At 38.3% G+C, this 114,599-nt stretch overlaps 1 protein-coding gene across 1 annotated transcript; it reads left to right on the top strand.

Moving 5' to 3' along the window:
• Nucleotides 1-28,497: 28,497 nt before the first annotated feature.
• On the top strand, nucleotides 28,498-86,156 carry SENP1 (SUMO specific peptidase 1). The gene is made up of 18 exons (XM_044679268.1): nucleotides 28,498-28,546; nucleotides 30,409-30,456; nucleotides 34,577-34,707; nucleotides 35,443-35,527; nucleotides 42,307-42,460; nucleotides 52,547-52,718; nucleotides 56,625-56,728; nucleotides 56,815-57,107; nucleotides 61,732-61,786; nucleotides 62,979-63,017; nucleotides 63,793-63,877; nucleotides 64,356-64,511; nucleotides 66,395-66,526; nucleotides 77,643-77,846; nucleotides 79,223-79,302; nucleotides 82,013-82,097; nucleotides 82,671-82,766; nucleotides 85,664-86,156. The coding sequence occupies exons 1-18, from the start codon at nucleotides 28,498-28,500 to the stop codon at nucleotides 85,724-85,726; spliced, it is 2,031 nt and encodes a 676-aa protein (XP_044535203.1). The 3' UTR covers nucleotides 85,727-86,156.
• Nucleotides 86,157-114,599: the final 28,443 nt, after the last annotated feature.

Raw genomic sequence — 114,599 nt, forward strand, 5'->3', positions numbered from 1 at the left:
GAGAGAGAGAGAGAGAGAGAGAGAGAGAGAGAGAGAGAGAGAGAGAGAGAGAGAACCTATTTTTCCAAAAATATTTACTACAGCTTTTTTTGTGGTAGCAAAGAATTAGAAATTAAGGGGGTTTGTCCATCAGTTGGGAAATGGCTGAATAAGTTTGGGTATATTGATTGTGATTGAATACTATTGTACTATAAGAAATGACAAACAGGACGATTTCAGAAAAATCTGGACTTACATCAACTGATGTAAAGTGAAATGAGCAGAACCAGAAGAACATTGTACACAGTGACACAATATTTCTTGATCAACAACTGTGAAATGACCTAAGTTATTCTCAGCAATTCAGTGATTCAAGATAATTCCAGAGACTCATGATGAAAAATGCCATCTGCTGTCTGAGAAAGAACTGCATTCTGTATTTCATTTTTTTCTTCTTCTTCCTTTTTTATTTGATATTTCTTCTACAAAATGGTTAATATGGAAAAAGGTTTTCCATGATTGCACACGTAAAATCTATACCAGATTGCTTACCATTTCAGGAAGGAATAGGGCAGGGAGGGAGAGAGAGTCAGAAGAAGGGAGAAAATTTGGAACTAAAAAAAATGCTAAAAAATGTGTTTTACATGTAATAAGGGAAAAACAAAATATCATTTTAAAAGTCTACTGTAACATTAAAAACGTGTTTCATACATTTCCATTTTTAATGTCAAAGTTCCTTCAATCAAAAAAGTATTTATTGTGTGCCTTCCATGTGCCAAACACTGTGTTTGGCTTTGGGGATACAGGATAATCCTTACTTGTAATAAGCTTACAATAAAATATACCTACTTAGTGGATTCCTTTCAATTGACCTATAATTCATTTAATTTATTCAAAATACAAACTTTCTCATTATGACTCTACCCACATCCCTTTTTTCTCATAACATTTCTTAACTCCATCTTTTTCCAGCCCACAACACTCATTTCTGTTTTACCATTGTATGCTTTTAAACTAGTTCATAACACTGGACTCAAATCTGCCTTTTGCTAATCTACTTTTCCCCAATTCCTTCCCTTTGTTTGAACTCCCCCCTTCCACATCACAAATTCCTCACCAAATTCCACAGTTACTACGTAATCTTCAGTTTCTTCAATTTTTTTTACAAAAATCATTTTTGTCACAGTTGCCATGATGCAAATTGAAGATGGGGTATGATAATTGCTAGTATGTCCCAGAATCGGATGAAGCGGCAAATTTCGACCTTTTCTTTACCCCTTTCACCTCTCCCTGCTGGTGTTGTTTTCAACTAGATGACTTATTTTCATGGATCCTGGGAGGAATAGGAGTCTGTATTTCTCTTTAAGAGCAACCGAGTCTTGTGCCTCAGGCAGGGGAAGAGAAAAAAAGGAGACACAGAAAATTTGGTTGAGACAGTTTAGAATTTTATTTTTTTATAGACCCAAGTTTCTGGATGTTCTGAAGTACTGGGTGCCATAGAAACAAGGAACCCTATGGAAGGGGTCCTTGAGGCTGGGATGATGCACAAATGGTGAAGTGGGTAGAGTATTTACTAGACCCTAGATTACAAATTCTGTATTTTTCCCTTATGTCCCACCTTCCATTCCCAATTCTTCCCCATTTTCCCAAGCCTTGTCTTCCATGTATGTCATCATATTAAATTTAATATGGGCAAATTATAATTAGATGATATCATCATATTACATTTTATATGGGCGAATTAGAAGGGCTAGATTGGTTGACATGGATCAATAATAAAAGATAAATTGGAATGGGGATAGATATTGTAGGACTATTGAACTGCTAATACATATATTCTTAACAATCTATCAATAATCTGGGACTAAGTACCCTCCTATGCATAAAACCTGTCCTAAGTACTGTGGAGTTTTTTAGAAAAATGAGGTTGCCCAATGCCTATGCTCTGAAAGATCTAGGCTAGTCAGCAAAACATATGAAAAAATGGATTTGAATGAATATTTCATATCCTAGGGATAGAGGAAGATCGCCAGTTAGGTTGTTAATGATTAAAGACAGACAAAACTGAGGTGGCCAAAACCTTTATGATATAATGAAATGAACACATAAACTGATGTTCATAATCCACTGTAACAGTGTGCAACTCATCAGACTCTATTGGCCTTTTGTGCCCCCTAGTTTCAGGAACGACGTTTCTCAGAATCCTAGGAGTCACTGAATGACTGGCTTGGTAATTGTGGTTGCTGGCTGCTTCATGAACAAGACACGCCATCTCTTTGCCCCTGGCTTTTTCTTTATACCTTAAGCCTGGAACATTCTCCTTTCACTGCTCTGAGTACAGATTTGGCTTAGCTTCCTTTAAGTTTCAAATAAAATCCTCTCTTTTACAGGAAATCTTCCTCACTTCCTAGTTCTAGTGCTTTCCCTCTTTTAATTATTTCCTATTTATTCTGTATATAACTTGCTTTATAGGTTTATGTACATGTTGTATACATTCTTGTACGTTGTCTCCCTCATAATTGTAAGCTCTGAGTGCAGGGGCTGTCTTTTGCCTCTTTGTATCTCCAGAGCTTAGTATAATGCCTGGCACATAGTAGGCACCCAATAAATGTTTTCCAATTGATTGGCTAGAGTGCCATCTCTTACTACTGTGTTCTCAGTGTTGATTATCTCCAATTTATTCTGAATATTTTTATGCATAGTTGTTTGCATGTCGTCTCTCCCATTAGACTGAGCTTTTTCAGAGAAAAGACTCCCTTTTGTTCTTTTTTTTGGGGGGGGTATCCCCAGCCCTTTGCACAGATCTTGGCACATAGATGATATTTAATAAATATTTAGTAATTGAGTGACTGACTGATTCTGTGGTTCCCACCTATTCAAATGCATTTTCCCAAGGCCTAGAGGGTAGGATTTGAATAAAGAACCCATGGTGGGTTCAAATCTGCCCTTAGACACTTCCTGTCTATGTGACCTTCAGCAAGTCACTTAGCCCCATTGCTTAGCCCTTACCGCTCTTCTGCCTTGGAACCAAAACACAGTATGGATTCTAGGATGAAAGGTAAAGGTTTTTTTTTTTTAAAAAAGAATCCGGGTGGTAGAAAATTTGATGAATAGTAGCTAAATTAACAGATCTATTTATTAGTTAATGTAGAGATATTAAATAATTCTCTTTAAAAGAATAGTACTAGAGATGCTCAGTTATTCATAAACAACAATAAGGAGAGGGACAGAAACCAAGAAATACTCCTTGGTGTTTGATATACAAAGATAAAAAATGAAATGTTCTTACCCTTTGGGAGCTTGCCTTCTTTTGGGGGAAAATAGTCTCTCTCAAAACAGTCAAATGAATCTGTGAACTCATTGGCTTGGATAGTGTCGCCAGGAGTAACACAGATTGCAACCTATCCATGTCTGCATATCCTGTATTTCTCTTGTCCATGTCCTTCCATAAATTCACTCTAGAAGTTCCTTGCTTTCTTGTCTTACTCTGAGGACACTAGTAGAGCACTTATACTGTCTGATTGACATTCTTCATTCATGTGATCTCTCCATCATTTCTTCCTATAAACCTTTACCCCATTTCGGTTATATGTTACAGCTCTGTCATTATGTACCTTTCTGCTACTATCATTTTCAATTCTTTGGAGAGTGTATATTTGTAGTTGAAATTAAATAGGTGGCCCTTTATTTGAGCAGATTGGGGTCAGTGGAAAATTTTAATTTCCTAAAGCAGGGGTCAGAAACCTTTTTGGCCGTGAGAGCAATAAACACGTGCAGAAGGAGGAGGATGGAGGTGGAAGGCACTGGAATATGGGGCAGGGGCTGAAGGGCCCCCTGGGGCACATCCTGGGGCTCTGCTGGGAGGTGGAGCCAGATTTGCCTTGAGAGCCATATGTTGCTGACCCCTGTCCTAAAGGCAATCCAGAGCTTCCCCTGTTTATTTCTAGGTTCAACTTATTGTCTGCTTGTACTCTCTGTCTTAGAAATGCATGCTGATGGGAAAGCTCTATAAGTTGTATGCAACCTCTCCTAATATGAGGTTCTATCTATCTAAATTTAAAGCAGCTAGGGAGTGCAGAGGAAAGACCAATGGACTTGGAAACAAGAAGACTCATCTTCCTGAGTTTAAAACTGGCCTCAGATACTTACTAGATGTGTGACCCTAGGCAAGTCACTTAACCTTGTTTGCCTCAGTTTCTCACCTTAAAATGAGCTGGAGAAAGAAACAGCAAATGACTCCATTATCTTTGCCAAGAAAACCTCAAAACGGAGACACGGAGTCTGGCATGATTGAAACAACTGAACAACAACTATCCAAATTTATCACTTAATCCATATCTTCATGGCAATTAACTCTTGGACCCTCCCTTCTCAGGAAGTTCAGAACTATTCTCAAAATCTTTCTTTCTATTCTTACTCCTGACCTTATTCTAAGAAACTTTAACATACATGTTGATGTTACCTCAATCACTAATCTATGAATTCCTGAATCTCCTTAGTTCCCATAATCTACTCCTACATTCCAAATAAACCACAAAATGGTTGTTATAAATTTTTTTTAAATTTTTTTTAAACCCTTAACTTCTGTGTATTGACTTATAGGTGGAAGAGTGGTAAGGGTAGGCAATGGGGGTCAAGTGACTTGCCCAGGGTCACACAGCTGGGAAGTGTCTGAGGTTGGATTTGAACCTAGGACCTCCCGTCTCTAGGCCTGGCTCTCAATCCACTGAGCTACCCAGCTGCCCGGTTGTTATAATTTTAATCTTAAAATCTCCTACCAATTTTCCATGTCCATAGTTAAAAATTCTGAACTTCTGCTCCTCCTACTCTATGTCATCCACCAGGATCTCCAGTCTATCCACTCCTCAGTTCTCTCCCATGTCATATGTTTTCTCTGACATTGTTCTTCCCTTTCCAATCTCAACACTTTGCCTAAACTAACCAGTTTACCATTAAAGTTTCCTTTTACTCTTGAATACTTGCTCACCCGTTCTAATGAACAACTGACAATCCTGAATTATTCAAACCATCCCCTGTCTTCACTTCTATTCAAATACTACTGACTGAATCTACTGCAACTTTATAGGTAATATTTAGTATTTATATAGCTCCTGCTATGTGCCAGGCATCCAGCACCCTTTTCCATGAGATTTTAAAATCTTTTTATTCTAAAACAGTGTTGCCTTTGCTCAGTTTCTCTCTCCACTTGTCAAATATGTTGAGTGTTTGCTTACTAAAGGGCTTTTAAGGCTCTTTTTGTCTTTGTGTTACGGCAATTGAGTTATATAAATTAAACTTCTGCATCAAATTATAATTTTTATCAGTTATTTCTTTAGTTTACCAGTCATTTTTAATTTATTACTTTTTAAATAGTTCAGGATGAATTGTTTAATTATTTTCTTTTCCTCATTACTACTTTTCTTTCTAGCTTTTTACTACTTCTGATCTTTGCATTAATGAGTCAGTGGTCTGGCAAATAGCTGATTCAGGGATGCCTCTCACATCTATCTTTTCTTGGCTGTCAAAATATAATCAGTTTCATTTTTGGTAATATTACTCAATATTCATGTCCAATGCCTACCAATTCTCTTATTGAAGAAAATATTCATAACCTAATGTGAAGAAAATATTCATAATATAAAGGTGTGGAATTTCCATGTAGTCTATAAATTGATAGCTTCTCTCATTCCATCTTCATAACCTATGTGTTCCAATTATTCTCATCATCCTCAATCATTCCCACTTTAGTTCCAACTATCCAAATATACTGAGTTCTTGGTAGAATATGTCTCCTCTTCATCTTCTGCAACCAATGCTGGTGCATAAGTGGCATTTATTTTTTAGTGGTGATCTTTTTGAAAATTTTATTATAAGTACTTCCTACAAAATGACCAAATATCCCAAGAGAGTAATTTCTACAATTGAGCATAAAAGAAAACCAGCTCTGCCTTTGTCTTAACAAGGAAAATCATTTAGTTACAATGTCCTTCCTCCTGAGGGGGAGTCAAGATGGTAGCTTAGTAGCAGGAAAAACTTGGAGCCACTCAGAAATTTCTTCCAAACTGATCATTACAAAGTGTCTCAAAAGGACAGAGGTCAAAACGGGATGAGTAAAGGGGCTCTTCCGTTGGATACAACATAAAAGGTAGGCAGTGAGAGGAGATTCCCACGCTATAAGGGGGCAAAATTGCACAAGGGACTACCCCTCCCCCCACTCATCCTGACAGAACCAGGACTAGGGAAATCTCCAAATTCTTGGGGGCTGGCTGAAAGCACCACAAACTCACCCCTGAGGACTGTGCCAGACCTGGGCAGTGAGACTTGGGGAATAGCAGGGAGCTCAGTCCCATATAGCAGTAGCAGTGGTGGCAACAGCAGCTAAGGAAGATAGCCCCAGCGCAAAATGTGGTACAGCATGTTATTCTACAGACCCACCCTTGAAAATACCAGCCATTGGAGATATAGCAGCAACAGGCAGCAACAGCAGCAGCAACAACAGCAATGGCCACTGCAGTGGAAGATAGCCCCAGAGCAAAATGCTCTGAAGCATGATACACAAAAAATACCACAGATTTACCTGCCCTCACTCAGGCCTCTGACAGGGAAGGGAAGATAGTACCAAGGCATTAGTCCTGTGCGACAGAAACCAAGACATGCAGGAATCCCAATCCACCAGTGGAAAAAGGAGTAAACAACAGCAAAAAAAAAAAAAACTCTTGACCTTAGAAAATTTCTACGGAGAAAAAGGCAAAATACAGAAGCAATGGAAGAGAGTGAGGAACAAACACATGCAAACTCCACCCCCCCCAAAATGGAAATTGGCTACAAGCTCTAGAGGAACTCAAAAAGGAGTTCAAGAACCAAGTAAGAAAGACAGAAGAAAAATGGGAAGAAAAGTGGGAAAAAGAAATGAAAGTAATACAAAAAGAAAATGACAGTTTAAAAGTCAATGTCTTTCTTCTTTCTGGACTTGTTTATGGTGTAAGTGTCAAGATTGAAATGACATAATTTGATTTGTCTTTCAGTATATAAATACAAACTATATATATTATATACTAGATATACAATATATACAATAACAATAACTATGTGGTTATTGTTATTGTTCAGTCATGTCTCTTTGTGACTCCATTTGGGGTTTTCTTGGCAAAGATATTGGAGTGGTTTGTCATTCCCTTCTCCAACTCATTTCACAGATGAGAAAACTGAGGCAAACAGGATTAAGTGATTTGCCCAGGATCACACATCTAGTAAGTATCTGAGATCAGATTTGAACTCAGGAAAGTGAGCTTTCCTGACTCTAGTCCCAACACTCTTGTCCACTGCACCACCTAGTGCCCATATAATATATAAGTATACATAAAACATACACAGAGTAAAAACAAGATAATTTCAGCAAGGTGAAGAGAGGTTCAAATAGCTGGAGGGATAAGGAAAGGCCCCATGAAGGGGACAGCACGTGAGGTAAACTTTGAAGGAAGTGAGGGATTCTAAGTCAAGGAGGGATAAAAAGAGGAATACACTCTAGGCTTGTGAAAAGTTATGAAGACTACTGGTTTTGGTGAAGTGGGCAGTAGTATAAGATAATGAGTTCTGTTTTGGACATATTGAATTTGAGATGTTTATTGGACATTCAGTTAAATAGATCCAATAGGAGAGCAGGACAAGAACTAGGGCTGGATATATTGATGTGAAAGTCATTTGCACAGAGTAGTAATTGAATCTGCATGGAGACAGAAGGTAGACTTTACTATTTATCTGGCCCCTTTCTGTGGGAAGCACTCTATTCCATCCCTACTACATACAAATTTATGGGCAGCGTAGAGAAAGCGTAGAGGTAAAAAGGTCCAGGGAAGAAGGTTGGGACACAACAGAAACAATATTTATAGGCTTGGGATGCCTATATATCAAGATGCAGGTAATAAACAAAATAGAGTTCTAAATTTGAAGGAGTAAATATGACCTCACTGGCATCTCACATACTTAAAAGTGTGCATTTTAAGGTTGGAATATAAAAATTGAATATTCTGAAAGCAATGATCTGCCCATGCCATTCTCCTGCTCAAGTACTAGAAGATCCCTTTTGCTCTAGGACAGAATTTTTTGTCTGGCATTTCTAACTGAAGGTTTATTGCAAGTTACCTCTCCCTTTAAGGGAATGTCCTACATGGCCCAATTTGTACCCTAGATTATAATTTCAAAGAGTAAATAATAGTATATAGTTGGATACCAAGGCCTAAGACTATTAAAGGGAAATCTGTTCTAGAAGAATGGGTAACTGATCGAAAAAAATTCTACTTAGACATTCTCAAATCATTTCAATGAGGAAGGAAAAGGGATACTATCTAAGGAGTCCAAAATGGTTACAATGAAATTCGTATCTTAAAAATACAGGTAGGGGGCAGGTAGGGAGGCCCTAGGTTCAAATTTGGCCTCAGACACTTCCTAGCTGTGTGACCCTGGGCAAGGCACTTAACTCTCTTTGCCCAGCCCTTACCACTCTTCTGCCTTGGAACCAATACGGTTTTTTTTTTTAAGTACATGTGCAAACTCATAGGATAGACTGAGGATAAACATGAAAAGTGGCATATTCCTATAAGAATTCAGAAGGGCAAAAAAAGGCCCAATATGAATTGAAACTTAAAATAAATGATAACACAAGGACTTTTTTTTAACCTATTAAGAACAGGAGGAAGATCAAGGAAGAGACAGGACCTCTACTTGGGATAATGATAATGAGTGATGGAGAGAAAGTAGAACTATTTCCTCTGTTTCCTACCTTATGTCTATTTTCTGTTAAGGAGAAAGATCTACAGATTTGAAGGATGGGATAAAATTGAAACCCAAGATAATTAAGGTGATGTGAGAAGGGGGAAAACAATGCAGGGATTACATAGGAATATAGTGAGCCCTCTGGACTCATCATGTCCTCTTAGTTGGCTGAATAACCATGGGACTTGAAAATGATCCCAAATTCCATCTAGTGTGTCAGATAAATCTGAAAATCAGTGCAGGGGGTATGAAGCAACAATATTACTACCTCATGAGTCACTGAATTTGACTTGAAATGTGTGGTGGAAGGGAGTGTTTCTTTTAAAAAAAAGATAATTGGTCTGTCATTCCTATGCCATGCTGAACAACTATTCCCACTTCCTCATCTGGCTCTGAGATGCAATCCCCAGAATGCATTAGGTCTTTTGGCTGCCATGTTGTTCTATCACTATAGGTAGTCACTGTGTCAGTCACCATGCTAAGCACTGCGGTTACAAAGTCAAAAGTGAAATAGTTCTTGTTCTCAAAAAGCTTACATTTGAATGGGAGAGACAACATGTACAGATATATATAAAGTATACAAAATGAATGTCAGGATGTTATGGGAGAGGGAGCATTAGCAGTCTCAGAATTAGGAAAACTTTAAGCTGAAGAAAACCAGGGATTCCAAATGGTGGAAGTGAAAAAGGAGAGTATTCCAGGCATGGGGATGACCAGTACAAAGGCATGGAGATAGGAAATGGACTATATGTGAGGAAGAGCAAATAGGCCATTATGTCTGGACTGAAGAGGCAGCTAAGTGGTACAGTTGATAAAGTACTGAGTCTGGAGTCAGGAAGATGAGTTTAAATCTGGCCTCAACCACTTAGCTATGCGATCCTGGGCAAGTTGTTTAATCTGCCTGCCTGAGTTTCCTCAGCTGAGAAACAGATAAGACTCACCTCACAGGGTTATGATGATTAAATGAAATATTTGTAAATCACTTAGCACAGTGCCTAGTTCACAGTAAGTATATAATAAAGGCTTATTTCCTTCAAAAAGTTTCAGGACAGGCAATAATATATACAAAGCCTGGAAAAAAGGGAAGAAGCCAGGCTGTGAAGAACTCTAAATGTCAAGAAGAGAAGTTTATGCTTGATCCTAAAGATGAGAACTGCTGGGGTTTATTGAATAGGGGAGTGACCTGCCTGGACCTGCATTTTAGGAAATCACTTCAGCAGCTATGTAGAAGATGGATTAGAGTAGCAAAGAATTTGAAGAAAGAAAACTACTTAAGAGGCTGTTTAAATAGTTCAGGCAAGAGAGAATGAAGGCCTAAACTAAGGTGGTGGCGAATGGGTAGAGAGAAGGGGATAGATGTAAGAGATTATATAGATGGAAATGATAAGCCATAGCAATTGACTGAATATGTATGATGAGACACAGCAGTAACAAACCTGAACAATTGGAAGGATTGAGGAAAGAGGAAGAGGGAGGTTTGAGGAAAAAATGAGCCTTGATTTGGATATGTTGAGATTGAGTTGTCCCTAGGCCATTTGGCTCTAAACAATGTGTGATTGGAGTTCAGAAGAGAGAATAGAACTGGATATAAATTTCTAGAAAATCACATACAAAGAAATAATCATTGAACCCATGGAAGTAATGAACTAATGTAAGAGAGTATGGAGAGAAGAAAAAGCCTTGGGATATACTCACTAATAGCAGGCATAACATGTATGAAGATCCAGAAAGAATATCCAGTAATCAGCTTAGAGAACTAGGAAGAACAGTGTCAAGAAAACCCAGAAAGGAAGAATATGCATGAGAAGAAAGTGCTCATTATTGTTAAATATTCTAAAGAAGTTGAGAATGAGGATTGAAAAATGATGAGATTTGTAATTTTGGAGACAGTTTCAATTTAATGAGGTCTGATGCTCCAGTGACTCCATCTTTAAGCAGCCTCCATTTCAGTATAAAAATGAATAGTCACATCTACTTTCCCTTCCTGGCCCAAATCCTGCCTTTCAGTCTTCAAAATCATGTCTTTACTCTGGTCTTTTCCTGGAACTTCCCCGCAGTGCCTGGGGCTTCTTTGTCCTACGACATTCAACCACTCCTTTTTTAACTTTTAGACTTCAAAACTAGGAAGTTGGCTCTGGGAACCTTCATCAACCTCATCTTGCATTGCATACATGCATTACACTTGCACACCAATACATCACTCCCCCCTTTTGTATATGGTCTTCTTCCATTAGAATGGAGGCTCCTTGAGTGTGAAGACTCTCTTTTTGTTTGTATTTGTATAAAGAGAGGTCATGTATAGTGCCTGGCACAGAATAAGACTTGCATACTTGTTTTCTTCCTTCCTTCCTGTATTTAAGTTTATCTCTGCTTCAGTATCATTGCAAGGCCTTTCATGTTATGTTCAAAGGGTGTTTCTCTTAACACTGATGAACAATGCTGCAAAATGATACAAAAACCCTATCTGAGGACTCCTTGCCCTATTCCTCTCTCCTTGGAAGGATGTTTTCATAGACTTAGAAGCAACTTGTAATGCAGCCTAACTGCCATCCATTTCTCTCCATTTTATATTACATGAGAAATGGCTCCAAAGAAAGCCTACTTCATTGGGAGGTTTTTTCCGGCGATCCAGTGCTCTTTTCCTGCTGATGTTTTCTGACAGTAAAGCTTTTATGTAACCGGTATGCTAGTTTGGTGAGATGTGAGATAACTACCTAACCGACTCATCATCTCACCTCTATTTCGCTATTCTGCTGGAAAGATAGTTGAAGGATTTTGCCTGTTTCATCGCTGAAACCTAGGGATATCAAGGGCTGCGTTATTGCCTGGGTCACCAGTCTAGTAAAAAAAAGGAAATGAAGAAAGCAGGAAGAAAATTGCAGTCTGCCATGTTCTCGCCAGGTTAACCTCAGGAAATCACGCTGCCCCCGTGGTTAAGATGCTCAGTTTCTGGACCTGGGGAGTTTTTTTTTATTGGAGTCCACGCCTTCTCGGCCTCCCCCACCCCTCAGCAGTCGAGGATCTAGAGTTCGGGGTGGGGTGGGGTGGGGGAGCTGTAGCCGCCTCCAGCCCGGGGAGAGGACGAGGAGGAGGCGATGCGATCTCTATCATTTTACTGATCGGGAAACTGAGGTCCAGGGAGGGTATGGGAGGTCCTCTCCGGGAAGAGGAAAGAACGCCTCTGCTTCGCAGGAAGGAAGCACCGCGACCCTGACTCTCCTACTCCGAAAAGCAGCAGCTTCGGTCTTGAGGGGGTGGGGGGAGATTAGAATGGAGAGGCGCTGGCTTTTCCCAAGCGCGCACGCGCAGGCGCTCAGCGCGGTCCCCACCCTGGCGCTGATCTCTGTACTACTCAGCTGCTGCGGCCCTGCCGAAACGGCTACTGCAGCCGCCGCTGCCGCCGCTGCCGCCGCCGCCGCCGCCGCCGCCGCCGCCAGGGAAAGCTTCCGGTGCGGCGGAGGTGGTTCCGGTTCGCAGCGGTTCCCGGGTTCTGTGTTCGGCTCCCGGCCGGAAACCCCCTCGCGTGGCGCCCGGTTCCGGTTCGGTGAGTGGCGGCGGGAAGCGGGAGGGGGAGCCAAAGGGAAGCCGGGGCCCGGAGGCCGAGCGGGGCTAGGTCAGGAAGAACCTGACTGAGGAGGGGTTGGGCGGAGAAGGCAGCGGCTCGCACCCCTCCTGTCCCCGGGAATCTGCCTGTTTTCTCCCACTTCCCACCCGCCTCCCCTTCCCCGGCAGCCGTTAATCTTGAAGGCCTGGGGGGGAGGGGACTTCTCCACCCGCCACCGTCCCAGGGGAGCAGGCCCCCTAAGGGGCCTGGACGGTCCCAGGAGGAAAGCTCCATATTCCCAGAGAGCGGCCTCCCGAGAGCATCTCCATGACCCTCTTCTCCCCTCCCCCAGGCCATTGATCCTCTGCGCCCGGATCCCGCTGTCACCGGAGCCGACTCCCGCGGAGAGCTCCGGCGGGCCAGGGTCTGGCTTCCCTGCACCTCCCCCCCCCCCCCCCGGGGCGCTCACCTGGGGCATTCCTCCCGCTGAGAAATATCCAGGAGCTTCCCCCTCCCTCTGTTGAGGTCCAGGAGACTGCAGACACACAGAGATGCCCGGCCTCCCCTGCCTATTATCAATGCCCATGCACTGCCTCCAATATCTTTCTTCGCCATAACTACACCCCTTTTATCACTGTCTAGCCAGCCCCCTGGGTGCTCTGTGTCTGCTGCCCTGCACAGGGCTGGGCATTCTAAAAGTTAGATGCAGCCTGGAATCCTTTCCTTCTTTTTTTCCATCTCCCATCCCCCTAAAATCCCGCTTTCCACAAAGACTTTCCTGAACTCCTTATTGCTGATGCCTCCCCACTGTTCATTATCTCCAGTTTATACTGACTGGATCTCTTCTATGTTTGTCTCCTTATTACACTAGGAGCTCCTTGAGATAGGGGACTTTTGCCTCTTGTACATTGGCTTATAGTAGACACTTAATAAATGATGGTTTTTATTTTTGTTTTTGTATTTTAAACCTTTACCTTCTGTCTTAGAATCAATACTAGTATTGGTTAAAAGGCAGAAAAATGTTAAGGGATAGGCAAATGGTGATTAAATGATTTGCCCAGGGTCACACAGCTAGGACACCCAGGAGGGCAGATTTAAACCCAGGACCTCCTGTCTCTAGGCCTAGTTCTCAATCTACTTGAACCACCTAACTGTCCCAATAAATGCTTGTTGACTTCCTTGAATATTTGTACCACATAAAAATGTTGAAATATAAATTATATTGAGTGGCAGCTAGATAGAGTACCAGGCTTGGAGTCAAAAGGACCTGGGTTCAAATAGGAAACTGATACATCCTAGCAGTGAGACTGTGGACAAGTCATTTAACCCTAGTTGCCTAGTCCTTATTCCTCCTCTTTCTTGGAACCATTAGTATTGGTTCCCAGAAAAGAAATATAAATATATTCAATAGAGAAAATATTTTTATGGTGAAACTTGAAGCATATATTTAAGTATGCCCTGGGCAGTCTTCCCCCCTCCCCCCCATTTCTTTCATTCTCTCTTGCTAGTCTACTTTTTCAGATGGGAGAAATGATGATAAATTCTCCTCTGAAATCCTGATGCCACCTCTTTCATTGCCTTCAACTAATTGCAAAACAGGTCTTCCTACCACACATTTAATGAGAGCCTAATCTGGTGGGTGGGAATGGAAATTAAAACAGGTTCTACTGCTTCTTATTTTAGGTAATCAAACTGCTAGATAGTGCTTTAAAGTCTTCAGCTTTTTTCTGCCCCTCTCATCTTTTTTCCTGGCTTTCACATGGAAATATAATATATGTTCTTTTGTTACATACCTTTTATGCTGTAGGAATTTAGAGAGAATAATAATATCTTTGGAATAGCTTTCTTCCCTTCATCACTTTGATCTCTGATATTGAAGAGGTAAAATGTCACCCCAGATTCTATAGGCAACTTACACAGAACATGTGTAAGATTGAGTATTGGAATTAATTATTCCTGATATATTTGGCAAAATTTGCATGTAAATTCATCTTGTCCTGGGATTTTTCTCTCTTTTTTTCTTTAGTTCTTTTATAGCTTAATTTCTTTTTCTAAGACAGGGTTATTTAAATTTTCTATTTCCTGAACATACACAGAATGGGACTCATAGCTTTCCTCTCTCAATTTGACCTTTCTCCAGACTTCCCTATTTCTGTTGAGGATATCATTAACATTAGTCACCTGGATTCATAATCTCAGAATCATCTTTGACTCTTTTTTTTCTTCCTCACACCCCATATTGAATCAGTTGCTAAATCTTAATTCTTCCTAAACAACATCTCTCATCTATTTCCTTCTCTTATGTGACTACAAGTCTAGTTTAGGGCCTTCTGCTATTCAGTCATGTCTAATTTTTTTTTTTTTTTGACCTTGTGGACCATACTGTCCAAGGGTTTTCTTGTCAAGGATCCTGGAATGGTTTAACCGTCTTCTCCAGTGGATTAAGGCAAACAAGTTAAGTGACTTGTCCAGAGTCACAAACCAGTAAAGTGACTGAGGCTGTATTTGAACTCAGAACTTTTTGCCTTTAGGCTCAGAGCTCTTTTCCCTGAGTCCTCTACCTGCTTTCAATTTAGGTCCTACTAAACTCTTATCCAGAGTATTTCAGTAACCTTCTAATTGGTGTCCTTGTTTCCAGATTCTCTCCTAGTCTGTCATGTCCCATATAGCTGCTAAAGTGTCCTTCCTAAAGTGTAGGTGTGACCATATCATTCCTGTGTGCAAGAAGCTTTGTTGGTCATGCATCACCTCTCTAATAATGTAAAAATACCTCTTTTTGGCAAATAAAGCCCTTTACAATCTTGCTCCAGCTGATTTTTCCAGACTTATTTCATATTCCTCATTCATTCACACTACATTTCAACCAGGCTGGCCTACTTATTATTCCCTAAACTTGGCATTCCAACCCCTATTGCTCTGGACTTTGTCCTGTCTAGAATGCCCTCTTTCTCCCTGTCTTAGAATCTTTAGTTTCCCTATTTAAAGCCTTTGTGGATCTTGTTGCTTATTATAACCTCACCTTCCACATGTAATATTTCCTAGGAGAATAGAGACTCCTTGAGTGTTATTTTTTGTTTATTATTTTTCTAGTTTTGAGAACTACTAGTGGGCCTTTTGGGTTGGGAACATTTACTCCCTATCTTTATTTTGCCCAGCCGTTTCAGTACCTAGGTCAGGTCTGGTGTCCCCTAATTAGGAGGATTTGGCTCCTTGTTCTCATATTCTTTGTCTCTTTAACAAGTGCACACCCAGTGGTTGGTTTCCCAGGGACAGTTTTACTCCCACTTAGGTTATGCCACATAAGAGAAGAGAAAATAGATGAGAAATGTTGTAGAGGAAGAATTAAGATTTAGCAACTGATATAATGTCAGGGTCTCCCTACAGAGAGAAGAGGTACTCAATATACAATATGAATTAATTTGGGACAGGAAGTTTATTCCAATACATAGAGAAAGGCTAAATAAAGAATCACAGAAATCACTGTAAATGTAACCCATAGTTGTCACTTAAGTTGAATTAAGTGACAGAACTATGGGTTACAATCAGCTGGGCTGTTTATAGTTAATCCTCATTAAAACATGAAGTTTGAAATGCTGCACATTAGCTGTTTTACTTTTACCTTGGTAGAGTCCAGTTAACTTTACTGGTATAACAGGTCAGGCTCTGCTCCACTTCTGAGGGTGGCTGTTTTCTCTAAGATCTCTAGAGTAGTTCACTAGGAACTCCTGAGCTAGCCTGATTCTGCTACAACCACAACCAACCATTCTAGGATATTCAGTTTGAAGTATCCAACAGGCAGTTGGTGATTTGGTTTGAAGCTCAGGGGAGGGTTGGGACTGGATATATAAATCATGAGTCATAAGTATAAAGATAATTAAATCCATGGGAGCTGATGAAGTCACCAAGAGAAATTACAGAGGAGGAGCCTAGGACAGAATCTTTGGGGACATTAAGGTGCATGATATTGATAAATCCACAAAAAAAAGAACCAGGAGAGATCAGTGTCATGAAAACTCCAGTGAGGACCAAGAATTCAGGAGCAGGGAGTGGTCAACAGTGTTAAGTGCAGCAAATAGGTCAAGAAGGGTGAGGATTGAAATAAGACCATATAATTTAGTAATTAAGAGATCCTTGGCAACTTGGAAAGTAGTTTTAGTTGAGTGATGAAGCCAGAAGCCAGACTGCAGATGATTAAGAAGTGAAGAGGTGGAGACAGCAAGTTTAGATAGCTTTCTTTTCTGGAAATATGGCTGAGAAAGGGAAAGAGATATAATTATGTACTCCTGTGGATGGTAGGGTGTAGTTTTGGAAAGAATAGGGACACTTGGACACATTTGAAGAAAGTGGAGGGAACAAGTAAATAGGTCAAAGATTAGAAAAAGGAGAGATGACTGCTGGAGAAGACATATAGACACATATAGAAGGTTGTCCTCACCAAACAAAAGGGATACCTCAATGCCTACTACTAGGGTGAAGGAAAGTAGGTATTGTTGTCTTCCTTCTGCATTTCCTCTTAACTTTCCAATGTCATCATCCTCTTAACTAAGTACTAAATAGCTTTCTCCACAACCACACTCTCGGTATGCATGTGTATGTATTGTACTTTTTGGTTTTCATATAAAAGTAAGTTTTATATATATATATATATATATATATATATATATATATATGACTTTTATATAAATACAGCTTACTGCTTTTTTCCACCTTTCTCTTTGGTGTAGAAACAAAAAATACACATATTCAAGAAGAAAATTAAGTGGTCCCTTTATGTGAGGGAGTCATCAGTCATTCTTCTAAAAGGAAAATACTTCACATTTGTAAAATAAGAAGAAAGAATTGCAGAATGTCTGAACTAGAAGAGACTTCAGATGCCACTTCATCCAACTTCTGCATTATGCAGATGAGAAAATGATTTCATAGAGGCTAAATTAACTTTCTCAGAGTCCCATAGTAGTATGAGTTAACCTGACACTTGAATTTATATCAATTTAATATGGTAGATCACTTTCTTCTTTGAGGAGAGGTGGCAGAGTGAATTGGGGGTAGTCTTTCATGAAAATCTGAGTTCAAGTTTTGCCTCTGACACATATTAACTTTGTGATTATGTGCAAATTAGTTAACCTCTCAGTACCCAACTAACTCTAAGACTCCTATGTTATGCCTATGTTGCCCATCCACTTCAGTGACAGGAGTTGTGACGCCAGGAATTCACTATGCCAGTTCAGTATAACTCCACTATCTCCTACTTTTTGAAATAAAACCAATTCTGTTGTCTTTGACTTTTTGTCATTTCCACACATCCAGTTGCTTGCTAGGTTTTGCTGATCCGCTAGATATCTGGAGTATGTCCTCCTTTCTGTTCATAGTGCTATCGCAATATTAGACCTTTATCACTTCTTGTATAGATTAGCATAATAGGCTTTTAAATGTCCTTGGGTTTCTACTCTTTCTCCCTTTTATTCTTTACATGACTTCCACATTGAAGGTTAAAATACAAACACCTTAGTTTGGCATTTAAAGCCTTCCACAAAGAAGGCAAAACTGATCTTTCCAGTCTTATTTTAAATTATTCCTTTCTTGCACTCTATGTTCAGCCAAATTGGCCTATTGATTGTTGCCCAAATTTCGATTTCCATCTCTTCTCTACCCATATCTTTGTACAAGTCTCCTTTATATACTCTTTACCTTTTATACTCTAGAAGCCTTAGCTAGGTACTGCCTCATATGAACCATCTCCTGATCTTAATCTGTTTATACCTGTGTCTCCCAGTTGAATGTAATCTCCATGAAGATAACACTTTTTTAATGGCTTTTATTCTCTCAGAACTTTGTATGTAGTAGGCACTTAAGTGCTTCTTTTTTAAGATTATTTTTATATATTTCTTTAAATGTTTCCCAATTACATGTAAACATTTTATTAATTATCTTTTTTAAGTTAAAAATTTTTAAGTTTTAAAAACTTTGATTTTCAAATTCTCTCCCTCTCCCTCCCTAATTCCTCCTCTCTCATTGAGAAGGTAAGCAATTTGATATCATAGATGTGAAATCATGCAAAATATATGCCTATATTAGCCATGTTGCAAAATAAAACTCAAAAATATAAAAATAAAGTTAAAAAAGTACTTTTCAGCCTACATTGAGTTTATCAGTTAGACTTCTGGAAGTGGTTAGGATTTTTCATCATGGGTCCTTTGGAATGGTCTTGATCACAGTAGCTAAGTCTTTCCCAGTTCTTACAATTCTTTCTTATCATCTTTATAATATTGCTCTTTGTACAGTATTCTCCTGGTTCTGCTCATTTTACTTTGCACAAGTTCAAGTAAGAAATCTTTCCAGGTTTTTCTGAAACTGTCCTGCTTGTCATTTCCTATAGCATAGTAGTATTCCATCACAGTCATTACCACAACTTGTTCATCCATTCTTTAATTGATGGGCATTCCCTCAGTTTCCAGTTCTTTGCCACCACAAACAGAGCTGCTTTCAATATTTTGTACAAATAGGTTCTTTTTCCCTTTTTTTTTTTTAAATCTCTTTGGGTTACAGACTTAGCAGTGTTCTTACTGGGTCAAAGGGTATGCACAGTTTATGCAGTTTAGTCCTTTATGCTTGGTTGTGAATTGCTTTCCAGAATGGTTGAATCAGTTTACAACCCCACCAGCAGTGCATTAATATCCCAGTTTTTCCATATCCCCTTTAGCATTTGTCATTTCCTTTTTTTTTTCATGTTAACAAATCTGATGGATATGAGGTAGTGTCTCTGGGTTGTTCTAATAAGTTATTTAGAGCATTTTTAAAGTGACTTTTGATGACTTTAATATCTTCTTAAAAAATGCTTCTTGATATGAATGCCCATGACATTCCAACCTTCCTTGGACTACTTTCTTCATATCAACATGTCCTTACTTGCCTCTCTCTAGTTGTATTGGTCATCATGCTCCATACCCGAGACACTTCCTTCATACGTCTTCCTTCCTTTCTCTTCTAAGTGCAGCTGAGGCTCCTCTTCAACTAAAAGTAAGTTCTCCCCCTTCAAACCGTTCTATAACATGTTTTGTCTAGACCTCTTCAAAGTTTTCCCATTCAACCGATAGCACACTTATTGGTCTCCATATTCATTTGATTATAAATCCCTCGAGATTGGGGACTGTACTAGGAACTAACTCTTAGCACATGGAAAGTCCTAATAAATGCTTGATTGAATTGAATCCACCTGATGAATTATGTCTGAAACTAAACAACTCATCATGTCCTGTGTGCCTGTCCCTCTCTAATGTCGACACTGCCCTTTTCATCATCCAGTTAATTGTTCCTTTGATTTTACTTCGGATGCATTTTGCATTCACTTCCTCTTTTTCATTTCCATTGCAACTGTCTCAGTTCATATCCTCTTTTCTTGATAGCCTTCAAGCTGTTCTCGTTCTCCAGTGCATCCTATAGCCCACTGCCCCTAAATTTATTCTTAAATTTCATACACATTTAAAAAAACCCTTAACAAAGTCATGCTTTTACATTGTAATTCTCTTTGCACATTAATATCTGTGTTGATGGTTAAGTACATAATTTAAAAAAAACACATAGACAGATACTAGGAGACTGAGGGAATAGGAAAATATACAGTGTCTTTTCAGAAGTTCAGGAGGTAGAAACTACTTCTAGACTAGAGTCTAGAGCACCTGTGTTGATGATTAGATAGAGGAATTATTCCCCATTCCATTAAGCAAATCTTGTTTCTTACTTTATTGAAATCAAGGCTATCATCATGAGTCTCCTCAGCTTTCTGATTTCACATCTCAAAACTTGGGAGTCTAAGTATCTTCAAACATAGTCTTCCTTTTCTCCTGTCTCAGAGTATTCTGCCCAGTCTTCCAGACCTTGTTCTGTCAGTCCCCTATTTCATGAAACTTTTCAAGAACTTCTAGTTCTTTTCTATTTACCTAAACTAATATATATGGTCTCCTCAATCCACTGACAACTTTCTACCGCTTTGGGTTTTTTTTATGCCTTTTCTTCATTGCCTTGCCTCTTAAAAAGTACTCTATACTAGATGCTTCCAATTAAACCCAATCATTTCTAAGCCCAATGTAATCTGACTTCCTTTCCCCAATAAGCCATGGAAATCATTCTTATTTTCTTAGACTCTCCTTTATTATTCATCCTCTTTGACTTCTTTGCTTGTTGACCACTTCATTCTTCTTTGGCATCTTTAAAAGTCCAGTTTTTTGACCATTCTTCTCTTTCACTGGTTTCTCCTAACCTGTTAAGTGGGTTATTTTCTAAAGTTCTTTGGCTTTCTCCCTTCCCTTTCTCTCTGCACTCTCCTTTACTGATTTTACTTATTCACTCCCATAGCTCCTCTGTGCAGGTTGTTCTTATATCTATATGTTCAGCACCAGTTTCTCTACAGAAGCATTTCTACCCAATTGTTCTTGAGGCATCTACATTCATCATATACAGAAGAGATTATATAATCCTACAAAACCTTTGGGGCAGGTAGAGCACAGTGGATAGAGTGCCAAACTTAGGGTCAGGATGACCTGAGTTCAGTCCAACTTGAGATATTTGTGTGACCCTAGGCAACTCACTTAACTGTTTGCCTCAGTTTTCTCATTTGTAAAATGAGGTGGAGAAGGAAATGGCAAGCCATTCCAACATCTCTGCCATAAAAACCCCAAATAGGGTGGTGAAGAGTTGGACATGACTGAAATGAAGGAACAACAACAGCAATAAAAAACCAATCCCCATTTTACTTCATTATTTCTGTCAACTGTACTGTGGTTAACCTGTCATCTATGGTTGAAACCTTAGTGTTTGCCTTGATTCTTCCATTTCCTTTCCTTACCATGACCACTTAGTTGTCAGAGTATGCCAGTTAAGCTACATGGGCCAGTGGATAGAATGGACCTGGAGTCAGAAAGACTTGAATCTGAATTTTACCTCAAACACTGATAAGCTGTCACTCTATTTGCCTGAATTTCCTCAACTGTAAAATGGGAATAATAATAGCACCTAACTCAATAGATTGTTGTAAGGATTTAATTAGATAACATATATAAAGTGCTTTGCAAGCCTTAAAGCTAAAATAAATGTTCACAGTCATCCTCTTCTTTTTCCTTTTATTGCCATCTTATTGCATGCTCTTATTACCACCATCTTAGACTTCTGCCACAAATTCCTCCATCATCTCCCAGCCACTAGTCTCTCTCCAATCTCTTCTGATTTATTGTTCACAACCTATTTAACTTGACAGATAAGAAAGATTTGTTTATCTTTCTTATGTACAGATCTGATTTGTCAGTTTTGTTGTTCAGCACACTTTGGTCTTAGTTGCCTATCTGAGTAAAGTCCAGATTCTGGTGTGATGCTCCACTGATGAGGGGAATTACAAAGTTTAGATAAGTGCTGGTTTTGACCGACCCATGTCTAGTGAGACAGTGACAAGTAAGGTATCAGACAATAATTAAAAATGTAATATTTGAAAGCTAATTATACTGAGTATAAAATTTAATGAAAGAAGCACAAAGTACAATGCAAGGTCTTAAAAGCTATAATGCTATGGAGCAAGTAGGTTACTCAGTGGGTTGAAAACTTGTCATAGAGATGGGAGGTCCTGGGTTCAAATTTGACCTCAGACACTTCCTAGCTATGTGACCCTGGACAAGTCACTTAATCCTCAATGCCTTACCACTCTTCTGCTTTGGAAACAAAATGCACAGTATTCTAAGATGGAAAGTAAGGGTTAAAAAGTTTTTTTTGTTCTTTTGTCACTTTTGAATTTATTGATGTTTTGCTTTTGTATTATATGCATTTATCATTTACTCCAATTTTATAAGTTTCTTGTAACAAAGTAAAACAGTTAAGCAAAATTAATAATACAGAGAGTTCATCTGAAAGTGAAACCTTTCACATCTCTGTTTTTAAAAAAAGTAGCAGAAATCTATTGTCTTTTCCACCTTCACCACCCTGGGAGGGAAAAAAAGAAGACAAATTTCTATATACAGTTAGGTAGTCAGGCAAAACAAATTCCCTCAGTGACTGTACACAAAAATATATGTCTTATTCTACAAACCAAATCTATTACTTCTCTGTCTTGGATGGCAGAAGACCTCTTGAAATCATGAATGGTCAATGTATGGATCATAAAGCTTTCAAAGTTGTTTGCTTTTACACTGTTGTTGTCAATACATAAATTGTCCTGTTTCGCTTATTTCATTCTTATCAGTTTATGAAACTGCTAATATATATGTATACATAAAATATAGAATTATTTTTCTAGTTTTGCTCACTTGACTGCATTAGTTCATAGCAGTTTTTCCACATACTTCTGAAAAAATCTATTTCCTTATTTTTTATAGCGTAATAGGACTCCATTACCTTAATTTACCACAACTTTTTCAGTCATTCTCTGATTGTTGGAATTGGTGGGGAAAATGGCATTTGAGCTAGACTTTGAATATCTTAGGTAATTAGGGGCAAACAGCATTGCAGGGTTAAGGAATGGTTAGGAGTAGTGTGAGATAAAACTTGAAAAGTAGGGCAATGTCAAATTGTGGAGGGCCTTGAATATTAGACAAGAGAGTTTGGAATTTATTTGTTAGGCAATAAGGAGCCACTCATTGAAGATTTTTGAACAAAGGATTAACATGATCAAACTTATCTTTGAAGAAGGATGTGTTTTTATTTTTTTAACTTTTTAAAAATTTCTTTTATTTTTTTAAATTATATGTAGAAACAATTTTTTACAATTGCTGATATTTTGCGATTCAAATTCTCTCCCTCCCTGCTTCTCACCAGGTGGTAAATGGTCTATTGTAAGTTATGCATATGCTTTCTTGTAATACATATTTTCATATTCCCCATCTGGAAGCTTTTTGAAAGGTAGGTTGGAGGCAACTAGGTAGTTCAGTGGATAAAGAGCCAGGCCTAGAGAAGGGAGTCCAGGGTTCAAATGTGACCTTAAATATTTCCTAGATGTGTGACCCTGGGCAAGTCATTTAACTCCATTTGCCTTGCCCTTAACACTTTAATGCCTTGAAACCAATACTTTGTATCAATTCTAAGACAGAAGGTAAGAGTTTAAAAAGAGAAAAAGAAAGGTAGGTCAGAGATGCAAGAATGCCAAGAAAGGGAGACATTTTCGTCTTACTTCCTCCTTTTACAGATGAGGAAATTGAAGACCAGAGGAGAGGAAAGGACTTGCCCAAGGTCACACAGGTAGTGTCAGAGGCCAAAAACAGATGATCTGACTCAAATCCAGTGCTCTTTCCTTTGTACCACACTATTTCATTAATTCCCTTTGGTTTGATTCTACTCCTACCATTTTAATAAAACTGCTCAAAGATAACAAATTATTTTATCCAGTCAAAACAAAGTCTTTTGGGGGCAGCTGGGTAGCTCAGTGGAGTGAGAGTCAGGCCTAGAGACAGGAGGTCCTAGGTTCAAACCCGGCCTCAGCCACTTCCCAGCTGTGTGACCCTGGGCAAGTCACTTGACCCCCATTGCCCACCCTTACCACTCTTCCACCTATGAGACAATACACCGAAATATTAAGGGTTTAAGAAAAATTATACCTAAAAATAAAGACATCAATTATAAAAAACAAAAACAAAAACACAGTCTTTTCTCAATCCTCATTTTCCATCCTTTTTTGGCACTTGTCGCTGATTATTCCAGATAAGTCTCTCCCCTTCAACTATAATGGTGACCTCTGGTGCTGGTCTAACTTAAAGGCATTTTAACTAACTTAAAGGGTTCTGGGAGGTTTTTGCCCCCTATTAGGAAAACAGAACTTTTAAGGTGTTGTTTCTGATATTTCAGGATTTCCAGGTTTCTTAAAATGAAATAAAATTATGACAAAATTGGTAGCAATTTCAGAATGGAATAATTTACTTGGTAGGATTTGGTCAGTTAATGCATATGAGTATGGGGCCTGGGTAAAGCCTCATCTGTCCTATATGCTAGATTTATTATATCAGTGCCAGCAAGAAAAATTGGGATTGTTGTTATGCCAGAGTTGTTTTTTTTAAATCAATAGAACTTATTTATAAGTGTCTCAGCTACTCTCTTACCTCCCTACATTATAGAAGGTATCATTGGGCAAACAGATAGTATATATGAATTGTCTTTCATGTTTCCATTTTTCAGTTCATTCTCTGGAGGTGACATTCACAAGTTATTCTTCAAGTATTAAATCTGTAGCTGTTCTCTTGGTTCTCATTTCATTGTTCATTATCCCATGTAGTTCTTTGCAAGTTTTAAAAAAATTAGCCTCATTATTTCTTGTGGCGCAGTAGTATTCCTTTCACAATCATATACCACAATTTATTTAGCCATTCCTCAATTGATGGACATCCCCTCAATTCCTAGTTCTTTGTTACCACAAAGAGAACTGCTATAAGTATATCAGAGCATATAGGTTCTTTTCCTTTTCCCCTCATCTTCAGAAAGATTAGGATATATAGTTTTATAACTCTGGGTGTGATTCAAAATCACTCTCCAAAATGGTTGGATCAGTTCACAGTTCCACCAACCGTGTATTAATGTCCTCATTTTCCCACATCCCCTCCAACATTTGTCATTTTAGCCAGTCGTCATGATGGGTATGAAATAACACATTTGTTTTGGTTTGCATGTCCCTAGTCAATAGTGATTTGGAGCATTTTTTCCTAAACTTCCATATGGCTTTGATTTCTTTATCTGAAAATTGCCCATTTAGCAATTGAAGGATGACTCTTCCAGCATTCTTTCTAGATAATTTTTTTTCTCATTAGAGTTTTTTTTCCTCTTAAGTAACACGATAGAGTCAAACATTTTAGAAAATGGTTTTAATATATATTTTAACAAAGTACATTATTTAAAGAATATTTCTGTCCAGTTACATGTAAAATTTTTTTTTAATTCTTTTTTTAGTTCAAAATTCTTTCTCTCCCTCTTATCCTCCATTCTCTCCACCCCACTATAAGAAATCTGATATGGATTTTACATACACAATCATGTAAAACATTTTTCCATATTAGTTATTTTGTTGACCAAATAATTATGTTGGAATTTCAAAGAATTCCCATATTATCGAGCTTAGAGCAGCAGTAGAGGTTATCATTATAGCTGAAGGCAAAATTGACAATACAATATGTTTACCCCAAGACTCCAACAGTTCTTTCTCTGGAGGTGGATAACATTCTTTGTTATAAGTCCCTTATGTCCTGGATCATTGTATTGCTGTTAGTAGCTGAATCTATCAGTTAGTCATTCCACAATATTTCTGTTACTGTATATAATGTTTTCCTGGTTCTGCTTTTTTCACTCTGTATCAGTTCATGTAGGTCTTTCTGAAATCATCCTGTTTATTCCTTACAGCACAATAATATTCCATCACCATCATGAACCACAATTTACTCAGCCATTCCCCACTTGATGGACATCCCCCCCAATTTCCAATTCTTTGTCACCACAAAAAGAGCAGCTATGAATATTTTTGTACAAGTAGTTCCTTTCCTATTTTTTTATTTGACGTCTCTGGGATACAGACCTAGTAGTGGTATTACTGGGTCAAAAGGTACACATTGTTTTATAGCCCTTTGAGCATAATTCCAAATTGTCCTCCAGAGTAGTTGTGATTTCCTCTTCTTGATATACCCTCTTTTCTCAAGATTTTTGGGACTTTATTCTCTCCTGGTTCTTCTTCTTGGCTGATCTCTCTTTAGTCTTCTTTGCTGGATCCTCATTTAGATAAGATCCTTTACCCATAGGCATCCCACCAGGTTCTGCCCTCTTTTGTTCCCCCTCTATGCTACTTCACTTACTGACTTGCCTTGGATTTAATTACCATTTCTATGATTCTCAGCTCTGCTTATCCTGCCCCAGCCTGTCTGCTGACCTCCAATCTTGTAACTTAAACCACCATTCAGACATCTCAAAGTGGATGTCCAGCAGACATCCTAAACTCCATATGTCCAGAACTGAACTCACTAGCTTTCCCCCCAAAACTCACCCCTCTCTCCTTCCTTCCCTATTTCTTTTGAGGGTAGTCATCCTCCCATCCCTCAGGCTTGCAGCTGAGGAGCCATCCATGAATCTCTGCCTCTCACCCTCAGTCCACCCTCCTCTGTAACATCTCTGGAACATGCCCCCCTTCTCTCCTCTGACTTTGCTGCCCCTGTAGTGCAGGCATGCATTTCCTGAGTCCTGGACTATTCCAAATAGCCTCCTGGTAGGTCTGCTGGCCTCCTGGCTCACTCCGCTTCAGGCCATCTCCATTCAGCCAGTGAGTAATTAAAGATGATAATTAACAAGATGATGATGATGTCTCCTCCTCTTTGTTTCCAGGCTCAAATGCAGAATGCTCTGTTGTTAGCTTGGGCCCCTCTCTTCCTTGTCTACTCTTCTTACTCCTTATACCTTTCCCCACTGCTGTGCCCTTCAGTCCAATGTCAGTGGCCTCCTGATTGTTCCCCAAGCAAGACCCTCATCTCCTGCTGCCAGGCATGTAGCCCTATGCTTAGAACACTGACTGCTGACCTAAGTCCCAACTCAAATCGTGCCTTTTCCAAGAAGCCTTCCCCAAGCCCTCTTCATTCCTTATTTCCTATTTACCTTGTGTTGGCTTGCTGTGTGTATTTATTTGCATGTTCTCTCTCCTGTTAGATGGTAAGCTCCTTGAGGGCAGTGTCTGCCTCTTTTTTAGCCTTACCACTTAGCCCAGTGCCCAGTTTGGTGCTTAATAACTGTTTATTAATTGATTGACTATGTGACTTAACTTGTCTCAAAGTAAATACAAAGGAGAACAAACCAAATGCATTTTTAAATGTTTATTAATATTTATTTTTTAGAAAAGTTAACATGCTTACATAATTCATGCTCTTACTTTCCCCTTCACCCCCTGACCTCCCCCCCCCCACCCCATGGCAATGCACATTTCCACTGGTTTTAACATGTGTCCTTGATCAAGACCTATTTCCAAATTGTTGTTAGTTGCATTGGTGTGGTAGTTAATGGTCTACATCCCCAATCATGTCCACCTCAACCCATGTGTTCAAGCAGTTGTTTTTCTTCTGTGTTTCCTCTCCTGCAGTCCTTCCTCTGAATGTGGGTAGCGTTCTTTACCATAAATCCCTCAGAATTGTCCTGGGTCATTGCATTGCTGCTAGTACAGAAGTCCTTTACATTAGATTTTACCACAGCGTATTAGTCTCTGTGTACAATGTTCTTCTGGCTCTTCTCCTTTCACTCTGCATCAATTCCTGGAGGTCTTTCCAGTTCACATGGAATTCCTCCAGTTTATTATTACTTTGAGCGCAGTAGTATTCCATTACTAGCATATACCACAATTTGTTCAGCCATTCCCCAATTGAAGGACATACCCTAATTTTACAGTTTTTTGCCACCACAAAAAGCACGGCTATAAATATTTTTGTACAAGTCTGTTTATCTATGATCTCTTTGGGGTATAAACCCAATAATGGTATGGCTGGATCAAAGGGCAGGCATTCTTTTCTAACTCTTTGAGCATAGTTCCAAATTGCCAGCCAGGATGGTTGGATCAGTTCACAGCTCCACCAGCAATGCATTAATGTCCCAATTTTGCCACATCCCCTCCAGCATTCATTACTCTCCCCTTCTTTCATTTTAGCCAATCTGCTAGGTGTGAGGTGATACCTCAGAGTTGCTTTGATTTTCATTTCTCTAATTATTAGAGATTTAGAACACTTTCTCATGTGCTTATTGATACTTTTGATTTATTTATCTGAAAATTGCCTATTCATGTCCCTTGCCCATTTATCAATTGGGGAATGGCTTGATTTTTTATACAATTGGGTTAACTCCTTGTATATTTGAGTAATTAGACCCCTGTCAGAGTTTTTTGTTATAAAGATTTTTAAAGTTTTATAAAGATTTATAAAGTTTTTTGTTATAAAGATTTTTAAAATGCATTTAAAAAAATTATATCTCAGAATCCTCCCTCCCCCAAATTCCCAGCCAACCTGCATACTACATTCTTGTGGTTGGGGTGGGGGGTGGGGGCTGTTGAGTGTGAAACAAATGATACAAAAATTTCAAAGAAAGACAGTTTTTCTTTTTACTTTCATCTCATTAAAATATAAAAATCAATAGGCTAGGGAATCTTCTAGAAGATTCTACTAAGGTGGAACCCTTCTGCTCTTAAAAGCATTCTTTGTGTGTGTGTGTGTGTAGTAAGAGAATGAATGCATAAACGAGTGAAAGTTTATAATGTGGCTATGGTGTTAAGGAGAGGTACTTTGGCCTGAATAGCCACCAAGATGGTGAATGGGGACAACTGGGAGTAGGATGACACATTCTACCTAGGAACAGTTGGCAGAATTGACTTGGTCTTGGTTCCAGAAAGAAGGATAGGGTTTAAGGAATGAATACCAGTTCTGTGGGATATTGTGGAATATTGAGTAAATAGTGAAGCTAAGGACTGCTGTTGCTTTCCTGAAATTGTGGTCTTAGAGAGGCATCCTCCAACCACTGAAGAAGTTTTTTTCAGGGCTATAAGGTGAAGAGAGTAGAGAATAATGAGTGTTGATTTTTAAGTGAACTGCCTGATGAAATGAACTGCGAAAAGACTCCTTTAATTCCATGAGCGATCTGAAGACATTTTAAAAAGAAAATGAATGAGATATGGTGATCGAGAACAGTGGCCATCTCTTTTATTCTCTCAGTCAATGGGCCATTTAGTTTGTTGTTTATATGATATCACATCTAGAATAGTTAAAAAAATGAAACATTCTTTCATTTTTAATTAAAGTTGAAAAAACATTTGTTAAGCACCATACCATGTACAAAACCAGTACTAGGTATCAGAGATACAAAGAAGAGTAATATAAATTCCTTGTCCTCAAGAATCTTATTATAATCTGGTAGGAGATATGTTTGAAAATAGAATACAAAAGAATATGATGAGTATGTGGGAGAGGTAGAAATTCATATTAATAAAGCAAAACATTTCTGTGAAGCAGGTACTGGAGTTATTATTCCATTTTACAGATAAGGAAACTGAGGCTCTGGGAGATTAAGTGACATGGACACATAACTTTGAGAGAGGACTTGGCTCATTAAGCAACTTAAAAAGCTTAAATTCTAAGTGGGGAAACCTTTAACAGATCTAAATGATTAAACACTGGTCACACTGGTCTTTAGCTGTTCTAGGAAGAAGTTGTACAGTCTAACATGGTAATCTTTCTACTTTGTATTTTGCATTATTTCATCCTTAAGGGAATGTCTATTAATGTCACCAGAGAAATAAGAAAATTTCATACTGCCTAGAACACTGCCAGGCTTTTATCAGTCTATTTGTGAATAATTTATGATGAGATGGCACTAAGTAAGTCTCTTAGGGCCAATTTTAAGTAAATCTGATTGAATTAGATAGTGGGCTTATGTTTGATTTTTTTTTTTTTTTGTAGGGGTGGGAAGAGATCTAATTTTTTACTTTTTAGCTTTATACTAGTTGTATGACTGTGAATAATTTTGTTTACACTCTTTTTCTATTTCCTCATTTATAAAATAAGGAGATTGGACTAGTGCCCCTATAAAATAAGGAGATTGGACTTTAATGCCCCTACTAGATTTCATACTTGTAGCATAGGCTATAGAGATAATTTTCCATTTACTTCAGCTTAGTTTTATTATTTTCTAATCATTCATTTTCCTGTCATAGATTTATAGCATCATAACTCCAAAGTTGGAAGGAAGTCAGAAAAGTCCAGTAGTTCTTAACCTAATATCCATGACCTTGGTTTTTTTCCATATTTTTATAACTATTTGATTATTAATTAATTTTCTTTGTAATGCTATGTATTTTGTTTGATGAATTTAAAAGCATTTTTCTGAGAAGGGATCCATAAGTCCATCAGACTCCCAAAGAGGTTCATGACATAAAAAAAGTTAAGAAGTACATCTAAGTCTAACTCCTTGTTTTGCATTTGAGGGAAACAAGGCCAGTTCCTCCTTCTATATTTATTTTGCTTTTAATTAATTACAAAGAACACAAAGACTAGATAGTCCTATGTATAACTTCTTGTGCTACTATTATAAGTATATGTGTACATATATTTAGTATGTAATATTCCCTTGTGTTCTATCTTTTCTAGGATCCTATATCTTCTCTGAATTATGTGATGTGAGAAGACTGGACATGGGTAAGGGCAACCATATGAAGTTAGAAGTATTAACTCCTGTAACCACTTAGCTGCACTAAAGATAAGAGAGCAAAGTTCTAACTATATTTCTCATGGTTCTAGGAATTGTGTCTTTGTACTTGATGGTCATTTTAAGTTCTTTTTCAGTTTTAAATTAGTTAACAAATACACAAACCTCATTTTGGTAGGGAGTTTTAAAATAGAGTATTTAAGAAGTGTCTTCTAGTTTATCTTGCAGGGGGAAAAAAAAGCAAAGTTCAGAAGATCATCTGCTTTATGTGAAGTTTTAGCTCTCTATAGGTGATTTTGGGAACTATTATAATTATAACATTTCCCACTGGTTAGTTCATAGTATTCTGCCCCTTTTTTTTCCCCATAGAAGGGATCAATATGAGACTACTGGAAGTCAATTTGAAAGAACTTTAAGATTACCTATAAAAAGCTGTAAGATGACATTGGCTATAAAAAGCTGTAAGATCTCTGATGTTTATATTCTGTTAGTTCCCTCCTTACCCTTCCTTTCTTTTTGTTCTTTTTTTCCATTATTTTCTCTTCTGCCTTCTCTTTCCAGCTTTTCTTTCTATTTCTCCCTCCTCCATGTTTGTTGTTTTTGTCATTGAATTACAATGGTTCTTATCAACTTAGAACTTAGATTCTTATCAACTTAGATACATCTCTTTGGTTAGTGTCAATAGCACTGAGTCACAGGTGCCTAACAGGTTATCTAGGACAATGCATCCTGAGTAGGAATTCCTTCCACAATATCCCCAACAAATTGTCATCTAACCTCCACTTGCAGATTTCCAGTGATTGGGAAATCCACTACACCTGGAAACAACTCATTCTACATTGTGTATCTTTAGTTTTTAGGAAATGTTTCCTTTTATTGAACCATACTTTGTATCTCTAAACCTTCTAACCATAGCTCCTTGTCCTGCCCTCTATAGCCTAGCAGAAAATCCTTTCTCTATATAACTACCCTGAGATATTTAAGGATAATTCTTGAGTTCCTTCTGGGTTTTCTTCTTATACTCAGTTCTTTGAATGGAGTCTAGTAATTATGCTCTTCAGTTCCCTCATCATCCTGGTAACTGCTGCTAAAATGTGTCCAGACTCAAACAGAGTCCTCCTAACATATTCTAAAAGGGACAGAGGACAGATGGGACCTTCACCTCTTTAACTTGAGACATGCTAAGGTAATATAAGACAGAGCTAGTTCTTTAGCTGTCATATCACAATGCTAACTAATTGAGCTTGCAGTTGACTCAGACACCCAGATCTCTTTTACTCAAACTATTTTTTGACCATGCTTTCCTTGTTCTGTACCTTTACAGTTTAGTTTTGAATCAAAGAGTAGTGCTTGCTATTTATCCTTAATCAATTTTTTCTTCTTTGATTCTGCCCATCATTCTACTCTGTAGAGCTCTTTTTAAAACCCTTCTCTGTTTCCTAACATGTTAATTGTCCTTCCCAGCTTTCTGTCATCTGGTAGTTGGACAAGTGTACTATTTGTATACTTTCATTCAAGACAATGACAAAGTATTGTACAGGGCTCAGGACAAATTCCTGGGATATTCTTTTCAAGTTGATGTAGATTCTTTATTCCTTGTTCTTGGTATCCAATTAGTCAAACAATTTAGAACCTTCCTACCTTACTATATAGTCATTTAGACATTATAAGATACTTTGGCAAATGCCTGGGAATAATTCCAGCATTCACTCTCCATTGCTATTCTTCTGTTTGAGTAACTAGTGACACTATTGGAAAAGGAATGAGGTTCATCTTTCATGACCTTTTCATGAAGCAGTGCTTACTCCTTGTGATCACTTCTCTTCCTAAAATCATACCTTCTAGAATTTTGCCAACAATTGGACAACTTTTTCCAAAAAATCTTTTTCCCTTCTCTATGCTTGCTTATCATTTGTACTCTTTATTGTTTTGAAAATTGGCACTGTACTTTCTTTATAAAAATTTTAAAATATATTATTTTTTATTTTTACCACTTACACATAATAACAAATTTCCACACAAGTTTCCCCAAGTTATATGATCGAACTTATCTCCCTCTCTCTTTTCCCATCTCTCTCTCTCTCTCTCTCTCTCTCAGTGCTGGCAGGCAATTTGATCTGGGTTATACAATGTATTCTCATGCAAAACATATTTCCATATTGTTTATTTTTGTAAGTAATCTTATAAAACCAAACCCCCAAACATAACCCCAATTAAACAAGTGAAAAATCATGTGCTTTCATTTGCAATCTGATTCCAACAGTTCTTTCTCTGCAGGTAGATAGCATTCTTTGCCATAAGTCCCTCAGAATTGTCCTGGATCACTATATTGCCAATAAGTCTATCACAATTTATCATTTCAGAGTATTGCTATTACTATGTTTTCCTGGTTCTGCTTATTTCACTCTGTATCAGACCGTGAAGGTCTTTCCAGTTCTTTTTTTTTTTAAGCTCTTACCTTCTTTCTTAGAATCAATATTATATATTGGTTCCAAGGCAGAAGAGTGGTAAGTGGTAATGGGGGTTAAGTGACTTGCCCAGGGTCACTATAGCTAGGAAGTTTCTGAGGCCAAATTTGAATCTAGGACTTTCTGTCTCTAGGCCTGGCTCTCAATCCACTGAGCCACCTAGCTACCAGTTCTTTCTGAAATCATCCTGTCTATCATTCCTTACAGCACAATAGTATTCTATAGTACAATAGGCTTAGCCATTTCCCAGGTGAAGGACATCCCTTTAATTTCCAATTTTTTGCCACCAAAAAAAAAAAAGCAGCTACCCATATTTTTGTACAAGTAGGTCCTTTCCCCTTTTCTTTGATCTCTCTGGGATACAGACCTAGTAGTGGTATTACTGGATCAAAGGGTATGCATTGTTTTATAGTTCTTTGGACATAGTTCCAAATTGCCCTCCAGAATGGTTGGATCAGTTCACAGCTCCACCAGTAGTGCATTAGATTTTGTATTTTCTTGCCTTTAGATTTGTGGCATCTTTTTCCTTTCTCTATGATTTTTGAAGGATCACAACTAAATTTCTACAGCCACACATCAGCTTTTTCGTTACCTTGGGGTGTAGTTTGTCAGGACCTACAAATTTGAATTACTTGAGGAGAGCTAGGTGCAATTTGATCACCTTACCTGTTGTTCATTTCACCTGCTGGCTAATCATTTTGATTCTATCCTTCATAGTTCAAAGCTTTTCCCCCATCTTGGTAGAAAGGCAAAGTCAAGGTTAGACACTTCTCTTTTTTGTCTTTAGCATTCATCACTAACCTCTTAGCTTGAGCATTCCTGATACTGTTTTTACTCTTTTGTATCCACCCTTAGTTACCTGTCCTTGCTTTAATTTCCTAGCTGTGTCTGGTGGAATTTATTATTTTGTAGTAGAAATAATAACCTTACTTTACATTCATGATTGACTGATATAATTGCATCTATTAAGCCCCAGTTGTATCCTGTGGGTATACTTATTGTAAAGAAAGTTTTAAAAAAAAGACCAAAGAAACATATTCAGGTTAAAAAGGGAAGCAACAACAAAAAAGATACATCCCATACTTTAAAAAAACTCAAGAACACAGAGTTGAAAAATGAGTCAATAGAATTCATTTTTTAATTTAAATACAAAATTTTTGGAGGGGGAGTCTGGTTTTTAATAACTAACATTCTTGATTTTTAATGCTTGAAAAAAACATTTTGTGTACTTTTGAAGCTTCTCTCTACTACTTTGCCTGTAGTATAGCTTACTTATAAGTAGGCCAGTTTCTGTACTGGAGCCCTTCCTTCTACAAATTAAGATGGCTTGCTGTTGGTTAGAGTAGCCGGAAGGAGTAAATCTACTTAATTGTGGAATTGTTTCATAACATCATCTTTGGAAATCACTTAAATTATGTTGTATCCAAAAATTGATTCTTTTTTCTTGTTTTTTTCTAATCATTTGTTTGTTTGATGGGACAAGGGTGTGGGGAGAGGTTACTGGGTTCTGCTTGTGGCATAAAAAAATTATGCATCAATAAAAGTTTTAATGAGTAAATTATAACCAAAAGTGTGATGTAGCAGAAGAAAATTTAGATTGAGATATACTGTAAAATGGGCTGATCTGTGTTCTTTCCCTTAGATGAAATTTCTGATACTATGAGGATGGATTCTGGAGAAATAACTTTAGTGAACCACAACACCATATTCAAAACACATCTCCTGCCAGAGATAGGTTTTCAAGAAAACCAACTTTCACTTTCTGACCACCAGGTTTGGACTCATTCTAACTTATTTAAATGTTTTGCCTTTTTCTTGAATATTGTATATTTTGCTGTCCAAGTGCCTGTTATATCAAATTTTACGGATAAAGAACATCAGTGCTGATTTTTTAATGTTTGACATTTTGCAGATGTAGCATGTATCAAATTACTTAGAAGCTCTTTGGGGCAACAACACTGAGGAAACATGCTACATTTCTGAATAGTTACTGAACATTATAGCTCAAACATAAGTTCTCTAATAAATTAATAAAGTTGCTGAGAAACAGTAAAATGTGTAGAAACAGCAGCATGTAGCTGCTGTGAGAGCCTCAAATTGAACTGTTGCTAATAGCCTCTACCCAAAGGCCTCTGGGAAGCAAGCAGTATCCACTGGTGAGCCACATTTTACTCTGGTGCTTTGGGCTATAATTTTCTCAGAAAAGGATGTAGAATAACTTCATCATTCAAAGAAGTGGCTGCTTTTATATCATGAGATGTGTACCTTACTAATGAACATGCTTTGAATCAAAATAAAATCTTAAAACAACTTTTGAATTATTCTTTCCTTTCTTTCTCATTTTTATATCCTTAATTGCCACTCAGATTTTTGCTCAAATTTCTTGCTTTCTCACATACATGTTATAGTCTTACTTAATGATAAAAGTTTCCTTCATTACAAGTTTTTTCCTTTACATTTTATTATCTGCAATCTGATTAAAAATTTTTTTTTCTCTTTTTTGTTTAGGGTTTGCCTTCCAGGGCTGGAAATTTGAATCCATCTTTTACTTGTTCTACAAGGAGTACAGTATATAACCCAAACTATTATTCAGGTATAGTGCATTTCTTAGAGTCATAAAATGTACTTATAATATAATGTATGTTTCTTTCTAGTAGAATATAGTTACTATTTCTCAAAGTTTAGCTGTCGTCAAGAATAATGTATCATTTCTCTTCTAAAATTACTTTTCAGTTCTAGTCAGAACTAATGCAACCTTTTATTTGGATGTTTGGTCGTTCAGTTGTATCTGAGTCTTTGTGGTTCCATTTGGGGTTTTCTTAGCAAAGATACTGGAGTGGTTTGCCATTTCTTTCTCCAGCTTATTTCATATATGAGGAAACTGAGGCAAAGGAGGTTAAGTGACTTGCCCAGGGTCACATAGCTTAGTAAGTGTTTGAGTGTCACATAGCTAGTTCAAACAAAAATTTTTGAATTAAGGTCTTCCTGACTTCAGACTCAGCACTTTTCAAATAATTCATATAGTTTCTTTCTAATCCATTCTTCTATTTCACATTTACATTTATGTTTGGGGAGAAAAGTAGTGGCAGTTGGGAAAAAGAAAAACTATGGTTTTTTTGGTAATGTACAGAGAACTCAGCTTAATATTTAGCCTATCAAAATATGTATGTGTTCTGGGGGCAGCTAGGTGGCTCAGTGGATTGAGAGCCAGACCTGAAGACGAGAAGTCCTGGGTTCAGATCTGGCCTCAGACACTTCCTAACTGTGTGACCCTGGGCAAGTCACTTAACCTCCATTGCCTAGCCCTTACCACTCTTCTGACTTGGAACTAATACACAGTAAAATGGAAGTTAAGGGTTTAAAAAAAAAAAAAAGAATATGTATGTGTTCTTCAAGAAACTGTGGTTGGGATACTTCCTACTGTCTGGGCAAGTCACTTAACCCCAGTTGCCAACTCTTACCACTCTTCTGCCTTACTACTGATACTTTGTATAGACAGAAGGTAAGAGTTTTAAAAAAACAACTGTGGTTTAAACAGTTTAACTTTGAAATGAGAATCTTCCCCAGAAATTCCTTTAAAATTCCAGTGAAAGGACTGTAAAAATGGGGGGGGGGCATAATTAAGTATAAACAGTGACACTTTACTTTAGACCTAAGTTGGTTCATCGAGATATGTTAGCCATAAATTCTTTTTAGCACTTGTTATAGCCATTCCTATATATTCATCATACATTCCACTGGTGGCAGGCACTTTCCTACACTCCTCTGGGCTGTCCTTATTTTTCTGATTTGCCAGGTTTCTACCTCTGATATTCTCATAGAGAGGAGGTTAACTAATCATGTAGATAAGGAGCATGATAGAGTGCCATTGATCTCTGCATCAGGCTCTATAGAGGAGAGAGCACTGAGCTGGGAGTAAGGAGATTTCAGATTTTAATCCTGAGCCTGCCATTAATTTGAAATGTGATTTTTGGACTTCAGGTAACTTATGCAAAATAAGGAGGTGGAGAATGCCCCTTATCACCACTATTTAATATTGTACTAGAAATGCTAGCTTTAGCAATCAGAGAAGAAAAAGAAATTGAAAGAGTTAAAGTAGGCAGTAAGGAAACTAAATTAGCACTCTTTGCAGATGAGATGATGATATATTTAGAATATGTCGAATATATTCTAAAAAATCAACTAAGACACTAGTTGGAATTATTCCCAAAGGCCTATAAAAGAATGCATATCTTTCAATTCAGTAATACCACTACTATGTCTGTATCCCAAATAGATTTTTTAAAATGGGAAAAGGACCTGTTTGTACAAAAATATTTATAGTTGCTCTTTTTGTGGTGCCAAAGAATTGGAAACTAAAGGGATGTCTCTCAGTGACCCAAGGCAGTTCTGAGGGACTTATGAAAAAGAATGCTATCCACCTCTAGAGAAAGAACTGTTGGAGCAGAAATGCAGATAAAATATATGATTTATCACTTGTTTATTTGGGTATATGATTTTGGGTTTTGGTTTTATAAGATTATTCACTTAAAAATTAATAATATGGAAATATGTTTTGCTTGATAATACATGTGTAACCCAGATTGAATTGCTTGTCAGCTTAGGGAGGAGGGAGAGAAGAAGAGAGGGAGACAATATGGATCATATAAATTCAGAAAGCTTATATGAAAATTTGTTATTAAAATAAAAATTCTATGATTTTTCACTGTCCCACTGAAATGATTTGGGTGATTAGTATTTCCATTTGAATCAAAGATATATTTCCATATAACTTTCCCATCCCCATTTATTTTTGTTGTGTAATTCTGCTTTTTAACTGTGTATTCATTTTAAAATTTAATTTAAAATTTCTCCTTCAACCTACTTTTGTCCAATCCAGGGGTCGGCAACCTTTTTGACCATGAGAGCCATAAACGCCACATTTTTTAAAAATGTAATTTCGTGAGAGCTGTACAGTGCTCACAGTGCCACTCCTGTAGCAGCGCCTGAAAAAAAATGGACTTTATGGCTCCTGCAGAAAGAGCCATACGTTGCCGACCCCTGGTCCAATCCATTGTGTATCTTGCTAGGTTTTTTATTTGTTACTTTTTGCAACTTCTTTTGGTCTTTAAGTATTTCCTTAGCCAATCTTAGTCTTATCTCTTTATTGGACCAAATGGAGATTCTTGGTTCATCTGTCCTGTCCTTATGACTATATATGAATATTGACTTCTTTTCTGATTCTGAGGTACTTTTTTTTGCTTTTCCTCACACAAGACATTATATTTCTAAATTCTGAGCATTTTCCCTGGCTCTGTTCATATCCCTCATCCCCAGAATGCTTAGATCTGGCTTCTCCCCATCTTCTGATTTCTCTGACTTTTTTCAGTTTCTAGCTAAAACCTCACCTTCTACAAGAAACCTTTTCTACTCCCTCATAATGTTATTACTTTTATTCTGTTGATGATCTCCAGTTTATCCTACAAATATCTTTGATTTGATGCGAATTCCTTGGGAGGAGGGACCAGGTTTTTTGTTTGTTTTTTTTGCCTTTCATTTAGTACATTTGATGACCAACTGAAATAGAAATGTAGTTGGGTAAGCTGGGTAAGCTGGGAACTCTGGAGTCATAACAATTCTTAGTCTTAGAGTTTATGCTTGTCTTCTTGAATCAGATTTTTAAAATTTTAATTTTCTATCAATTTGAGACCAATATTTTAAAAAGAGAAACAACATGGTACAATGGGTAGAGAACTGACCTTGGAGTCAGGAAGACCTGGATTCAAGTTCTGTCTCTAACATATACTGACTCTCTAACCCTGGGTAACCTCATTTTCTTAGGTGACTCTCTTTAGACCGGAGGTTGCAAAGAAGGTGCCAGACACTTGCCTTGGGTAGAGGGAGTGACCTCACTCAGGAATTCCCTGCACTAGTGAGCTCAGAGTTACAGATCTTCTTCCTGTTCTATTTTTAAATGCCTGCTTTTGAATTATTGATGAACTAAACAAAAGGATATTCTTGATTGCAGGAAAATAATAACCTTTTAGTATTGTGAGTCTAGATAGTCCAGATAATTTAAATTCTTAAAGCATTTTAAACTTGGTTAAGACTAAGAAGGAACACAAAAGTATTTTGTTCTGAACAAAGAAAAATAGCTTAGAATGAAAATGTTTTAATTTGCACATGTGCCTAAGAGCTTAAAATTATTGCTCCTGAAGGTACATTAACTTTTCAGACTCTATACCATTCACTAAGCCACTTTTTTAAAAATTCTGAACTTAACAAAGGAAATTAGCATTTCCATAAAACGGAAAAAATATTTCCGTGTAACTATGGCTTGATTAATATAGCTCGATTTTCTTTTTAAAAAATACATAATAAATTTGATATAGATTTTTCAAAGTTATCCTGGTTGTCTGTAATTCCTTCTGTTGTCTTCTTTGCATTTAAAACAATGCTTTAATGACCTTTTCTTTCCTTTTTGTTATTATTCTTCCGTCTTCAAAAGTTTTTATATAAATTGTTCTCCTGGTTCTGCTTATTTTACTCTGCACCAGTTCATTCAGGTCTTCTCCGGTTTCTCTGCAAACCATCCCCTTTATTATTTTCTTTTAATGCAGTAATACTCCATTATATTCATATGCCAAAATTTGTTAGGTCATTCTCCCATTTGAAAGGCACTCCCTTTGTTACCATTTTTTTTTTTTTACCTAAGCTGCTATAATTATTTTTCCATATATGGGTTCTTTTCCTCCTTTTTTAAAAAATCTCTTTGGAATATAGACCTAGGGTATGCATAGTTCAGTAACTTTTTAGATGCTATTTATTTTGAAGATATTTTATTGCGGTAATTTTAAAGTAGATATAAACTTAGCGTACCTCCAAAAAAGGGAGCCATTGATGCTCACCTCTTTGGCAAGTTATTGCTTAATATGTAATCTTAATCATAACATTGACAATTCTTGACTTCTCAGTAATGCCAGAATTTCAGACCACAACCCTTTCTAGTCTGAATATGTGTGGGGCTCCCTAATGGAACTTGTTTGGCTTTGCTTGATCACTTCAACAGCTGAAGAGAATTCTATGATTTCATTAAGACCCTGATAAAACCAGCTAATTCTGGATGTGATGACTCCCTGGTATCATGTTCTTTGAGTCTGAACCTTCTATCACATACCATTGGGAAGGTCATTCTACATCAGCTCTGGTCTCAAATTTCATGCCTGTCAGGATAATTTAGGTTTCTTGACAGACTTATTCCTCAAATAGATATCTGTACTTAGAGACTATTTCTTGATTAGATTTAAACAGAAGAGTATGAGGGACAAAGATTAGTACTTGCACCCTGCATTTTAGGATTTGCTTTCTATGGCATTGTTTATAAGACTTCCATTATTTTGACCTTGTTGTGAAGATAATGCCAACAGTTGAAAGAAATTGATAGGAAAATACATTTGGAATTTCTTTAAGACAAAGAATAAAAATGTTACAAACCAATTTTGATATTGTTATTGCTAATTTCTTGTCATTAAACTAAGATTAATTGATAAAATGCCATTTTGTGCTAACCTAAATAGCAGCATGTTTTGAAAAAAATTCTTGAGGGGCATCCAGGTAATACAATCAGGTCTGGAATCAGGAGAACCTGGGTTCAAATGTGGCTTCAGACACTTCCTAGCTGTGTGTTCCTAGGCAAGTCACTTAATCCTGATTGTCTAGCCCTTTGAATTGACACTAGGACAGAAGATAAGGGTTGTTTTTTGTTGTTGTTGTTTTTTTAAAGAAAGGAAGAAAGAAAAAAGTTTTCAAAAGAAACTTTAGAGTTGTAAGTAGGTTTAGAAAATAAATCAATAATCATCCTGATATTTCCATTCTATAAGATCATGTGATTTAGAGCTAGAATAGGCCTTGGTTGTTATCTCATCTACCCTCTCTGATTTTGCAGATGAGGAAACTAAGATCCAGAGCACTTAAATGTCTGGCCTAAGGTCACCCAGATATTAAATATCAGAGCTGGGATCTGAATCTAGGTCTTCAGATTCCAAATCCATATCTCTTTCACTACCAACACAGTGGAGGCCACCAATAGTTGAATAAAGGGGAAAATTCTTTTATCAGCTGATTTTGTTTGATGAGTTGGGGATTGACCAAAGGATCTTAGGTTTATTTAACCTTACCTTGAAGGGACCAAATGTGTTAAATGATACAAATTTTAAAAATAATTTTGCTATAATTTTTCCTTTTTCTAGAAATGTACTCCTTAGATAATTTTAAACAGATAATTTTAAGCAAGTGTTATAATTTTACTTTAAAAAGTTTTCCATCCTACTACCTCTATCTACTTTATGAATAAAAACAGCTCACTACATAAATTGATGTAGCTTTCTCCTTTGAAGTATTCTTAAATAATAATAGCTAATAATATTAACATAGCACTTACTGTGTGCCAGAGGCTGTACTAAAATACTTTACAATTGCTATCTCATTTGATCTTCACAACAGCCCTGGGATGTAAGTGCTATTATTATCTTCATTTTACAGATGAGAAAACTGAAGCAGACTTACTCATGATCACATAGCTAATAAATGCCTGAGGTTGGATTTGAACTTGATTCTTCCTTGTTCCAGGCCTGGCATTCTATTCACTGCTCCATCCAATTGTTCCTAATTCTAGTCCTTCTGGTGCTAGTGTGGGAAGGGACCTCAAAGGTCATCTAATCTAAGCCCTTCATTCTGCAGAGGAGAAAAGTGCTTTGCTTAAGGTAGTAAATCAAAGCAGAAGTGGGATTTGAACCCAGCATCTCTAATTTCTTTTTAGGCCACAGGTCAGGGAAATCAAGAGTCAGAAATAATAGTCCTTAGACTGATATAGCTAGTAACCTTGTGCTCCAACAAGTTGCAGATGAGCAGTAGTAGATCTCTGGTGCAGGTAACAAGTCATTTCTGTTGTATTCCAACCAGAGCAGTGATCTTTATTTGGGAGGGCTTAGCTGACCATCTCTCAGAAGGTCCTTAGTTGGAAAATATAGTCCCAGACAAAAAGACAATGGCACCAGCTGCTCATTAGATGACTCCTGTTTTTTATTTTAATTAAATTCTCCTTAGATTTTTATCTTCTTACAGAGTGTAGTTGGAATAAAATATTACCTTTGGTTTGACATCCTAGAGTCACATTGATCATAGATAAAAACATGTGGCAGTAGTGAGATTCATCTTCTTCAAGTTTCAGTTTATCAACACTGAGAATTAGCTGTAGTTTACAGATTTGAGACTGATTTCTTAAGATATATGATGATTTGCCACACTACTTAGAACATTAGCATGATTGCAGTATGTATAAGATATCCAGTATAATTAGCTATACATATATATATATATAATTTTTTTTTTCAGATAGCACTTCCTCAGAAAGTTTTCTGGTTGAGCCAAGGACATATGGCCAGAGTATGAATGGCCACTGGAGAAATTCTACCCCTGCACCAACTTCAGCTTTACAGAAACCTAGAATCAGCCGGAGTCTCTACCATGACAGTCGAAAGGTCTCCAGGTTGGTATGCTGTCCACATTAAGACACTGCTTTCAGTCCTTCCTCAGGTTTGAAGAATGTCCACGCAAAGTAGCTTTTTGAATTTGTTACTTCTGAATAGGAAGGAATTTTTGGAGTTTAGAATTAAGAGCTAGGAAATCTCTTCTTAAATATAATTGAATTAGAATAACTTTGGGTCAAGTTTGGTAAAGGCCAAAGCCTTATCAGCCCCAGTTATGGAGGGTTAAGGAAACTTTTTTGATGGCACATAAGCATATAAAAGTTCCTTTAGGATCAGGATGGTTGGATACTCAGCCTTGTTTAGGATAGGGATACTGCTGCTCACCTGGCAGTTTATAGGATATCTTTGACCACTAAAGAGACTACCTTTATTCTAGTGACCCTAGCATCAGAAATCATCCCTGTGTCCTCATCCACTCCCTTAGGAGTCTATGCTTGGCAGTGGAGCCTCATCTAGTTTTCATTATTCTAAAGCAGGGCTTCTTATACTTTTATGTATCATGAATCCCTTTGATGATCTGTTTGGTGAAGTGTATGTACTCCTCAGAATAAGGTTTTTAGATGCATAAGATAAAATGCATAGGATCACAAAGGAAGCCAGTTATATTGAAGAAAAGTTCATAGACTCCAGATTTAGAATCCCTGCTGTAAAGCCATTAACAAATTTTGATCTTTTTTTATTATCATTATTTTATTTTATTATCATTATTATTTTCATATTAGAAGTCATTTGATTTTTTTTGTTCCAACTAATTAATTAATTGATTTAGGATTTTTTCCCATGATTACATGATTCATATTCTTCCTCTCCCCTCTTCCTTCCCTGCTACTGGAGCCAATGAGCAATTCCACTGGGTTTTACATGTATCATTTGTTCCAAACCTATTTCCATATATATAATTACTATTTGCAATAGAGTGATCATTTAAAGTCAACATCGCCAATCATATCCTCATCGAACCATGTGATCAATCTCACGTTTTTCTTCTTCTGCATTTCTTCTCCCACATTTCTTTCTCTGGATGTGAATAGCATTCTTTCTCATAAGTCCCTCAGAATTGTCCTAGATCGTCGCATTGCTGCTAGTAGAAAAGTCTATTACATTTGATTGTGCCACAGTGTATCAGTTTCTGTGTTCTCCTGGTTCTGCTTCTTTCGCTCTTCACCAATTCCTGGAGGTTGTTCCAGTTCACATGGAATTCCATCAGGTCATCATTCTTATAGCACAATAGTATTCCATCACCATCAGATACCACAATTTGTTCAGCCATTCCCCAATCAAGGGACACCCCCTCATTGTCCAATTTTTTGCCACCACAAAGAGTGTAGCTATATTTTTGTACAGGTATTTTTTCCTTATTATCTCTTTGGGGTACAAACCCAACAGTGGTGTGGCTGGATCAAAGGAGAGTCAATCTTTTAAAGCCCTTTGGGCATAGTTCCAAATTGCCTTCCAGAATGGTTGGATCGAATCACAACTCCACCAGCAATGCATTAATATCCCAATTTTGCCACATCCCCTTCAGCATTTATTACTTTATTTGCTGTCATATTGGCCAATCTGCTAGGTATGAAGTGGTACCTCAGAGTTGTTTTGATTTGCATTTCTCTAATTATGAAAGATTTAGAACACTTTTTCATGTGCTTATTGATAGTTTTGATTTCTTTATCTGAAAACTGCCTATTCATGTCCCTTGCCCATTTATCATTTGGGGAATGGCTTGATATTTTGTATATTTGCTTTAGCTCCTTATAGATTTGAGAAATTAGACTTTTGTCAGAGGTTTTTGTTATAAAAGATTTTCCCCCCAATTTGTTGCTTCCCTTCTAATGTTGGTTGCATGCATTGGTTTTGTTTATACGAAACCTTTTTAATTTAATGTAATCAAAATGATTTATTTTACATTTTGTAATATTCTCTGTCTCTTACTTGGTCTTAAATTCTTTCCTTTCCCATAGATCTGACAGATATACTATTTTATGTTACCTAATTTACTTATAGTTTTCTTCTTTATATTTAAGTCATTTACCCATTCTGAATTTATCTTATAGCGTGTAAGATTTTGATCTAAACCTAATTGCTCCCATACTGTTTTCTAATTTTCCCAGTAGTTTTTGTGAAATAGTGGGGTTTTATCCCAAAAGCTGGAATCTTTGGGTTTATTGTACACTATCTTGCTGAGGACATTTATCCCAAGTTTATTCCATTGATCCTCCCTTCTGTCTCTTAACCAGTACCATATTGTTTTGATGACCACTGCTTTATAGTACAGTTTAAGATCTGGTACTGCTAGGCCCCCATCTTTCATATTTTTTTTTCATTAGTTCCCTTGATATTCTTGATCTTTTGTTCTTCCAAATGAACTTTGTTATTTTTTTCTAATTTAGTAAAAAAAGTTTCTTGGTGGTTTGATAGGTATGGCACTAAATAAGTAAATTAATTTGGTTAGATTGCTATTTTTATTATATTAGCGTGTCCTACCCATGAGCAATTAATATTTTTCCAGTTATTTAGATCTAGTTTTATTTATGTGGAAAGTGTTTGTAGTTATGTTCATATAATTCCCGTGTTTGTCTTGGCAAATAGATTCCTAAATATTTTATGTTTTCTAGGGTGATTTTAAATGGAATTTCTCTTTCTAGCTCTTGCTGCTGAGTTGTGTTGGAAATATATAGAAATGTTGATCATTTATGTGGGTTTATTTTGTGTCCTGCAACTTTGCTAAAGTTGATTATTTTCACAAGTTTTTTAGTTGATTTTCTAAGGATTCTTTAAGTAGACCATCATATCATCTGCAAAGAATGATAGTGTAGTCTCCTCATTGCCTATTTTAATCTCTTCAGTTTCTTTTTCTTCTCTAATTGCTACTGCTAGTGTTTCTAGTACACAATGTTAAATAATAGAGGTGATAATGGGCATCTTTGTTTCACTCCTGATCTTATTGGGAAGGCTTCTAACTTATCCCCATTGCAGATGATGCTTGCTGGTGGTTTTAAATGTTTGTCAAAGGCTTTTTCTGCATCTATTGTGATAATCATGTGATTTCTGTTGGTTTGGTTGTTGATATGGTTGATTATATGGATGGTTTTCCTAATGTTACACCAGCCTTGCATTCCTGGTATAAATTCCACCTGGTCATAGTGAATAATCCTTGTGATGACTTGCTGTAGTCTCTTTGTTAGTATTCTATTTAAGTTTTTTTGCATCTATGTTCATTAGGGAGTTTGGACTGTAGTTTTTTTTTTTTTTTTTTTTTGTCTACCTGGCATTTGGAATCAGTACCATATTTGAGTCATAAAAGGAATTTGGTAACACTTCTCTGCTTATTTTGTCAAATCATTTGTATAGTATTGGGATTAGTTGTTCTTTAAATGTTTGATAAAATTGACTTACGAATCCTTCTGGCCCTGGGGATTTTTCTTAGGGAATTCCTTGATGGCTTGTTCAATTTCATTTTCTGAGATGGGATTGTTTAAGAATTCTATTTCCTCTTTTGTTAATCTAGGCAATTTATATTTTTATAAATATTTACCCATTTCATCTAGATCAGTGGTTCCCAAACTTTTTTGACCTACTGCCCCCTTTCCAGAAAAAATATTACTTAGCCTCCTGGAAATTAATTTTTTTAAAATTTTAATAGCAATTAATAGGAAAGATAAATGCACCTGTGGCCATCACTCTGCATCGCTGCAGCCACCCCCCTCCCCCAGATCGCTGCAGCACCCACCAGGGGGCGGTAGCGCCCACTTTGGGAATCACTGATCTAGATTGTCATATTTTTTGCCATATAATTGGGCAAAATAGTTTTTAATAATTACTTCTTCATTAGAGGTGAAGTCACCCTTTTCATCTTTGATTCTGTTAATTTGATTTTTCTTCTTTCTTTTTTTTTATTAACCAGTACTTTTTTAATTTGTTTTTTCAAAGTACCAGCTCCTAGCTTATTTATTAATTCAATAGTTCTTTTACTTTTAGCTTTATTAAGCTTTCCTTTGATTTTTTTGGATTCCCAATTTAGTTTTTAAATGAGGATTTTTAATTTGTTCTCTTTCTAGTTTTTTAATTTGCGTGCCCACTTCATTGGCCTCTTCCCGCTCTGATTTGTTGATAATATGTACTCAGGGATATAAATTTTCCCCTGATTACTGCTTTGGCTGCATCCCATAGATTTTGATATGTGGTTTCCGCATTGTCATTCTCTTCAATGAAATCATTAATTGTTTCTATGATTTGTTTTTTAACGAACCAAGTGTGGAGAGTCATATTATTTAATTTCCAATTAATTTTTTATTTGCCTCTCCATGTACCATTTTATTATGATCTGAAAAAGTTGCATTTTTTATTTCTGCTTTTTTGCATTTGCTTACGATGTTTTTATGCCCTAGTACTTGGTCAATCTTCGTGAATGTACTATATGTTGCTGAAAAGGAGGTGTATTTCTTTTTCTCCATATATTTATCAACTCTAATTTTTCTAAGATTTCATTCACATCTCTTCTTATTTATTTTTTGGTTTGATTTATCTAGATTTAATTGAGGAAGGTTGAGGTCTCCCATTATTATCTATTTCCTCCTTTAAAAATCTGGGCGCTATATCTTTTGGTGCGTACATGTTGAGTACTGATAATTCTCCTGATAGAATCGAGTCTGCAGTGGCCGTCACCTTGAAGACAGGGGGCCACTCCAGACTGCTATATATGGCTGTGCATGTCGCCTTTTATCATGATGTAATTACCTTCCATATCTCTTTTAATCAGATCTATTTTTACTTTGGCTTTGTCAGATATCATGATTATGACTCCTGCCTTCTTTTTCTCAGTTGATGCCCAATAAATTTTGCTCCAGCCTCTTACCTTTACCCTGTGTGTGTCTACTCATGTGTGTCTTGTAGACAACATATGGTAGGATTTTGGTTTATAATCTGCTCTGCTATCTGCTTCTGTTTTATGGGTGAGTTCATCCCATTAACGTTCAGAGTTATGATTACTACCTGTGTATTCCCCATCATTCTGATTTCCTCTTTTAGTCCTGCTTTTTCTTCTTTCACTATTTCCTTCTAAACCAGTGTTTTGCTTTATAATCAGTCCCCTTTTTCCTCATCCTTATTTTATTTTCCTTCCTCCCCTCTCCCTTCTTATTCCCCTCTTATTTTTCTTTAAGGTCTATTCATTGCCCCTCTCCACCTTTCCCTCTTTTTTAATACTCCCCACCCCACTCTCCCCTTCGTTATTCCCTCTCAACTTTCCTGTAGGGTAAGATAGAATTCTATACCCCGATAGATCTGGCTGCTCTTCTCTCTCAGAACTGGTTCCACTGAGAATAAGGTTTAAGTATTACCTATTACCATTCTCTTCCTCCCCTTTTTATAATAGTATACACCCCCCATGTGCCTCTTTATATGGTATAATTTATCCTGTTTTTCTTCTTCCTTCAAGTTTCTCTTAATGCCATCCTCTATTTCCCACCTCTTTTTTTATATCATCTTAAACAGCTTAGTACCACAATCTCTAGCTATGAATAGTTCTTCTATCTACTATGATAATAAAAACAATTTTTAAGTTACAGATATCATTTTTATATAAAAATATAATCAATTTATCCTTACTGAAGCCCTTAAAAAATTTCCCCACCTCTTTCTTCTTTACCTTTTTATGGATCTCTTGAATTTTGTATTTAGACATCAAATTTTCCACTTAGTTGTAGTCTTTTCTTTAGGAATGCTTGGAAATCTTTTTTGTTAAATGCCCATACTTTCCCCTGAATATATATAGTCAGTTTTGATGGGTAGATGATTCTTAGTTGTAGACCCAATTCTCTTGCCTTCCTGAATATCATATTCCAACCCTTTGTAGTCCTTTAGTGTGGAATCTGCCAGATCCTGTACGTAATCCTGGCTGGGGCTCCTTGATATCCGAATTGTCTCTTTCTGGCTGCCTGCAATATTTTCTCCACAACTTGGAAGCTCTTGCATTTGGCTATTACATTCCTGGGTATCTTTTGAGGATTTAATGTAGAGGGTGATCTATGGACTTTTTCAATGTCTCTTGCCCTCTTGTTCAAGAATATCGGGGCACTTTTCTTGGATAATTTCTTGTAATATGATGTCAAGGCTTTTATTTTTTTCCAGGCTTTCAGGTAGACCATTAATTCTCAAATTGTCTCTCCTGGATCTGTTTTCTAGGTCAGTTGTCTTTCAATGATACATTCATGTTTCCTACTATCTTGTCATTCTTTTGATTTTGCTTTATTAATTCTTGCTGTATTGTGACATCATTAGCTTCAACTTGCCCAATTCTAGTTTTTAAAGACTGGTTTTCAGCGATGATCTTTTGATTTTCCTTTTCAGTTTGGTCTATTCTGCTTTTCATGGCTTCTAGCAGGTCAATTTTAGTCTTCAATTTACTAATTATTTCATTTGATTTCTGTGCCTCTTTTTCCTTGTTGGTAATTTTGTCTTTTAAGCTGTTATTTTCTTTTTGAATTACTTTCATTTCTTTTTCCCACTTTTCTTCCCATGTTTCCTCTATCCTTCTTACTTGGTTTTTGAACTTTTTGAGTTCCTCAAGAGCTTGTGACCAATTTCCATTTTGGGGGGGAAAGTTTGGTTGTGTTTGCTTGTTTGTCACTCTGTTGCTTCTGTATTTTGCTCTTTTTCTCCATAGAAATTATCCAGAGTCAAAAGCTTTTTCTGTTGCTGCTTATTTCTCTTGCTACTTGTGGATTGAGATTCCTACATGTTGGTGGACAATGCTTTCTTACCTGTCTTGCAGGGCTTTGCAGTGATAATATTGTCCAGGCAGTTCTTTGTGTAGGGGACTTTAAAGCAGTTTGCTCTGAGGCTGTTTTTCCAGTCCCAGCTGCTTCCACTGCAGCCAGCTTCACTTCTGCCCAAGCTCCACGCTCTGCTGCCCAGGCTCTGTGCTCTTCAGCCTCTGATCCCAAGTCTCACTTTCAAGGCCTTACATTGCTGTGTATGTGTTGCCCTCAGCTAGCCCCCGAGAATTTAGAGATTGCCCCAGCCCTTGCTCCGACTCTGGCACATTAGGTGCTATGGGGGAAGAGTGATCAGCTTGAGCTTTAATAAGTGTACTTTCGCCTCCTTATAGCGTGGGAATCCCCAAACACTGCCTATGTTTAAGGCTGTGTCCAGTGGGAGAGCCCCTATATTTATCCGCTTTAGATTTTTATCCTTTTGAGATGTTTTATAGGATTGGTTGGAAGGAGATTTAGAAGGCTCCTGCTACTCCACAGCCATCTTAGCTCCACCTCCTAAAAACCAAAAATCACCTCAATTCTCATTTTCCCTTCCTTACCCAGAGTCATCTCTTAGAAGAAAAAAGAGGAAAAATTGTCAGGGCAGCAAAATTAATGAACACTTCAATCAAATCCAATAGAATATGTAGTGTCCTACATACTTCCCTACTTCTTTGAGTCAAGCTTGCTCATTATAAAGATGCAGTATTCAGTTTTAAATAGTATTGTTGTTATTTCCATTTATATTTCTGTAATTATTATGTGAATTATTTTCCATGTTCTGCTTGTATTACTTTATATAAATGTCATGTCTTCCCATGATTTCCTGTAGTTTCTGTCTCTATTGTTTCTTATGGTACAGTAATATACCATCAAGTTCATTTACCACGTAATCATTCAATTGATCAGCATAGATTTCTTTTCCAGTTCTTTATTGGCATTAAAAGTGGTACAAGGAGAAGCTAGGTGCCTCAGTAGATAGAGTACTAGGCCTGGAGATGGGAGAACATGGGTTCAAATCTGGCCTTAGATAACTTCCTGGCTGGGTGATCCTGGTTGTCTAGTCCTTACCACTCTTCTGTCTTGGAACCTCTACTCAGTATTGATTCTAAGATAGAAGGTAGAGATTATTTAAAAAAAAGAAGTGGCATTACAAATATCTTGGAGCTTTATTATATTTTTTATATTGGAGCTTTCTTTCGATCTTTGATCTTCTTTGGAGATATAGAACAGAGATCTCTAGGTGAAAGGGTATGGACACTTTCGTGACTTTCTTAACATAATTCTATATTGCTTTTCAGAATGGTAGGATCAGTACACAGCTTCATTAATAGTTGCTTTGGTGTGTGCCTTTCTTTCCACAATACCTCCAACATTGACTATTCTCAACTTTTCCTATCTTTGCCTTTTTTGTTTGTTTGTTTGTTTTTTAACCCTTGTACTTCGGTGTATTGTCTCATAGGTGGAAGAGTGGTAAGGGTGGGCAATGGGGGTCAAGTGACTTGCCCAGGGTCACACAGCTGGGACGTGGCTGAGGCCTGCCATTTTGTTTTATGTGAGCAAAAACCTCAGAATTATTTTGTCATGTTTAGTGATTTGGAGCAATCTTTCATGTGATAGTTAATAGTTGGCCATTCTCCTTTTGAGAGCTGTTTGTTTATATCCTTTGACCACTTATACAATGCTTAACTAAAACCTTTTTTATTGCCCCACGTTTATAGTGTGGCAGATTCTAAAATTTTGCTTCAGTGGTGTTGTATCAGGTTATATTTTTGGATTGGCATTGGTGCCTATTTACCTATAAACTACTTTTTCTGTGAAATATTCTTTAACTTTAGAGCCATCTTGCAAACAGATCTAATGTGAAGACCCTGTTATATATTTACTGAGATACACATTTTACTCTGATTCTGCGACCCTGTTCCTATTCCATCCTTGCCTAACAATTTCTATTCCTTTTTCTGAGGGAATACCAACTTTTTCTTGAATTAGGAATACTCAGAGTTCTTCTATGTTCATTTATCTTCCCCTTCTTTCTCCTCCCCTACCTAAAGCATACACATATGCCTTCCTCTTCTATACCCTCAGTACAGATTACCATGGGCAGTTGAGAAAGGTACAATAGAAATGAGAGTATATTTCATATTTCTGTTTTCTTCTTCTGATTTTTTTTTTCAGATCCAGTCTGATTTGCCTTACACGAAGGCCTCAATGGCATGTACTGATTTAAAGAATTAGTTTCATGTTAACTCTGATGCTCTTTGTGATTTAGTCAGGTGTGTAGCCTTTTCTGAGCTCTTAGCTGATGGGCAGCTATGTGTCTCTGTGTGTGTATATGTATACACACATATATGTGATAAAAACAGATAAGAAAGAGTCCATAGAGACATTGATTCAGTCTCACAAGTAAGACTTGATTGGTTCTACCCACGAAAATGTTTTATTTCATTTAATGTTCTCTGGGCAGAATAGAAAACATAAACTCTTCTTTCTTATTTGGCCTCCTGTGCATTGATAAGTAATTAATTCTAGCTTAATAGAACTTTTTGTTTGATGGGAAATAGTTGAAAGTATTAAATCTGTGACTTGAATGAACATTGGCTTTATTGGAATAGTTAACCTTTACAGGCTGAATAATGAGATGAGAATGATAGTCAAGGTAGCCATGTTTTTGAGGATGGCTTGGGCGCCCTCTGGTGTTGCCTCGGGAAATTTTTGCAATTCTGTTTTCTGCATTTCTGCAATTCTTCAAAGTTGGATTAGGATCAGAGGATCATAAATTTACAACAGTTGGAAGGGTCCTCAGAGGCCATCTAGACTAACTCCCTCATTGTACAGATGAGGAAACTGAGACCCAGGGCAGGTCGTGCATATCATGAGTCCCAGAGTTGGGTCATTTGGCTTTATAGTCAGTGTTCTTTGGCCATCTGGTCCAACCTCCTCATTTTACAAATGAAGAAACTAAACTTTCTTTACTCATGGTCACATGACGTTATTAACTTTTAAACAAGATCACACAAGTAGGAAGTGGAAGAGCTGGGATTTGAGTCTGGGTCTTAAGCTTTTTCCATTTTGTTGCCTGAATTCTAATTTATCCCCCAAATTGAGGTACAGAGTGGGGCATAGGCATGCACATATAGCACATGCTTGAGTGTGATCTAACTATACCTCAAACATATGATGGATATGGATCATTTCCTACAGGTAGGGAAATCAGCACCATTGCATTTAGTTGAATTATGTTTGTTCTAAGAGAAAATAAGCAATGATTATTAAATTAATCTTACTTTTTATCATTGTCAGCTAATCTTTTGTTATAATTTCTTTTCACAGTGGAATGTCAAATACATTTGTTGGAAAGTCAAACCATCACTGTCATATGACTGCTTATGAAAAAACCTTTCCTATTAAGCCTGTTGCAAGTCCATCATGGAGTGGTTCATGTCGTCGTAATCTTTTAAGTCCAAAGAAAACCCAGAGGCGATATATTAGTACAGCAGAAGAGGTAAGAAAACCTGTTGGTATTCATTTCTCTAGTTTCTTCCCTCACTCAGCTATTTGATATACCAGTTTGTTTTTGTTTCTTATTATTTTTGCTTTCTTTTTTTATTCTTGTTTGTCATAATGTCTTTTGTTTTGAAATCACATTCATTTTTGAATCCTTCTTCCCCTATCTTACATAGTAAGCCCTTTTTATAACAAAATTTTAAAAGAAAAAGGAAAATAGTTAATCAAAACCAACCAATATGTCATCTATGTTTGATGGCATATACAGTATTCTACATCCAGTCTCTCACCTCTTGACCAACTCTGGGTAAAGATAATTACCCTCATTGAGTTTCAGTTTGTTCTTTTCATTTAGATTATTGTTCTCTTGGTTTTTTTGTACATTGTTTTTCTGTTTCTGTTTACTTCATTCAGTATCAGTTCATATAAGTCTATCTTTTCCTGAATTCTTCAGTCATCATTTCCTACAGCACAGTAATGCATTTATTTCAATTTGTTTAGCTCTTCTCCAGTTGAAAGACATTGACTTTGTTTCCGTTTCTTTGATACCACAAAAAGTATTTCAATGAATAATTTGGTGTTCATGAGATTGTTCTTTCTGTCTTTTATTTCCTTAGTATGTGCCTAAGCCATGGAATTTCTGGGTCAGAGATTATGGACATGTTAGTGACTTTCTTTACATTATTCCAAATTTCTTTCCAAAATAGTTAAGCAATTCATATCAGTAGTGTTCTGGCAGCCCTTTCCAGTATTGGCAGTTCTGTCCTTTGTTGTCTTGGCCAGTTTCCCAGGAGCAGTTTTTGTTTTATATTTCTCTCATTAAGGATTTGGGTCAGTCTTTCATATGCTTGTGAGTAGTTTGAAATTCTTCTTTTGAAAATGTTTTGTTTCTATCTTGGGGAAGTTCAGATCATTGCCCAAGTCAGTTGTTCTTTTGAATAGCACTTTGTGCAATTAGATTTTTAATTCTTCTTGATAAAAAAAATTTTTCCCCCAGCCATAGTTATGGAAGGTACCTAATCTCATTCCTTTCTGTTGTTTTTTTTTTTTATGGTATCTTCCTAGCTTCCCTTTGTTTCTGCTATCTAATAACGACCCTAGCTGTCACTCACACTTTCTTAAGAAGTCAAGGAGGGGCAGCTGGGAAGCTCAGTGGATTGAGAGCCAAGCCTAGAGATCAGAGGTCCTAGGTTCAAATCTAGCCTCAGACACTTCCCAACTGTGTGACCCTGGGCAAGTCACTTACCCCCATTGCCTAGCCCTTACCACTCTTCTGCCTTGGAACCAATACACAGTATTGATTCCAAGACAGAAGATAAGGGTTTAAAAAAAAATCAAGGAAGTATTTTGGATGGGTTCTTATTTTCTCTATTGTTCCTATTTGTTTCATTTTTTTTTAGAGGACAGGCTTCACTGAATTTTCTCTTTACTTAAACAGTATTCCATATGCCATATTACTTTCTTTCCCTCATCTAGGATCTTGCTTTTAACTTTTTTTCCTTTGGAAACTTAGATTATATGGGCTAGATGAAAATACTATCTGTATCTGTCATCTATGTTAAATGACTTCCATTCTGGATTCATATCTAAAAAAATCAACATAATGAGAAAGAAAAGAAGTGAAGTCCAGTAGTCTCTGCTTCCCAAGTCCCCTTTTCCCCCCAAAGAAAGAGTATTTGTATGTATGTGTGGTATCATATTTAAGAATCAGAACCTTTTGTGATAGATGGACTATTATGTTTCTTTGGATGTTATGAATATTCTTTTCAGCATTCAGTTCTTTATGGACATTCGGTAGATGTTAAACACTAAAATCCTGTGATCATGATTCACTATAAACTGCATGAAAGGAAAAATATGCAAGACTGTGTTAGAGATAATTATAAAGGTATGTAAGGTATTATGTTAGAATGTTGTTTTATAATTTTAAGAGTGTTTTCTCTTATATTATCTTATATAATCTTTATGACAACTTTAAGTGGACAGATAGGTGTTATTATCTAGTTCTTCAGATGAGGATTTGAAAATAAGGACAGCGAAGGAAGTTACACAAGGTTACACAATGTGGTTTAATGGAAAGAGATCTTGACTGTCTCTTTTAGGACCTGAGTTCAAGTTGTAGCTTCAACATTTATTTGGGTGGTAATTCCTTTCACTTCTCTAAATCTCAGTTTCTTCTCTTGGACAATTGGACTGCTTGTACCAGAGTTATTGTGAAACCAAATATGAAAATGTACGCGAAGATAGTTTGTAAATTTGTGAAGTGTGATACCAATGTAAGGGATTACTATCAGTACTAAGAGTTATGGGAGAAAACCTCTAAGCTTTTGACTTTGCCACATTTCCTTACATTTTCTTGAGCTTGGATCCTGCCTTCAAAAGGTCAAAATCAAGTTGCAAAGATAAATTGCAAATAAGGGGAAAGCTTAAAGAGTTAAGAGATGTAACAATATAAAATGTGACTGATTGCCAAATAACAAATGTTGTGATTTCTGGTGGTTCTCCAGTAAAAATGGGAAGAAATTAGGAGAGAAGGTATCAAAAAGATAGAGTGATAAAACAAGTCATCAATCAGTTAGCATTTTAAAGCACCTACTGTGTGTCAGGCACTATGCCAGACTCTGGGGAAGCAAAAAAGATACAGAAGACAGTTTCTGCCCTCAAGGAGTTCATAGTCTTAATAGAGATAACAAACCAATATACATTGAGAGGCTATATGCAGGATAAATATGAAATAATAGAGAGAGAAAGCACTGGAATTAGGAGGGGCTGAGGAAAGCTTCTTGTAGAAGATGGGATTTTATTCAGTCGTTTTCAGTCATGTGTGACATGATTCAGGTGTATAATTGATATTACATTTCTTGCCTGAGGGGGTCAGGAAGGGAGAGAATTTTGAATTCAAAATCTTACAAATAAAATGCTTAAAAATAAATAGATATAGTGGGTAAGAGAGTGGGAGGAGAGAAAGTGAAAGCATCATGAAGCAGAAGAGAAAGTAGAAGGATCACATGAAGTTTTTTTCAGGATGGGAGATACATAGGCATGTTTGTAGCTAGTAGGGAATAAACCAATAGACAGGGAGAAATTGAAGTTACCTGAAAGAGTGGAGATGGCAGAAGAGAGGGATCACTCTTAAAGAGGAGATCCAAGGGAATAGATAGAATCACTTGAGCAGGTGGCAGAATTAACTTTGGTAAAGAATAAGACTACCCTATGTGAAAGAAGGGTGAAAATAGTGGCAGAAAGCATGTGAGTGATGTCAGTTAACTTCTGGAAAGTATTTGATCATCATGAATGTTATGGAATGTTATGGAAGAATTAACTCTTTTTTTTTTAGGAAAATATCCTGCTTTGTTTAAAAAAAAATCATTCTCAGTTTAACACACACTAAACAAAACTGTTTCCACATACTAAATAGAATAGAGAAAGATCAAGTGTGAAACTACAAATCTTTATTGTATAAGTGCTTTTTAAAACAGTATCATTTCAACTTGTTATACTTTCAAAGCTATCCTTGTCTGTGTTTCTGTCTGAACTTCCTTCTGTTCCCCTGTTTTTTAAACATTCTACTGAGGGAAGTCAATATCTATATATGTATATGTACAACATAACAGATAAGTAAGTACCAGGTGATTTGAAGAGGGAGAGATACTTAAAATTGAGGAGACCAGAAAAGGCTTCATGAAAGAAGTGACTTTTGAGTTGAATTTCTAAGGAAGATAGGATCTAAGGGGCTGACAGGTAGAGGGCCTGCATTTTAGGCATGGAGTATACAAAGGCACCACAATTCCTGATTCTTTCTTTTCTCTTTCCTTAGTTCTCTACTAGAGATTTGGCAGAACCTCAGGAAGTCCAAACACAGCTTGCAGAAGTAAATACTTGACTCTTCTTATTTCTTTCACAGACAGTTCGAGAAGGAGAGAGAGAGATCTACAGACAGTTGCTACAGATGGTTACTGGAAAACAATTTTCTACAGCCAAACCCACCACACATTTTCCTTTACACCTGTGAGTCACATAAACCCAAGTTTTAAGTCAACCTGATGCCACTACTTAAGTTACTTGCTATTGAGAATGAATTCTTCTTTTCTTAGGTCTCGATGCCTCAGTTCCAATAAGAGTGCTTTGGAAGAACCAGTGTTTAAAAATTCAAACTCCTATACAACCCAATCCATTGGATCTGACACTCCATCAAGCAGCTCAGCTAGCATTTTAAATACCCAAGAACAGCTATCCCACCCCACTATACCATTTCCCCAGTCTTCCTACCTCCCAGGTGTTGCTACAAATGAATCCAAGAATTCTGGTCTCCACAGTCAATCTCACCAACACCCTTCTCCTCCACATCAACCAGATCACATACCAGCTCCAAATGCACAGTCTGAAGGTAAACCTGTTGTACAAATGAGTGTAACTAACTACTTATTTTAATTTTTTCTAGTGTCTAATTTCTGCTCTCAAATAAAAAATATTTTACCTAGTCTGACTTAGTAGATCTGAAGGTTTAAAATTCCTGACCTGTTTCCAGGAGAGGACGTCATACTAGCTGTAGTTCAACTTATAATTAACTAGCCCTCAAAAAAATCGAATTTCCCAAATTTTAAATGCAACATTTAGGAGAGAAAGGCAAGTGGAAAGAAACAAGCTGGTAACAGATTTATTTTTTTTTTTAAATCCGTTTAGTATATGTAAATAATCAAGACCTACAACCTACTTTTTTTTTTTTTAAACCCTTGTACTTCGGTGTATTGTCTCATAGGTGGAAGAGTGGTAAGGGTGGGCAATGGGGGTCAAGTGACTTGCCCAGGGTCACACAGCTGGGAAGTGGCTGAGGCCGGGTTTGAACCTAGGACCTCCTGTCTCTAGGCCTGACTCTCACTCCACTGAGCTACCCAGCTGCCCCCCTACAACCTACTTTTGAAGCTTTTTGTGTTTTGTTTTTTTTTTTACCGTGAGACTTAAATCATCCATTCAAAAACTATCCACTGGACTATGTTCAGAATGTATGTATGAATGGCAGTTGTTCATAGTTATCCCACAAAAGCATTGCAGGATCCTCAGTGTTCAAGGAAAGCAGTTGTGTTTTCTGAACAGTTTAAAGGAAAACATAAATAGATTCATAAAATGGGAAGACAGTGTGCTGCAGATTAAGTAGACAGGGCCAGCTCTGGAGTCAGGAAGGGGGCAGCAAACTACATGAAAAAAAACTCTGCCATTTACTACCTCTGTGACCTTGAGCAAATTGCATTACCTCCCTAAGTCTCAGCTTCCTTATTTAAATGAAGGATTAGACTAGATAGCCTCTACTATTGCTTCCATCTCTCAGTCTCTAATCTATGACCATGCCTCAAGTCTTGCTTCTGACACATACTAGCTTTGTGATTATGAAGAAGACATTTAACCTCTAAATGCCCAGAGAAACCCTCTTAAGTTGCAGACTGCTCATTCCTTTGCATTCATGGAGGAAATTTCCAGGCCTGGAATTCCAAACACAAGTGAAATCCCAGGTTTGAAAACAATTCTGTCACCACCACCATTCCTTTTCAAAATAAATCAGAAAAGTACTTTCATAGATTATGGAAGGATTTTTAAGAAGTGTTGAAATATGATGGATTCTGCTTAACTTTTTAAGAAGAAGATTGTTAACTAGGACACTCAGTTCACTTCAACATTCCATTTAACCAGGGTTTTATTCAAAAAGGTCCTTTTGCTGAACCCTAAGGCTATTTTTTCCTCCATGTGATGCTTATATGTTGACTATTTCTTGATAGTTAAAGCACATGATGTTACTTGCAGCAGAATACAGGATTTTTTTTACGTGTTCTTATTTCTAATCACTTATTTTTTTATCTACTTAACACTTTAAAAAATTCTTTAAATTGAAATTTTTGTATAGTGTCATTTTGAAAAAAGCCTGAGTTATTTGAATTTGATATTTTTACATTACATTCATTTGCTAAATACTCCTTTCTTCTTTTCTATCCAATAAGCCATTCCTTATCATAAAAAAAAAAAAGAATCATGTTTCCACCCTGAGGTAAGATGTAATGATCAAGATGTAGAATGAGACATAAAATTTTCAGATAGAGCCAACATGTAGATTTGTTTTGTTTGACTAAATTTATTAGTTATGAGTAATTTTAATTTTTTGTTTTTGTTGTTAGAGGGAGAGTTATGAATAATAGAGTGATTTTTTAAAAAAGAAAAAGATATCAATGAAATTTTAAAAATCACAGAAGAGAGCAGGAGAAAGTTCAGAAAAGGACAAGATAGTTTTGGAATGTTTTTAAACTTAAGCTTTAAAAAAAATTAAGCTCTGTGTGATAGAATACAGGGTTTCATATACAGTCCTCTGTATTTGGAAGTGATCATGTTTCTTGATGTTTTTTTCAGTTCATAATAGATTTTTTAATTTTAAAAAGAAAAAAAAATTCAGCAAAATTAGCACATCAATAGGGGCAGCTAAGTGGCTCACTGGATTGAGAAGCCAGGCTTGGAGACAGGAGCTTCTGGGTTCAAATCTGGCCTCAGACACTTTCTAGCTGTGTGACCCTGGGCAAGTCACTTAACCCCCATTGCCTATACAGTTGATTCTAAAACGGAAGGTAAGGGTTTAAAAAAAAATTAGCACATCTGCCAAATCAGATGATACATGTAATGTTCCACACTCATACTCTTCCCCCTCTGTAAAGATGAGAGAGAGGGTCATATTCTTGTCTCTTTTTGTGGGCCAAGCTTGGTCATTATAATTATACAGAATTCAGATTTTTTTGTTTTTTCTGCTTATAGTCATTGTGTATATTCTTGTCCTGGTTCTACTTCATTTATTCAATGTTTCAATGTTTCAGTTAATATATATATTTTTATCAGTTTCAGTCATGTCCAACTCTTCATGATCCCATTTGGCATATTCTTGGCAAAGATACTGGAGTGGTTTGTCACTTCCCTCTCCAGCTTATTTTGCTGATCAGGAAACTGAGGCAAACAAGGTTACGTGACTTGCCCAAGGTCTCAGTTAGTGTCTGAGGCCAAATTTGAACTCAGGAAGACATTTTTCTGCCTCTAGGCCCAGTACTTTATCCACTGTACCACTGCTCTTTCTACTTTTTTTTATATACTTTTTTTTTTTTGTGCTCCTATGAGGTCTTCATATTCATTATTTCTTATGGCACAGTAGTATTAACCACAGTTTGTTTATCCATTTCTTAAAAAGTTCAATCAACTAATTAATTAATTTAGGGTATTTTTCCATGGTTACATAATTCATGTTCTTTCTCTCCTCTCCTCTAACCCCCCTCCCATAGCCAACAAGCAATTCCTGGGTTTTACTGAGTTTTACATGTGTCATTGATCAAGACTTATTTCCATATTATTGATAATTGCACTAGGGTGATTATTTAGAGTCTACCATCCTCAATCATATCTCCATCACACTATGTGATCAAGCAGTTGTTTTTCTTCTGCGTTTCTGCTCCCACAGTTTTTTCTCTGTATATGGATATTGTTCTTTCTCATAAGTCCCTCAGAATTGTCCTGGATCATTGCACTGCTACTAGTAGAGAAGTCCATTACATTTGATTGTACCACAGTGTATCATCCTGTGTACAATGTTCTCCTGGTTCTGCTCCTTTCACTTTCCTGGAGGTCTTTCCAGTTCACATGGAATTCCTCCAGTTCATTATTCCTTTCAGCACAATAGTATTCCATCACCAACAGATACCACAATTTGTTCAGCTATTCCCCAATTGAAGAGCATTCCCATATCTTCCAGTTTTTTGCCACCGCAAAGTGCGTGGCTATAAATATTTTTGTACAAGTTGTTTATCCATTTCTTAGTCATTGAGTATCTACTTTGTCTCCAGTTTTTTGCTACCACGAAAGCAATGCTTTTTAAAGAAATTGTATTTTATTAAATATAGGACCTTTCTTTCTGTCTTTTTCTTGCAGTATATTCCTAATAGTAGAATCTTTGGGTTAATGGTATGCATATGTTAGTGATTTTCTTATCATAAGCCCAGTTTACATCTTCAGTCTTTTCAACACTATTTTCATTTTTTGTTGTCTTTATCAATTTACTGGGTGTGAGATGAAGCCTTAGAATTGTTTTGGTTTCTCTCTCTGGAGATGCTGAGGTTTTATATGTGCATTTATTCTTTCTTTTAAAAAAAAAAAAAGCTTTACCTTTTGTCTTAGAATTGATACTAGGTTTCAATTCCAAGGCAATAGAGGTAAGGGCTAGGTAAATGAGGTTAAATGACTTGCCCAGGTTCATACAGCTAGGAAATGTCCAAGACCAGATTTAAACTCAGGCTCTCTGGACTCCAGGTCTCGCTATCTATCCACTGAGGCACCTAGCTAACCCCTGTGTATTTATTCCTTATGTTATTCCTTTACTGAATTGTCTCAATTTCTTTGTTTAGTCTCTAGAGCTTTTTCAATAAAACATGTCTTTAGCTAGTGGGTATACACTTCTTTCTTTTTTTTTTTTAACCAGTGTTTATGCTTTTAACTTTTTCCTCTTATTGCTATCACTAGAATTATAGTACCATGTTAAATAACAATGGGGAAAGGGAACATCCCTGCTTTTCTCATCTTGTGGAAGAGATGTGTATTTCAAAATTTGCTTCTTAATGCTGTTTCCCTTACTACGTTATCCATGCCCATGAAATAAATCTAAACCTCCTATGCCATATTAGTAGGAAGAGGGAAACAAAGGAAAAATTGTGAAAGGGCAAACTGATATTACTGTGTTTCATCCTGACAATTTATGCCGCAGGATTTTTCAGCTGAAGTTTAATATTTTCTGGCATTGGATCTGGCTCTCTTCACTTTGTGAATTCATTAGCCCTTCTAACTCATCAGTGTTTCATCTAGCTGTGATGTTTTTGTGGAACTGGAATATAGCCAAGTATGGGAACTTGCAACTAGCAAAGTGCTACATTGGTTATTACTAATAATCATATTAGTAATTATTAATTCTTATTAATTGAGCACTCTTTGTTTTTGTCTAGGATCAGATTCTGTCATTTTACTCAAGGTGAAAGATTCCAGAGCTCCCACTCACAGGTAAACTTTGGAAAGATTCATATTCTTGCCCTCATTAGCACAAGTTTGAAGAGCAAGCCAATAGGAATCCCTGTCCAAAGAAGACTCCCTTGGTTGTAGCAAGGGCATAAGGTGTATAAGACAGGATTTTCTGCTAATTGTTAGACTAATTTTGGACAACTAGGAGATTCATTTTTAACACAATTGAAAAATACATGTGGCTCTATACTAAGTCTTTGTTCTCTGAAGGAGGGAGATAGTGAGGTAAGGTTAGCCTTCCCTTCAGTAGAGATGGAGCTACGTTGCTACCCGGTTTCTGAATTTACTGTGTTATTTTGGATATATATGGAGCCTCAGTAAATATCTGTGATTAAGTTAGGTAAATTTTAATTCATCTTGTCCTTTTAATTTTACTAAAATTTTGTATTGTTATATTTTTGTTTTTACACCTTTATTTCTCAATATGTTCCTTCCTTCTTCCTAGGAGAGTCAGATAGGCTTTCAAGAGTCCATGTGTGTATAACTTTTTAAGAAAATGTAAATACATTTAACTAATATTATATTTTTAGGAAATGGTGAAAAACTCATTTACTTTGAACTATGTTGGGAAGAGAGTAATAGTTTCAGTCCAATTTATTTATCTTGGAGTGGGATATGCTTTCTCATATTATATTGGCCTTTCCTATGGCCCCATGGGATAGTGCTAACTTTTATTTCTTTGCCAAACCTTGGCCTTTGTCTCTTGATTTTATTAATATGTGTACAGTTTACTCCATATGTCTGTTTTCCTTTGGTGCCCAATTACAGCATTTTTTAAAAAAAGACTTGATTTCATTGGTGTTGTGGGCTTTACTGTTAAGGAGCTTTCTTGACCAATGAAGATCAGTACTATCTCAGTGACCTAGAATTTTAGAGAGTTACCTAGTAAGCACCAAGAGGTTAGGTGATCCACCCAAAGTCACAAAATATGTGTTGGGAACAAGACTTGAACCCAAGACTTCCTGTTTCCAAGGCTTGCTCTCTAACCACTATTACATGCTGCCTATCACCTTTCTCCCCAATTATAATTATTTCTTTTGATTTAACTTTAGTCTTTTATTTTACTTCCATTTAGTTATACTTAGTTAAGTTTTAAATTCTTGGTTACTTAAACTATTTCTACTTTCCCATAAACCTGCTGTTCATTTGTCATATTTTCTTTTCTTTTCTCTAGTCCTTCCTTCTTCCAGGCAGAACTGTGGATCAAGGAATTGTAAGTTACTTGTTTTGGTAATATTTTCCTTTTTTTTTTTTCTGTCCAATTTGGGTTTTTTCCTTTTTTTATTTAGTTAGAGAGCCAGTTATCTGGTTAGACATAAAAATTATTCAATTGCACTGTCAATTTATTTAACATTCTACTGGAATTAAAGCATTTAAAGTATTTAGTTTTGTTCAATATAAAATTATAGTTAAAGCCAAATTCAATTGGCTTTCAGTTTCAGTGTTAGTCACTATTTAGAAATGGAAAGTAATGTTCTTTTACTTTTCACATTGATAAATATAATATACTAACATTTCAGAGATCCAGAGCACACTGGCAAAACTGCTAGACTCTTTAGCACTCAGTTTCCAAAACAGTAGTGCCAAATGGGTTCTTAAAGAACCTGCTACAAGCCTTCCCGCTTTTGCTAGTGTCCCTTGCTGTCCCTTCCCATTCTGTTTGGTCACTTTGGGGAAAGAAAGAAAGACTATATCATACCATATACACTCAGATTTTTTCCACAAATACAAATTGTGTTGAAAACTAATGAGACTACAGAGGAAAACATTTTAAACCATCTTTTTTACTTTTCATCGCTGAGTATCTAGGATCATAGATAAAGAATTGGAGAGGATCTCAGAGTATCTATTTCAGTGATTTTTTTACAGTTGAAGAATTATATGTAAATGTTTATAATTTATATTTCACTCTTAGTTAGTGTGCACCTGAAATATGTTAAGTGCTAAAGAGATACCACTGTTTGCATCTTATTTTTTCTGATTCCTAGAACCAGTGTTTATGATTCTCGCGCACGGGAGAGATTACGCAAAATTGAAGAGCAGAAAGCTCTGGCATTACAGTTCCAAAATCAGGTAAAGCGGTAAAACAAACCCATGAACCACTAAGAGCCCAGCCAAACTCAGACTTTTTATAAAAGGGCATCTGGGGGTGGTGAGGTGGCTAAGTGGATAGGAAGCCAGGCCTAGAGATGGGAAGTCCTGGGTTCAAATATGGCCTCAAACACTTCATACTTGTGTGATGCTGGACAAGTCACTTAACCCACATTGCATAGTCCTTACCTCTTCTCTGCCTTGGAACCAATACCTAGTATTGATTCTAAGACAAGAAGGTAAGGATTTAAAGTTGGTAGGGAACATCTGGGTTTGGGATAAAATCTGTCGCAACAGTTTAGATTGTGCATTATATATGAAGTCCATCAAATATTCTGCAGGCTGAGAGAACGCAAAGTACAATAGTTTTTCTTTCTCTATCTAGCTTGTACTACTCAGGTGTAGCAGGCCTAAGTGCAGTGACCACATCACTCCCTGATTCTGAAGGTCTTTCTTTCAGAGACTGCAGGAAAAAGAGCATTTGGTAGCTGATTCAATAGACCTGCATCTTCGAGTGCCTCTTGAAAAAGAGATCCCTGTCACAATCACCCCAGAAGAAGAAAAGGAGCCTAGCAAAGTAACTGATAGTGAAGAGGAATTTCCTGAAATCACTGAGGTGAATTGTTCCAAAGAAGATTGATGAACAAGCAGATATATCATGTTTTTTTGCTACATTGGAAAAACTGGAACCTATTTCAGAGAGCAAAAGAATAGAACTTGTAGTATTTCATTTTCACTATAAAATGTTGCTACAAAGTTTGACTTTACATTAGAGAATGTTGAGAATTAACTATAACTTCATTAAAACATCCTTTATAAATGTTAGCATCTTTTTCTACTATCACACTTAAAAAAAGTTCATGTAGCTTATTTTAAAACACTTTTTTTAAAATGCACTTTTATTAATATCTTTTATTTTTATATCACACTAGCTTCCAAATTAACTTTAACTTAGAATTTTAACCCGGGGAATCTCTTCTTATTTTTACTCTTGTTCAAAATTGGCTTTGCAATGTACCTTCAAATGAAACATTTGAATAGAGGCTGAACAGATATCAATTATTGAGCATTCTAGATCTCAGAAATGTGCTTCTTTTAGCAGCATGAGATGGTCATTTGAACATCCTTCCTTTTTAACCATAAGGCCTACTCTGTGCCTTCCCCTCCCAAAGAGCCATCCCTTAAAATAGATATAAAAAAGAAGCGAGGGAAATCGGTCCCATAAAAATGACCTGTCTACTTCCATAGTCTACTGTTCTGTTCAAAAAGATGGAAGGTACATTTTCTCCTCTCTTCTCTATGACCAAACATCATTAAAGTCATACAACATTCAGTTTCTTTGGGGATTTTTCTTCCCATTTGCATTGTTGTAGTTAGTCTTTGTGTGTACTGCTTCCCTGGTTCTTATTTCACTTTATATCAGATCCTCTATGACTTTCTGTGCTTCTCTGAATTCTCCATACTCATTGTTTCTTATAGCTCTGTGCCACTGTCCATTTAGGCATTTCCAATTAATGTCCTTTTACTTTGTTCCCAGTTCTGCCAGTGTTTTTAATATCTTATGTGTATTTAATACTTTGGTTTCAAAAAATCCATTCGAAGTCTTTGCATGTTTTAGTGAGCTACTAATCTGTATACTTCTTTACAAACTTTGTCAGTAACAAGCTAAGTATACATCTAACATATTATATTTTTTATCAGAAAAAAATAGGTCTCTTAGGAAATAAAGTCTAAAAAAAGGTTACCTTTCTCAGACCTTGCTCCAGGCAAAAATATTATCTTATTGAAAATATTTTGGACTACAGTAAAAGTAAGCAGACTTGATGAAGACTGAATATTTTAAAGCAAAATTGGGCTAGAGACTTGGAAAGCTATCTCAGGTCCAGAAATAATGTGAAACATTTAGTGTGTGACCCTCATGTAAAAGTCAATTAACATTACATACCTGCTATGTGTTAGATGCTGGAGATAAAAAAAATGGCAATAGATAATAGTCTCTGTTGTGAAGAAGCACACAGTTAATGGGGGAGACAGCATGCAAACAGCTACGAACAAACAAGCTCTATGTTGGATAAATACTGAATAATCAATAAAGGGCAGGCACCAGAATTAAGGGACAGTTGGAAAAGACTTCCTATAGAAGGTAGGTTTTAGGAGTAGAGATGAGTGGAAACATTCCAGGCAGGGGGGACAACCAAAGAAAATGCCGAGTTGGAAGATAGTGGGAATATCTTGTTTGAAGAACAGGAAAGAGGCCCTAGTTACTGGATCACAAGAGTAAAAGAAAAGGATTAAGTGAAGGCAGAAGGGGGAAAAGATGCAGCCACTGCTGGAAAGGCACAGGAGCCAAAATGTAGGTGGTAAAGAGGATGGGGAAAATATTCCTTTGCATCTCGGTGGAAATTGTAGCCTGGTTGAAGGGAGATCAATCAGTGGAAATTAGTTCCTGACTGCAAAAAATGACATTCCTTTGATTGGTAACACCCTTTGGTTCTTTAGGAAATGGAGAAAGAGATAAAGAATGTGTTCCGTAATGGCAACCAAGATGAGATTCTCAGCGAAGCATTCCGTCTGACTATTACCCGAAAGGACATTCAGACTCTCAACAACTTGAACTGGCTCAATGATGAGGTAATTTCTCATTTGTTTCAACGTTAGACCCTTTTGGCCAAGTGATATGTAAGTGAAAGAGCAATAAACTCAAGAAATAGAATTATAAACCTGTTTTTCCCTCTGTAGTGGCAGAGCTTGGGAGGAAGAACAAACTTAGTTTCTAAGTGCCTGAATATATATAATATAATATTTATATGTGCTAAACACTGTGCAAAGCAATTTATAAATATTATCTCTTTTAATTCTCACAACTCTGAGAGATAGGTAATTTTATCCCCATTTTATAAATGAGGAAATGGAGGCAGACAGAAGCTAAATGATTTGCCTAGTCATACATTTAGTAAGTGCCTGAAGCTGAATTTGATCTCATTCAAATCTTTCTGCCTGTAGTTGTACCAGTACCTGACTGATCAGTTTTCTAAAACTTCTGGTTTAAGCCAGTATCCTATGAAACATTGTCATTAGGTATTTCTATTTTATAAGGAGAACTTCCACTTTTCCATATTAATCAGCTTCTATTTCCTGGTTTTTGTTTCCTCTCATTTGTTTCAGAAGGAAGCTAAGTAGAGTACTAGAAGTTAGGGATAAGAGCAAAAATCTATAAGGGAAAGGCCCACACTTGCCACTTTAACTCAGAATTTTGACCTGGAGAAACTCTTCTCACTTTCACACCAGGTCAGAATCGACTTTGCCATATAGTTACTTTCAAGTTAGACATTTGAACAAGACCTTGGTAGACATCAGTTGTTGAGCATTCTAGGGATCAGAGATGTACAGTAGAGACTGTGTCTTGCCCTGCCCCAAGCCCCACTGTGTCTCAGCTTTCCTGATGTGACTATATGACAAGAGGAAACAATCTAGCAAAGATAGCCCCGTGAATCTGTTTAGGGATTTGTGACCAGTTAAAATTGGATGTGTCTGGTGACAGGACTCTCAGACTGTATCTGTCACCTAATGGTTGATGTCCAGTCTAAAAGACATTATAAAATTCTTTTGAAATTGGCCCATTGGTTCATGTTGTTAACATTTGTCTAGGTATTTTCTCACTTAGAGCTCAGTACTTCAGGTGAATTAGCATACCTCCCAGGCTCATTTTTTATGTCTTACTGAAAGCAACTAGGGGTCTGTCTTGTTTGGAGAAGATTGTTTCAAAGCCAAAGAAGTAGCTGTGTTGGACATCTGTTCCTGATTAGACAGTTCTTAAGTTTACTTGGAGGATTAGGGTCAGAGTACCTCCAAGCCTGAGTATCTGAATCAAGACTTAGTCCAAGTGGGGAATGCCATACCAGTTAAATGTTTTTAGAGTTTTTTACCACTGACTTGTAGATGCCCAGATCCTGCTCTTTTAGGTACCTTCAAATAAGCATCAGATTCTTGAATTTGAATCTTGTCTATGGGCAGTAGAGTCCTGGAGCTTTGATTGTTATCCTTTGTCTACCACTTTGGGCACCATCTGGATTGTATCAATCAGGCTAGTTTGAAAAATGTGCATTTCAGTGGCTTGTCCCTATTTCATTGTGGTGCTTTGATTCAGAGAAGAGTAAAGAAGTCTGATATTCTCCTGCCTCAGGAGATATTTATCTGGAATCTGCATAGTAGCATTAGAACTTTGAGCTAAGTAGCAGCAGCCTCAAAAAAAAAAAATAAGCCTGACTTTTCCCTAATTCTTCCAGAAATGCAAGGGACTGAGGGTGTGGAACATTACATATAATTTCCAACTTTTTCCTCTTTTATTCTTTGTTATAAAACAGCAATTCTCAAATTTTTTGGTCACAGGACCTCTTCACAATCTTTACAACTATTGAGGATTCCCCCTCTAAGACCTTTTGTTTATGTGGGTTATACCTCTCAATATCTACTGTATCTAAAATTAAGACATCTTTGTATTAATATAATAGTCATGTATCCCCTTGACCTCATGGACCCCCTAAAAGAGTCTTGAGATCCCCATGGGTCCCCAGACCACATATTAAGCACTGCTGTTATAAAAGATGGCTCTCTGGGAGCAAGAGGGAAGATACATTGGGAAATGTAGATAAGAAGACCAAAAGATATCAATAATTTATTTTTTTTTAATTTACCTGACATTAGGGAAGATAAACAAAAAACAATCATCTGCCTCATTAATCTGAAAACTGGCTTGAAGACACTAATCTATGACTTCATTTTATTTTTTGTTTTCTCCTTCCTTATTAGTATTTGAGTAAACTGGCTTTTAGGACCAAGGATTGTAGTTTTGGGGGTCATTCTTGGAAAGAGTCTTCCAAGGGGCACATGAATTCAGTTCTTGCTTGTTGCTTTCTCAATGAAAGCCCTTACTGAAGAAGTATTGATCAGAATTTTTTTACTTCCTTATATTCTTGAGAGGTCTGGTTCTTCATGCCCATGGGAAAGGGGTCAGTGAAACTTGTGGCAGGACATTGTTTGGTGGAGGAGAATGGAAAGCTGGTTAGCACTTAGAGGGAGAAGGTAAGTAACCTAGTTTGCTCCCAGCTCATCTGCCTGGGACAACACACATTTCCATAGTTATGTGGAAGAGTTTGGAGCTCTTTTGCACTGGAGAGAACACCTGTCTTCTGAGTAGTTTTCATAGTAATGTCAGCCTTGAAGATAGGCACAAATACTCAAGATAAAGTCCTCTCATGGAGGCTGTTATCACAGAGCCACATGTCTCATTCCTGTACAGTAGACATTGTAAGAAGGAATAGCCGTTATCACCTAGAATTCCTTTACCCACTCAAAATTCATCATTTCTAAATTATGATCTTATTTCCTTCTGAAATTTTCTGTCTCTCTCCTCCTTTTAAATAGCTGTTTCTATTAACAGAATTCATAACTTTTTTAAAAAATGTGCTGTTCAGTGATTTATAGGTCTCCATCAGAAGAGGTGGCTGAATGGTATTATTCTCCCCATTTACAGATGGGAAAACAGACCCAGAAAGGAGAAGGATGTTGTGTAGAACTCACAGAAATGCAAATTTTGCACCTGAGAAATTGTTATGCCAAAAGTCATTCATTAAATCAAGAGTGGAAATCAATACTCTCTTTTTTGCTTCATTTGTGCAAAAAACCATTGGCTTACTCCATCTTGTGGTGACTCCCTTTAAAAGAGGAGCAGCCACTGCTGATGATCAAAGAGCAAAGCAAGAATATGAGCAGTTCCTGGCTTCCAATGGTCTTTGTCCTAGAGCAGACTGGACACTCTGCACCTCTATATACAGGGTAGAGTACCCAAGAGAGGGTGTATGAAACATCATCCATGTTAAGAAAGTGATAGAAGTCACTCAGGCACTTAAGGGGAAAAACATCTTTAACCAGGCAAATGCAGAGCCCAGTGTACTCATGGCCATTTCATTTCAACCAGTAAAGCCAGAATCGTTAAAGAATTCCTCTTTCTCACCTAACATCTGTTGGCCATCTTCTGCTGCCTTTTTTTTGGGTGGCAACTGGGTGCATTATCTTTTCTGCTTCTAATTTATAGATCTGAAATAATAATCACCAATGTTTGCCAAGATGAGTCAGAACAAGAAAGCATTGGAAGTTTTGAATACTGCACTTTTTTACTTTCCCCAAACAAGGAGAGGAGACTGTGGGGAAAAGTCTATCTCATAAGCAGAATAGATTGGGAAGATTGTAGCTAGTCCCACACAGCAGATGTCAACCATTGTAGACCTTCACTTACTGGACAGACAATATCTGCTCTGCGGATCTCATCTATTTAATAAGTCAGTGATCACAGCTCTCAACTTCACCAGCTATAGAGGAATTGTCCCCATTTATCCAAGGTCACATGAGCTCTAGCAGTTGTAGGATCCTGACTGCCTGATTTCTCTGTAGTGTCTGGAACTGCTCAGAATTGTAGGATCGGCAGTTTGGCAGTGGACACCATGCAGGGGAGTAATTCAATTCCTCAAGGGGCAACGAGTCAAACTTAAGTGGTTCTGAGGAAATCGAGCCTAGTAATGATAAGAGAAGTACAGATTCCAACAACCCCAAGGCCTCTTAACCAGCAAATTAGCAAAAAAATGACAAGATGGAAATAGTCAAAGTTAAAAGAACAGGAAGACAGGCACACTGATACACTGTCAGAAGAGCTGAAATTAGACCATTGGAAAGTCTGTATCTTTTGAACAAAACACTTAGCACCAAAATCAGAGACTAAATAAAATGTTCATAATATTTTTTGTGGTGTATATTAATAGAATGTATTGCTCAGAAGAAAATGAAGAATTCAGAGCACTAAAAGACTTAGATGAATTGATGTTGAATTGATGTAGAGTGAAATAAGCATGACCAAGAGAAACAGTCTACTGGACTACAACAACAGACCTGCAAAGAACAAGAAGTCCCAAACTTTACTATGTAATTCTAATGACCAAGTGTGACCCCTGATTAGAGTTGAGAAAGTACACCTCCCTCCTCTCATAGCAGATGTGGGATATTGCATATATAGTCAGCTATGGTGGATATGTTCAGTTTAATGAACTGCTTTTCTTTTCTAATCTTTGTTGTATGGGATGGTTAGCTCAGCAGTAGAGGGGGAAGATATATTGAGAAATTAATGTGCTAGGACAAAGGCATCAAAATATTTTCAAAAAATTCTTATTTAAAAAAAAAAAAACAAAGGAAATCAAGAAGGAAAATAACCTGTACAACACTAAGCAAAGGTTTTTCATATAGGGTGAACTCTGATGGAAAAATCTTGGGAGTTTTATTTCTTTGGGGAGTTGGGGAGAAGCAATTTCCAAGGGCTCATAAAGAGAAAAGAGAAGCCAGGCAATTCAGAGAATCATCAGTCTGGTGCTTGTTGATTTCTTGCTGTGGGCTCACCACTACAATTTCTTAGGGAATAAAGAGATTTTTGCTGTGGTGTTCCTGAGGTAGATCTTAACTACATGTGGCCCAAATGCTAATCTTTCCTGAATGACTTCTTCTTCTTTTTTTTTTTTAAACCCCTACCTTCCATCTTAGAATCAATACCGTGTATTGGTTCTAAGGCAGAAGAGTGGTCAGAGTTAGGCAATGGAGGTTAAGTGACTTGCCCAGGGTCACTCAGCTGGGAAGTGTCTGAGGCCAGATTTGAATCCAGGACCTCCCATCTCTAGGCCTTACTCTCAATCCATTGAGCTACCCAGATGCCCCCCTGAATGACTTCTTAATGGCTCCCAAAGGGAACCATGAATTAGTGAGTAATCTCAGAATAATTAGAGGCCTAATATTGAAAGCCTTTGAGACTATAGCAGAACAGTAGATATGATAGTTCAACCTTATAGTATGGCAACTATGCACATCAAGATGGTATAGAGAATTCTCCTGACCCCTCTGTGCTGTATGTTCCTTATACTTTGGTATATTTTATTGGAATGGAATGGAAGAAGCTAGGTTGACTTGTGGCTGAAGTGCCAGTCAAGAACACCTGGGTTCAAGTCCTATCTGAGTTGAGACATTATTTTGTTGTGTAACTGGGCAAATTACTTAACCTCCTAGCCTCAGTTCCCTAAAGTATAAAATAAATATAATAATAATCATAGTTTCTATTTCTCCAGGAATGTTAAGGGAATGATACATGTAAATAGCATTGTAAATCTTCAAGTTTTCTATAACTATCAGCTTCTGTTTTACTATTATTACTAGACAAAACAAATAGCTTTTTGCAAAGCAAAACTGATTTAGAGTTAGACCTTATTTTACATCCCAGCTTGGGTGAGCTTGACTTTTGCTATCATTTTCCTCTTGGGAGGGTGGGCAAGAGTATGGGTTTGATTATGTCCAAAACCCCAACTCTGAATCTGTGGTACTTTTGACTTTGTGAATGACAGAAATAAATTAAAGTTGAAAATCAGAAAGGACGAATAAAAATTAAAATCTACAGATAAGATCTGGAAGATCTATTTCTCCTTTTTCTTAGTAATAAAAGGCTACCCAGAGCTTAAGAAAAAAAAATTATTTTTGAGGGGAGGGGTAGCTGGGTAGCTCAGTGAGCCAGGCCTAGAGACAGGAGGTCCTGGGTTCAAATCTGACCCCAGACACTTCCTAGCTGTGTGACATTGGAAAACAACCTTACTAGCTCCCAACCTCCTGTCCTGGGGTCACAAGTGAATTTAGTAAATGCCTCATATTGGTATTATTAGTGAATGCCTCCTATCTGGCCCATTTTATCAGACTGGCTCTTTCAGTCATACTTTACTGCCATGCTCCCTCCATCTCTCAATTGCCTTGCCAACAAGTTTATGCAGCTTCCACATGCCTATCACCCATATCCTTTGTAATTCTTGAACTATAATGAAATCAATATTATTTTTTTTAAACCCTTACCTTCTGTCTTGAAGTTTAATACTGTGTATTGGCTCCAAGGCAGGAGAGTGGTAAGGGTAGGCAATGGGGGTCAAGTGACTTGCCCAGGGTCACACAGCTGGGAAGTGTCTGAGGCCAGATTTGAACCTAGGACCTCCCATCTCTAGGTCTGGCTCTCAATCCACTGAGCTACCCAACTGCCCCCATGAAATCAATATCAATTGATATCAGTATTACTTCTGGATACTCTTCTATATGAATTGTTTCTCTCTATTAGAATGTAAATTTATTGAGAGCAGGACAGTCTTCAGGAGTTTACCTTATATTACAGATACAAAACTGACTATCTTTGGTTTTGTTTTTATATCCCCAGCACTTAGCACCATGTTTAATTCTTAAGAAATGCTTTTTCATTCATTCATAATGGAAGAGAGCAGAGAAAATAAAAATTGAAGAGGATGGTAAATGGCTTATAATGATATAAAAATATTTTGCTTCCAAATATATGAGAATATAAGAAAATACAAAGTTAACCAAATTCTGCAAGGCAAGAAGGATATAAATGATAATGGTCATTAATGTTATTGTGAATATCTGCTTATATATGTATAAAATTGTAAAGTATTGAGAGTTTGGCTTTTTTGCCAAAATATAGTACTTTTTTTTAATAACATAAAGCAGTGATGGGCAAACTATGGCCCGAGTGCCAGATGTGGCCCCCTGAAATGTTCTATCCAGCTGTGTGACATTATTCCTAATCTGAGGAATACAATGAGTAAGATACAGTACAATGAAACTTCAAAAGAGTTGCCTTAGAAACAGACTGCAGATGAGCATTTCCTTTCCTTTGGCTCCTCTTTAAAAAGTTTGCCCATCACTGGCATAAAGAATTGGTAACCAAAAAAATGCCCATCAGTTAGGGAATGGCTAAGCAAATTATGGTACATGAATATAATTACTGTGTTGTAAAAAATGATTACTAGGAAGAATAGAGAAGCATGGGAAAACTCATATGAATTGATACAATATAAATTAAGCAAATCTAGGGAAATGATATACACAATGAACTACAATAATGTAAATGGAAGGAAGAATTACAGCCCAAAAGTACCCCTTGAAACTTACTGCTATGAAAGCCTAGCTCCAAAGAACAGATCAATGAGGATGTTCTTCCCTACTTTGCATAAGTGGGAGATATGTTGTGAGTTGGGAAAAGGCCTTGGGATTCTGTTTTTAACTCAAATGTCATTTGGTAACCTGAATAGAGGCCACCAAGCTTTCTCCTAAGTGTCTACAAAAGAGGTAGTAAAATGTGGACTGCCTTTGAAATGGAGAAAACTTGTTGGTAGAAAGCATAACTAAATTCATGGATAAGGGCATCTTAAAGACACCTTATATAAACAGCATTGCATCATGGAAGAGTGCAGTACTCTAGTTTTCTCAGACTTTAGCTCTAATGTCCACCCTCTCAAACAAAGAATAGCAAGCGCACAGGTCCAATTCCATAGGTTTCCTGAGGTCTTTCTTTAAAGGAAAGAAAGGTATGGGTATGTGGTATATGATATTTGTGTGCCTCACACTAACCATCTAGACCAGTGATTCCCAAACTGGGCGCTACCGCCCCCTGGTGGGTGCTGCAGTGATCCAGTGGAGCAGTGATGGCCACACTTTTTTTGTATTTCATTCTATTCTGAATTCAATAAATAGTTTCATAATTTCCAGGGGGCGCTAAGTAATATTTTTTCTGGAAAGGGGGCAGTAGGCCAAAAAAGTTTGGGAACCACTGATCTAGACAATAATACCTCCTTCCTCATAGTTATACCAAGAATATTTATTTATAAGGTTTTTTTCATTGATAGCTTTCATTTTTACTTCATCTACATTTCCCAGTATATCCCTACTCCTCTCCCTCTCCTAAGGTCCACTTATAACAAACATCCCCTATGATAAATTATGAAAAAGAAGGGAAAAAAAAGTTCAATGAAACTAACCTATACTTTGAGTCCAACATTAAATATAATGTGTTCTATACCCATAGTCCCCAATCTCTCAAAGAAGGGAAACAGGTATACTCTTCTATCTTTTCTTTGGAACTAAGCTTAGTGACTAATTTCACAGCATTCAATTTCCATTATTTTGTTGACACTCTTTCCAAGACCATTCTAATAATTGTTTATTTTGTTTTCTGATGGGTTTGGCAGGAGTTGATCTAATACTCACTTTTCTTTGATTCCCGCATTTTTTCATTTCCCCCACAATTTTATGATTGTCTTTATCCCTTGTTCGGTTAAGAATTGTCCCATTAGCCATAATTTTAGAATTATAGCTTTTTCTGCAATTTTTTTTAAATGGTGTGACTTTTTTTTTATCTAATTTGAGTATATTTGGAGCTTATATGTTATAAAATATTGATCTAAATATTTTTTTTCTGGTGAAACTGTTTTTCTGTTTTGTCAGAATTTGTCAAATAGGATGTCATTCCCCAAGTAGTTTATGACCTTCAGTTTATTGAAGCCTGCTTAATTGTTTGATTGTATTTGATTCTTGCTTATCTAGTCTGTTCCACTGATTTGCTGTTCCATTTTTAAAACCAGTATCAAATAGTATTGGCATTTTATAATTTCGTTAAGGTTCTGAAAATGCTATTTTTCCTTTATCACTACTCATTTTTTTTTGTTAGCTTCTAAATTTTTCAGATTCTAAACTTTTTTGTCCCATTATAGATGAAGAGTACCTATCTGCTTTTCTAATTTTTTCATATGAGTTTTATTATTCAGATCATGTATATATTTTGAGTTTATTTTGTAATATGGTATAAAATGTTGGTCTGAACTTAAATTCTACTAACTTTTTAGTTTTCCCAAATTGTTATCAAATAGTTGGCAGTGAATGTTTTTGGTTGTCTCTGCCTTTGTCAAAACTATTACCAAAAAATCAAAACAAAACCAAAAAACTATATTACCCAGAGGACAGCCATAACTATCTACAAAAACAAGACGTACCACAGAGAATCTTACTGATATTTCAACAGGGAACAGTAACCTTACAGTCCGTGTGGGTTTGCTAGGAGATGATCCAACATTAGCCTTTATTTGCACAACCCAACCTCCAACCCCCTCCACCCCCAGTCCCCACTTATACATCAGGCATTAAGTATTTCTAACTATTACCCTGAAGAAAACTGATACCTTCAAGAAGAACTCCCCCACAATATTTTGTAATAACAAGGCTTGTATTTTCAATTATCTTCTAAAACGAAAGGATAACATTGTTGCTTTTGGGGTACCTTGTCACTTCAGTTTTCTAATATTTTCTTCTACCATTTTGTAAACAATCATTATTCACTTACTTTATCTTGTCATGTAACCTAAGTATTTGGATTCTAGCTACTTTATTAATGTCACTTATAAAAGAAAATATTGAGATTTAGTCTCTTGGTGCAACATGGTATTTTCTGTATTTTGTTGGACAGGTGCTATCAGTAATTCTTTCATTAGGAATAGAGAAGAGACTTGTAGCATCACCCTCCAGGGCTAGATAATGAAAATTCAGATTCTATACAAAATCTAAGGGAGATTTAGCCCATTTAAATTATTGAATTACTACTAAAAATCTGTTGGGCATTACACAGCCTCGTAGCCTTGGGGCCTTCTGGTCCCACCACTGCACAGTCTTTCTTAGGTCTGTGGGCAGTATGGTGTCCTTGCCCAGCCCAGTTTCTCTACACCACCCACCCACCATTGCGGTTTGCTACTGCCCAGCCATCTGCAACTGTATTGCTTTTCTCTAGACCATGTTCCAGTGTGTTCCTGGCAGTGTTCCTTGCTGCTTGCTCCAGTGTATAGTCGCCTACTGTTGGCTTAAAGGGCAGTAGCTCACTGCTTTGGCATCCTGGTGTGTAAATATTTGTCAAAGGGTGGGGGTGTTTTCCCATTCCCCAAAAAGCATTCTGAAAAATGTCCCTGTTTTCTTAGTCATATTTCCAGGCTGTGGGTCAGGCAGCCCATTCATTCCTTGGCTGTTGGCAGACACTGGCCTGGCCTCAGCTGGCCATAAGCAGCACACAGCAGCCTTCCACGCTATCACCTTAAGGCTTCTGTAGCAGGGAGTTCTGGATTCATAGGGAATAGTGGGATATGTGTTCACCAAGAGGAGAACATTGCTTCCTTCATTGGAGGAGTCATTTATCTTCCCCACAGAGCTTTCCTATCCCTTCCACCCCAACTTAATATTGGGGGCATGAATAGGATCAAAAAAAAATGGAGAGAGTTAATAACTAAGAAGGGTCAGTGGAGATTTCGAGTAGCCCTTAGTTATGTGCGAACATTTTCATTTTAAACTTGAGGTAGAAATGATTTCTATGTCATGTTTTAGCTTTCCTATATCAAGTTGACACTAATATCATCATGTGCTTTGAATTGTTTTTTCAGTATTGGTAATGGATTTACACTAGGACATCTACACTTTCACCTAATTCTCCTTATGAAGTTTTATAAGGTGGTTGACTAAACTGAGGAGTATAGTCATGGAGCAGAGTTTGTCTTTGGTCAAAATTAAACCTTTGATCTTGGCCCCATTAGGAACTTTTTTTTTTTTAAGTGCGAGCTTAAGACATATTGAAGATTTGTTTTAATTGCCAGCACAATCCCCTTTGATTAAGTTAACTTAATGTTCCTGATTAATCCACATGCACATTTCTTTTTGCTTCTCTACCAAGTTTCTCATTGGTATTGAGACTGAATTGATTGGGGAAGTGTTCTACAATTGTTAGTAGCTTTTTCTATATATAGCATAACTGTTTAAAATTAATACATTTCTACAAACTCTTTTTCTTCCCCAGATCATTAATTTCTATATGAATATGATAATGGAGCGAAGTAAAGAAAAGGGAATGCCAAGTGTTCATGCATTTAATACCTTTTTTTTCACCAAATTAAAAACGGCTGGGTATCAGGCAGTGAAACGATGGACAAAGAAAGTGGATGTATTCTCTGTGGACATTCTTTTGGTACCTATTCATCTGGGAGTACACTGGTGTTTAGCGGTGAGAACCTTTGATGAATTTTAAAAGAATTCATCTTCTTCATCTTTTTCATCTTCACTTGACCAAGAAAAAATTAGGATGATGTTTAGGAGTAGGTTAAGGATCGGAGAGAAGGAAGGCTTTCCTGTCAGGGTTGGGTGACACTAGACAACTTGGAAGAAAACTAGAATTTTCTTTGGTGAGGATTAAAAACAAAGGGGAAGAGGGCATCTAGGGGAATTGCAGGTAAACAAAGAATCAAGAAGACATCCCAGGAGGACTATACCAACTCAGAGGATCAGTAACTCTTATTTCCTACCTGAATCTTTGACCATAACTCACCTTGTAAGTCTGCTGATTTAATGATTTATGTGACTAGTCATCATAATAGATATGACTAATCATAATTAGTTCAGTACATTTGCAAAGTTGTTCAAATTTATTTTTTTTAAGTTGGAAAGTTAAAGCCTTTCATAATTCACTGTTGATTTATTTACTTTTTAAAAAGTTATGGGGGCAGCTGGGTAGCTCAGTGGAGTGAGAGTCAGGCCTAGAGACAGGAGGTCCTAGGTTCAAACCCGGCCTCAGCCACTTCCCAGCTGTGTGACCCTGGGCAAGTCACTTGACCCCCATTGCCCACCCTTGCCAATCTTCCACCTATGAGACAATACACCGAAGTACAAGGGTTTAAAAAAAAAAAAAAAAAAAAGAAAAAAAAAAGAAAAGAAAAAGTTATTCACCACATAGAGTATGCAATACAAAGATAAATAATATATTCCCTGCTCTCATGGAACTTCAAATCTAGTAAGGAAAAGAAAACATCTACACACATAATCATAATATAAGATACAGTGTGGTAAGTGCTTAAGGGGGGGACAAGATGCTATGAACTCTGAGGATAGAAATATTCTTGATGTAGGAAGCATCAGGGAAGGTATCATGGTGGCAGTAGAAGAGTAATTATTAAAAGGCCAAAGAGGATTTCTGTAACAAAAGAACAAGACTAGTATCAATCAATAAACATTTATTAAACACACACCTACTATGTGCTAAGCACTGTGCTGAATGCGAGGTATCACCATTAGTTACTGGAACACAGTCATGAGATATTACTATCACATTTATCAGAGCAATTCCAGAGATGCTTTTCTCAGGTTGCTTTTTTTCTCTTTGATCCACATTTTGCAATTGGAAAAGTTGAGTTTCATAGAGAATTATAGATCAGCTCATGAGACTAACAGCTGCCAACGCTTCACATTGGACTCTCTATGCCTTTCTATCACTCTGACATGAATAATAGAAGCTCAGCTGATGACCCACAAAGTTCCTGGGGAGGAGGGCAAGTTCAGAACGGCTATTTTGTTCACTTTGTAAACACAGTCTTTTCTTACTCTTAGGTAATAGACTTCAGAAAGAAGTATATCACCTATTATGATTCAATGGGTGGAATAAACAGTGAAGCCTGCAGGATCTTGCTGTAAGTAGGGAGCTGTGAACACAGATAATTAAATATCAGGTTGTATGTGTGTTATTTTCCAACTCTAGACTTATTATGAGAATGAATGTGGTAATCCAGATCTATTTTTCATCAAAAACTGGGGCATTGTATGAATGCAAAATAAATTTACATTTATAAGTATATAATATGTACAGTAGCATTTTGGATGAGAGCTAGCATCAGTCAGGAAGATATGGGTTCAAGTTCTACCTCAGATACCTGTTGGCTCTATGATTGTGGGAAAGTCATTTAAACTCAACATTCCAGGCAACTCCTTAAGCTAGATTGCAGAGCAGATGCCCTGTGGTACCTGGTAGAGAGTCTTCATTGAGAATTCCCTGTGCCAATGAAATTACCAATCCCCTTCCCGAAAAACATTTATATGTAAGTAAAATGTAATAATAATATTAAAAATTCAACTGGATAGGGAGACACCAGGAAATAACTATTTCATTGTGCCAAATTAGAACTACTAAAAAAGAAATGATCTTGGAGCTTCTATTTTATTATATGAGAAAGAGCATTTATTAAACATCTTCTATGCTCCAGACACTCTGCTAGGTGCTAAGAATACAAAGACAAAAGTGAAATTGTTCCTGCCCTCAAGGAGTTTCAGTCTAGTCAGGGGAGGCAAATTCATACCTAGGTCTATACAAAATAGGTAAAATAATTTGGAGGGTGTAGGGGTGACATTGGAGAATTAAGAAGGTGAATTACCTAAAGTGGATAGGCATAGGGAAAAAAATATAGACAGCTTTTTGTAGGAGTTTGGTTGTGAAGAAGGATGATAGCTTGAGAAGATGTTAGGCTCTATTAAGAGTTTCTTAAGTTGAGAGCCAGGCCTAGAGAGGGAGGTCCTAGGCTCAAATCTGGCCTCAGACACTTCCTAGCTGTGTGATCCTGGACATATCACTTAACCTCCATTGCCTACCCCTTACCAGTCTTTTGCCTTGGAACCAATACACAGTATTGATTCTAAGACAGAAGGTAAGGGTTTAAAAAAAAAGAGAGAGAAAGAGAGTTTCTTAAAGATAGAGGACTTAGGTATGTTTTCATGCAGCAGATAAGGAATGAGTAGATCCGTAAAAGAATAAAAGGAAGATAGAGGGGAAGGTGGGTAATTTGCTACAGAAAACAGAAGGATAATGTAGAAGGCTGGCCTTTCTGGAGAGAAAGGCAACCTTTCCATTGGAAATGAAGGAGTTTGGAGAGAATGAAGGATGGAAAAGAGGGAGCTCATGACAAATGGCCTCAATTTTCTCAGTGAAGAATGGCATTAAGCAACACTCCTTTTAAAGGTGCGTAGAGGGATTAGTGTGGGAATTTGAGGAGAGTTTAGAAAACTACTATGGTAAATGAGATAGGATCCAATTACAAATTAGTAGCAGAACCTAATTAACATTGTTGTATGATTTCTGTTCAGCAGATTGTGAAAGGTGGGATTGTGAAAGTGATCCTAGGTTTGTTTTTAGACCCTTATCTTCAGTCTTAGAATCAATACTAAATATGAGGCCCAAGGTAGAGGAACAGTAAGGATTAGGCAATTGGGATTAAGTGACTTGAACAGGGTCACACAGCCAGGAAGTATCTGAGGCCAGATTTAAACCCAGGGCCTCCTCTCCTTAGGTCTGGCTCTCTATCTACTGAACCAGCGAGGTTTGGAGTTTGTAAAGCATAATCAGTGACAAGGCAGGGGAGCAAGGGATTTAAAAGTTGAAGAAAGTATAGTATTGAACTGGTTAACTAAAGGATTAAGACTAGGAAGGAGAAAAGTGAAACCAGTGCAGGGCCAGAGAGAATCCTGAGGAGTAGAAGGATTGGAGGCCACAGGGAGAACAAAAAATAAGTTTGAAAGAAGTGAGTTATATAGAGATCAGCTTATGATTCAAATAAAGGTATTTCATAGTTCTTGGTCACAAAAGTGACACAGTTGGGAGTGATGGCAAGACCAAGAGTGACTATCTCTTAAGGTGGAGTGGAGCAACAGGTCATGGAGGCTGAGTAGGTTAAGAATGAGAAGTTTGGAGTATTTGAGGGAACATCAGCATCTAGATTCAGTGTTCTTTAGTTTTTTAAATCTAAATAACAGTTTAGGGTTCTTGCCTTCATATTATAACTTTGTTCTCATCACCCTGTAGATCAGGGTGAGTTGGACTTCAGAGTTCTTTTCTTTCACAAGATAATCGCATTTAGTAATAGTGTTCAAAGCAGTCCTAATCATCGTCATTGACACTTTGACACATTGACACAAAGACATGTTTAGAAACGTAGTTCCTATCACATATCCCCTGAATTCAATAGAACTAAATTAATGAAAAAAAGTAGAAATTTATTCTTGAATACTGATGAGAGAGGGGAAGAGATCACATTTGATTCTTTTCTATCTTTTATCACATAGAAGATATGAATTTGATTCTCAGGCATTTTGTGTGATTTGAAAAACAAGCTGTGACCCCAGGATCCCCGGAGAAAAACATAGCAATTCTTAGGTTCCACTCAGCACCCCAAACTCTGATTCAGAAAGAGCATGATTTATTTTTTCTGAGAACATAGGCTCTTAACAGTAGAACTGTTTGGAAAATAGAGAGCTATGATTAGACTTTTCTGTAGCTCATATTTAAATCATTAAATTTTGAAGCTGGAAGGAAATCATTTAGCCCAAATCTCTCATTTTAATTGTTCTTTGTAGGCAGTACCTAAAGCAGGAGAGCCTTGACAAGAAAAGGAAAGAATTTGATACCAATGGCTGGCTTCTCTTCAGCAAGAAAAGTCAGGTATGTTTCTTTCTGTTCCATTGTTGTGTCCTAGAAATCTTGGGACTGGGCCCACTAATTTAATTTCCCACCAGATCTTCCTCTCTGTTCTTGGTCTCAGCCTTAGCAGTTCTTCCTTCAAGTACTGGGACTCCAAACTCCCTGCCTCCTTTGCTAAGATCATCACCACAAAGGTCAGAGCAGTTAGGAGAGTTCTTGAGGACTTCACCCCAGCTTAGATCTCCTTGGGTCCCAGGATCAGGTGGCCTGATCTGGCTCCAAATTAAATGATGATTAAAAGGGGTTGAGGAGGGGCAGCTGGGTAGCTCAGTGGATTGAGAGCCAGGCCTAGAGATGGGAGGTCCTAGGTTCAAATCTGACCTCAGACACTTCCCAGCTGTGTGACCCTGGGCAAGTCACTTGACCCCCATTGCCCACCCTTACCACTCTTCCACCAAGGAGCCAATGCACAGAAAGTTAAGGGTTTAAAAAAAAAATTATAAAAAAAAAAAAGGGGGGGGGTTGAGGAAATGCACTTTTTGAGGTCCAGTTAAAATCCAGTAGTAGAGGAATGAGTGTCTGTTGTTCTTTCAGGAAATTCCCCAGCAAATGAATGGGAGTGACTGTGGGATGTTTGCCTGTAAATACGCTGATTGCATTACCAAAGACAGACCAATCAATTTCACACAGGTGAGTGAGTATGGCCATGAGGAAGGAGGTCTGAACACCTTCTTTCTTATATTGGGCTGCCCCAAACACACACACACACACACACACACACACACACACACACACACTTACTCTCCCTCTCTCTCTCTCTCTCTCTCTCTCTCTCTCTCTCTCCCTCTCTCTCTCTCTCTCTCTCTCTCTCTCTCTCTCTCTCTCTCCCTCTCCCCCCAACCCAATTGGTATGACCTTTAACATACTTTCAAATTTTGAACGTAGTAGTCACTAATCATTCTAGATAACATGAAATGGATGAATTGCACAAAGTAAACTCAAGTTATTCCATTAAGGGATCACAATTCCTGTTGCTAACTAGGAACTTCAGACTTAATCAGAACCTTTTCTCTTCCCACCCAAAAATTAAAAAAAAAATCAAAGCAACAAGATTTGGTTTTACTTGAGGTTTTGCCATAGATTGGGGGGGGAAACTTTACTTCAACCTTTGGAACCCCAGTTAACTCATTGGACTCTTCCTCTTATTTTAAACATAGCATTTTAAAAGGATTTTCTGTTTTCCATGGCCTCCGAATGGCCCTAGGGACAATTGTGACACATTATCAGAAACCTAATCTCACGTTGTTGAATCAGAAAACTTCAAATAATAAGTTCCTTAGTGTGTTATGCAAAAGAAATGAGAACCAGGAAATTTTGGAAAAGACATAGAAAAAATATGAATCTAGGCTTAAGAAGAATAAGCAGAAGATAAGAGCCCTTAGGCACAGTGTTATGAAGAGTTATTTGAGGCCTGCCTGAGCAGTGTGTGAATATTACAGATTAGAGAGATCAGGGTTAGGGAAGTCACTTCATAAAAGGGGTAGTATTTGAGTTGAGTTTCAAAGAATGATTTTAGCAGATGATGAGGAAGAGGAAGGATATAGGAAGCAGTTTGGGCAAAAGCACAGAAGCTAGAAAAGCCAAAGGAGTATTTGGGGGACAGCAAATAGTCCGGTTTGGCCAGGGCTTAAAAAAAGACTTGGAGTGAAATAATGTGGGATAAGCTTGGAGAGGTAGAGTTCCTTTCCATTATGGAAGGACTTCATTGCCAGACAAAGTGATCTGAACTTTTACTCAGTTTGTAGTAGGAAAACATGAAGATTTTTGACCAAGGAAATGACATTACCAGACCTGGCCAGCAAGATGACAGAAGGATTGGAAGGAGGAGAGGTTAGAAGTAGAAACTATTTGCAATAGTCAAGGTGGATAATAATGAGGTCTTATATTAATATGGTAGTAGAGAAAAATTGATGGGAGGGAAATTTTGGAAAGTTAGAACTTTGTAAGTAATAGGACATAAGAAGTTAAGAGAATAATGATTTTAAAAGAAATTTTAATTTAAAAGCCAAAAAGTAAGGGAGATAAAATTTTGAACCTGGAAGACTTCTACAGAAATGATAAAGTCAAAAGAAGTATCAAGTTTATGGGAAAAGATGATAAACTTCATTTTGGATATGTTACATTTGAGATGGTGTTTATATACATAATACATCTATTAGAGATGTCCTTCTGGCCTTTGGAGTGAAGGTCAGAACAGAGGTTCAGGTTTGGGACAAGTGTTTCAAAGTCATCTGTTTAGAATGGATGCCAAGGGAATGAATCTGAATGCTGAGAGAGAGGCAGTAGGAGTACAAGAAAAGAAGAACTGATGAGGAGGTGGAAGACTGGCTAGAGAGGGGAGCCCCAGGACTTTGCCAAGTTTGTCAGCAGTGTCAAAAATGCAGCAGAATGGGCCATTGAAGCATAATTGGTGGAATTTGAAAAAGTGATTCAGTTTAGGGGGAAGCAAAATTGCTAGTGGTGGAGGAGAGAGGGTGGTGAGGAGGCATCAAAGCATTGAGTGTTGGCCACTTATTCCAGAAGGAGATGGACTCATAGGTGGCTGGACTGATAGAATACTCCAAGCAAGGCTTTTTTTTTTTTTTTTTTTTTTTTTTTTTTTAGGATTGGGGACACCTGAACATGTTTGTAGGCCAATAGGAAAGACCCAGTGAAAAAGATTGAGGATGGGTGAGAGAGGAGAGGATAATGATTAGAGCAAGGTCTTAGAGGAGATGGGAAGGGAGGGATTCAAGAGGACACAACTAACCTTAGCAAGCAGTAAGGATACATCTTCCTCTGGAATAGGAAGTAATTGAGTTTAGCAAATACTGAGTAGGAAAGTGTATATAATGTTGGGTGAAAAGGTTTATATGGAGTTTAGAGTTCCTCCCCAGTGATCATGATCTCGGTGGAGCGGAAGCTGCCATCTATGATTTGGACTTGTAGTTATATAAGAGATTTGGAACAGCTGTTGCTGAGACAGAAGCCAGCAAGAAGACAGTAGAAGGATTAGCAGCTACCAGGGCTTATACAAGGTGATTCACAGTAATATATAGTAGGTGAAATCAGTTTGATTTGTGGCTTCCTCCAGTGATATTTGGCCAGCTGAAGAGTATAAACAGAAAGTGGATATTAGTGGTCACCTAGGATTGAAGTTAGGCTGAACAAGCAGAGTCGGGATTCTAAGAGAGAAGCTATGGAAACTTTTGAAGTGTGATACATCATGGAGCCAAAGCTCAGGATGAGGGAATTGAAATCTGTTACTTTTCAAATACTTTGGACTCACCTTGCATCAGTGAGAGAGCTACAGAATCATTTCAGGTGGAATGTTGGGAGAAAGCTGGAGTGAAATCTCCTAAGGACAGTTAAAAATATACAATTTTAAGTAAAATTAGGGACTGTTTCATTACCAGTGAATATCTTGGTGAATCAGGTGGGAAGAAGCAAGAAGAATAGGGCTGGAATGGATGTGTTCTTGAATGACACTAATGTCATCTAAGGGCCAAGGGGAAACCTCCTTCAGCATATTTCTTTGTCTTCCCCAGCAACACATGCCATACTTCCGGAAGCGGATGGTCTGGGAGATTCTTCACCGGAAGCTTCTTTGAGAGCCACCATGGCCATCAGTCACTGACCTTGTGGGGGACCAACTCTGGGCTGTTTCCAAGAGACCTTGGGAACAACTGCTCCCACCTTGTTGTTTTGTTTGTTTGTTGTTTATTTGTTCGTTTGTTTGTTCGTTTTACCCCAAAAGAACTTCCATCCTGGACCAGACCCTGGCAAGATGCATTCACAAGCACACCTGCCTTTCCTTTTGTATCTCAAAACTATTTTTGCAACGTAACTTTGGTGCTGTGAAGAGAGAGAGTAAGGGACTTTCTCAAACTGAAGAGACTGTTTTCCCCTTCTCAAATTCTGCCATCTTCTTTTAAAAGGGCTCCATCCATACCCAGTCCTTGTTATCAGAATGGGCCCTGCCAATTTCCTCAAGACCTGAATAGGCTTGGAAATGATCCTTGTTTCAGATGTACTACTAGTGTTTGGTTGTATTGGGAGGTAAGGGTATGTGTGCATCCGTGCTTACCCATACACAGCTGTCAATGTTCATGGACAAGAATGTGTTTTTAAAATGCATGGACCACTCTTCCTGTTCAATGTCTCCAAATGGAAGCTGACTTCTTTGTAAAATTTTGATTTTATCATCTCTCATCTCCTCCTGTTCCTTTCCAGTCCTTCATACTGAAGAGCAATGTACAGGTCCTGGAGCCCCCAAAAACCCTTTCCCTGAATGTGGAGTTTTACCTATGATGGGAGTTTGTGGGTTAGGGAGAACCACACAGGAAGCAGATTGGAGAAGCAACAAAGCCCCATTTTTACTGGCTCCCATTTCTGGCAAGAAAAAGGACCTCAGTCTTTAACATAAAATTCCAGCATTAAATGAATGTAGGTCCAGTCCAATCTGTGGCAAGTTAGTTTAAATATATTTCTAACCACAGAGAATGTAATATATGTATTTCACAAGGAAATGCTTCTTTTTTAAAAAAGAAAAAAAAAGCTGAGTGTGTTCATCAGTCGTCCTGCAGACTTGTTTCCATTTTCCAAATTTAGCTCTAGCACGCACAGAGCCTAGGCCTTGTATGCAGGGTATTCATGGGCTTTCTGACAGAACCTTTTGAAACTTGAATGAATTCTAACTGAGGAGAGGGTGGAGGGTGCAGTGTGCAGTGGGGAACAAGTTGTTCAGTTCTAGGACAGGCAGGGTTTGAGCTTCCTGAATTTGAGCAAAAACCTGTGCTCTTTCTGGCACCCTCCTCCTGCCATTTAAGAGTCTCCTTGGGCTTAGGTAGTGAAGATGAACTGGCAGTGTCATTTTGTACTTGAGTTCCAAAGAAGGAACATTTTATACTTTTTCTGCATTGTAATAGGTAGTTTTGTATTGAAATCCTTCTTCCTCTCCCACCTCTCCCATCCCATCCCTTCTCATATGGCACTTTCCCCGGTCTCATTCGAAGATCTTATTGTTTTCTAAGCTCGTTTAGTACATTTTTGTATGTTTACCACAAGTTACAATTTTGAAATGAAAGTTATTTTTTTTAATATTCCATTGTTAACTGAATGTTGATGTGTCCACCCCAGCAGCCATCTTAATCTCTTTACCAGTCTGCCTTCTTGGGAAAGGCCACTTGTTTTTCGTGTTTTGTATAGGAAATAAATGACTTTCAATACCATGACTGTGAGTGCCCTTCAGATTCTCTTTCAGAAAGCCACTGGCATGGTAGTTGGCTGCAGAACAGATACTTTGCCTGGTTCTCATTATTTGCTGTATTAGAGAGGCCATTTGGTGAAGAGGGTAGAGTACAGGATTTGGAGGCCAGAGACTGGTTCAAAGGCCTTACACTTACTCTCTGTGTGATCTTGGACAAATTACTTCCCCTCTTGGTCTCACCTGTAAGTACAAATGGGGATTGACTAGGTGACTGTTAAGATTCCTTTAGGTAATATGATAAAATGGAACTGCACTAAACTTGGAACCAGGAGACCTACATTCTCCTCTAGGCTCTGTCACTAGCAAGGTGCTTTGTTTTTGTGTCTCCAGTGATCATTCTTCAGAGGAAGATAGAAAACCTGACTTGTGTACCTTACAAGTGAGATCATCTACAAGAAAGTGCTAGAACATATGAAGGTCTGTACAAAGATTCCCCCTTCTTTAACTTTACAAGGTTTTTTCAGAAAATATGAGTTGATCCGGTTTATGGCCCACATGATAGAATAAGAACAGGTGCCTCCAGTGGCTTAACCCAGCTTATATTCTTCCCATGGGTTAAAAAAAGATGCTCATTGTGTAATGGTATTAAAACATTTTTTTAAAAATATACCCTTACCTTCTGACTTAGAATTAGTATTCTGACTTAGACTGAGTATTGGTTCTAAGGCAGAAGAGAGGTATGGGCTAAGTAATGGGGGGGTAAGTGACTTGCCCAGGGTCGCCCTGCTAGGAAGTATCTGAAGCCAGATTTGAACTTGGGATTAATGGCATTTTAGCTGTCTACCCAGACCCTGATTGTTGGGTAGAAGCTTATTCTCATTTGCCAGGTCTATGCTTTAGCCAAACAACAAGCATTTAGTAAGTGCCTACTATATACCAGGCACATATGGATACAAATATAATGAATGAAACAATTCATACTCAGAAGAAGCTGACATTTTATGGATAGAAGAAGACAAAGCGGGCAGAGAGGGTCCATTACTGGCCTGTAGGGCCTGTAGGGGAAGTAATTTCAAAGAGAAAAAATCAAGCCTACTAAATGCATTCATATCACATTTAAAGTTGTTGTTGATCAGTTGTTTTAACATCTACAGTCTCTTCCTTGTCTTTGCCCATTGCTCTGTGCTGTGACCAGAACCAGATCACCACTTTAAAGAGGAATGCTTTCAAGGGGTGGCACAATCTTTTCTATTTCAGATACTTCACAAGAGCCCATCTCCTTCCCTACCTTCTTCTCTGGATCATCTTCTAGGTAGCTTTCCTTAAAATTACTTATACTCCATTCCCCTAGGTTCTAATCTTTCCAACTTCCTCCACTCTCTGTTTGTTTTCTATCAAGAACAACTGCTCGGGGAACTGAGAGTCAGGCCCAGAGATGGGAGGTCCTGGGTTCAAATGTGGCCTCAGACACTTCCTAGCTGTGTGACCCTGGGCAAGTCACCCCCATTGCCCCTAGCCCTTATCTCTCTTCTGCCTTGGAACCAATACACAGTATTGATTCCAAGATGGAAGGCAAGGTTTTTTTTTTTTTTAAATGTTTTTAAATTTAGAATATTTTTCCATGTATATGATTCATGATTCCTCCCTTCAGCTCTTTCCTCCCCCTTCCCAAAGCTGACAAGCAGTTCCACTGGGTTATATCATTTTTCACAACCTATTTCCATGTTATATTTACAGTAGATTGATCTTTTAGCATCAAAACCCCAATCGTGTATCCCCATTGAACTATGTGATTGATTGTATGTTTTTCTTATGTGTTTCTGCTCCCACAGTTCTTTCTCTGAATATGGAGAGCATCTTTCTCATAAGTCCCTCAGGGTTGTCCTGGGTCATTGCGATGCTGCTAGTAGAGAAGTCAGTTACATTTGATCCTGCTACAATGTATCCGTCTCTGTACAACATTCTCCTGGTTCTGCTCCTTTCACTCTGCATTAATTCCTGGAGGTCTTTCCAGTTCACATGGAATTCCTCCAGTTCATTATTCCTTTGAGCACAATAGTATTCCATCACCTTCAGATGCCACAATTTGTTCAGCCATTCCCCAATCAATGGACATCCCTTCATTTTCCAATTTTTTGCCACCACAAAGAGCACAACTATAAATATTTTAGTACAAGTCTTTTTCCTTATGATCTCTTTGGGGTACAAACCCAGCAGTGGTATGGCTGTATAAAAGGGCAGGCAATCTTTTAAAGCCTCTTGCGCATAGTTCCAAATTGCCCTCCAGAATGGTTGTACCAATTCGCAGTGTATTCATGTCTCAATTTAAGGCAAGGGATTTTAAAAAATGGAACGGCTGATATTTTATATGTTCTCAGGGAAAAAGCAAATCTGCCTAGTAAACATTTTTCAGCCACTCTGCCTCATATTGCCAAGGACCCAAGGAAAGAATGGACCTTCCCAAATCCTTACCTCTCCAGCTCAGCAATAGGGCTTGTGCTTGTTTACATGAGTGGGCAAATGAATCAGGATGTATGTATTTGTGTGTGTGTGTGTGTGTGTGTGTGTGTGAGAGAGAGAGAGAGAGAGAGAGAGAGAGAGAGAGAGAGAGAGAGAGAGAGAGAGAGAAGGGGAGGTCAATTTAGTGTTTTGGGGAAGGAGAAATGGAATCCTCTGAACAAATGGTCAGTGATCAGGTCCTGTAATTCTCTTGTATTCAATTTGGCAGATATATGAAACATCCACTTTGGGCAAATTATTGCCCTCATAGGTGCTGATGGATAAAAAGACAAGCCCACATTTCACTTGATGGGATACATCTAAATACAAAGCAGGGACTAAACAAAGTGGTCCACAAATATTTCAGGAAGAAGATGCTATAAGCTGAGTGGACTAAGGAAGGCCTTCCAAGAAAGAGAGCACCCAAGCTGAGCCTTGTAATATGTCTGCATTCATCCCAGGCTTACCCTTTCTACATTTGCCACATTTCTCTTATGGGAGAGACCTATAACATGCCTCCTCTCCACTCAAGGCCTCCCCCCTGGTGCAAGCCCTCATCACTCTCCCCCAGATGACTGCCATAACCTCCTTAGAGATCTTCCTGCCTCAAGCTTCTCCCTGCTCTAGTCCGTCTTCCACTCAGCTGCCAGAGTGATCTTCCTAAGTACTCAGTAAACTTCAATGGCTCCCCATTACCTCCAGGATCAAATAGAAAATCCTCTATTTGGTTTTTAAAACTTTTCACAACCTGGTTGCTTCCTGCCTTTCTTGCAAGGACTCTTTAGTCCTTGTATTCAATGATCCAGCTACACCAGCCTCCTTTGCTATTCCTTCCACAGACTCCATCCCACCTCCCACCTTCCTAGCTTCCCTGCCTTCAAGACACAGATGATGTCTCATCTTCCAGAGGCCTTTCCTGCTCTCCCTCTCCCCAACTTCCCCCACTGCTGTAGCTAGTGCTGCTTAGAATTCAACTCCCAGAAACCAGGGACTGTGTTTTTTGACTTTTGTGTCCTCAGCACTTAGCATAGTCCCTGGCACATAGTAGGCATCCAAGAAAGGCTTGTGGACCAACTCCACTGAGAAGTTGGGGCTGTATCCCTGGCATAAGAAAAAGAATGACAAGAAATAAACTAACACAGTTATAAACTAGAGCCAGTGAATACATCAGAAGTGGTCTGTAGAGACTGACTAATTGATATACTTTACAGAGCTAGGGTATCTTGGGAGCCTAATATAATATTAATAATAATTATAATATATTAGTAATAATATGATAAAAGATAAAAGAATCCTTCCCCAGAAGAACTTATGTTCAGAATGAAAGGCATGACAAGACAGTCAGAAATCAGTCAGGTTCACTGGTCTCATAGGAGACTTATTTTTTTTTTTAAATGTTTTTTCCATGCTTACATGATTCATGATCTCTCCCTCCCCCTTTCCCTCCCCATTCCTAGACCTGATAAGCAATTCCGCTGGACTATACATATATTATCACTTAATACCTATTTCCATATTATTCATTTTTGGAATAGAGTCATCTTTTAAAACCAAAACCCCAAATCCTGTGCCCATATAACCAAGTGATAAATCATTCCATCTTCTTTTTAAAAGAAGTCCTCCCATTTGCCATGATTTTCATCAGTGCCCGGCTCTGCAGAAACATTGGCCTGTCTCTCCAGTACCCTGGGATAGTGTTTAAAGCAGTCCTGTGTGAAATGACCTAAGTGAGATAAAGGCAAAATGGTATCCCTCCTCTACGAATTAGGTAGATGTCGACCAGGGAAGACTTCTGCCAAGACTGCCTGTCTCTCTACTAAACATCTGCTCAGTGTTAACCATTTTACAGGTTTTGTCCCTCATATTGGGATCATTTCTCAAACAGAGATGGTCCCCAACACTGAGGACTCTCATCTCCTTCCTTGGGATTATTCCTCCAGGGCTAAAGATCAGACGAAGTCCATAGGGCTCCCCCTGATCGAAATGCAGAGGTGCTGATGTGTCTATCTTTCCTTAACTATCTCTCTGTCTGACTTCTGTCTGACTGTTTGTTCTGTCTCTGACTCTGTCTCTGTCTCCTGATCCAGTCCGGGATTGCTGATTGGTCCACCAGTCTCGTCTGGATTCCTCTGAGCCTGGCCCTGCACCAAGGGTCTGAATGCAGCTCATTCATACATTTAATTTCACATACCTGGAGTTAGGAACTGGAACTCAAGTTACATTTAAATGAGTAGAGCCCTGGCACTTTGAAGATCAAGCTTGTATTTAGACCCTCAATGTAAGGCCTACTGAGGCCAGATACCAGTGATTCCTGAGATTTTCCTTTTCATCTTTTAAAATTACATTATCCCCTATTGTTTTCCCAGATCTTTCTTCCCCTTTTGGCTCCCTGAAATGGCCCCCAAAAGATTATTTCATGTTTTCTTTATAAGCCTTTCAGATCAAAAAAGAAAATATTAAAAGCTAAAGTCATCCTTTTTAATGTTTATTGTTTGTGGCATTGATGCTTATCTGTGCTGGGTGTAGCCTGTTTTCTGACTTCTTGGTGCATTCTTGGGCACAGCTAAGATTTTTCAGGCACCTTGTAGAGAGAGGCAGGGAGTAGGGAAATTTTAAGAAACTTTTCATTCTCAAAGTTGTGTGGTATAATGGAAAAGGGGTTTGGGGGCAGCTAGGTGGCTCAGTGGATTGAGAGTCAGAAAGGAAGTCCTGAGTTCAAATGTGACCCTGGGCAAGTCACCCCATTTCCTAACCCTTACAGCTCTTCTACCTTGGAACAAATATATACAGTATAGATTCTAAGACAGAAGGTAAAAGTTTAAAAAAGAAAGAAAGAGAAAGAATATAGGGTTTGAAGTCAAAAAATTCCATTTCTGTCCCGAACTTATTATGTTGTTGGGTTAGATGATCTCTAGAGACCCTCCCAGCTCTAAATCTATAAGCCTAGTTTCAGAAACCACCTCTCCTTAATAAGGAAAAATACTTGTACAAAAATATTCATAGCTGCACTCTTTGTGGTGGCAAAAAATTGGAAAATGAAGGGTTGTCCCTCGACTAGGGAATGGCTGAACAGATTGTGGTATATGATGGCAATGGAATAATATTGTGCTGTAAGGAATGATGAACTGGAGGTTTTCTATATGAACTGGGAGAACCTCTTGGACTGATGCAGAGTGAAATAAGCAGAACCAGGAGAACATTGTACACAGAAAGTAAAACAAACATTATGGAACAATTCAATGTAATGGACTTTGCTACTAGTAGCAAAGCAATAAGCCAGGACACTCCTGAAGGACTTAGGGGAAAGAATGCTAACCACATGGAGAGAAAAAACTATGAGAGTAGAAATACAAGTGAAAAACATTTGACATCACTTTTCACATGTATATAGGGGGATGTGATTTGGGGTTTAGGCTTTAAAGGATAACTATTGAAAAAATGAATAATATGGAAATAGGTATCAGGTGATAACAATTGTACAACCCAGTGGAATTGCTTGTTGGCTGTGAGAGAGGGGAGGGAAGAAGGGAGGGAAAGAAAATAAATCATGGAAACATGGAAAAATATTTTAAAATAAAAAAAAAGAAACCACCTCTCTTCATAGTTTCCTTTTCTGCCTCTCTTCTCCCCCAATTGTTAATGCCACCATCACCTCTCTCTGTCCTTTGCTCTAGCTACATCTGATCTGATGACTTCAAGTCTCCTTGACCAAGAGGCCATAGGAACCATCTAGTTTAAACTGTACATGTAACAGATGTCTTCTACAACCTTTCCAACATAGAGGACATCATCTCTCTATTTGAAAACTTCTGATCTGCTCACTACTTCTTTTTTTTTTAATTTTAAACATTTATTAATATTTATATTTTAGAAAAGTTAACATGGTTACAAGATTTATGCTCTTACTTTCCCCTTCAACCCCCCCCCCGACCTCCCCCTTCCCCTGGCCGATATACATTTCCACTGGTTTTAATATGTGTCATTAATCAAGACCTATTTCCAAATTGTTCATAGTTGCATTGGTGTGGTACTTTCGATCCCCTGTCATGTCCTCATCATCCCATGTGCTCACTACTTCTTAAGGTAGATTGTTCCACTGCTAGAGAAATCCAAGTGTTAGGAAGTCTTTCATTATCTAGAACCTAATTCTTACCCTCTCTGCAACTACTGCCATTTTCTCCCACTTCTACCCTTTGGGACCAAGCAGAAATTAGTAATAATCCATCTTCTACATGACATCCCTCCAAATACTGCATACATTTACCCTGGATACCAGGATAAACATTCCAAGTTCCGTCAATTAATGTTTATAAGACCTGCTCTTGAGGACTTTTACTCTGGACCCACTCCAGTTTGTCAATTTCCTTTCAAAAATATGACATCCATTTGGCTTAAAAAATTATTACAAAAATGAATGATATGGAAATTAGTTTTTTTTTTAATTTTAAACCCTTAACTTCTGTGTATTGACTTATAGGTGGAAGAGTGGTAAGGGTAGGCAATGGGGGTCAAGTGACTTGCCCAGGGTCACACAGCTGGGAAGTGTCTGAGGCCGGATTTGAACCTAGGACCTCCCGTCTCTAGGCCTGGGTCTCAATCCACAGTTGCCCCCTATGGAAATTAGTTTTAAGTGATAATATATGTATAATCCAGGGAAATTGTTTGTCAACTCAGGGAATGGAGAGGGAAGAGGGGAAGGAGACAACAAGAATCTTGTTACTATGGAAAAATTTTAAAAATAAAATAAAATTTAAAAGAATGAAAAAAAGAACCAAAACTGAATAAAATGTTCCATGTGTTCCAGACTGTGGGCAGACTACAACAGGACTGTATTGCTTCCTTTTGTTCTGGACACTGCAAAAGATTATTAGCTTTTTTTTTTTCCTTTTTGGCTGCCATGTTGAATTCTTTATAGGATTATAGACCTGAGTAGGAATTTATCTAGTTCAGCATTTTGCAGAGGGGAACTGAGCCCCAGTAGGTAAAGTGAGTTACCCAGCATTGCAGCTAGTAAGTAACAGAAGCCAGTCTGCAAACTCAGGTCCCTTGTTCCAAATAATTTTCCACACTGTCATGTAACCTTGAATGCCATGCTGCCTCCTATTTTCATATGCCACACTCCCTCATATTGAGTTTGTAGTTCACTAAGATCCCCAGATCTTTTTGACAAGACCTATAATCAAAGCTTGTCTACCTTGTCATGTATTTGCATAACTAATTTTCTGAATTCAAGTGAGAATTGACACAAACGCCTATTAAGTGGCATCTTTCTAGACTCATTTCACCTTTTTAGATGAAGTGGCTTTTGGATCGTGGCTTTATCATCTACTATGTTGTCTAGCCCTATTAGCTTTGTTTCATCATGCCAAGTCATGGAAAAAAATATTGAAAAGAACAGGATCACATGGAAATCTTTGGGGCCCTTCATTAGGAACCTCCCTTCAGGTTGAGCTCTATCTGCTAGTCACTATTCCCTGGGACCATTCAATCACTTCCATATTTACCTAACTATATAATCATCCAGTCCATATCTCTCCATTTTCTCCACCAGGACATCATAAGTCATTTTGCTGAAATACAGCAATACCATTTTGATGACATTTCCCGGACAGTTGAGTAACTTTCCAAAAAAAGGAAGGTTAGTATAGCATGAAACCTATGCTAACATTGATTAACCATTGTTTCCCTTTCTAAATGTTCACAAATCATCTTTTTTCATCTTCATTTTAAGTGATATGTTTTTATAATTTTGCCAGTATTCAGGTTTATTGGCCTCATAATTCATCTTTTTGAAAGAACACATTGAAAGAATACAAAAAGTAACACATTTCCCATTTGCCATGATTTTCCAGAAAACATTAGCACTAGCTCAGCAAAAACACTGGCCAGTCCTTTCAGTATTCTAGGACATTGTTTAAAGCAATCAATATCAAACTTTTTGGTCTCAGTACCCCTTTACACTTAAAAAAGATTAAATAAACTCTTACTTTCTGTCTTAGAATTGATGCTAAGTATCACTTCCAGGGCAGAATTGGTAAGGGCTAGGCAATTAGGTTTAAATGATATGCCCAGGGTAACACAGCTAGGAGGCCAGATTTTAACCCAGTACCTCCTAACTCTAAGTCTGGCCCTCCTTTATACTCTTAAAAATTATTGAGAACCCCAAAAAGGTGTTGTTTATGTGGGTCATGGCTAATCATACTTGCCATATTTGAAATGAAAACATCTTAGCATTATTATGAAAATAGTTCTGACTTCACACACTCCCTGGGGGGTGTGAAAGAGATCAATCAAGAACTTGGAGTCCCCCACCTTTCACATTTACTTAGTGTGAAGATGGGATTGATTCTCTCCTCACCCACTTTTAGATTTTGTCACCAGAAGTGTATACACCCTACTTATCCTTAAGTATGGGGAGGTCTGTGACCCACATGTGTTATAGTGGGTGACAAATCAGAAATGCCTGACCGCCCTCTGGGCAGTCCTAAGCAAATTGGTCCACATAAAGTGGAAGGAACGCAGAGGAAGTGATGCAAAGAAGCATCTTTAAAAACAGTGGCAACTTCCTGTGAAGTTCAGTTCTTCAGAGTTTGGAGTTCAGAGTTGGAGTTGGAGGCTGGTGAAGAATCTGCTTCGTGGACCTGGTGAGACTGTCCTTGAATCTCTCCCTTTGAACTACCACGTGGGTGAGTGAAAAGGCTGACTCCTTTTCCTGGCTTTCTGGAGGGACCAGCCTCTGGAGAGGCCTTCATTTTGGAGAAGGCCTCATGGCTGGAACCCTTTTTTAGTTTACCTCTGCGCTCCCCTTTGCTGGGGCCTCTGAAGCCCTGCCTGGTTCAGACCATGCTAGAGTATTTACTCTCTTTTTCATTCCTTACTTTCACTCTTTCTCCTTTTGTAAATAAACTACCATAAAAAGTCATCCTGACTTGAGTAATATTGATCATTAACACTTAGTCCTAAAAGACCACAAGCATTAATTAACCTTCCCCCTCTGCCCAACCCCATTCCACCTGCCCCAGCAGTGGAGACTATGCAAATTGGGAGACTGATTGGTTCCTGAGATGTGATAGACCAGTCCACAGTGAAAGGAACTAGAAACCAGAGAGTCAGGAAGTGATGTGAAGAAAACTGCTTATGCCAGCTGAGGGCATTCTGATTCATGCTGCTGCCTTGGTGCCTCTTCCTAAGGGAGGACTTCTGTGTTGGTGTCTCTGTGTTGGACTACTTCTGCATTGGAGGGATTCTTCTGCCTTGGACTTCTTTGTTGGAGATTGATTCTGCACTGGTAAGATTCTTGCTGAAGAGACTACCATGACTCCTGGTTGGAGATCAGGACCTGAGAGAGCCTTTGTTGAAGTTGAGCTGGATTTCTTCAGATCAGCAATTATAGAGTATTTAGCTAGGCAATTTTTTCTACTGTCTTCCTACATTTCCCTCTCTTACTATCACTATTTTGCAGTAATAAAGCTACTAAAGCTACTAACAGTCTCGTGACTTAATATTTAATTATTACAAACAGTGATCACAACTTTTAAAAATTCTTATATTTGTCAAACCCATTTCAGTTATTACATTTTGGCAGACCACAAAGGTTTGATGAGTACCCTAAATCATCTTCAATTTTCTTCACTTTTTACTCTCTCTAAAACTATCCTTAAGTTAGGTCTTTAGTAGCTAAAGACTACTGGAGTTCAGAGCTCTTACTCCACTCTGAGTTGGTAAAGCAAAATAGACAAAAAGGCAGATTAGCCACAAGGTACAGCTGTTGGTCTGTTTTCTGCACAGATGGGTAAGTCCTAAATTTCCTTTTTTCCCTCTTTTACTGAGAACAACTGAGTGCTTGCTGCTGCCTGGTAAGCCAGGGGTGTTTTTTTAGCAACAATCAGATGGTCCTCAGGACTTCACCTGGGGTGGACCTTTCACCACCACCCCCAACTCCCTACCTCCCAGGGAGGCAACCTTGCCCCCACTTGCCTCTAGCATTAGCTTAAGTGGAACACTGGGGAGAACAGTTAGAGAGAGCAGCTAGTAAAGATAACTAAAACTTCAACCTTAACCCTGAGAAGCTTTCAGAGCCTACTAAGGGCAAAATTCCAGCAGCCCACAGCCTGTGTTCTCTACTCAAGCCTTTTTGCCCTTCCAGGCCAGCTCAGAAAAGCAGTTCCCTGCCCACATGGCTGTGGAAACAGGTGGGTGTGGAAGCATGTGACTGTTTTTACTCCTAGGAGAGAGAGGAAGAGATAAAAAAACTTCACATCTTCTTAGCCAAACTAAAATCCTGAGGGGTTTTACCTACAAGAAAGTGTGTTTTATTTTGTCTAAAATAGAGTTTTTTGCTTTTTTCTTGCTTTCCCTCCCAAATTTAGCCTAGGGCTAAGGTTTTCTAGCCACATACAAAGGCTAGTTAATTAGGGTGTGTCTAAATCTACACCAATTTTTTTCTTTAAAGTCCCACCCTCTAGCCTTATAAGACTCTAAGCCTTAGCCAGTACACACTTGGGTAGTGCAACCTATGGACAGGAAGTAGAATTACAGGCAATTTAATAATTAAATTTAAAAAATAAATAGATGATTGAGCATGGTGCTGAAAAGCATGGCCCACACTGTGAAAGAGCAGTTTTCTGCCTATCTCAAATAGCTCCCATTCCTGGAGAACATTACTGAGTTCACACAGCTCGCAATTTTAGATTGTCTCCGTTTATTACCATTTTGGGGTGTGCTTGTACTGATAGTATACCTTACAGTTTACCCATTCCTCCCCAAGAAAAAAATAACAGAAAGATAACTCGAGTAATCTCAAGCCTGGGAAGGGAAATTCATCTCTCTATACTCCCTTACTACCTAAGCCTACTCAGTGTCCACCTCATCCTGTCTGATTCATCCCTTATCTTGTCCAATCCATCTCTCGTCCGGTCTGATCCATTTCTCATCCCGTCTGATCCATTTCTTGTTCCATTGTATCCATTTCTTGTCCTGTCCAACCCATGTCTCCCCCTGCTCAACCCATTTCTCATCCTGTTCAAACCATTTCTTGTTCTGTTCAAACCATCTCTCACTCTACCCAAACCATCTCTCACTCCACCCAAATTACCTCTTGAACTACCCGACCCATTCCACCCCCTGCCCCTACCACTCCTTCTCATCCCCTTACCTACTCCATTGCAACCCAAACAACAAGCCAAGCAGCAATAATCATAGATAATTCAATTAAAGGCCCATTCTCCCTAAGGGAAGTACCCACTTATAATAAACAAGGGAATCTAGTGAACATTAAACAATATATACCTTTTATTCCATAAGATATAGAGAGATTCAAGGTAAATACTCCTTCCTTTGAAGATAATCCCATTGTAGTCATAAAAAAGCTTGAAAGTATTTACTGTACTTATGATCCCATGTTGATTGACATGGAAAATTTGCTCCAAGCCTTCCTAATGGAAAGAGAAAAAAAAAATAAAATTATTTCTCTTGTTAACCAGGCCCAGGAAAGGGGAGCAATTCATTGGCCAAGGAAAGACCCAAATGAAACTCAAATATAGAAGAAGAATACTTACAACTCTGTCTGACTAGGGAGGCATTACTAAAAGCAATGAGAGCTTGTTTCTGATAGTGGACTGTTCCGGTATGTGTACTAAATTTGAAAATTTAAAGCAGAAAAATGATAAAACCCCCTCCCAGCTTATGGGACTTACTGAGCTGGGAGGTAGATATATTGACCTGGATCTTTTCAGAGAAAGAGATATTAGACAAATCAGGAGACAGTTTGTAAAAAACTGCTGTTAGGTGGTTAAGGACTATTTTAAGACTAACTGCCCAAACTGGGCCAATATGGATCTCGAGAAATTAAGAAGAGTGGCAGTTTACATTTTTGATGGACATGAAAAGAAAGATGAAGATAACAGTGACTTAGTGGAGATATTAAGGAAGGAAATAAAAGCATTAAGTGCAAAAATTGAAAAAGAAAAAGCAAATCAAAGAGTGGCCCCTTTGCTGGAATCCAAAAGTAGCCCCTTTGCAGGAATACGCAAATCAACCACTAATGTGTTACTTTTGTGGAAAAAGGCATCATGTAATGATAAACTGTACGAAGTAGAATCAGATATATAGAAATATAAACTATAGAAATAACAATAATGTAAACTCATATAGAAATAATAATTTGAATGAGGCAAATCAATAAAAATCACACCAAAATCCCCAAAATGAGGTTCATCCACACTATAATCAGGTTGGAAATCCCCCTTAGCGTGAGGGACCCCAGAGGCATGACCAAAGGAATCTAGATGAATGATGATACTCAGGAGGGGAAGGAACCTCAAAGAGTCTGCAGGTGAATTTTAAGCCTTTTCAGACTACATTGCCTTATTAATGTTAACTGTTTCAGTTTGTTCCTCTTTCAATCATAAGTCTCTGTAATGCAATTTTAAAATACAAGGTCCATTTCACATACTGTTAACCACTCCAAAAGCTATCAAAATTGGAGAAAAGGACTTTTGGATTCATTGCTCACATGTAAAATGGGTACCTTCTACTGATACTAATTAACTGTATCCTGTCACATGCAATTGTCTTTATTTGTACCTTCCTCCTATGACTGGACTGGAGATAATGCCATTATAAAAGTCCATAGACAAGTTCAACACTGTTTTTTTTGGCTGACACATTGAATTCCTGAATTTTTATTATTTTTTTTTTTTGCAATTGGATATTTGATTTTTTCCTTTCTTATTTTTTTGTACTTTAAGTGCATGGAATCGGTATTTATATTTTTGATTTTGAAGTATAAGTTTACAATATCCATTGGCTCTAATATCAGTGCATACCCAAAAATTTTAGACTGTGGAAACCTGCCATTGATTGTTAAATATTATAGAACTTCTACTAATAATTGTGTCTGATTCCAGAAGAAGGGATCACAAAAGAGCCACTGTACAATGCCAAGAAGCACAAGGTCAAGGAGACCACCAATCCCTGTGGGATTGATGAGAATCTGCGCCAAGACAGAGGACTTGTTTGAGATTCAAGGAAATGACTGTTCGACAACATCAGATGCTGGACTCCCCCATACCACATTCTCACAAGTACCTTAGTTTGGCTGCCATTTCGGATCCCCTATCTCTGAAAGTGAAGGAAAAATCAGACCAGAGAATAACATATTTCCCTTTTTCCTCAAAATCTAAGGCAATTTTCTATAGTCCTGGTTGACAGTAAGTATTGCAAAATTGCTGCAATTGTTCTATAGGCTCATAGGACAGAAATCATTTTAATTGAGCCTTGCTAGTGATTCAGGTACCTGCTATGGGTTTATTCTTGTTTACTCATAATTTTATATACATAAGATTTTGATATACTAATTTTTCCCCAAAATTTAATTTTTTCTCTTCTATTTGTTTTTTTTATTTGTTTTTGTTTTCTTTTGACAATTGATTGTATCCTGGGGTGATTCTGGTGTTAGTCAAAACCCTCCTCAGGGGGAATTGTATAGATTTCAGGAAAAGAAACTCACCAACACCCCGAATCAAGAAAACAGATCTTTTTTGGAGAAGAAGAAAGAAGCCTGCAGAAACCATACACTGCATCAAAAGATCCAGAATGAATACACTTATTCTATATGAACACTCTTATGCCTAAGGGGACTACCCCCAATAGACTTTTTGTCAATGCACCTATCAATCATTGTTTTTGCTTTCTTTCTCTTTTATTTCCTTCTTATCGCCAACTATTGTAATTTCCCCTTAGAAAGTGCAATATTGTATGCATCTATAGCTAGAAGATCTTTAAAGGTATAAGCTGGTTATGTGAAATGATTCATCGGGGAAGACTTGGCACGTAAATCTGTGAGATTTCAGCATGCTCATCTCCCAATAGAATCACAGGGGGGATTGTGAAAGAGAATTTAAACTCTTTTTGTTTATTTTAACTTAAACAATCAAGAACTTGGAGTCCTCCGCCTTTCACACTTACTTAGTCATTAACACTTAGTTAGTCCTAAAAGACCACAAGCACTGGACCTTCCCTCCTGCCCCAGCAGTGCTAAGCAAATTGAGAGATTATGATTGGTTCCTGAGATGTGATAGACCAGCCCACAGTGAAAGGAACTAGAAACCAGAGAGTCAGGAAGTGATGTGGAGAAAACTGCTTATGCCAGCTGAGGGCATTCTGATTCATGCTGCTGCCTTGGTGCCTCTTCCTGAGGGGGACTTCTGTGTTGGATTTCTGCTGCCTTGGTGGCTCTTGCTGAAAGAGGGATTCTGCTGTGTGGGTGTCTCTGTGTTGGACTACTTCTGCATTGGAGGGATTCTTCTGCCTTGGACTTCTTTGTTGGAGATTGATTCTGCACTGGTAAGATTCTTACTGAAGAGACTACCATGACTCCTGGTTGGAGATCAGGACCTGAGAGAGCCTTTGTTGAAGTTGAGCTGGATTCTTCAGATCAGCAATTATAGAGTATTTATTTATTATTTTTTAAATTTTAAACCCTTAGCTTCTATGTATTGGCTCCTAGGCAGAACAGTGGTAAGAATAGGCAATGGGGATCAACTGATTTGCCCAGGGTCACACAGCTGGGAAGTGTCTGAGGCCAGACTTGAATATAGGGCTTCCCATCTCTAGGCCTGACTCTCAATCCACTGAGCCACCCAGTTGCCCAATTATAGAGTATTTAGCTAGGCAATATTTTCGATGACCTTCCTACATTTCCCTCTCTTACTATCACTGTTATGCAGTAATAAAGCTACTAACAGTCTCATGACTTAACATTTAATTATTACAAGCAGTGACCACAACTTTTAAAAATTCTTATATTTGTCTAATCCATTTAAATTTTTACAGGGGTCCCCAAACTATACTTGGAGAACCATTGATTAAGAGACTAAATAGGCATGGTGATTTGAACTCATTGGGGGCAGACACTTAGACCTCTTTTACCTTTCTTTTTAAAGGTTTCAAAAAATGTTAGGAGCAAGAAGGGACCCAGGTGGGGAGGAGGTAGTTCAGAGCCTCTCATTTTATGAATTAGGAAGCAATATGAAAAGAGGTTGTGGCTTTCACACAAGTATCCGAGCCATACCCAAATCCAAATCCTTTGCTAAATCTAAACAAGCAGAAGGAGTTCTTAATGTGTTGGCTAAGTCTGAGGTGGTCTTTATGGCATGGGCATTGTATCCCTAGAAACTCGGGCAAACTATTATGGGGGAAATTCTTTTGCTCCCTTATGCCCTTCTGATGCCCAATCCAAAATATGTGACCTTGAGGATTACCCTCCTTTAATTGTCCCATTGATTTGAGATGGACAAAGAGGCAACTCATACATCTTTCCAAATCACAGAGAACCACCCCCATGCCTTAAGGCAAACCTCCCCCACTCCTTACTTCAGTGCTTACCACTCTAGAGTCATGTCTTCACTGTTGTAAAAAGTATAAAACCCTCAAAATTGATGTCCTGGGGGTGGAGGAAGACAGCTTTTCCATCTATGCTGTCCTCTTAAGGAGCAGCTTTCCACCCATGCTGTTCCACTTAGGAGGCAGGCTTCACCTATGCTGCCCTCCTGGCTAGATTCAACATTACCTTCAAAATTAATACATTTCTCTTTTTATTTTTAAACTAAGTTTCAGTGTCTTGCATTCTTGCAAAGGTACCCTTCCCAAACTCCAGGGTTCACCTCTGCACCCCACAACATTTATGGATGCATGCAAGCCTTATAGGAAGGAAAGGGCTGGCCTACAGCTTCCTCATCAGGGGCTACACATTGCTTCCTATCTTCAGCATCAAGTCTGGCCCTTCCATATTGTCTATAACCAAACTGGAGAGAACTCTTAGTGGGTCATCAGTCAGTTCCATCTTCAGTCACTCTTTGCTCTGTGCCCAATTCTGTCCTGAAATCTTGAGGAAGATAAAACAACCAAAAATATTTTATTCTCATTTTTTTGAAACCTTGAGTATATTTGGATATATGTTTCACCTCTCTCCACGAACTTTATATCCCCACATCACTGGCTAATTTATTCTTTAGCATCTCTTAAATCCTCCTCTTCACTTAAAGTCTATGGCCTCTGATAATTAGAGTCTTCAAAAATGGAATTGGCTGCCTTGGAATGTTGTGAATTCCCTGTTATTGCAGATCTTCAAGTGGAGACTGGATGATTACTTATCAGAGACATAATGAAAGACTGGCAGGGTTGGAGTTAGTGGGACATTTAGCGTTTCTATCCCCTAGTTCCAGAATTCCCTAGCCACAGGATACTCACTTCCTGTATAGCCATTCCCCATTCCCTTAGAGCATGAGCTCATCTATCTATTAAGAGAGTAACTCTAGAAAAGGGGTTCTTAATTCATTGTCTATAAACTTAGAAAATAGTTGAATGACTAGTTCAATATAACTAGTTTTCTTTGAAATCCACATTTTGTATATTTTAAAATAAACTTTTTTTTTTTTTCTGAGAAGGGGTCCATAATGATGCTCAAAGTGGTCCACAATACTGAAAAGGTCAAGGATTCCTGCTATGAGTCCATCCTACCAGAGGGAAGAGAGCTGGTGACTTCAGCATGGAGGGGCTTCAGGAGATAAGAATATAAGGAGACTTATTGAAAAGCCCAGGACATTCAGCCCCAGAAGAACATAAGGGGGTGGCTCTTTAGGGGGACTAGAACCCCTCTTTCCCATTAGAAAACATTTTTCTCTGAGCTATTTAGCTCTGTGATCTTCCTGCCTCATTATTCTGTCTTCTCTCAAGGTGAAGTTTCCTTCACTGTACACAGAGGGTTTGGGAATCTCAGGAATGCATGACCCTGCCCCCACTCCAGCACACAGAACACCTCAGTTCTCGGCAGGGACAACTTTCCACTGTAATAAGGTCAGAGCTCCCACTGAGCCCTGGTGGAGGGAAGGAGGTTGTGTACCTCATGTCCCCAAGGACCAGAGGGACTGTTTTACTCCCCTGGAGAGATAATTCTTTTCACATCCCTGCTTTTCCCTCCTTGTTCCCCAACTTGTCCATTTCCTGCTCTCTCTATTATATCCTTCCCTCCTCCCCTGGACTCCTCTTTCCTACTCTGGGGCCCCTTTTGATGGTAATTACTCCTAATTGTTTTCCGTTGGTTCTCTAGGCCTGCCCCTCTAGTCTTTCCCTGGAAATAGGACTCTTTGCTTCTCTATATATCAAGGCCAAGATCTTTCTAGATCTAATTGAGACTTTACACACCCAACTGGGTGGGGGTGGGGGGAATGGGCCGGGCCTGCTACCCTGAGTATGGTCAGAGATGAGCTAATCTATGGCTAGAGGGGAAGACAGCAAGCTGCACTGTGATTAAATGTCAAGAACACCTCCAGTCACCAGGGTTGTGCAGTGAACTAGATGCCTTTCTCTCCTTTCATAGAGACCCTCGTTTGGCCTGGAAAGTCGCAGAGCTTTTGTTTCTTTCCAAATAGAGCCAGCCACCCAGATTCCATTCCACCATCTCCCTGCTTTCTTTCCATCCCCCCCCACCCCACCCCACCATGCCTTCTGTACCCCAACCACTGCCTTTGGCCTGAACACCAGGCATGCCTTGGGACCTTTTGGTGGGTGTGAGTAAGGAGGGGAATCAGGTGGGGAGGGCCCCTTTTCCTGGGCCCCAATCTCTTACAAGCCCTACTCCATCCAGCACACACAGAGTGGTTTTGTACAGCTCCCTCCTGGGGTGGCCTCAGTGTTTGGAGCCTTTCCACCATCAAAAACTTCCTCTTAGCACATAGAGGGCTGGAGCTGAGGCTAACCAGAATTGGAGGTGTGGAGGTGTCCCCCAGTCACTTGAAGCAGCTGCCCCCTCCAACATCTAGGTCTCCAGGCCCCTGACCATGATCCAAACCCCCCTCCTTCCATCCCTTTCTCCAGGCTGGGGGCTTTAAATGGCATTTACTTCTAATACTGGAAAGACACATTTTAAAGGCATGAACCTGAGGGGAGAAGAGAGGTTAGAAAGGATCCTATGTCTGAAGGCACCAGAGTAATCAATTTCCCAACTCCCAACCCTGAGCCTCCTCCTCTGGTTGTCCTACCCAGTGCTACAGAGCAGCCTCCCTAAAAGGGGCCCTGGACATCCAAGGCAGTGAATGGAGGAATGGAGGGAGAAGAAATAAATTTTAGATAAGTCACAGAGGGGTTCATCTGAAAGAGCTTCTCCAGGCTTGGAAAGGGGAAATCTCTTGCTTTGAACCTGATTTTAAAATAGACTGATATCTGATTGTTTAGACATCTTTTGGTCTTGACTTTTCCTTGCTAAGTTTTAAAAATGCAATTAAGAAATAAATCAAATTTACTTTCTCACCTCTCTCCTGTGTCTGAGCCAGGGAATCTTCAAGAGCATGGAGTTTAAAATCAGAATTTCTGTCTCTGTCTATGAAACTTTAGTTCCTCTTTTAGACTCCTTCCTTCAACTACTCTAAGCTAGACTCCTGCCATAATACTATAGGATTGTAGATTTAGAGGTAAAAGATACCTAAGAGGTCATCCAGTTCAACTCCCTCATTCTGTGATTGGGGAAACTGAGTCCCAGAGAGGCTGTGACTGATCCAAGTTCACACAAATAATAATAGAGCTAAGATTTTAACATAAGCCTTCTATAACTCCCAATGCAGTACTACTTCTATTAACCCACACTGTCCTTCCCCTATTCAGGGAACAATCCACTTCTCCACAAAGGAGACCCTCACCCTTAGCAGGTGACTGGAAAACCTAACCAGGGGTGTACTGAAAATCTTTGCAAAAGTCTATGTCCGTTATGACTGGAAATGGAGGGAAGGTGAATGTAGCCAGGCCAGTGGGTCCATCACTGTGGGTTTGGCTCCTTTGGAGAGAAAATAGCAAGTAAGGACAAGTGTCTCCCTGTATCCTGAGCTCCCAACCTCCCAGACAGGAGCCACTCAGTCAAACAAGCCCTGGCCAACGGCAACAGGGGCTCAGACCAAGGCAGGGCAGGGAGATGGTGGTGGAGGGAGGGACGTATAGCCTTGGGCTGGGCCTGTGGCCAAGTCCATCCATCACAAGAAACATGCAGCCTGCCAGCTGTCAGCTAGGGACAGAGGAATGATGGGGTGTGGTAGAGGAGGCAATATGGCGGGAAGAGATCCCCCCCCCCCCCCGGGCTAATGGGAACATACACAAAAAATACTGACTTAGATGAGGATAGTCAACCCCATTATCTGTTTCAGGGACTATTTGCAGCCTCTTTTCTGCCTAGCTGTTGCTTGAAAATAGAGTTGAGACAGCACAAAGGCACCAGGATGTGTGTGTGTGGATTTAAATATGTAGTTGTGTAATATTTCTCATTTTATCACCATCAGATCAGATAGAAGTGGGTGCCTCTATTCATGCCCTCCCACACCTCCACACAGCCTTAGAACATGAGTATGTATGTATAGGTATCTGTCCCCTGCACACATGGACTCAGGTGATTTTAATCTCTTCATTGCCATGTGGACAATGGCAATGAATTCCCCAGTTTGAGGTCTTGGAGGTCTTCCTCCACTCCTCTTGCCCCCTCTCCCAGCCTGGGGGATAGGTGCTATTATTATCCCCATTTTACTGTTGAGGAAACTGAGGAAAACAGAAGTTGTGACTTGCCCAGTGTCCCACAGAAACTTTCTAAGGCCGAATCATGTCTTCCTAACTCCAGGGCTTTATCCATTATATTACCTAGCTGAGTGTTCAGGCAGCTGTGACCTCCTGACACATATTGAGCAACCCAAAAAGAAGAGTGAACAGAGCCTCTAGTAGGCCAAAAAGGAAGCAGTCTGATTTTATTAGTCAACAAACATTTGTTAAACACTTGCTAAATACTGAGAATACAAATATAAGCAAAAAGACCATTTTGCCCTCAAGGATGTGCTCTTGATGGAGAGTACAACACATGAAAGGACTCTGATAAAATCTGGTCTCAGATACTTCCCAGCTGTATGACCTTGGGCAAGTCACTTAAACCTGTTTGCCTAGCTCTTGCTGCTCCTCTGTCTTAGAACTGATACTAAGAAAGAAGGTATGGGTTTAAAAAAAAAAAGGAAGGCAAAAAGGTTGAAGGGAAGTCAAGGTAAGCTGTGCAGTTATAGAAAGGAGGAGGGCAGCCCAGTAGGCATGTGGGCACTCTTTTCAATGGAACAGACCCCATTTCTTCTGATTCTATATGATGCTTATCCAAATCTTCCCACAAACCTTACATGAGCCATCCATGTAATTAGGTGGGGTAGGGGCATCTTCTTGATCTCTCGGCATTGTGTGGGCACCAATGGGATGCAATGGCCAGTGGTTATCCTTTGTTCTTGCCAAGATGGTTTGATCTGCCTCTTCTCCAAACATGGATCTCTGGTAATATACTTTATGGCAATTCCCATGTGAAATTCTTCATTGGTACTCTCCATTGCCTTTTGGGTGACTCGCAACCATTTAATGTCACTGGAAGAATATTAAGGATATCATTTCAAATTAATGAGTGCTTTGGAAGTAACTGAAATCAGAGGCCTTTGAATGGGATTCCATTAAACCAATTAGCCAGTCAATAAATATTCTATGTTGAGTAACTGAACTGTTGTGTACCAGTGCTGTTCTGGGGGCCTTGGAGAAATGAAGAATAATCTGTTATAATTCCAACCCTCAAGGACATTCAAGGATATCATCTGATTGAGGTAACAAGTGAAATGAAAAAACAAAACAAAAAAGAATCTAAGAACTATATCTGGTGCAGAGGGGAGAAATTTCATTGAAACTAAAGTTAAATGTTTCATGGAAGAGGCACAGGGGAATTCTGGTAAAGTTTAACAAATGGCTCTCCAGAAATTTGTGCACATGACACACTTTTAAATGTAATCTGCATATTAACATTTTCTTCATTATTTCTTTATAATTTCATTATAGTCTAGGCAATTAGCAAAATCCTCATTTGTAGCATTTGCTGATTTCTGATATGTAAATGTTCACATTGAAAATATAATAATTGTCTCTTATGAACCAGGTCTAACTGACTTTAGCACACCACTGGGGAGTAGTGATGGTAGGGGTTAAGGGGTGGGTGGTTTGGGTCTGTCTTAAAACTGAACATTCTTCTTTAACACATTCATTCTTCTCTACCTGTATGTAGTTGATTCTTTCCTTACTCTCCCAGAGCTAGGCTGGATATATCTCCCTCTTAAGTGTTCTGGGAACACCCCTAAGGCACTGGAGGGACCTTCTCTAAAGCTGTTGGCTTAAGCCCCTAATCTGATGTTTTCCCCCTAATGTTAGCTTCTAATAATTAGCGCCTCAGCTACATATAAGCAATTAAAATCTATTGGCCTTTATAAAAGGATATTTATTTTGCAGACTAGCAAGACTAGTAGTACAAGCATCACCTCCCCTCAATTGCCTGGGGAGCACATTCTCCTCTACACTGCCTCAGTCTCTTCAGAAAGTAGGCTTGAACACCACCATTTCTATATAGCATTCACCCCACCAAAGAAGACATAACCAGCAGATAAGTCCTTGTCTCAGCTTCTGAAGGATATTCGTTGGGGTTTCCATGCTGGACTGGTTGGCCACAAACTTAGCACAGACTCTTCTGCCTTGAGGGTTCATGCTCTAATCTGTTTTCTAAAAGGAAGAAAGAACAAACAGACACATAAGCAACATCAGGACTATACATTCTTGTTGACACCAGATGAAAGAGAGCCTGAGGGTACCCCATTCCAATTCTCCTTCAGTGTTAGGAAGTCCAGAAAAGAGCCTGAGCTAAGTAGTGTGGCTCTGTACTCAAGAAGGTTTCCTTCCTCCCATGACTAGAAGAGCAGTTACATAGACTTCAGATCTCTCCAAGGACTTCTGGGTTAAGATGGCCCCAGAGTAGAAGCAAGGCTCTTCCTCTACTCTCCACTAACCTTTATAGAGTGCCTCAAAAGGACAATGACCAGAATCAGATAAGCAAAGGGCCTCCACTGTGGAGGCGAAGCATTGAAGGTAGGCAGAGTTTGGGCATTCCCATGCTAAAAAGAGGCAAAATTGCTCACACCAAAATGCAAGCTCATCACTCCTCCCTCCACCTAATGTGGGGCAACCTCTAGGCTCTGGAGGGGTGGCTGAGGACACCACAGACTTACCCCTGAGAGCAGCAAGACTTGGACCCCAGGAAGCTGAGGAAATGTGGAGATTGGGCAGAGAGGAGCTGTACACAGCAGACACTGCAGAGACTTGAAAAATAGCCTCAGGGCAAAACTTCTCTGGAATTCAATACAAAGATTTCCCACCTTCCACATTCAGACTTCTGACCAGGAAGGAACAAAGCAATGGCCAATACCAATACCCAAGAACTACAATCTATAAGTACCAAAACAAACAAACAAACAAACAAACAAACAAAAAAACACCAATACCCAAGAACTACAATCTATAAGTACCAAAACAAACAAACAAACAAAAAAAAAACAAGAAAAAAAAACCTTGACCCTAGATAATTTTTATGCAGAAAAATTCCAGATCACAGAGGAGACAGCAGAAGACAACAAACAAACATCCAAACCTTCCCAAAAAAATGGAACTTAGTCACAAGCTCTTGAGTACCTCAGATTTGAGATTATGAACCAAATTAGAAAGACAGAAGAAACTTGGCAAGAAAAATGAGAAATAGTTCAAAAAGAAAATAACAGTTTAAAAGACAGAAACTCCCACTTGGAAAAAGAAGCCCTGAAATCAAACTAAATGATAAGCAAATTGGAGACCAGAATTGAACAGCTGGAATCCATGAAAAGCAGGATAGACTGAACTGAAAAGGAAAATCAAAAGATCATAGCTGAAAACCAGTCTTTAAAGACTAGAATTGGGCAAGTAGAAGCTAAAGATCTCACAATACAGCAAGAATTAATAAAACAAAGTCAAAAGAATGACAAAATAGAAGGAAAGTGAAATATCTCATTGAAAATACAACTGACCTGGAAAAGTGATCTAGAAGAGATAATTTGGGAATCATAGGTCTACCTGAAAACCTAGAAATAAACAGGAATCTTAACATCATACTACAACAAATTATCCAAAACTGCCTTGATGTTCTTCAACAAGAGGGCAAAATAGAAATTGAAAGAATCCATAGATCACCCTCTACATTAAATCCTCAAAAGACAACCCCCAGGAATGTAATTGCCAAATTCAAGAGCTTCTAAGCTAAGGAGAAAGTATTATAAGAAGCCAGAAACAGATAATTCAGATATCAAGGAGCACCAATCAAGATTACACAGGATCTGGCAGCCTCCACACTAAAGGACCACAAAGCTTAGAATATGATATTCAGAAAGACAAGAGAATTGGGTCTACGACCAAGGATCACCTACCCATCAAAACTGACTATATACTTCCAGAGGAAAGTATGGGCATTCAACAAAATAGATCTTTCCAAGGCACATCCATGACATGGCATCATCTCTTTCCAGAATCAGGCTCCCCACTTTGTCCACATGGGGAGATTACATCACCTGAGTAAGCCTGCTCTATTACATTTATTTTACTTCCTTCTCTATAGTCCTGTTATCTCTCCCCCTTTATGGTAGGACTGACTAAAGGATTTGGAAATGACTTCTGGAAACAGTTATCTTGAATTTGCCTTCTGACTGTCCAGAGGTCTGGTATAAGGTCTACTGCTGGGTGGAGGAAGAATCTGAGGCCCAGCCTGGGTATAACTCAGGACTAAATATACTCTGATGCACTGGACTAGAGCCAATAAGAACCATATGAATGGACTTGAGCCCATTTAGGAGGGACAGAGGAAATGGCTCAGGGCTGATGGAATCAATCTCTTCGATGTCACAGAAACTCATATTTATCCCTGTGGATTTGTACTTTGGGAAGATAGCATTCTCTTATTGGTCCTTTGGTCCCATGATACAGGAAATTTCGGAGTATGTTCTCTTGCCACTTACCATAAAATATGCTCTGGCCACTTGCTCAAAGGCATGCATAAGCAAGGGCTTTTAATTGGTTTTTTGGTCCCTATGATGGTGGGAGGTAGGGAAAGGACAGGGTATAGGAGACTGTCCCAAAGATGACTGATCTACCCGAAGGGAAGACAGAGAGAGGAAGAGGTGAGAGACCACTCTCTCTCCTTTCTTTCTCTCAAGTGTCTCTTGGGGTCCAGGAAGCCCCTCTCTTTAGCTTTCTGCTGAAGTAGGGAAAGGGATTGCTCTTCTCTTCCCCTTCCATCTTTCCCCACATGCATACATCTACTTGGCCAGGCAAATTGGAGACTGACTGCCTTGGTTGTCCCTTTTTCTTGGTGTTTCTTCCCCTGAGCACAAGTGACTAAACAGTGATCTTGAGATGGATGTTTCTGGCCTCATGAGATCAAGAGGTCAGGAGTTAGTGGAACTGTTTGTCAACTCTGGGAGTGAGGGAGACAAGACGGGAAGGAGACAGAATGAATCATGTAACTATGGGGAAAAAAATAATACAAAAAATGAGGTCAGCAGTTCCTAGGTGCCGACTAGCAGCTGTATGGTTTTCTAGCAGGAGGATGAGTCATGCCTTGGTAGATGAGAAGACAATTAACCTTGAATGAGTTATTTGGACAGTGTAGAGCCAAGGTAAAAGTGATATGCCTAATTAATAATCCCATGAATCTCTTCGTAGGCTTTATTACTTCCCAAGAACATAAAAGTTGTGATGAGTTAACTATTTTGGGCCTATGAATCGTGTGTTTTAAGTATTTTTGTTTTGGAGGAAATAAGTAGCTGCCCTATGATGATAGAGACCATGTCAATACCTTTTGTGGAAATCACCTGACATAGGCCAAACTCGAGGTTGGGGCATGATGAACTAGAAAGTCTGTGAAGAGCCTCATTGTGGGAATCAGGTTTTCCCAGAACAGGAACTTGGTTCATGTAAGTCCAAAGCCAGAGTTCCTTGGTTGGAAGAGGAATATTCTTCACCCCTGAGGCCATGGGTCTTACATCTTGGGAGTTTGTGCAGGATCAATGGGCAACCTTTGTTGCAATCTCCTTATGGGGATCAAAAGCCCCTGTGCAAGTATGACCTTCCACAAGAAGTCAGAGTATATGCTCAGCCCAATCTACCTACTCCTACATCATGAGGACCAAGGGACTAATAAATAGCTATGGCATCCCAAAGAGCAAGACCTTCAGGGCTGAGGTAGAGCAGAAGCCTGTCCAGAAGTGGCTCAGGGCACAGACCTACCCTTGTGTATCCTCAAAGGGATGGCCCCCAAGGTCCCTGTCTTGATTAAACTCATTACACTTTTTTTCCCATTGTAGTTTCAATGGTTAGGTTGAGAAGGTTTCTCCAACTCCTCTCCCTGTCTTTTTTTGGTGGTGGTGGTTAGGGTGGGAGGTAGGAGAGGAAAACAAGGTTTAATAGTGAGAGCCTTGTAAAAAGCCCAGATAGGCATTAGGAGGAGGGCTCTGTTAAAAAGTGGCCCCTCCTCATTTTCCCCAATACCACCTCAGTCATAGCTCAGGGTAGCATCAAGCCCCTTTACTCCCTATTTCCAGTGGAAATTCTGTGCAACTTCACTAAGACTCACTCACTTGGGTTGTTGGAAAGGTCTTGTCAGGAAACAAAGAAAATCCCAAACCCTGGCGCTGTTTCTTTCCAGCCCCCTAACACTCAGCTTCAATCCTATTCTAGGCAGCTACTGTATCAACAGCTCCTTCTTTCTTTCACCTATTTGCATCCTGCCTTCTCCCCCAATCCCTAAGCATAGTACGCATGTACCAGGGCACCAGGCTGAGGACATATTCCCACACTTCAGGTTCAGGGGCCCTGAATCTCTTTCTGCTCTTTCCACATGACCCCAGACTCACTCCTGCTGAAATTCCTGTCCTATTGGGAGGAGGTCAGGCAGAGGGATTGGGTCAGAAAGTGAGGGAATGTGGAGTGGTTAGAGAGGAAGCCAGGGTAGCTCGAAGAGAAAGTAAGAGGGCACTGGGGCCAGCACTGCCTGTCTGGTGATCTTTTCCCTGACTGCTGAAATTTCAGACAGAACAGAGCACTTCAATTCCTTGGATCAGAGGTCATCTGAGGAGGCCCCTTTGGTGAGAGGAGCGGAGCCTCAGAGGGAGGGGGGAAGTACATTGTGGGAGTCCTCAGCAGTGTGGGAGTTGGTTGGGGGTAGTGTGGAAGCTGTACAGAGGAGCTGGCCCTCTCAGGGGCACTAGCCTCAATGGCTTCTTTGTTCACTCCTGTGGCTTCTACAAGAGACTCCTTTCCATTCCTTGGCTCCTCAGGTACCTCAGGCAGCTATACTGTAGAAGAGGGAGGTTTGGTCCCTTCCAGCCAGCAGCCAGGGAATGACTAACCCCAGGAAGAGGCTGTCACCCCATAGGGTCCCAGAAGAGATGGGGCTCATTTAGGGGGAGGGTAAGTGGGGACAAAGGAAATCATAATGACTCAAACCAGGGTGTTTTCCCAGTCCAAATCGTCACCTCTTAGTTTGAGACAGAGATTAAAGGACTCATGTTTATTCACATGTTGTTCAGCACATTTTTGTATGCTTTATAATTTTTAAAAAATTCTTAAAGTGTTCAGAACCCCCCCCCCCCACCAAGTTGTTGTTGCCCCTCAGCCTAGGAACTTTTTCTTTTGCCTCAAGACTTCAAGTTGCCACCCACTCATTGTCCTTTCTCTATTCTCCAAATCTTGGTTCTGTCTAATTAAAATGGTATAGGCTAAGAAAAACTCTCAGATTCAGCTTTGTCAAATTGCTAGTTTTGGCAGGGGGAGACTATGTGAATATATATATATATATATATATATATATATATATATATATA

This window comes from Gracilinanus agilis, chromosome 5 (genome assembly GCF_016433145.1).
Source record: "Gracilinanus agilis isolate LMUSP501 chromosome 5, AgileGrace, whole genome shotgun sequence".
In the NCBI taxonomy this organism is placed as follows: Eukaryota; Metazoa; Chordata; class Mammalia; order Didelphimorphia; family Didelphidae; genus Gracilinanus; species Gracilinanus agilis.

Coding starts and splice junctions, on each gene's coding strand:
- SENP1 (XM_044679268.1), top strand. CDS start 28,498: ATGCATAAACGAGTGAAAGTTTATAATGTGGCTATGGTGTTAAGGAGA. Junction 52,719..56,624: donor ATATTAGTACAGCAGAAGAG/GTAAGAAAACCT, acceptor TTTCTTTCACAG/ACAGTTCGAGAAGGAGAGAG. Junction 82,098..82,670: donor TCTTCAGCAAGAAAAGTCAG/GTATGTTTCTTT, acceptor TTGTTCTTTCAG/GAAATTCCCCAGCAAATGAA.